The sequence below is a fragment of the Capra hircus genome, chromosome 29 (genome assembly GCF_001704415.2).
Source record: "Capra hircus breed San Clemente chromosome 29, ASM170441v1, whole genome shotgun sequence".
Taxonomy (NCBI): domain Eukaryota; kingdom Metazoa; phylum Chordata; class Mammalia; order Artiodactyla; family Bovidae; genus Capra; species Capra hircus.
In genome coordinates, this window is record NC_030836.1 from 36432867 (window position 1) to 36549724 (window position 116858).

The 116858-nt window shown below is 48.7% G+C and overlaps 4 protein-coding genes, 1 long non-coding RNA gene and 1 other non-coding gene across 10 annotated transcripts; 3 read left to right on the forward strand and 3 right to left on the reverse strand.

The window, feature by feature from the left end:
• On the forward strand, positions 13673-13745 carry TRNAF-GAA. Its single transcript has one exon. It is a non-coding gene; the product is annotated as a tRNA-Phe (tRNA).
• PRPF19 (pre-mRNA processing factor 19) lies at positions 32146-41903 on the reverse strand. Its single transcript, XM_018043487.1, has 16 exons — positions 41643-41903; positions 39834-39983; positions 39561-39637; positions 38670-38811; positions 38501-38574; positions 38302-38364; positions 37401-37442; positions 37200-37274; positions 36781-36856; positions 36499-36608; positions 35363-35518; positions 35072-35141; positions 34764-34849; positions 34290-34460; positions 34057-34162; positions 32146-32635 (listed from the first exon to the last, which is right to left on the reverse strand). The coding sequence occupies exons 1-16, from the start codon at positions 41659-41661 to the stop codon at positions 32538-32540; spliced, it is 1515 nt and encodes a 504-aa protein (XP_017898976.1). The 5' UTR covers positions 41662-41903; the 3' UTR covers positions 32146-32537.
• Positions 46903-59520, reverse strand: LOC102176765. 3 transcript variants are annotated; one of them, XR_001917491.1, is made up of 5 exons: positions 59397-59477; positions 55594-55639; positions 55369-55446; positions 55096-55144; positions 46903-47655 (listed from the first exon to the last, which is right to left on the reverse strand). It is a non-coding gene; the product is annotated as an uncharacterized LOC102176765 (long non-coding RNA). The 3 variants fall into 3 exon arrangements; XR_001917490.1 differs by having other exon boundaries at positions 55369-55639; XR_311207.3 differs by lacking the exon at positions 55369-55446 and having other exon boundaries at positions 47403-47655; positions 59397-59520.
• TMEM109 (transmembrane protein 109) lies at positions 59548-68377 on the forward strand. 2 transcript variants are annotated; one of them, XM_005699656.3, is made up of 4 exons: positions 59548-59700; positions 65102-65346; positions 66253-66355; positions 66770-68377. In XM_005699656.3, the coding sequence occupies exons 2-4, from the start codon at positions 65110-65112 to the stop codon at positions 67159-67161; spliced, it is 732 nt and encodes a 243-aa protein (XP_005699713.2). In that variant the 5' UTR covers positions 59548-59700; positions 65102-65109; the 3' UTR covers positions 67162-68377. The 2 variants fall into 2 exon arrangements, with proteins under 2 accessions (XP_005699713.2, XP_005699712.2); XM_005699655.3 differs by having other exon boundaries at positions 59615-59766.
• Positions 69317-82350, forward strand: TMEM132A (transmembrane protein 132A). 2 transcript variants are annotated; one of them, XM_018043201.1, is made up of 11 exons: positions 69317-69578; positions 72145-72359; positions 72567-72785; positions 73678-74009; positions 75756-75905; positions 76286-76484; positions 76568-76711; positions 78230-78432; positions 79760-80036; positions 80424-80615; positions 81043-82350. In XM_018043201.1, the coding sequence occupies exons 1-11, from the start codon at positions 69479-69481 to the stop codon at positions 82114-82116; spliced, it is 3105 nt and encodes a 1034-aa protein (XP_017898690.1). In that variant the 5' UTR covers positions 69317-69478; the 3' UTR covers positions 82117-82350. The 2 variants fall into 2 exon arrangements, with proteins under 2 accessions (XP_017898690.1, XP_017898691.1); XM_018043202.1 differs by having other exon boundaries at positions 76289-76484.
• SLC15A3 (solute carrier family 15 member 3) lies at positions 82351-97396 on the reverse strand. The gene is made up of 8 exons (XM_018043203.1): positions 96799-97396; positions 93070-93359; positions 89224-89371; positions 87161-87271; positions 86251-86419; positions 83998-84156; positions 83047-83202; positions 82351-82568 (listed from the first exon to the last, which is right to left on the reverse strand). Exons 1-8 carry the CDS (start codon positions 97354-97356, stop codon positions 82414-82416), a joined length of 1746 nt encoding a protein of 581 aa, XP_017898692.1. The 5' UTR covers positions 97357-97396; the 3' UTR covers positions 82351-82413.

The following is a 116858-nucleotide window of genomic DNA, read 5'->3' on the forward strand; positions in this document are numbered from 1 at the left end:
GCATCAAGTGTATTTAACGTACAGTCAAGGGAATGGGCCAACTGCCCCCCCGCTGTGGGGCCCAGAAAGACTTTCTCCCTCTGGCCTTGCCTTAGGAAGCAGGTTTTCATGTTCCTTTCTGATCTCTTTAAAGAAGTAATCAAACAGGAAGTGAGATGAATGACAGGAAGCAAGTGAGGCCTACCCTAGAACCCTCCAGCCCCCTATACTCAGAAGGGCATGGAGCTGACCACACACAGCAGAGTAGGACCCCACCTGACGCCTTGTGGGAGGCCTGGGTGGAGCTCCCTAATGCCATCAGCATACACAGTGGAGGCTTAGCTCCTCACATGGTCAGTAAGCCTCTGGGTGACCTGGCCCTGCCTGTACCTACACCTTCATTTCTGCTTCTCCCTAATCACTTCCTAACATCAGTCAGCATTTAGCACCACCTCGCCACACCCTGTGCATATCAGACTATTACTGTGCCCTCGCTTATGCTATTTGCTACCTGTTGTATAATACCATATCCTCCCTTGGCCTCTTTGTGAACTCCTATTCATCCTTCAAAACCCTGGTCAGAGGTTACCTCCTCTGGGAAGCCTTGGCTGAGCCTCTCAGACCCTACCTCCTACATCCTTGCCTCACTTCATATACTGTAGCTTTGCCCTCCATATGTAACTTTCACAAGCCTGCTCCCTATGCTCATCACCTTCATGAGCAACTGAAGAACCAGAGATGGTTTGTATTTTATCTCATCACGAAAGCCAAGCAGGGGACCTGACAGGTGGGAGGGGTCTCAATGAATGTGTGCAAAAAAATGAATCTCTAGTATTGGAGATTAGACCTGAAAAATACCCCCAGCTCCTCATAGCGACCCCTCTGGACCCAGTTACTCATAGGTACAACCCTGGGGACTAGTCACTTCCTGTTATTATTGTTGCGGAGAAGAAGCCAATTCTGACTCCGTGTTGGAACTGTTTCTTTGACTTGCTTTTAGTTGCTTTTGTTATTATGATCATACAGAATGGCCTGCCTCAGAGCATCCTGCCCCTCTGCCTGACTGTCTCAGTGCATTTGTTCAGAACCCTGTCCATCTGCAGACTGCAGAAAGAAAGAAATGAACACATCCTCTGCCTGAGGCTTGCCATTTTAGAAGATATCTGCAAGATTTGTGGCCTTTTTACTTTGCTTCCTCATCTACGCCCCCAATCTCTGATCTATAAAAGAACCTGGCATCCAGACCCCAATAAGATGATTACCTTGAGATGCTAGCCTGCCATCTTCTCAGTCTGGCAGCTCTCAATTTAAGTCTCTTCCTTGCCTCACCCTTCATTTCTGATTCATTGGTTCATCATGCAGTGAACAGAGAGAGCAGCATTATTAACTAATAACTTTCTCAGACCCATGTGTAAGCCAGTTACTCCTCACCAAAAAATGTATATGTATATATTTTATGTGTGTATATATATGTTTGTGTGTGTGTGTATATATATATATATATGAATTTAGGCCCCACCCAGATAATCCAGAATGGTGTGGTTTTGAGATCCTTAACTCAGCTACCACCCTTATGGCAGAAAGTGAAGAGGAACTAAAAAGCTTCTTGATGAAAGTGAAAGAGCAGAGTGAAAAAGTTGGCTTAAAGCTCAACATTCAGAAAACTAAGATCATGGCATCCGGTCCCATCACTTCATGGGAAATAGATGGGGAAACAATGGAAATAGTGTCAGACTTTATTTTTGGGGGGCTCCAAAATCACTGCAAATGGTGATTGCAGCCATGAAATTAAAAGATGCTTACTCATCAGAAGGAAAGTTACAACCAACCTAGATAGCATATTCAAAAGCAGAAACATTACTTTGCCAATAAAGGTCCGTCTAGTCAAGGCTATGGTTTTTCCTGTGGTCATGTATGGATGTGAGAGTTGGACTGTGAAGAAAGCTGAGCACCAAAGAATTGATGCTTTTGAACTGTGGTGTTGGAGAAGACTCTTGAGAGTCCCTTGGACTGCAAGGAGATCCAACCAGTCCATTCTAAAGGAGATAAGTCCTGGGTGTTCTTTGGAGGGAATGATGCTAAAGCTGAAACTCCAGTACTTTGGCCACCTCATGCGAGGAGTTGACTCATTTGAAAAGACCCTGATGCTGGGAGGGATTGGAGGTAGGAAGAGAAGGGGACGACAGAGGATGAGATGGCTGGATGGCATCACCGACTTGATGGACGTGAGTTTGAGTGAACTCCGGGAGTTGTTGATGGACAGGGAGGCCTGGCGTGCTGCAACTCATGGGGTTGCAAAGAGTCGGACATGACTGAGCGACTGAACTGAACTGAACTGAACTCAGCTACATCTGCAAAGCCCCGTTTTCCAAACAAGCTTTATATTCACAATTTCAGAGGTTAGAATGTGGATATATTTGTTGAGGAGCAACTACTCAACCTATTTCAGCTAGTATCAACTACATCTACCAGGTGCTTCCTATGTGCCATTCAGCAGGCCAGGCACTTTACATGTGTTAGCTGGTTTAATTCTCACAAACAGCCTCTGAACCTGAGGTAGGGACCATTATCTTCCTCACTCCCAGAGGAGAAAACAGAGAGGTTGAGTGGCCCAGCCAAGGCTGCTCAATGAGTGAGCAGAAGAGCTGGAACTCAGAAGTAGATGCTCCAGGGAATTCCCTGGTGGTCCAGTCGTTAGGACTCTGTGCCTCCACTGCAGGAGTCACAGGTTCGATCTCTGGTGGGGGAGCTAAGATCCCGCATACCATGCAGTACAGCCTAAATAAATGAATAAAACAAGAAGAAAAAAAAGAAGCAGATGATTGAGCACTGTGTTGGAAATGCTCTCAAATGGTGTTGGAGGAATAAAACAGACAATCAAAAATGACTCAGCAAGGTAAAAAAGCTCTTCACTTCTGCAGAAGGGTGTGCTACAAAGGTCTGGGAGCAAGGACACCCAGTGGGAAGTCCACTCGGCTTTTATCCCTAAGACGCAGTTTCCCTCCCCTGCCTTCTCACAGGCTGAGGACCGCAGAGTTACAATGTTTTCCAGATATGGCCTAACTTTTTATTGGACGACTGGTAACTATTTTCTCCACCTTTTTAGTTCTTTGCGCATGTCCAGGATAAAGTCCGTGAACTTAGCCCACCAAAATGTTCTCATGAGGAGAGAGAATCAGGAAGTGAAAACAACAAAGAATTAACTAGCCACCATTTCAGGAATCTTGTTCACAAGCAGGCTGTATACCTTTCTGTTCAACTATTCTGAGAACGAGTCACTCCTTTATTTCTTGTAACTTCTCCTTTGATAGAAAAGACCATGATTTCTTAGAACTAGGACCCAGCTCTTCACAGATGACTGGACTCTTCAAGGTTCATTGTTGCCTGCAGGAGAAGTCGGACTGCCTTCCAGCTGTTAAACATGCTCCACAAGCTTTGGGAAGCGTCTCTGCAGCCCACAGTATCCATAGGTGTTACCGAGTCGAACACAGGCGTACTATTCGCCCCACGCAGGCCAATAAATCCAGAGAGGAGTTGTTGGGGTAAGACTTTATTCAGAAAACCAGGAGACCAAGAAGATGATAGACCTTGTGTCTCAAAGAATCAACTTGCCCAAGTTAGAATTCTGTCTTCGTTTATACTAAAAGTGTGTGTGTGTGTGTGTGTGTGTGTGTGTGTGTGTGTGTGTGTGTGTGTGTGTGTGTAGGGGGGAGGGGGTAAAAGTCAAACATTTCCTGGTTCCAGTCAGACTCCAGAGGGCAAGTGTGAATTTCTTTTGTCCTACAGCCATTTACACTCGGGCCTGGTCATGATGGTTCCTGTAAGCTAAACAAAGGTATTTTAGCTGGGCCGTTATGTATAATTTAAGCTCAGGCAATATCCCTTTAGTGATTAACTTGTAGCCAAAGAAACAGAGTATAAAGGTTTAAGTAAAAAAAGCAGATCCTATATAGAGTCACATTTGTTCTTCCCTGTAAAACAGGGACCATGGTCTATGGGCTTCTAGGTGAAGTGACCTTCTTCCTGCTGGTTCTCACACATGCTCTGGTCCCTGTGAGGATGTGCGGGTTCCCCACCACCCCCCAATGCCAGCTGAGGTGCTAGTCACTCCATCGTGTCCGACTCCTTGCAACCCCATGACTGTAACCCACCAGGTTCCTCTGTCCATGGGATTCTCTAGGCAAGGATACAGGAATGGATAGCCTTTCCTTTCTCCGAGGATCTTCCTGACCCAGGGGTTGAACCCAGGTCTCCTGCATTGCAAGCAGATTCTTTACTGTCTGAGCCACCAGGGAAGCCCCAACACCAGCTAGGTGTCCTACAATTCAGGTCTGACACTATCTCCGTGGAGATATAACATCAGATCCCATAAGTCAAGGGCTCAGTCCTACAAGACCATCCCCTCCACCTACTTCAGACATCAATCCCAAGTCCAGGTGTCAGCTGGTTATTTATCTGAGGTTCCAACAACCCCCTTGTTGGATTCAATTAATTTGTCAGAATGGCTCAGAGAAACAGCCAGATAGAAGAGATGGACAGGGTAAGGTGTGTGGGAGGGACTATCTGGGTGTCTCTCGCCAAATCTCTATGTGCCCACCAACCTGAAAGCTCTGAACACCATCCTTTGAGGGTTTTAGGGTGGTTTCACTACACAGACAGGACTGATTAACTCATTGGCTCTTGGTGATGGACCTCAGTCTCCCGCCCCTCTCTCCTCGCAGGGAGTGGGGAGAAGGCATGTGTGACTGGAATTTCTAGCTCTCTAACCATGTGGATGTCTCCCTTGCCACCAGCCTCCATCCCTAAGTTCCTTCCAAAAGGAACCTTATCAACATAATGAAAGACACCTTTGTTTTGCTCTCCTCAAAGGAAAGCCCAAGGGTTTTAGGAGCTCTGCTAGGATGGGAACAAAGACCAGATATATATTTCTCTCTCTCTTTTTTTGCCCATGCTTCATGGCTTGTGGGATCTTAGTTCCCCAGCCAGGTATGGAACCCACCCACTTGTCAGTGAAGCACAGAGTCCTAACTACTGGACCACCAGCAAATTCCCCAAATGTATATCTCTTACCATAAATCACAATATCCCAGTGCCCCTCAACCTTTGTCTTTCCAGCCTAGAAAGGCCCCTTCCTTCACTGGTGCCCTTCTTCCATCCCTGGCTTTAATTACCAGAACAGATGGGGTAGAGAACTACCATGCTATTCTTAGCACCCCAATGAGGTTGACCTTATTTTTAATCCCATTTTACAGAAACTGAAGTCCAATTTTTAAAAATAAAAAGATTAAGTTTAAAGGTACCTGGAGAAGACTCTTGAGAGTCTCTTGGACACCAAGGAGATCAAATCAGTCAATCCTAAAGGAAATACTGAATATCCATTGGAAGGACTGATGCTGAAACTCCAATACTTTGGTCACCTAATGCAAAAGCCAACTCATTGGAAAATATTCTGATGATGGGAAAGATTGAGGGCAAGAGGAGAAGGGAGTGACAGAGGATGAGCTGGTTGGATGGCATCACTGACTCCATGGACATGAGTTAGAGCAAATTCTGGGAGATAGTGAAGAACAGGGAAGCCTGGTATGCTGCAGTCCATGGGGTCACAAAGAGTCGGACCCGACTTAGTGACTGAACAATACGGAAGTTTAAAAAGGTAAGAAAGATGGGACTTCCCTGGTGGTGCAGTGGCTAAGACTCCACACTCCCAGTGCAGGGGGGCTGTGTTCAATCCCTGGTCAGGGAACTAGATCCCACATGCCAAAACTAAAGATCAGAGATCCCCTGTGTCACAGCTAAGACCAGACACAGCCAAATTATAATTATATCTTTTTGGCACAGCCAAAAAACAAGTAATTTTTTAAAAAAAGATACGAAAGAGATAAACTGAGGTTTGGGAAGAGACCGAGGGGGAAGCCAGCATTTCCAAGTCAGGTCACTCTGATCTGATCCTGTCCTCATCCATAAAGAATGATGATGGTTTTCATCCTTATTGAGTTTGATTGATTACCACATACAGATTGCTCTCAGTGCTTTACATGGATTATTTATTTAATCCTCAGAGCAACCCGACACATTAGGTATGCTTCTATTAGCTCCATTGTATACATGAAGAAATGGAATCACCAAGCAGGTAGGTGACATTTCTGAGGTCTCCAGAGGGTGAACATTGGAGTTCCAGGCTTGAGGCAGGAGACAGGTGGGCCCCCGGGTGAGCAGCCAGAGTTTGTCCCCTGTGGACAGATACTATAAGATGAGGAAGGAGAGGAGAGCTGGGCCCTGCCATGATAAGAGAGAAAAGACCGCATATTCCTCATTCTTGATGTCAAGGAGACCTTCCCAACTGCACAGGGTAGAAAGGCTCCTCGAAAGTCAGAAAAGGATGAGGGGGTCCCCTCATAGTAATGTCAACTACCCATAGAAACCATCTTGGCTAAGAAAGTGCACACACACACACATGTGAGGACCCTGAGATAAACCAAATCCGGACTCAAAACCAGGCAAAGCAAGATGATTGGGCAAAGGAACCCCAGAGGGGAGGCCCCATATAAGTGATTCAAATCACCACGAGGGCAGGACTCTCTCTGAGCCCATCCGTATGTCTATCCACACACACTCTTTTTCCTCCTAATAAATACTTGTTTCACTACTTTTCCTCTCTATGTGGAAATTTATTTCTACACAGCTGATGGGCCAGGGCCTTGTCACTGGCTACTGGTCCCTTGTGGTCTAGTGGCTAAGAATCAGCGTTCTCACAACTCCGACCTGACTTTGATCTCTGGCTGGGAAACAAAGCCCTGCTGGAGCTGCTGCAGGCCAAGGTCATCCAAGATCAGACTGATGAGCTCTGGTGCTGAGTCTTTGCGAGAGCATAGAGTCATGGTCGAGGGCTCAGGGCTCTTTCGCTCCAAGACAGCTCAGCACCACATTTTCAAAGGTATCCCTCTGCCCTTGGCAATGAGGAAGCTCCCTGCTCTTCACTGCCTTTCTAGGGACCTGGAAGAGATGCCTTCCTCACAACAAATGTTGGTGATTGGTTAGAAAATATCTCTCTGGGTGTTGTCTAATTCCACGCCTATTTTACAGATGGGAAAGGGCCTTCGGCTTCTGAGAGGTGAATGCAGGATCAAATCCCAGTCTCTCACCTCCTCTGTTTGGTGCTCTTTCTGGCACCTAAACCTCCCATCAGGGAAAGCTCTTTGTTATGAACTAATCAATCCTAAAGGAAATCAACACTGAATATTCACTGGAAGGATTGATGCTGAAGTGGAAGCTCTAATACTTTGGCCACCTGATTCGAAGAGCTGACTTATTGGAAAAGCAGGGAAAAATTGAGGGGAGGAGGAGAAGGGGTCGGCAGAGGATGAGATGGTTGGATGGCATCACCGACTCTATGGACATGAGTTTGAGCAAGCTCAGGGAGACAGTGAAGGACAGGGAAGCCTGGCTTGCTGCAGTCCATGGGGTCACAGAGTGGGATACGACTTAGTGACTGAACAACAACAATAGAAAGCAGAGCAATGTGTTAAAAGGATGATGGATTGGAGAATCAGCACACCAGTGAGTGAATGTTTCCTGAGGGACTGGATAATTACATAGTCTCACAGTATCTCCCCATAAGATGATTCATATTTACAAATAGAAACACAGTAGCTATAGAATGGAGGAAAGTGGCCAACCCCATCTTACTCAATAATCAGATGAATGGATAAAGATGTGGTATATATACACAATGGAGTATTACTCAGCCATAAAAAAGAACGAAGTTGAGTCATTTGCAGAAATGTGGATACACCGAGAGTCTGTCACACAGAGTGAAGTAAGTCAGAAAGAGAAAAGCAAATACCATATATTAGTGCACACTTGTCGAAAATGATGCACGCTAGAAAAATGCACACACATTTTCTAATGCACACTAGAAAATCGATAACAAAGAGATGAACCTATTTGCAGGGCAGGAATAGAGAGGCAGACACAGAGAACAGACTTGTGCTCACAGCGGGAGGAGGGGAAGGAAGCTGAATTGGAAGATTAGGGTTGGCATATATACACTACCACATGCAAAGTAGATACCTAGTGGGAAGCTACTGTAGAATAGGAGGAGCTCAATTCGGTGCTCTGCGGTGACCTAGAAGATGGGATGGGGGGAGGAGAGAGGTCCAAGTGCGGGGGATACCCATGGCTGATTCACTACATTGTACAGCAGAATTCAACACAACATTGTGAAGTAATTATACCCAATTTTAAAAAAAAGTTCTATAAGCAGTAATCAGGTAAGTCAGTTCCAGGAGCCTCTGGTTATAAGGCACTGAGGACACAGCATTACCTCTGGAATCTTCCTGCCTGTTATGGGCTGACTTGTGCCTCGATTCACAGATTGAAGCCCAAACAGTACCCAGAATATGACTGTATTTGGAGATGAGATCTTTAAGAAGTGATGAAGTTAAAGTGGGACCATTAGGGTGGGTCTTAATCCAATCAGACTGATATCCTTAGAAAAAAATATTTTTACTCCTTTTGAAATTTGTATTTTGTATTGGGGTATGGCCAATTAACAGTGTTGTGACAGTTTCAGGTGAACGGTGAAGGGACTCAGGCATGCATATACATGTATCCATTCTCCCCCAAAACCCCTTCCACCCAGGCTGCCACATAGTATTAAACAGAGTTCCACATGCTCTATAGGAGGTCCTCGACTGTTGGTTATCCATTTTAAATATATCAGTGTGTACACGTCCATCCCAAATTCCCTAACTATCCCTTCCCGCCCCCGCCATCCTTTCCCCTGGCAACCATAAATTCATTCTCTGAGTCTCTTTCTGTTTTGTAATTAAGTTCATTTGTATCATTTCTCTTTAGATTCCACATATAAGGGATGTCATACGATATTTCTCAGAAGAAGAATTCTGAACCCGCAAAGAGACACCAGGGGTATATGTGCAATGTGAGGACTTAGCAAGAAGGCAGCCACTTGCAAGTCAAGAGGAGATGCCTCAGAAGAGACCAGACTTTCTGACACCATAAACTTTTACTGAGTCTGTGCTATTCTGTTACAGCAGCCCTAGCAAAGCCATTCAGTTCAGTTCAGTTCAGTCACTCAATTGTGTCCAGCTCTTTGCGACCCCGTAGACTGCAGCAAGCCAGGCTTCCCTGTCCTTCACCAACTCACCAAGCTTGCTCAAACTCATGTCCATCGAGTTGGTGATGCCATCCAACCATCTCATCCTCTGTTGTACCCTTCTCCTCCTGCCTTCAATCCTCCTCAGCATCAGAGTCTTTTCCAATGAGTCAGTTCTTCACATCAGGTGGCCAAAGTATTGGAGTTTCAGCTTCAGCATCAGTCCTTCCAATGAATATTCAGGATTGATTTCCTTTAGGATTGACTGGTCCAAGGGACTCTCAAGAGTCTTCTCCAACACCACAGCAAACCTGTACACTGCCAAAAATGCATAATGGAGGAGAACCCAGACAAACCCAAATGAAGGCGATGCTGCCAAAGAATTGGCCTGAATGCCTCAAAAACATCCATGGTATGAAAGACACAGATAGAGGGACTGTCCCAGATTGGAAGAGGCCCAAGGAATATGATCCTCACCTTGGATTGGATCCTAGTTTGGGGAAAAAAAAACAAAAACAAAAACTTTCTCCTTTTCTGTAAAAGTGTGAGGACAATTGGTGAATTGAATAAGGTTTGTAGACTAGACAGTTGTGTTGTACCTCTGTTGATTTCCTGATTTTGATCTTTTGACTGTGCTTATTTATTTTTTTTAAGACATACGCAGTGCAGTATTTGTGGGTAAGGTGTGTGGGGTCAGTCATGTCTGCAACCAGCTCTCTCATGATATATGGAAGAAAGTGCTTGTGTGTGTGTGCACATGTGTGTGTGTGTACATACAATCTGAGAGAAAGTGAGTGCTAAAACAAACATAGAAGTTAGCAATGTTTGAGGAATCTGGATGAAGGATGTATTGAACTTTTCAATAAGTCTGGAAGTATTTCTTTTTTTTTTCTGAATATACTATTTTATTAACATTTAAATTTCACCAAGGTGTCAAGTATATGCTAGCTGGATGTTCAGATTTTGAGATGAAGATTAAATGGACAAACAGCTTTAAAGCTGCAATGTATTTTAACACTGCACAATATATTCACCAACTTCAGTCTAGGGATGGTGTAATGTACACTTTGGAGTACAAGTATAAGGACAAGCCCTGGAATGGATGGAAAGACCTTCCATTCAGGACTGAATAGAGGTCCTTGGTTGCTGGTAGAACCTCCCCTTGACTTCAGACTTGAGACAAACCCAGGAAATTTGTCAGTATACAAAACCCACTGAATTCTGAAGAAACAGTATCAGGATAGATTTATTGTTGTTTTTAGTCACTAAATTATGTCCAACTCTGCGACCCCACGGACTGTAGCCCTCCAGGCTCCTCTGTCCGTGGGATTTCCCAGGCAAGAACACGGGAGTGGGTTGCCATGCCTTCCTCCAGGGGATCTTCCCAATGCAAGGATCTAACTCGTTTCTCCTATGTCTCCTGTACTAGCAAGCAGATTCTTTACCACTGAGCCACCAGGGAAACGTCCACTGGATAGACTGGCTAGAGCCTGTTTGGACTGTGGGGGCCTGTCTGAATGGCCAGAACCTGTTCAGACTGTGGTGGCCTATATGAAGCAAGCAGGGCTGGAAGGAGACTGCAAATGTTACAGCTGCTGTCCAGGATTGGTAGATGTGAGCGGCCATCTTCTAAAAATGGCCGATTTCCAAACAAGTTCCTAAGATGTTTTCCCCAAACAGGGTGAACATACTTCAAAATAGTAAGTTGAAAAACTCCATGGTGCCAGGAAAAATTCAGCTCAGTAGCCCCTTCCCACCACCACTCCAGCCACCTCTCCCCCCATTCCCAGCCAGCTTGACCCCACTGTTCTCCCAGTTCTCTATGCCCTGCCCCCGAAATTCCCTCTGCCTCAACACATAGCCCCCCTGCACCTCTGGCATGCACCGGCTCCCCAGGCACTGCTCAGGCAACCTGTCCTCCAGAAACACGCCTTCAGGCCCACCCCAAGCAACACCCCACCTCTGAGTTCACAGCCTCCACCTGCTCTGTTGCCAGGGCCCTTAAGCCACCAAGCTTCCCCTGAGCACAGCATGCAGGAAAAGTTAATCATTGTCAAGCATTCAGTCATTACTACAAATGACTTATCACCCCCAGTATTTGTCTCTTGTCCACCCTGCGAGGTAAGCGTTTTGTGTGTGTGTGTGTGTGTGTGTGTGTGTGTGTGTGTGTGTGTGTGTATGTGTGTGTGTGTTTGCTCAGTCATGTCTGAATCTTTGCGACCCCCTGGACTGTAGCCCGCCAGGCTCCTCTGTCCCTGGAGCTTTCCAGGCAAGAATACTGGAGTGAGTTGGCATTTCCTTCTCCAGGGGATCTTCCTGACCCAGGGATCAAACCCAAGTCTCTTGTGTCTTCTGCACTGGCAAGTGGATTCTTTACTGCTTGAGCCACCTGGGAAGCCCATCAGCCCTAATTCACAAACTGGAAGTAGAAGCGCAGAAAGATGATGTGTCCCCAGTCACAGCATGAAAGTGGTGGGGCTGGATTGCAACCAGACTCTAACTGCCCAGCCACACACCCTTCCTCCCACTGTGAATTATTAATATGATGGACCGATGTGGACTAATTGCCGCTGAGCTGGACTCCGCTAGGCCCTCCACTAAGGCTTCCGGGTGATGAGGAGGGTGACAGCCCTTCCCTTGGAGGATGGGGCGGATGGCCGGTAATGAGCTAATTCAAGGGGCCCTGGGACTGTGTCCAGTGAATGGAAAGCAGCCTAGTCTGTGAACCAGGCTTGTTGTTGTTACCAGACTTTCTTAGAACTGTCCTAGATTTTCAGAAAACCCAAAAGGACAGCACAGACAGTTCCTGTATATCCCATTCTTGGCTTCCTCTATAATTAACATCTCACATTAGGATGGCACATTTATTACAATTAATGAACCAATGTTGACACATCGTTATAACTAAAGTCCATTTCCTTAGCTTTTACCAAAGGCCTTTTTCTGTGTCAGGCTCCCAGGCAGGAGGCCACATTATTCAGTTGTCAGTTCGTGTTTGTCATCGGTGGTATTAATGACCTTAATCCCTAGGAGACAGCTATGAGGCACTTCTCCTAAGAGTGGAGTCTTCTTAGCAGAGCCCAATGGCCTCTGGCTTCACCCTGTGACTCATCCCTCCATCCCTCTTTCCCCTCCCCCCGTTCCAGATGAAGTTGGGAACCGATTTGAGGTGAACAACTGCTCTGCCTGCTCTGGGTGACTGCCAAGCTCCAGGGGCCCCACGGTCGTCTCTATTGACTACAAAGGCTGCCATGCGCTGGGGGAGACCCCACAGCTGGGAACCAGTGTCAGGTTGGAGAGGACCCTCAGGAACCAGGGACACAGTGGAGCTCAAGACCACTCAGAGAGCTGGGAGGTGAGGGGGACTAAGTCCTGGGCACTGACTCCTCCTCTGCCTGGATACTGCTCCCCTGCTGTCCCCTCGCTCCTGCAAGATGGGCGCCCCCACCTGAGGGTGTTCATAGAAGCTGTGGAGTTTTTTCTTTTTATTTGGCTGCACCAGGTCTTAGTTGCAGTACACAGGGTCTTCAATCTTCATTGCAACACTCTGAATCTTTATTTTTTTGGAAGGAAATGAACCCATTTATTGGAGGACAGAACTTCAGTGTGAAATTGAAAGCAATCTGACATTTCCACAAATGAATAAAATGTGTATGGTTGGTATAATTCAATGTATAAAACAGCATGTTAACTCTTAGTTGTGGCATGTGGGATCTAGTTCCCTGAGCAGGGATCGAACCTAGGCCCCCTGCGCTGCAAACGTGGAGTCTTAGCCTCTGGACCACCAGGGAAGTCCTAGAAGCTGTGTTGCCTGATGGTTACTCTGATCCATCCCAAACCTGATCACAGCTGGACTGCAGACTCTCACGTGGCAGACATGGGGACACTAGCTGGATCTACTGGATGAGCTGGGTGCCACCCACCTGTAGGAAGAGACAGCTGGGCAACACCCTCCCATGGGGCAGTCCTGGGCACCAGTGCTGGGCCATTCCCAGCACCAACGCCTTCCAGCAGCCTCAGTGGGCATTTTGGCAGGGGAGTGGTAGTGATACTGGAGAGCCTCAGGCTGCCTCCCCACCCTTCCACCTCCTTGACTTCTCTTTCCCAAGTGCTCAGGACTCAAATGGTGGTGATGGGAGGGCAGTGCTGCCCTTTGTCTCGTTACCAGCGCTTCACTGTTACCACCTTTGCTCTCCTGGACCCTGGCTCCCAGAGAGTCCTCCTGTACCCACTGGTACCCACCAGTCAGAAGCAGGTCTCCCTCTTGTCTGCTCCTCGTCTGCTAAGTGGGGATAACTTGTCGCCGAATCCCTCCAGTCCACAGGGGGACTGGCGGTCCTCAGATGGGGCTTGATCTTCCTGAGTGCTGTGGGGGGCAGTGAGCCCTGACCTGCAAACCACTCCAGAGGGAGGGAGGGAAATGCTGAATCAACCTAATATGAGCCAGGCATGGTGCCCTAGAGTGGCCTCATTTCTGAGTCTAGGAATGATGAGTCGAGCATAATTCTGCTTTGAATTTTTATCACATAGCTTCTTTGGAAGGTAAATATAGATACATTAAGGGTATATTTAGAAGTAGCCGAAATAGCTCAGTTGGGAGAGCGTTAGACTGAAGATCTAAAGGTCCCTGGTTCAATCCCGGGTTTCGGCAATGGTTTTAGGTGTCACCACCAATGGCAGTTTTATTGCATGCCAAAGAATTGATGCTTTTGAAATGTGTTAGAGAAGACTCTTGAGAGTCCCTTGGATAGCAAGGAGATCAAACCAGTCAATTCTAAAGGAAATCAACCCTGAATATTCATTGGAAGGACTGTTGCTAAAGCTGAAGCTCCAATACTTTGGCCACCTGATGCGAAGAACCAACTCATTGGAAAAGACCCTGATGCTGGGAAAGATTGAGGGCAAGAGGAGAAGGGGGCGACAGAGGATTAGATGGTTGGATGGCATCACTGACTCAATGGACATGAGTTTGAGCAAACTGCAGGAGATGGTGAAGGACAGGGAAGCCTGGCATGCTGCATCCCATGAGATCGCAGAGTCAGGCATGACTTGGCAACTGAACAAAAACAAGGGTATGTTTAGGTTTTTCTACATAATCTACAAATGGCACCATAGGACACATGCTACTGTTTAACATTCGTTCTACCAAACAAGATACATCTTTCACATTAATAAAGGCTGATTTTTGTATATTTTATTTTATTTATGTATTTATTTTTGGCTGTGATGGGTCTTCATTGCTTCATGTAGGTTTTCTCTCGTTGCCGCGAGTGGGGGCTCCTCTCTAGTTGTGGTGGGCAGGCTTCTTATCGCAATGACTTCTCTTGTGGAGCATGGGCTTTAGGCGTGTGGGCTTCAGTGGTTGTGGTGGATGACTGGTGTGCTGGGATTTTCACGGACCAGGCATCGAACTTGTGTCTTCTGCATTTGCAGATGGATTCTTAATCACTGGACCATCAGGGAAGCCCATTCCATCAGGGAAGCCATTTCATCACTGGTTAGCACCTGGGACGGTGGCTTAATAATCAGCTCTGCTGTGTACTTCTTCCTGAGCCAAGAAATCCTAACCTGCTGGATGAAGGGGTACCTGTTGGATGGGCTGCTGAGGGCTGTGCTGTTAATTGCTGAGTTATTTCTTACTCTGCGACCCCATGGACTGTAGCCCTGCAGGCTCCTCTGTCAGTGGAATTCTCCAGGCAAGAATACTGGAGCGGATAGCCATGCCCTCCTCCAGGGGATCTTCCTGACCCAAGGATGGAAGCCAGGTATCCCTCTTTGCAGGCAGATTCTTTACCACCTGAGCCACGAGGGAAGCCTAGGAAGCTGAAGGTTGGTTCAGGTCAGTTTCTCCTGCTTCTACTCCTTTTGGGAGCTGCCCATGGCCTTGTGTTTCTGGAAGCAGTGGTAACCTGACTCTCACCTCACCTTCAGTCATTGGTCATCGAGAGCCAGGAAAAGAGGGCGCCAAACACTGGCTCTCCTGCTGTTGGTCAACACCAAGCAAAGAGAGAAAATAGACCCTCCCAGGGGGACCCTGCAGGTTGAGCCAGGGTGCTACCAGGAGTAGTGGTTCCTGCCTGCCTGGTCCTCTGCTATAGACGTGAGCCATCCAGAAGGAGGAAGGCCTGGACTCCAAATGCTTAAGCAGCACACATGGCTCTGTACCTCATGGGACTGGGGTTGGTCAGTATGCCCAGATCTTTCCCCGCCTGCCCAGCCAGCAGCACTGTGGACCTGGGCTGGGTCCCAGATCCCATGTTCCTACCTCACTGCTTCCTGCCCGAGGCTCCGAGCCAGCCCCGTGCCTGGACCTTATTCTCGTCCCACCAGGTTTACTTCCTCTGCAGCATCTCTGCCTGCCGCCCCTGGAGACCTCGAGTACGTGTAGATCAGGGATTGCGGGTGAGTCTGGGGTGGGGGGACAGGATGGAGGGTTCTTTGTTTTCCCATCTGCAGGCCTGTTCCTGGCTTCTGGGTCACATGGTGAGCAGGACGGCCGTGATTCTCAGGTCACCCCAGTGACACTGCCAAGCCCAGAGCATGGGGAGCTCTGCAGGTCCCTGGGCTTTGAGGATTCCTCCAGGCAGGACTCCGTGTATGGGCCCTCGGGTACCAGGCCTTTGGGTCAGCCCTTCAGGCCTCGGGCCCCTGGGGTATGCCAACAAAACGGGGAAGTTCTGGCTGTAGTGAGGGCAGGAGACGGTGTAACTGCATTCACTGGGGAACTAAGCAAAGGTAGTCATGGTCCACCTCATCTGCAACTCAGCTTCAGCTCTGCCCACTGTGATTACAAAGGTCTGGGGTGGGGGAGAGCGTCCCTCGCCCAGCCCTCTATCCTTCAGACCTTCTGCCTGGCAGGTTCCACCAGGAACTATAACCCAAGCCCTCTCCTCTGGGCAGTTCTCTTGCTCTTGCCCTGGTCTGAGGGGTTGATGTCTTCATGGGCCTGAGCCAGGCCAAGTCCAGAAGCTCCAAGAAGGCAAAGGAGGGTGAACAGGCTGAGTAGACCCTTGTTTCAGCCTAGTGAAGGCAGGTATGGAAAAGCTACTGGTGATGACTGACAGAATCTTTCTTGTCTTAGACACTTGCTCCTTGGCGTCAGCTCTGTCTTCTCAGAATTGCGGCCTGTATTATGGGGTGGTGGCTCAGTGGTCAAAGAACCCACCTGCCAATGCAGGAGATATAAGAGACCAATTCAGTCCTTGGGTGGGGAAGATCCCCTGGAGGAGGAAATGGCAACCCACTCCAGTATTCTTGCCTGGGAAATCCCGTGAATAGAGGAGCCTGGCTACAATACATGGGATCTCAAAGAGTTGGACATGACTGAAATGACTAAACAATTACAACACGTTTCATGGATAGAGGAACCTGGCGGGCTACAGTCCACAGGGTCCCAAAGAGTTGGTCATGACTAAGTGACTAACACGCACATTATGCGGTAGACTCCATTGTCTCCCAGGACTGAACTGGGGAGACTTTGCCTCCCTGCAAGGAAGGGCAGCATTCCTAGGTAAAAGAAGCAGAATGAAAGAAGGTGGGGGAAGTCAATTCATTGCAGAGTCAAAGAGCAGCCCTAGCTGGGTAAGGGGAATGGCAGGGCTAATGGCCCCCTTCCCGCAGATCGGGGAGTTCTGACCTGCTGTCTGCAAAATGTGCTGCCTGGCTGCCATTGTGGATGAGGGAACCCAGAATTTCCAGGGCCTAAAGAACTAGACTTAAACAAGCTCCTCCCAGCCCCTCTCTGGGCCTCCCAGCCTCCCATGGAGGATGCTGGCTACATCTCCCATCGCCGGCTCCCCTTCCCTCTCCCTTGGTCCCCAAGAGTGGTTCACACAAGGATGGTCAGCACAGGCTAAATGGCAGTCCATTGACCCTGATGATTCCTGGTTCCCCAGTGGCCAAGGCCATCAGACAGGTCAGGACAGGTGCTGGTGCGGTGCTGACCTTCATCTGCTCATATATGCTGTGGGACTTCATCACTAATTTGTCAGTGTAGAAAAGCCTTTGCTGCCATGTAGAGGTTCTAAAATGGGAAAAGTAGGCTGGGTACCTAACCCAACCTAGGCAGAGTGGGTAGGGTTCAGGCTCTGGCAGCTGGCCAATCTGGGAGGAGGAATACCAGCCAGGATGTTTGAGTTGTGTGACTCTACCTCTTATTAGCTGGGTAATGTTGAGTTATTGAACTCTTCAGGGCCTCAGTTTCCTTATCTGTAAAATGGGAATAATACCTATCCCCATGAGGGTGTTGGATAAAATGAATTAGTAAATAAGAATCCTTAGAATATTGTGTGTATGCTAGGTCGCTTCAATTGTGTCCGACTCTGTGGGACCCTATGAACTGTAGCCTACCAGGCTTTTCTCCAGATGAAAATACTGCAGTGGGTTGTCATGCTCTCTTCCAAGGGATCTTCCCAACTCAGGGATCAAACCTGCGTCTCTTTATGTCTGGCACATTGGCAGGTGGGTTCTTAACCACTAGCATCACCTGGGAAGCCAAAACAGCAACATTTACTGAGTGCTATTAACTGCTACAATTTCTCCTCCTGCTGCCCCAAACCTAGTGCTTACCTAATATTTTTTTCCTCCCTTATATCACGACAAGCTGATAGTCCAAGATAAGGAGGGGCTGAGGGAAGTGGTTGCCTCAGGCTTTCCCAGCAGAATAGAGCCCTCAGGCAGGAAGACACAGACACTTGCTGTGGAAGTTAGTTAAGGAGCTCCCCTTAGCTCCCTGGAGAAGGAAATGGTAATCCACTCCAGCACTCTTGCCTGGAAAATCCCATGGATGGAGGAGCCTGATAGGCTGCAGTCCACGGGCTTGCAAAGAGTCGGACACGACTGAGCAACTTCACTTTCACTTTTGACTTCACTTTCCTTAGCTAGACTGTTTACCCTCTGTGACTAGGAATGACCTGTCCTGTCCAACCTCCTGGCTTGTACAGGGCCTGCGGGCTGTGCTCTTCAGGGTTAGTTTTTCAGTTTTGTTGCTGCTTCGAGAAGCCAGGCTGACATGCTCTGAGGGGTCAGGGATTCAAGTTCCATCCAGGGCCAACTCTTTCTACCACCACCCTCATCACACAAGCTCATTGTGAGCGTTTAAACAGCCTGGGAGTATAGTTCTGGGAATGGCACTGATGCTGTGTTTAAACCAAGTGTGAATCTGCAGATTCCAATTGGAATCACAATGTATAACTGACTTTTCTCTTTTACCTTTTTTCATGCAAAGGTAAACATCTTGTGTCATTGTTTATAATTGTTAACAGCTGCATTCTCCTCCATATCATGGTTGAACTCTATATTTAATCTCATTTTTAAAAACTTAAAAAAAAAAAAGTTTTGGCCAGGCAGCTTGTTTGATCTTAGTTCCCCGACCAGGGATTGAACTTGAGCTATGGCAGTGAAAGCACCAAATCCTAAGCACTAGACCCATGAGGAACTCCCTGATCTCCTTTTGATGAAAAGCAAGTCTATTGTTAAGGATAACAGGTGTTGAATACAACTGCATGCGTGCATGCTTCCTCGCTTCAGTCAACCCCATGGACTATAGCCCGCCAGGCTCCTCTGTCTATGGGATTCTCCAGGTAAGAATACTGGAGTGGGTTGCCATTTCCTTCTCCAGGGCATCTTCCCGACCCAGGGAGCGAACCTGGGTCTCCTGTCAAGTCTCCTGCATTGGCAGGTGGGTTCTGTACCCACTGGCGCCACCTGGGAAGCCCAAATACAACTGCCAATGTGTGTAATTTTTTGTACACCATTTTCTTGGAAGAAATTCTTATAACCGCTGGGTGGAAAGCTACACCCCTCCTGACTGTGGGGCTCTGGTGATGTATGGGTGCCTGTTCCCTCATAGCCTTGCCACCACAGATGGTCTCGTTCTAAAGCTTTGCCTATCTGAGCATCACTAGGTAAATAGCATCACTGATTTAAAATAGGTTTCTTTGATTAGAGACTAAGCATTTTTTTCTTTTTTTAAAATTTTATTTGCTATTGTTTGAAATTGGCTGCATTGGGTCTTAGCTGCAGTTGTTTCATGCAGGGTCTTTCATTGGTGTGTGAGTTCTCTAGCTGTGGTGTGCAGCCTCTGGAGCTCATCATCTCAGTAGTTGCCCTGCTCGGGCTTTAGTTCCTCCAAGGCATATGGGATCTCAGTTTCCAGGCCAGGGATTGAACCCACATCTCCTGCATTGCAAGACGGACTCTTAATTTATTTACTTTTAATTGGAGGATAACTGCTTTACAATATTGTGTTGGCTTCTGCCATCCATCAACATGAATAAGCCATAGGAACAAGGCGGATTCTTAAACCACTGGACCACCAAGGAAGTCCCATGCCAAGAATCTTTTATAGACTCTGATATCTAATAAATTGCTTCTTTGTCTCTCTTATCTACTCTCCCAAGTTTGTTTTCTTGTCTGTTAAGAGCTTTTGCAAGTCAAGGGGTGGATATCCTCATCTTTTAAGTTTCCCACTGAGTTGGTCATGAATTTTTCTTCATAAGGTCCTTCCATCTTGCTGTTTGAAAGAATTATGTAACAATGGGTATTGTTTCCCTTTTATTTTTCCTCTTTGAACTTGGCAAAGACTTTCACTACCCTATACAGTCAGAAAAGTAGCCATTTATTGTTTCGTGATGCTCCTAGATCAAAATGCAGGAGTTTTCCTCCCACGATTGCATATATACAGGCTCAGGATTTTGATGGTAGCTTTGGCAAGTGCAATTTCCATGGTATACAGACTTCTGTCAACACTCCCATGTCAAAGGGTGCTGTTTGAAGAAGCAAATGTACAAAGAATGTGAACAATGAAGGCCTCTGCAGTGCTAAGTTTCCTGTGCTTTCTCTGGAAGGAAGCAGTCTAAGCTTTGACTTTCCTGAATGTCTAAATCCAGTTCAGATTTGCCTAATTTAAAACTTCTTCCTTCCCTGAAACCACCTCCTGGTATGAGAAATCACCTGAGCCTCAGGAACAGTTGAGTCAGACCTGATGGGGTTGATAACAACCTATTTTTGCTGACCTGTGGCAGGAAGCAGACCTGCTTGGCAGCCTGCCAGATTTTCTGTCTTCCTGCCCCCTGGGGAGAGGGCCAGGGGCTGTGCTGGCTAGGTGAGACCAAAGAGGATCCCCTATCTCTCCATCTACACCAGCCTCCCTCATCCTGACACTGAGATTGTGCTGTGTATGTGTTCTTAGTCACTCAGTCGTGTCTGACTCTTTGTGACCCCATGGACTGAGCCCACCACGCTCCTCTGTCCATGGGATTCTCTAGGCAAGAGTACTCAGGGGTAGCCATTCCCTTCTCCAGGGGATCTTCCCAATCCAGGGATCGAACCCAAGTCTCCTGCATCTCCTGCATTGGCAGATGGATTCTTTTACCACTGAGCACCTGGGGGCCCACATTTTGCCTTAGATAGAAAGGAGAACGTGTCACAGCCTGTTTCTTCAACTTAAGTACAATTCAATTCTGTAAAGTGTGACTCCATGCCCAGACATTTCTGTAAGAGCATTTTACCTAAAAGTCCTACTCTGTTGCAGCAGTAGGAAGACCAGATAGCCAGATCAGTCTTCTGAAGTAAACAACTATATTTATACATGTGTATTTAAAAACGTTGAAATCATTGCCGAACTAATTTTTGTTTAAAGGTTATGCACAGAGGCCAAAAATAAAGTAAAAGCAAAACCTCTGGGAAGTGAAACCAGCTTCTATTCTGGGGATTTCTGCAGAAGCCTGGAGGTCCTGGCCTTCTGCTTTGATGAGCACACGGACCACAGATCAGCCCCGGGGCTGCCAGAGGCAGGGAGCTTCGAGGCAGAATTCCTACCCAAGCTGGGACTCAGGGGACCACATTCTCAGGCTACAGAGAAGGAGAACCAAACCCACTGCATGGAAGAGGACCACATGGGATCTTGCATATCTTGATCATGGTGATGAATGGATGGATGGATGGATTAAAAAAAAAAAAATCTCCGCTGAGAATTAAGAGTACAATTTTCTTCTCTCTGGTCCAGATTCTTAGTCTAGGGCGGGGGTGAAGGCTCTCAAAAATTCAATCTGGAGAAAATTCAAGGGCTGAATTTAACTTAAAGTGATCCCAGGGTAATAATTAAAGTAGTCCCTGGGCTCAAGGAGAAGCAGATGGAAATTTTGACTGGAAAAAAAAAAAAAAAAGATTTCAGCTAAAATCTGAAACAATTCTGAGAGTCACAAATGAAACGAGAATTTCACAAGCCAAAAATCACAAAACACCATAAAAAAGAGTGAGAAGGCAAGGCTAACTGGGAATATATTTGCAACACATTGATAAGGGATTACGATCCAAAATGTTTATATATATTATAATTATAACAATTATATAACATAATTATATTATATATAAATATATAATATAAAATATATAATAATTACATTACTATATATTACTAATAATAAATTAACATATATAATAGACATATATATTCAGTTCAGTTCAGTCACTCAGTCGTGTCCGACTCTTTGCGACCCCATGAATCGCAGCACTCCAGGCCTCCCTGTCCATCACCAACTCCCGGAGTTCACTCAGGCTCACATCCATCGAGTCCGTGATGCCATCCAGCCATCTCATCCTCTGTCGGCCCCTTATCCTCCTGCCCCCAATCCCTCCCAGCATCAGGGTCTTTTCCAATGAGTCAACTCTTTGCATGAGGTGGCCAAAGTACTGGAGTTTCAGCTTCAGCATCATTCCCTCCAAAGAAAAACAGGGCTGATCTCCTTCAGAATGGACTGGTTGGATCTCCTTGCAGTCCAAGGAACTCTCAAGATTCTTCTCCAACACCACAGTTCAAAGGCATCAATTCTTCGGCACTCAGCTTTCTTCACAGTCTAACTCTCACATCCATACATGACCACTGGAAAAACCATAGCCTTGACTAGATGGACCTTAGTCGGCAAAGTAATGTCTCTGCTTTTGAATATGCTATCTAGGTTGGTCATAACTTTTCTTCCAAGGAGTAAGTGTCTTTTAATTTCATGGCTGCAGTCACCATCTGCAAATCAACAGGAAAAAGAATCCAAACAGGCAAAGGCCTTTCACAAAAGATAAACTCGAATGGCCTACAAGTGGATAAAAAGATGCTCAACCTCATCGCCAATCATGGATGTGAAAGTAAAGATGCTAGTCCAGGACTTCCCTGGTGCCACAGTAGATAGGAATCTGCCTGCCAATTCAGGGGACACAGGTTCAATCCTGGTCCAGGAATATTCCACATGCTGCAGAGCAACTAAGCCCGTGAGCCACAACTACTGAAGCCCATGTACCTAGAACCTATGCTCTCCAACAAGAGAAGCCTCTGAAATGAGAAGCCTGGCAGTGAAACTACAGAGTTGCCCCCACTCTCTGCAATTAGAGAAAGCCCACATGCAGCAATGAAGACCCAGCACTGCCAAAAATATATAAATATAGCAGTGTATACATGTCAAAAAAGAGATGCTATTATATATACACCTCTCACATCCATCTGAGCCACCAGGAAAGCCCATGATAAACCACAATGGAAAAAAATGGAAAAAAGAGTATATAAATATATGTATAACTGAATCACTTTGCTGTATAGCAGAAATCAATGCATTGTAAATGAACTACACTTGAATAAAATAAATTTTAAAAATTGTCATTACATATCATGTATAATATGATATACATATGATCTATATGATATATATGATATAGATATATATGATCTATATAATAAATCCTCCCCTAGATTAATATCCTAGGGAAAACCCTTGCACCAGAATGCTCACAGAAACACTATTTATAATCGTAAAATAACTGGAAACCTCTGTGTCCATTATTGGGCTTCCCTGGTGGCACAGACTGTGAAGAATCTGCCTGTAGTACATGAGACCTGGGTTTGATCCTTGGGTCAGGAAGATCCCCTGGAGGAAGGCATGGCCATCCACTCCAGTATTCTTGCCTGGAGAATCCCCATGGACAGAGGAGCCTGGCAGGCTACAGTCCAAGGGGTCGCAAAGAATTGGACATGACTGAGTGGCTAAGCACACACATGTCCATTATCAACATTAGGACATAAAAGGGCAGTGTAGGGTATTCCTATATTGGGGCTCTACAGTGAATGACATATAAGGATTAACCTGTCCAAGTTTATCCCCTACAGGCTGGCCTCCCAAGGAAAGGAGCTGGCCTCTTATCTCTGTGGAATCCAGCTGCTGCCAAGAGCCTAAGGTGCTGATCATTACAAAGCTTGGACCCCGGCCCCTTAATTATGTCCGAGGACGGGGCTGGTGCTTCTCCAACTATGAATGCAATGAGTGAATCCTGCTGCCTGCTAGCCACATCAAACAGCTGTACCAGCATGCTTTTGGCCCTAGATTCATGGTCATTTCAGGGGAAAGAGCTGGGACAACCACACCCACCACTGCCTGAACCCAGCACAAACAAGGAGCTGGCAGATCGGGCCAGAAGCAAGATTCTGCCCCATCAAAGTGTTAGTGTATCCCTTCCCCTGGGGATGACAAAGGAGAAGCTATGCTTCCCAATCACCCAACTCAAGAGCATCTCAGCCTGATGATAGGAGTCCCTCCCCTGGAGCACTCTGCCCAGGATGAATGCGCCCTGGGGACCTGGCTATCCCCATCCACAGTGAATGCTGTTCCAGCAACCTGGGGGGTAGTTCTGTTTGGCCACTTGCACTTGTTGGCAAAATAGTTAAGAACTGCAGCTGTGTGAGAAGTCTCTCAGGAGTCCCTTGGACAGCAAGGAGAGCAAAAAAGTCAGTTCTAAAGGAAATCAACCCTGAATATTCACTGGAAGGATTGATGCTGAAGTTGAAGCTCCAATACTTTGGCCACCTGATGCGAAGAGCTGACTCATTGGAAAAGACCCTGATGCTGGGAAAAATTGAGGGCAGGAGGTAAAGGGGGTGACAGAGGATGAAATGGTTGGATGGTATCACTGACTCAATGGACATGAATTTGAGCATACTCTAGGAGATAGTGAAGAACAGCAAAGCCTGGTGTGCTGCAGTCCATGGAGCTGCAAAGAGCTGGACATGACTTAGTGACTGAACAATAGCTATGAGAGTCAGTACTGATGAGTCTCAAGAACAATGTTGAGTGGATAAAGTCAAAGATTGCAAGCTGAATGAGTGCAGTTATACAAAGTACAAAAGTCAGCAAAAAAAAGGGAAGAAAAATGGATTATGGCAAAATTATAAAAGCAAAGATATAGATAGTGGCATAAATATAAAACCCCATATTAGGGTAGGGTAGCAGTTTCCTCTGCTGGGTAGAAAGAGGGACATGTTTGCAGAAGGGTGCACAGCAGGCCCCAATGCTGTCTTTCCTAAGCTGGGTGGTAGGTACAAGGGTGTTTATTATCCTTTAAATAGAAGATATGTTTTAGACCCTTTTGAATGAATGTTTCACAATTAAAATTTAAAAAAAAAAACTTTTAAAACTTGGGTTAAAGACCTGTTCCAAATTTTGAAATTCTTCAGATGAGATCTTAAGACTTCAAGCTGCTGATTGAGACTGGCTGTCTCCCAACCTGCCTTCACAATCTGTGGGTCATGTCCCCACATCCTGCCTCCCAAGGCCCTCCACACTGTCTCTCTCCCACCCCATCCCCCCTCCCTCCTCCCTCCTAACTTGGGCCTCTCCGTACACCAGCCACCCCTACCGTGGGGCAACCTAGGGGATTTTTACTTCTCCAAAATGTGCCTATGTCAACCTCTCCCCAGATTTACCTGCCTTTCAAAAAAAGCTGCACCCTGTCTTCTGCATTGACGCCTCTATCCAACGTCTACAGCCCAGGGTCGTGTCATCTGTGTGCTCCCACCTCCCGGCGTCGTCACGTTGCACCTCGTGTCATCAGAGCTTAATAAATGGAAGACTTACAAATGAAGAAGGCCCTGTGGGCCCCACTTTTATAACACAGGTGCGGACCCCAAGGCCACCAGGGCCAACAGTGTCACGCCAGTGCAGACAACAGCAGCGAAGAGAAGCAGCGGCTATGGAGGGTTTTCCCAGGAGGCATGTATCAGCTCAACAGCCCTGTTTGATTTGAGGCACTGAGTTTTACAGACAGATGATATTAATAATCCATCACATGCTCTGTCGTGTCCGACTGTTTGGGACTTCATGGACTGTAGCCCGTCAGGCTCCTCTGTCCATGGGATTCTCCAGGCAAGAATACTGGAGTGGGTTGCCATACCTTCCTCCAGGTGATATTCCCGACCCAGAGATTGAACCTGCACCTCCTGTATCTCCTACGTCGCAGGCAGATTCTTTGCTGCTTGAATCACTGGGGAAGCCCACACCTGCAGAAGCGGAGACATGAAGACCTAAGTTGTAGAAAGCTGTAATGCTGGGATTCAAACCTGGCTTCTGACACCAGAAAGGTGAAAGTCACTCAGTCCTGTCTGACTCTGCAACCCCATGGACTATACCGTACATGGAATTCTCCAGGCCAGAGTACTAGAGTGGGTAGCCTTTCCCGTATCCAGGGAATCTTCCCAACCCAGGGATCGAACCGGGGTCTCCTGCATCGCAGGCATTTTCTTTACCAACTGAGCCACAAGGGGAAGCCCTGACACCAGAGCTCACACCTAACCACAGCCCTACACTCCTGGAACACCACAGAGCTGCCTGCTCCTGTCTCAGCTGACACTAGGGCAGCCAGCTGTCTCTGAAGCCAGTTTAAAATCCCAGCTCTACTATAATACTGTTTTCTGTCTGTGGAATGCAGATGATAGCGCCTGACTGGTGCTGAGAGCTGGGTCCTGGTGCCACTGTTACCGGGGAGACTAGTGTAACTACAGTGCCCCCAGGTGGCTGCCTTGGTCAGTGCCCCAAGGCTGAGCAACCTTCAACAGCGGAGGCACGGGGGTGCGGGTGGGAACTGGGTCCTTACGCATGGACAGGTCCAGATGGATCGTCAAAGGACTGAAGTTCACATAGAATGCAATAAGCATTAATTACAAAAATTCATGAGCCTAACAATAAGGGCCCAGAAAAGGTGAGCCTCTTACAATCTATCGACTGAGACCCAATTCCAAAAGATTCGCCTTCAAGGCAATGAGCTGAAATTTAGACATGGCAGGAGTAACAGCCCCTATTCCATTTTGGCTGAAATAACAAAGTCTGTCATCCATCCCCGCCCTCCCCCTCCCCCCTACCACTTCTTCTTTTGTGTACTGAATAGAGACAGACCAGGGCTTCATTCGAAGCCCCAGAGTTGAAATTGTCTGCCTCTTAGCAGCAATGAATTGAATGCCAGCAGAGTTCAGGGTGCTGCCTTCAAGGAGATTAAAACCTAAGTTTTAATAGTTAAGAGACAAATGAATAAACACCTTCAAGGTAACGTGGGAGAGACATGCCAAGCGCCATGAACCTGGGCTGAGTGAGGACGCTCGGCTGGCAGGGCAGGGACCCCAGGGAGAGTAAACAGCGGAGCAGTAGGAAGTAAAAGCAGCAGCAGCAGTTAAAATATGTGCAGCACTCACCGCGTTCATCCGTCCAGACACTGCTCACACACTAACCTACCTAAGTCTTGCTGTTCAGTCATTAAGTTGTGTCTGACTCTTTGAGACCCCATCTCTAGCTTGCCAGGCTCCTTTGTCCAGGGGGTTTCCCAGGTAAGAATACTGGAGAGGGATGCCATTTTCTTCTCCAGGGGATCTTCCCAAACCCAGGGATTGAACCTGAGTCTCCTGCATTGGCCGGCGGATTCTTTACTACAGAGAGAGCAACCAGGGAAGCCCATCTCAGCTTTACAACATCCCTAGTAAGTACACTATTCCTGTCTTCAGTTCAGTTCAGTTCAGTCCAGTCCAGTCGCTCAGTCGTGTCCGACTCTTTGTGACCCCATGAATCGCAGCACGCCAGGCCACCCTTTTCATCACCAATTCCCGGAGTTCACTCAGACTCACGTCCATCGAGTCCGTGATGCCATCCAGCCATCTCATCCTCTGTCGGCCCCTTATCCTCCTGCCCCCAATCCCTCCCAGCATCCGAGTCTTTTCCAATGAGTCAACTCTTCACATGAGGGAGCCAAAGTACTGGAGTTTCAGCTTCAGCATCATTCCTTCCAAAGAAAAACAGGGCTGATCTCCTACAGAATGGACTGGTTGGATCTCCTTACAGTCCAAGGACTGTCAAGATTCTTCTCCAACACCACAGTCCAAAAGCATCAATTCTTCGGCACTCAGCCTTCTTCACAGTCCAACTCTCACATCCATACACAACCACAGGAAAAACCATAGCCTTGACTAGACGGACCTTAGTTGGCAAAATACTGTCTCTGCTTTTGAATATGCTATCTAGGTTGGTCATAACATTTTTTCCAAGGAGTGTCTTTTAACTTCACGGCTGCAGTCACCATCTGTAGTGATTTTGGAGCCCCTCAAAATAAAGTCTGACACTGTTTCCACTGTTTCCCCATCTATTTCCCATGAAGTGATGGGACCGGATGCCATGACCTTCATTTTCTGAATGTTGAGCTTTAAGCCAACTTTTTCACTGTCCTCTTTCATTTTCATCAAGAGGCTTTTGAGTTCCTCTTCACTTTCTGCTATAAGGGTGGTGTCATCTGCATATCTGAGGTTATTGATATTTCTCCCAGCAATCTTGATTCCAGCTTGTGTTTCTTCCAGTCCAGCGTTTCTCATGATGCACTCTGCATAGAAGTTAAATAAGCAGGGTGACAATAGACAGCCTTGATGTACTCCTTTTCCTATTTGGAACCAGTCTGTTGTTCCATGTCCAGTTCTAACTGTTGCTTCCTGACCTGCATACAGATTTCTCAAGAGGCAGGTCAGGTGGTCTGGTATTCCCATCTCTTTCAGAATTTTCCACAGTTTATTGTGATCCACACAGTCAAAGGCTTTGGCATAGTCAATAAAGCAGAAATAGATGTTTTTCTGGAATTCTCTTGCTTTTTCCATGATCTAGCTGGTAATTTGGGCATTCTTTGGCAATGCCTTTCTTCGGGATTGGAATAAAAACTGACCTTTTCCAGTCCTGTGGCCACTGCTGAGTTTTCCAAATTTGCTGGCATATTGAGTGCAGCACTTTCACAGCATCATCTTTCAGGATTTGAAATAGCTCAACTGGAATTTCATCACCTCCACTAGCTTTGTTCGTAGTGATGCTTTCTAAGGCCCACTTGACTTCACATTCCACGATGTCTGGCTCTAGATGAGTGACTACACCATCGTGATTATCTGGGTCATAAAGATCTTTTTTGTACAGTTCTTCTGTGTATTCTTGCCACTTCTTCTTAATATCTTCTGCTTCTGTTAGGTCCATACCATTTCTGTCCTTTATCGAGCTCATCTTTGCATGAAATGTTCCCTTAGTATCTCTAATTTTCTTGAAGAGATCTCTAGTCTTTCCCATTCTGTTGTTTTCCTCTATTTCTTTGCATTGATTGCTGAAGAAGGCTTTCTTATCTGTTCTTGCTATTCTCTGGAACTCTGCATTCAGATGCTTATATCTTTCCTTTTCTTCTTTGCTTTTCGCCTCTCTTCTTTTCACAGCTATTTGTAAGGCCTCCCCAGACAGCCATTTTGCTTTTTTTGCATTTCTTTTCCATGGGGATGGTTTTGATCCCTGTCTCCTGTACAATGTCACGAACCTCATTCCATAGTTCATCAGGCACTCTATCTATGAGATCTAGGCCCTTAAATCTATTTCTCACTTCCACTGTATAATCATAAGGGATTTGATTTAGGTCATACCTGAATGATCTAGTGGTTTTCCCTACTTTCTTCAATTTAAGTCTGAATTTGGTAATAAGGAGTTCATGATCAGAGCCACAGTCAGCTCCTGGTCTTGTTTTTGTTGACTGTATAGAGCTTCTCCATTTTTGGCTGCAAAGAATATAATCAATCTGATTTCGGTGTTGACCATCTGGTGATGTCCATGTGTAGAGTCTTCTCTTGCATTGTTGGAAGAGGGTGTTTGCTATGACCAGTGCATTTTCTTGGCAAAACTCTATTAGTCTTTGCCCTGCTTCGTTCTGCATTCCAAGGCCAAATTTGCCTGTTACTCCAGGTGTTTCTGGACTTCCTACTTTTGCGTTCCAGTCCCCTATAATGAAAAGGACATCCTTTTTGGGTGTTAGTTCTAAAAGGTCTTCATAGAACCGTTTAACTTCAGCTTCTTCAGCATTACTGGTTGGGGCATAGACTTGGATTACTGTGATATTGAATGGTTTGCCTTGGAAACGAACAGAGATCATTCTGTCGTTTTTGAGATTGCATCCAAGTACTGCATTTCAGACTCTTTTGTTAACTATGATGGCTACTCCACTTCTTCTGAGTGATTCCTGCCCACAGTAGTAGATATAATGGTCATCTGAGTTAAATTCACCCATTCCAATCCATTTTAGTTCACTGATTCCTAGAATGTCGACGTTCACTCTTGCCATATCTTGTTTGACCACTTCCAATTTGCCTTGATTCATGGACGTGACATTCCAGGTTCCTATGAAATAGATGGGGAAACAGTGGAAACAGTGTCAGACTTTATTTTTTGGGGCTCCAAAATCACTGCAGATGGTGACTGCAGCCATGAAATTAAAAGACGCTTACTCCTTGGAAGAAAAGTTATGACCAACCTAGATAACATATTTAAAAGCAGAGATATTACTTTGCCGACTAAGGTCCGTCTAGTCAAGGCTATGGTTTTTCCAGTAGTCATGTATGGATGTGAGGGTTGGACTGTGAAGAAAGCTGAGCGCCAAAGAATTGATGCTTTTGAACTGTGGTGATGGAGAAGAATCTTGAGAGTCCCTTGGACTGCAAGGAGATCCAACCAGTCCATTCTGAAGGAGATCAACCCTGGGATTTCTTTGGAAGGAATGATGCTAAAGCTGAAACTCCAGTACTTTGGCCACCTCATGCAAAGAGTTGACTCATTGGAAAAGACTCTGATGCTGGGAGGGATTGGGGGCAGGAGGAGAAGGGGAGGACAGAGGATGAGATGGCTGGATGGCATCACTGACTCGATGGACGTGAATCTGAGTGAACTCCGGGAGTTGGTGATGGACAGGGAGGCCTGGCGTGCTGCGATTCATGGGGTCGCAAAGAGTTGGACACGACTGAGCGACTGAACTGAACTGAATTGATGCATTATTGCTCTTTACAGCATCGGACCTTGCTTCTATCACCAGTCACATCCACAGCTGGGTATTGTTTTTGCTTTGGCTCCATCTCTTCATTCTTTCTGGAGTTATTTCTCCACTGCTCTCCAGTAGCATGTTGGGCACCTACTGACTTGGGGAGTTCCTCTTTCAGTATCCTATCATTTTGCCTTTTCATACTGTTCATGGGGTTTTCATGGCAAGAATACTGAAGTGGTTTGCCATTCCCTTCTCCAGTGGACCACATTCTGTCAGACCTCTCCACCATGACCCGCCCGTCTTGGGTTGCCCCGTGGCCATGGCTTACTTTCATTGAGTTAGACAGGGCTGTGGTCCTACTGTGATTAGACTGACTAGTTTTCTGAGAGTATGGTCTCAGTGTGTCTGCCCTCTGATGCCCTCTTGCAACACCTACCATCTTACTTGGGTTTCTCTTAACTTGGGCGTGGGGTATCTCTTCATGGCTGCTCCAGCAAAGTGCAGCCACTTCTCCTCACTGCCGCCTTTCCTTACCTTCAACGTGGGATAGCTCCTCTAGGCCCTCCTGCGCCCGCGCAGCTATCGTTCCTTGGACATGGAGTTTCTCTTCCCAGCCTCCGCCCCTGACCTCGGATGAGGGGTAGCTCCTCTTGGCCGTTCCTGCGCCGTCGCAGCCTGGCACTCTCGGCCGCTGCCCCTGACCTTGGACGTGGGGTAGCTCCTCTCGCCTGCGCTTATTCAGGCAAATATCTGATGATGTCATCACTGTGGCCCCGGTAGAACTTCTGCCGGTGCTCGCGTGGGCTGTACACCACGCCGACGCCCGCTACGAAGTACACGATCTCCGTGGCCACCGTGTAGTAGAGGTTGTTGCGGCACTGATGGCCCCGGTAGCTCTACACCCACTCGAACCGCAGGTGGCAGCTCCGGGCTCTCCTGGCCGCCATGTCGGGGCACCCAGCCAGCCACGCCACTCTGCTCGGGTCTTAACGGACACTAAACAGAGATAAATTAGTCAATCTGTCTGTGGTCTTACTCTACTAAGTGCCAAAGCCCAGATTCTGTCCCCAAGCTCGCAGAGCCCACCTGCTAGGCTGGACTGCCAAGGTGCCTGAAGCCCCATGGGGGTGCAGGAAGCTGCCCAGTTGCTGGACAACCAAAGATAAGGTTGTTTCAGGCATAAAATGAACAAAATGTCATCTCACATTGTTTTCCTTCATGTTCCACTGGGACCGCTCTTTGAAAGGGTACTGATGATCTTCCAAGGCCATACCCAGTGGCACCACTCCAGCCATGCTGGTTTCCCGCACCTGCAGCTCGCATCTTGACCTTGATCTTCCAGCTTCAGGACCTTCCCTTAACTGCAACACTCCTCCCCTTAGCTCCCATCAGTCACCCATCAGCTTATCATCTAGAAGAGGCCTTTGACCACCCAAAGCAGCCACAAGGACTACCCTACCTTAATTCCCCAACCACAGGGGTCATGAGTTCCCTGACATTCTGCTAATTTACTGTTTGCTGGCTGGGTCCTCCCAGACCAGTTTGAATTCTAATCTTCAAATACCAGTCACAGAGATTTCTGATTCAGGCCAGTTGAGACAGATTTTCTGTCACCTTGGACTGAAGGACTGAGGATGCCCTGAGAGATGGCCGGTTCTGTGGCAGCGAGACTCTCAGCACTCTCCCCTTCCCCCACTTCCAGGCTCACATGGGAGCCACCCAAGGCAGGTGACATGAAACCCCATAAATCACAAAGTCAAGGCCTGCAGGAATGCGGAAGAATCATTCTGGCAAATGGCTTGTAGATTATTTTTACATTTGTTGTCCAATTAAAGGAAATAACAGAACGATGGGCGTCCTGGCGGTCGAAGTCCTAACTGGTGCTCCGTCCCCTTGATTCTCCCCACTACAAACAGACACAGGAAGGCGGCTACGTTTGTTTTCTTTTTTTAATGAAACTAGAGCGCTGCTTACAAAACCCTTCCTGAGCCCTCGGCCCAGCCCCTTCACAGTTCCCTTGGCTCAGCCTCTCTCCAACTCACAGGAACTGGAACACGGTGGGTGTGGAACAGCCATCAGCTCCATCAACTCCTTGAAGAGAGGCCCTGGGGCCGATGCTGAGCCCTCAGAGGGTGATGGATGAGGGTGGTCCATGCCACTGCGGCTCGCAGGCCACCACCGGGACCAGAGTGAAATGATGCGAATGTCCCACCCCATACACCCCCCACCCCCCAGTAGTCTCTTCTCCCCTGCCCCCCACCCCCACCCCTAATGCTATCCCTCTACTGAGACAAGGCCCCACTCTGGTCTGGTGAGCTGCCGCCTACAGGCTGTAGAATTTGAGGCTCCGGTCCATTCCTGTGGAAGCAATGAACTTGGCGTGGTGTCCGAAGGCCACCCCCGTGGTCAGGCCACTGTGCTCTGTGGAAAGACAAGACAACGGTGAGGAGGCTTTTCTTCCTTGGGGTAGCGTCGACCCCTACGACATGCTCCCCACCTGTCCCTGTGACCTGGAAACCTCCCATGGCCTGGAAACCCCCAAGGCCAGAACTCTACACGGCACTGAGCTCCAGAGCCTCCCTAGGGCTGGCCCGCAGCAGGCACTGTGTGTGGCTGGGCTGAGTGAACACAGGAACACCAGTCCTCCGCCACCTAAGCTTTCGAGGGCAGCTACAAATTGGCTCTGCTCGGCTCAGTCCAAGTCTGAGAACTGACAGGAAGCTGGACTTGTTGGTATTTAGTTCCGAGTCCCTGTGTGTAACTGGAACAGTCTTATCAGCCTGTCCTAGCTCACACAGAAAGCTGGGCTCCTGGCCCAGGGCAGGGCTGGGTCAGGGGCAGAAGACGCCAGGCAACCCTCCCCGCTGGGCTCAGGTAGTTCATGGACATCAGGGCAAATTCCCACAATCACAGCCGGCCCACCAGCTCCCCACTCTAAAGCTGCCCTGTGCTTCCAGCCCGCCACTCCACTGACTCTGCTCCAAATCAAGGCACCAGGGCCCAGGGAAGGTGAAAACCCATGGGCCACACCATCAGGTCTGGCCACCTCTGGGACACACAGTGAGTACAATCTGGGGTGGGAGAAGGTGCTTGTGCCCCGCCCACCACCCGCTAATGAGAACAAGAACTTCATTAACAAAGATGGCAGCAGCTGCCATTCCTTCAGTTCCTGAAGGTGCAAGAGGCATCCTGTCCCCATGCAGGCCACCTCCAGGGCACTAGCCGGCACAGTATGCAAAGCAGTGTCAATACGCCCATTTAAAGATGAAGTAACTACAGCTCCAAAAGGGAAAGTCATGTACCAGAGGCCACACTACTATTAGGAGGTGCCAACTTTGTTGAGGTGGTATTTGCATATAATGTATACACATTCTCCTATACACTCTAAGTCATCTCTAAATAACTTGTAATTCCTAACACAGCACAAATTCTATGCAAATACTTTTAAATCTAGTGTAAATGCTACATGAATAGCTGCCAGTGTGCGGGCAATTCGAGTTTTGCTTTTTGGAACTTTCTGGATTTTTTCCGCCCACAAATATTTTTGATCCACAGTTGGTAGAGTCTGTGGAGAATCAACTGTACTATTATTTTCCAGAGAAGTTAAGTAGCTTGCCCAGTGTCACAAAGCTTCGAGTGGCAGAGCTAGCTTTTAAAGTCAGGCAGTCTGACTCCTGAGTTCCTTGTCTTAGCCACTAAACTCTATTGCCTCAGAGAGTGACTAAAAGCGGCCTTGGCAAATGCACGCCTGCCACTAGAAACCCCTAACCCAGTGAAATTTTCCCCACTTTCTTCTGGGCCAGAGCACCCAGAGACCTCAGGGTCTTAGGGCAAGCCTCTACCTGTAAAGTGAAGAATCTCCGTCCACTGTTTACAGATGTAGATCTGGACGTCGGTGCCGCCAAGGGCCAGGTAAGTACCGCTCTGGTCAAAGATCAGTGACTTCACCTGCCAAAATCAGGAAAGAAGTCATATGAAAGGAAGCAGAAACTGTGGGCAATTCGGGGAAAACAGAGGCAGTTTAGAGTAATTCATCGACAAATGAGAAGGAGGGGTGACAGAGAAAGAGGTGTACCTCAAAGTTGTTATCCAGTTGCAATGTCTTAAAGTTCTTAAGTTTGCGCAGATCCCAGAGTTTAACAGAGGAGTCATCGGCCGCTGTAGCCAGGTAGTAGCCGTTCTCCGAGAAGGCAATGCTGGTGATGGGGCCCGAGTGGCCAGGGAAGTTGGCCACATTGGTGCGCTCCTGTGGTTGGGGAGCAGGGAGTAAAATGTCACCCACTGGTCATGAGGGAGAAAATGGAGCTCAGACAACTCCACTCCTGAGATGTCCTCCACCCTCAGGGAGGACAACCAGCAGGAAGAGCAAGGGTGGACACCCAGCCTGGGACCCCAGTACTGTGTCACACACACAGTACTGTGTCACACGCACAGCCCGTCTCCTCACTCTTGGGACACCCCCGGGGCCAGGTGCCATAAGCACTTCATCACACCACACAGGGACAAGAGCTCCAACCCTGGGCTGCAGACGGGGACAGCCATGTCCTACCTTCAAGTCCCAGATCTTGATCTGAGAGTCCATGGTTCCTGTTCCAAAAATGAGTCCATCAGGGTGGAACTGCGCACAGGTGAGAGCTGTGGGGGGGAGACAGACAGACGGTCAGAGCCCACCCTCAAGATACTAAGCACAGCAAAGGTAGGTTCCTCGCTGTTCCTCATGCTCCCTGGGCCAGCACTATGCCCAGCACCCAGCAAGCACTGGCAGCATGTATTTTTTAGAACAAATGAGCAACAACTAAATAAAACATTAAACAATATACAGCGACTAAAGAGCCCAACACTTAGGAGACAACTTACAGCAACCAGAGGTCTCATCGGTCACCTTGGTGAGCACACGTCCTGTCTGGATGTCAGAGAAGGCCCAGTACTGAAAAAAAAGAGACAACAGAGCCGGTAAGACAGTGGGTCCCCAGGTTCTGATGGCCCCTCAGGAAGGCAGGGACCCTGGTCGGGCAGACCTTGGCAAGGCCATCCCCTCTCTGTAGAGAGGAAATACTCTCTCCTGGTTCTGGGGACCCAGCTGGGTAAGATGTTTCCTCCTCCCAGGATGCCTGAGTATGGGGACCAAGAGCCTGGCTGGGACGATACCTGGTCATCAGAGGAGCTCAGGAGATAGTCACCAGTGGCGTGGAGGCTGAGGCCTGTCACAGCGCTCTCGTGGGCACGAACAACCTGTACGCAAGAGGCATTCGGAACCGACCAAATCCTGATAGTAGCATCGGGGGAGGCAGAAAACACCAGCTCCTAAAAGGAGAGCAAAGAAGCAGATTATCAGAGACAGAAGAGATGGACCACAGTCATCTTGTAAAAGCGGGCTGGGGACGGCCACAGCCCTGCTGGGCCTGGAACCTTCTATCCCCACAACAACGCTTGAGTGGGCCAAAGGGTAAACACTATTAGGATGGGAAATTAAACAGCATTTGGCCAAGTGGAGGAGGTCCTGCCATCTAGTGGTAAAAAGTATTAGTGAACCAGAGGGAAACTCCATCCCTTTCCCAGGACCAGAGAGATACACCTAGCGCAGTTCAGGAACTGAGTGTTTAATTCCATTTTATTTAAACAGCCCCATGTAGTTAATGGCTCCTGTCCTAGGGCAGCACAAGTCCAATCTGAGGCAGGCCTGGAAGGGGCTGTGAAGGCATTTCCTAAGCGTCCCACACAAGTTAATTCTCAGAGAAACTGGTGACAGAGAGAACTCACATAGTGTCACCAACCTATTATTTTGGTTAGTTAGGACATTAAAACCTGTAAGGTAAAACCAACTACCATCTTCCATCAACACAACTGCATAAGAGAAATAACATACTAACATGCTCAGCATCAAGTTTCCATCCCCCCGCCTGGAAGACTGTGGGAATCTGGACCTATCCATCCCCCTCAGACACATGGGGCAGAATTTTATTGAACTCTGTGCACTGCAGTTTGTATTTTAAAATAGTGTAGAGATTCTGCCTTCCCTAACATAAAACTTTTCAATATGCTTTTCAAACTATATGTTTCCTTTCTTCCCTGGTTTGAAGGCCACTGTTTCAAGAGTTCTGACAGTCGTGGGCAATCCCATGACCCCAAACCTGGCCCTGAACCTCCAGTGCTGAAGAGCTGGCACTCTCAGGCCCATGTCACTTCACCAAGGAGGCAACAGGGGCGGGGGCCTGGTTCTGGGACCTCACACTATGGCAACAGGGCTCAGAAATGAGGGCTGAGGGCGCTAGGGGAGCGCTTACCTGGGAAGGGTGAAAAACCACACTGGTAACCTTCTTGGTATGGCCTTTGAGGGTGGCCAAAATCTGCTCAGAACTCTTGTCGAAGACGACAACATTCTTATCCGCCCCACCTGGAGGGGACCAAAATGAGATCCAAAAATGAGTCAGGCCCCCAGGCCCCTCTGCCAAAGGTTCTTTTGTCCCCAGACCCACAGAGAGGACAGGAGTGGGCATCCTCCTTGCTGTCCTCCTCCCACACTCTCCCACCCCCATCTTGGCTTGCTGGGCTGGGCCCACTCTTACCAGTGAGGATCTTGTTGGTGTCAGAGGGGCAGAGGTCCAGGGCAAGGATCCCGGGAATGCTAGCACTGTGCAGCCCCTGTGCAGAAAAAGCCACATCAAACCCAGTCACGGCTGAATCAAAGCAGGCCACAAAGCCACTCAATGGCTCCGGCCCTGGCCCCAGCCCCAGCCCTGGGGAACAAGAGTGACTTCTGTTCCTCGTCCACTGTGCTTGGCTTTCTGCCCGGATGCAGCAACTCCCATCAGTGACGATGGGGAAGGCCACAGCCGGTTAGGAGGAGAAACCCTGACAACTCAGCAGCCAAGGTGGAAAACAGAGGGGGCCAGAGGCCTTGGACAATGCTTCATGCTGGCCTGTCCCACCCTGGAAATAGCCTGGAGGACCCTGTCTCCCGAGCCTGTGGGACCGAGCCACTCACCACATGTGATGCCACCTGCCGGTATTTGCTGAGCTCTTCTGGCTTCACCAGCTCCTCAGGCACAGTCTTCCCTCTCTGAGAAAAAGAAAAATCCCCCAAGAAATTAGTGGGTGCAGGAATTAATTGGCCATCTCCTCTCCTCCTAAGGGAACCACCAGCTCCTCCAGGTCAGCTCTGGGCCCTGGCCCTGGGAGGACTCACCTTCTTCCGCTCCGTGGTGAGCACGGTGGCCTTGTCCTGAAGCTGGGGGAGAGAGGAGAATAAGATCAATGTGAGAAAAATTAATTTGCCAGAAAAAAGCACAGTGAATGCTCGCCACATCTACGTTTTCACAAGCCATCACCAAGAACTCATCATCTGCCAGGCTCTGTGCTAAAGGCTTCCATGCAATATCTCTTTTCACTTTCACTCCAACCTTATGAGGTGGGTGTTGATGACTTTGTTTCTCAGAGGAGGAAACTGAGCCCCAGAGCAGGTGCAGTCACTTGCTCAGGGCCACAGAGGCAATAGCTAGCAGGGCTCCCAGACCACGCCTGTGCCATTACAGTGGAAGCTGAGATGCTGACAAGCTGCATGGCCTGGAAAAGACACAAACTATCAACTGGTACTAAGGAGGATCCCCAAGTCACAGAGCACAGGACACAGAATCAGGGGCCAGCTCTGCCTCTTGTGAGCTGTGCCTTTGACTCTGAATCTACAGATTCTTCATCTATAAAATCAAAGTGATAATTCCTGTCCTATCTCCTTCAGAAAAGAAAAAATGAAAACATGTAACGAAATGCTTTAATATCTACAAAGAACCCTAATAAGAGCAACAAATTGTACTTAATTAAAATCTTTAAAATTCCCACAAGTTCATACAGTAGGTACTATCATCCTCACTTTAGCAGCAAGGGAAATTAGACATAGGATTAGTTAAGTCAGCCCAAGGTCACAAGGCTGATAACTGGGGACATCAAAACACAAAGCCAGGCAGCCCGGTTGAGTGTGTGCTCTGTACGACTCCACTCCATCTCTAAATGGATGCGGTTTTTACTCATATTGGACTCCAGGCAAAAGGGAGAGTCTAACAGCTTTCCCACCAAGCGAGAGCATGACGTACCTTCTGAATAATCTCAGGAGTCATTCCCACCAGTTCGCCCAAATCCATTGGCTCGCCTGCACCCTGAAGAGAACAAGGAGGAAGGTGAGAGAAGCATGGACTGCCAGAGGAGCACAGAATGCCCTCCTCCTCCCTTGCAGAGGAGGCCGATGGGCCACCACGCACACTCCACTGCTGGCGGGGCTGAGGGGACACTCACCACAACACTTGGCTGGGAGCTTGGCACAGCCTGGGGCACAATGAGACCGGCCTGAGGTTTCAGGGTCGCCAGAGCTGAGAGAGAAGACAATGTTAGGAATGGGCTATTGCACAACAGGCCTGCCCCAGAGTGGAGCCCAGAGTGGGGGATGGCAGGCCGGAGGCTATACCTTCTCGGGCAGCAGTGACTTCCTTGGTGAGACGCGCAATGACACGGCAGGCGGCATCGTGCTGGTACAGAGCGTGGGACAGCTCCTGGCGGGTGGTCTGCAGCTGCTGGCGCAGGGTGAAGCTGTGGAGCATGACCGCATCCTGGGAGAGGGAGATGCCACAGTGAGGGGGCGGGGAGGTGTAGGGAGCGCCCAGCAGAGGAGTCAGCCCTTGATAAGAGAACGCTCTTATCCTAGGCCAACCCTGCAGCCTAGACCAGTATCAGTGACCCAAGCAAGGTCTGAGTGACCCTGAACTCGCAAGCAGATGCTCCTAAGCTCCTCACCGTGCCAAACCCTGGGCACACAGACAGGAACGGCTCTTCCCACCCATCTTCTCTAATTTACCGGCACATCTCCAGCCTCATGCCGTCACCTCACCAGAAAGGAATAAAAACACTACAGCTGCTGTTTATTGACTGCTCTCATTGTGTCAGGCACTGAGCCAGGCAGTCCTCAAGATGCAGTCCTTGACTCATTCATATTTAGAGCACCTACTGTGAACCTGGTTCTCACTGCTGGGGCTCTAATGAGTAAAACAAGTCCCTGACACCATGAAGCTTATACTCTAATTTTACTGAGTCTCTGTAAACCCTGAGACAGGTACTAATCCATGCAATATGGTCAGGAAAAGCAGCACTTGGATACCTGCCAAGGGACGTGGCAAGCGGGCAACGGAGCAAAGGGTGGAGCCCAGATCTGTGTGACATTAAGAACCGGGCTCCTCCTCTGCTCTCACCCTCCCCTCAAAACAGAAAATACGGCTCCATCCCTCCCATCCCCACCCATGTCCTAGTCCAGTGATCCCTTCTTTTCAAGTTGTGAAAATATAAATTCTCTTCAGGGACTCACCCACTCATCCTGCAAGGCTTTCAGAATGGCTGGGATGCTGGTGGCTGAGGGAGGCTTGGGCCGGATTGGGTGAGCAACTGCCAAGAGAGACAAAGTGGGTGTGAAAACCCATGACCTAGGGCATGCTGGCCCTCCCACATTCTTTCTTTCCCCTTCAGCACTAACAGACTACCGTTTCCTCCCCCAACTCCCACATGCTATGCACCCGCCACCCTTCCCACCTTCCCAGGCTTTAGGCTAGGACAGCCTGGACTGAGGCTGGCCAGCAGGCACCTTTGATATCAATGAGCTGCTCCTCGGACAGAGGCTGGTTGTTGATGGGATCTGTGCCGTTCTCTGCAATATACTTCTCAATGAGCCGCCGCTCATACACATGATTAGAGACAGGGGACACACAGGGGTGTTCTGGCACTTCATTGGAGACTGCAGAGAAAAGGCAGGTGGTGAGCCTGGGGTGGTGACAGGGACCCTGGGCCAAGGGGACGCTTCACCTTCGGCTGGCCTCCACAAGACCTTGCCTCCCTACACTCAGCTAACAGGAATCAAGACATGACACCAAGCCAGTTTTGGACTGTACCCACAATGCTTTCCAGCCACTTAACTAGCTTCTCCATCAGTCTCTGACAGTTAGGTAGTCAACAAATAATTGCTGCACAGCTACTAAATGCTAGGCACCTAGGGAGCAGTCAATAATTCCTGCCCATCTCATTTCTGAAAAACGCTTAGGCACCCATTATATAGCAGGACAAGAAGATACACACAAAGCCATTCAAGTCTCAGACTAGGACCTAGATGGATTCTCAGACACATTACAAACCGATGTGACAAGTGCTATGATAACAAAGTATTTACATGGTGTTTACTAGGCGCCAAGCTCCACTGTAAACACTTTCCATTGATGAAATCATCCTCACCACTCCCCAACAGAAGTATCCATTTACACCCCTGAGGATTGGGACTGTAGCTGCTCTCTGACTTCCAGTACAATGCAGGTGCTTGGCAAATGCTCAGGAAACATCTAACAGACAAGCTGATGGATACTGAAAAGACCTTCCTCAGGACTGAAACAATGAATGTGAAAATACTCTGCACACTGTCATTTCTCTAACGCTTAAGGACTCTTTTTCTAGTCACATTTCCCTTCACTCTTTCTCTCCTTTATTTTGGGTTTATGGGGAGGTTCTGAGAAGAGTCAAGAGCTTGAGAAGTTAGGAAGCCAAGAGAGAAAAGAATGAGAAACTAATAACCTGATGAGCAACCACTCTCCTCAATAACATATCCAAAAGACAGGACAAAGCATTTGAAAAAAGCATGGATTCAGGATCAGAGAAACTGGCTTCGTCACACAGCTCTGCCACTAACTAGCTGTACTGTTTTACAAAAGCCACATTTCTCCTTGAACCTTACATCCTTATCTGTAAAACCGGATCTTTATTTCTGCTTTGGAGAATTGCTGTGGGGACAGAACGACTCTGCAGTTTTGCAAGCACGCTGTAAACCAACAGAGGCTTTTCCAAATGTGCAGCTGTTTTCATCAGCCCTACAGGGTGAGGCTGGTCTGGCTCCCAGGCCTGTCACCGCCTCCAACTCACTGTGCGATCTTCGCAAACTGCAGAAGCGCTGCCTACCCAAGCGGGGCCTCAGACAACACATCCAGTGCCAAGGCCATTATTTTTGCAGTTGGGGAAACTGAGGACCGCATCCCGGAGCCAGATCACAAAGCCAGCTGGAGGCGGATCCTGCAGAAGCCCTCTGGCTTCCTGCTTCCTACAGAGAGCTCTTTCCCCTGCACCACCAGCTCCCCGCTATCCAAGCCTCATATCCACTGCGCAAACGAGGTGGGCTGCCTCTGTGCAGCCTGGGAGAATGCACTGGAGACGTTATGTAAACTATGAAGCGCTGCGCAAACTGACCTCACGCTGGAGGAGGAAGACCCCCCCGGGCTGACAGGCCGCCGCCCTGCCTCCCCGGAGCCCCGTTTTTCAGGTCCAGCCCCGACCCCGGCGCCGCAGAGGCGCGCAGATCCTCACGCTCGGCTCTCCGGCCTCCAGCGCCCCGCGAGCGGCCGCAGCCGATACTCACTAGAGCAGATCAGAGACATGGCGCCCTCGCTGCACTCCGAGGCTCCTCACACTGGGCTCCGGGATCAGCTACTGGGCCCCCGCGGGACACTTCCAGTTCCCTCGCTGCTTCCAGACGCTCCGCTGCGAGCGGGGAGCTGCCCCGCGGAGCGATGCTTGCGAATGGCTTCACGTGGGACTGTGGCCAGTCGCGCGCCTCAGCCTCCAGAATTTAACGGAAACTGTCCTTTCCCATAATGCAATCAGGCAGGAAAGGGCGCGCCAGGAAATACTCGGCTATTTCCGGGCCCTCTCGGCTAGTTTCGTAAAGCTCCAATGGCTGGGAGAGGAGATTCGAAACTACATTTCCCTTAATGCACTGGGACCTTAAAACCAATCAGTTTAGCTGCACTCTTGAGCCAGGGGCGGTGGAACGACTGTCTTGCAAATATTGGAGTATATGAGAATTTTTTTTATTTTTAATGCTATTAGTCTTTTATTTCGTGAGCATGGTATACTTTGATTTACTTGAAGTGAAGTGAAGTCGCTCAGTCGTGTCCGACTCTTTGCAACCCCATGGACTGTAGTCTATCAGGCTCCTCAGTGCACGGAATTTTCCAGGCAGGAGTACTGGAGTGGGTTGCCATTTCCTTCTCCAGGGGATCTTCCCAACCGAGGGATCGAACCCGGGTCTCCCTGTCTGCAGGCAGACATTTTACCGTCTGAGCCACCAGGGAAGCGGTCTTCTGTAATATTTTTTCAGTATAGTTTTATGTTATTGTCCATAATGGTTTTGCATATTTTATGTCTATTTTTCAGTACTCCATAATTTTTTATTCTATTCTCAAATTTTTAATTTATTTTTAATTGGAGGATAGTTGCTTTACAATGTTATGTTGGTTTCTGTAAGAATTTCTTAAGGAACTTTTAAAAATGTAATTTTCTGGGGTCTAATTTAGAGAGTCTGCATTTTCAGTTCGTGCCCCATGTGTTTCTCTGGCAAGTGTTTCTCAGAGGGTTAGCTTTGGAAGACCCAGTGAAGACGAAGATACACATGGGTAGAGAAGCTAACACTGGCTAAGAAACTCTTCTGGTCTTGCCCCTACTACCAATTTGCTCTGTGATTTTGGGCAAGTCATCTGCTTCTTGGACACACTGGCCTTTCAAGCCCTCAAACTTATCCACTCTGGTTCCAGATCCTTCACCTGAAACACTTTCCTCAATCCCTGCCCTTCTCCCCACCCCTCCCATCCTTTCCAAAGTAAATCCAATCTCACCCTAAATAGCACTTCCTCTGGAGTCTCTTTTCTTGACCCCTGACTGAATTTTAGTCCCCACAGCACCCTGCAATTTTCCTCTGAGTCCCTCTGGGATAGCTATAATAATTTATTTCGAAGAACTTATTATTTATTTTTGGTTGCGCTGGGTCTTCACTGATGTGAGAGGGCTTTCTCTAGTTGCAGTAAGCAGGGGTTACTCTTTGTTATGGTGTGTGGACTCTCATTACAGTGGCTTCCCTAGTTGCAGAGCGCAGACTTAGTTGCCCCTCGGCAGGTGGGATCTTCAGGAACCCAGGATTAAACCTGTGTCCCTGGCATTGGCAGGTGGATTCTTAACCAATGGACCACCAGGGAAGTCCCGCTATAATCATTTAATTATGTACAAGTATCTGTTTGCTGTCTGGGTTCTCTGGCAGATTGTAAAGTCTATAATGGCAGGAACCATGATTGTTCTGGTCACTGCTGTTTCTCAGGGTCTAGCACAGTGCCTGATACATAGCAGGAATATTGTAACTATTGTTGATTGAATGACAGGCTGCCTGACAAGCCAGGCATCTTAAGTATCTGTATGTGGTAGGAAATAAAATCGATGTGTTTAGAGAGGAACTTGAACCAGAGGTGGTTAGACTTGATTGGATCAACAGCAGATAAGCTATAGCATCATAACCACATTTCCAGCAGATTCCTCTGGAAGACATTTATTGGATGGGTTGCAGAGGGAGGCAGCAAGACCCAATCATTCACTTTTTGGATAAATCTTTATGCTAAGTGACTTTAGTTGTGACTGACTCTGTATGACCCTATGGACTGACTATAGCCTGCCGGGCTCCTCTGTCCATGGGATTCTCCAGGCAAGAATACTGGAGTGGGTTGCCATGCCCTCCTCCAGGGGTTCTTCCCAACCCAGGCATTGAACCTGCATCTTTTACCTCTCCTGTATTGGTAGGCAGGTTCCTTACCACTAGCACCACCTGGGAAGTCCAGTCTTTATTGAGTACCCACTCTGTGCCAGTCAGACATTATACTTGACATTGGGGATAGCACTCTGAGCAAAATCAGAGGTGTCCCCATGAAAGTGAAAGTCACTCACTCATGTCTGACTCTATGTGACCCAATGGACTTGTACCATACATGGAATTCTCCAGGCCAGAATACTGGAGTGGGTAGCCATTAACTTCTCCAGGGGATCTTCCCAACCCAGGGATCGAACCCAGGTCTCCCTCATTGCAGGCAGATTCTTTATCAGCTGAGCCACCAGGGAAGCCCATGTCCCTATGGTAGGGAGCTTACAGCTGTGACAGAACTATGGAGGAAAACAGGGAGTTGTTTCCAGGCTTTTGAGTTTCAAAAGCCAGGCCCTCATGAAATAGAAAGGATTCAGGGCAACTAATTTTGGAGTAACTATTAGAGGTGAGAATTTGATCTCAGTTTCCTCCTTGCTCCCCCAGTCTCAATCTCTGCACAAAGGAGATAAAGATTACTTAAGGTTGGGAAGCAAAGAGGTGGAAGGAATGCCTACAAGGTAACTGTCAGTGGGTTCTTGAGATTGGAACTCTATGCCCTGCTCCCCTAGGCCAAGACTGCTGCTGCTACTTGAGAAGGAAGGGTACACACAGGTCAATAACCCAGAAGCTCCATTTCCCAGGTTGATTAAGTTACAACCTTGTGGACAACTGACAGAGGATTAAGCAGGACAGTGCACCTCAAACAACTAAGGAATAGGTGGATTCTCCCCCTTCACCCTGTTAATTTTCCAAAAGGTTTATCCAGACCGTGAAACAAGGGTGGGAAGAGCCTTGAACTGTCTAAGAGTGTCCCTCCACTCAGATAGAAAAGAGAGTTGAAAAGAAGTCTTGGGACTTCCCTGGTGGTCCAGTGGCTAGGACACTGTGGATGCAGGGGGTCCAGATTTGACCCCTGGTTGGGAAACTAGATTGCCCATGTTGCAATTAAAGATCCTGCATGCCACAATGAAGACAGAAGATCCCAAGTGCTACAATTAAGACCCAGTGGAACCAAATAAATTAAATTTTTTTTTTAAAGAAAGAAGAACGGTGGACTTCTCTGGTGGCTCAGTGGTAAAGAATCTGCCTGCCAATGCAGCAGATATGGACTTGATCCCTGGTCTGGGAAGATCCCACAGGCCACGGAGCAACTAAGCCGATGTGCCACAACTACTGAACCTGTGCTTTAGAACCTGGGAACCAAAACTACTGAGCTCACATGCCCAGCTGAGCCTCAGTGCCCCAGAGTCTGTGCCCCACAACAAGAGAAGCCACTGCAGTGAGGAGCAGTGCTCCCCCTCTCCACTCACCGCAACTAGAGAAAAGCCTGGGTAGCAGCGAAGACCCAGCACAGCCAAAAACAGATATAAATAAATGAACTTTAAAAACCTGATTTTTCATAAGGGGAAACATAGTTACATTTCCTGCACAGGAAATTCCATGACATGAGATTGATAATCCTACGAATCAGAAATGATCTCACAAGCAAATGTGAAGTTGCAACTGTTAGAAAGGCTGGGAGGTGTGACCAAGGATGCTACCAGAGTTTGTTCTGGAAGAAAGAGATCCTTAGCCAAAGCAGAGGGTCCAGGGGAAAATGAATGTGTCTGATGGAAAGAAGCAATTTGACATGGGGACAGACGGGTTGCTACTCATGTGTAGTCTGTGTACAACAAGGAATGTCACTTACCATCCAGTCCTACAAGGAAGGATTAAGCCATTAGCCACTACAGTCACTGCCCTAAGTACTCCTTGAAAGGAGTTCAGGACAAAGAACAGGATGAGGCACACTGTGCTTTGGAAACATGCACAAAACAGGCCCTTAGATAGTTAACTATAAAAAGAAAATTTTCTATGAACCTCAATTCTTCTGTCCTCCTATACATAGAAAAGCACTAAAATCACAAACAGCTACCTGTTCCTCATGACTAGTAGTAACCTACTGAGATGTATGTGAGATTGTACATACTCTTTGGCCAAAATCACAGGCACACTGGCCTCTCTCCCTCCCTCTCAGCAGCAGTTCCTCAGAGCTATCAGAGAGGCTGTCTCTCAGGCTATAGTCCTCAGTAAGATAAGGCACAGAACTCAATTCACAGGTCCTATGTCGTGCACTTGTTTTCAGTTGACAGTTGGTGACCATACGGACAGGGACCCAGAGCAGACTTCCCTCCTTTGCCTGAACTCTAGGATGATCCAGAGCCCTGGTACCACCAAGAGCTCCTTGTGTCCATCCACCTCCTTGGTGTGTCCCAGTGAAATTAGATGAGTCTCTCTTAAACTCCAGATCTCCCATCTCGGTTGACAATCCTGAGTTTTATTCACAGGTTGTTAAATTCCTTGGTATGAGAAGTGAGTTATCCTTGAACTTAGGTTCAAGAAGAGATGCCTGTATTTCCCGTACTGAGAGACACTGGGGGAATCTTTCTCAGTTGAAGCACACTGAGGAGGGCTTCCCTGGTGCTACAGTGGGTAAGAATCTGTCTGCCAGTGCAGGGGACACGGGTTCAGTCCCTGGTCCAGGAAGATCCCACATGCTTCAGAGCAACAAAGCCCATGGGCCACAACAAAGTTCATGGGCTGTAGCTACTGAAGCTCCTGTGCCCAGAGCCCATGCTCTGTAAGAGAAGCTACCACAATGGGAAGCCTGCGCACCACAATGAAGAGTGGGCCCCGCTTGCTGCAACTAGAGGAAGCCTGTGAGCAGCAGCAAAGACCCAGTGCAGCCAAAAATAATAAATAAATAAATACAATTATATTTTAAAAAGAAAGACATTGTGGAGGTTTGGACTGGGTGATTAGGTTGAAAGCTGACAGCTTCATAAACTCTAACAGAAAGTGAAAGTGTTAGTTGCTCAGACATGCCCGACTCTTTACAACCCCATGAACTGTAGTCTGCCAGGCTCTTCTGTCCGTGGAATTCTCCAGGCAAGAATACTGAAGTGGGTTGCCATTCCCTTCTCCAGGGGATCTTCCCAACCCAGGAATTGAACCGGGGTCTCCTGCATTGTAGGCAGATTCTTTACCATTTGAGCCACTAGGGAAGACCAAACTTGAACAGGGTTAATTGGAATTAAAGTGAAGCTACCACATGAGAGCTTTCAGCTCCAAAGATAAGGGACACAGTTCCTTTTGGTTTCAGCTTTCTTAGGCGAGACATTTATGGCAGTGGGGAAGGTGAGTCCTTATACCGTGCAGCAGTCCCATAGGGAAACTCACTCATTAATGTAGAAAAGTTGCTCATCGAAAGATGAACACATAAGGATTGGCCATCCAGTGCTGTGAGAAACTGGGAGGTGGCGGGGGTTAGATTGCTGGAGGGAGAAAGCAAGGCAGGTAAAAGAGCTGAAATGACTCCAGGGTGACACCTAGAGGACTTAAGCTCACAAACAGCACATGTGTCCACCAGACGGTTTTCAGTAGTAATTTTATCTGGGCAAATGAACTTTAAAATGGGGAATAGAGTTTCCCAAAAAGAAGGAGAGAGGAGCCAACAAATACTTCCATAAGTATTTACTTAATTGGGAACTCAAGGAAACCCCACCCTGAAATGGCCAAGATGGGGTTGTTTCACATTCCAAAACTGGTTTTTGCATAAAGAAATTGGTTTGATAAAACATCTTTTCAAAAATCTGAACCTAGGGTAACAAAAGTCCTTCTAGGAGGAGCTTGCATTTCTCTCCTTGTGCCTTGAGATATAAGATGCTCTACCATGACTCTCAGGAACTCTTATTTACACCACCTCCAATTTCTGAGACAGAAGGGAAAAACAGAAAACTTTTAAAACTCAAGCAAGTAAATTTAACTTATTCTGTTAACTTACTTACAAACAAATGAGTTTTATATCATCATAACTGATTAATGACTAAGGTTTTAGTTTTTATTTTTTAATGACTAAGCTTTTCAGTGAAGCTATGGGATATCTGGCTGTGTATGTCTATATGTCTGTGTATATGTTATAGAGATATTTCTACCTCTGGGTAGTAGTGCCAAAATTAATTTGTAAAGGAGCTCTACATAATTGGCTTAAATGAAACTGAGCACTTATATAAGTTCTCAGAAATATAAAAGAAACTAACCCAAATGGATTTCAGGTTCACATGAATCTGGGAAATATTCAGTATTACATTAATATCTGGTGTTAAACAAGTTTAAGCCTTTTGATTTAAATAATATTGAGATGACATAATCAGCATTATGTATAATCCTTTTATTGTATGTAGGGTTGCTAAAAGAGATCTGATTATCTGTAATCAGATAAGTCAGATAATCAAATAAGATCTGATTATCTCTATTACAAAATTTGTCAGCAAGAAAAATAACTTGCTATAGTGAGATTTTTACAAGTAAATTAAGTGTAAATAAGAGTTTTTAGGTAAATTCTTTAGGAATGAACAAACAAGACCAAGCACTAAATTTGAAGAATGATCACGTTTGAATATGGAAAGAGGAACTGCCACTGAAGGAGAGGAACAAGGCAAGCAGTCAGAGAAGAGATTCTCTCTCTTTAGTTGCTAACTCGTGTCTGACTCTTACTGTCAGGCTCCTCTGTCCATGGGATTCTCTGGGCAATAACACTGGAGTGTGTTGCCATTTCCTTCTCCAGGGGATCTTCTTGACCCAGGAATCGAACCCGGGTCTCCTGCATTGCAGGCAGATTTTTACTGAGCTAGGAATAATTATGTTTTACAGTATGTTTACTTAAAAATAGTTTCTGCAGATTTTTGGTAATTTGAAACTTTGGAGTTTCGCTAAATTAAGTTAAATGATAGAAGTTTATTGAATATCTAGGTCATTTACTGGAGAAGGCAATGGCACCCTATTCCAGTGTTCTTGCCTGGAGAATCCCAGTGATGGCGGAGCCTGGTGGGCTGCCATCTATGGGGTCACACAGAGTCGGACACGACTGAAGCAACCTAGCAGCAGCAGGTCATTTGTAAGTAAAATAATATACTGCAAATTAATAAAAAGATTGTTTTACAGAGAAACTAATGATATTTAGGAGTATTAGTTAATATGAGACATTTTCTATAAGAAAGTACATGATTTTGGAAATTATAGCTAATAAGTTTGTCATTCTACATAATGCTAGTTTAGTTCATAATTGCTTACTTCTTAACTTTTAATAGAAATTAAGGTTTTAATGGTTTAAGATTATAATTAAAATATATAACTCAAACTTTCAAAAATTAATAAGGAAAATATATATTTGTATGCAAAGGAAAAATAAAGTATAAAGAATGGAAGTGAACTTTGTTAGGGGAAAAGGAAATAATTTTGTCCTAAAAAAGATTAAAGACAGAGAGAGAAAAGGGACAGCACAGGACAAAATCTGAAGGTAAAACAAGAAAGTTACAGAAGGTTATGGAAAAGAAATTTCAGGAAAAGAGTTTTGTATGTGAGCAGGACTGGCTAAGAATTAACTTAATTGGTTGAGTTTTACTATTAAAAATAAGCTGGTACAAAATTAGAATTTGTTTTTCTCTCTCTGCTAAGAGGGACAAAGTTTTCTTGGAATATTGATCTGCTTTTGATGGCAGATTGTCGAGTTTCTTTACCTTTTAAACAACCTGTTGTAAACTTTGGTATTTGCCTCTGAAATATTCTATTGTCACTTGATTGAGGGCAGGAGGAGAAGGGAGTGACAGAGGATGAACATGGTTAGATGGCATCACTGACTCAATGAACATGAGTTGGAGCAAGCTCTGGGAGATCGTGAAGGACTGAGAAGGCTGGCGTGCTGCAGTCCATGGGGTCGCAGAGTTGAACATGACTTAGCGACTGAACGACAACAACAATTGTCACTTGGTTAAATAAATATTGTTTCATAGTGACCTATGATCCTATTTGACCAAGAGTTTTAAGTTTTTTTCCTTTTTTAAAAAGTATTGATTTATTTACTTATTTATTTGTGGTTGCACTGAGTCCTCACTACTCCCTGTGGACTTCCTCTAGCTGCGGTGAGGAGCAGCCACCCTCTGGTTGCGGTGCCCGGGCCTCTCGCTGTGGCAGCTTCTCTTATTGTGGAGTGTGGGCTCTAGGCGCATGGGTTTCAGTAGTTGTGTCACATGGCCTTGGCTGCCCCTCGGCGTGTGGAATCTTCCCAGACAAGGGAATGAACCCATGTCCCCCGAATTGAGAGGTGGATTCCTAACCCCTGAACCGCCAGGGAAGTCCCCCCAATTTTTTGATATCTTTGACAAACTTCCTTAAACCAATTTTAAAATGAAGTTCTTTTGACCTCTAGCTAACTTGGGGATACTTCAGAGGATACTAAAACATCTCAAAGAAAAATAATAAGTTAATTATGCTTACTTGGTATATTAAATTAGAGGGGAAGCACTGTCAACTTTCTTAGGTTATAGTGTATGTTGTGTTTAGTTGCTCAGTCATGTCTGACTCTTTGGGACCCCATGGACTGTACCCCGCCAGGCTCCTCTGTCCATCGAATTTTTCAGGAGAGAATACTGGAGTGCACTGCCATTTCCTTCTCCACTATGGGTAATTGTTATTAACATAAATGTTCTGGAAATTGTATGAAATGTCTAAACTTTGACTGTGTCCTGATAAAATGTTATCAGTCATAATTCTAATTATTATTTTAATATTCTACGACACAAAAATAACTAAATTTCTTTGACAACTATATTGTAATCAGGTCTTTAGCCATGCCTTTTAAAATCTTTTGTCATTTATAGACAATTATTATTTTGCTCTGATGCTTTGCAAAAATGCTTCATCTTCAAGAAGACTCATAGAAAGGGCTTTCTGGTAAGTACAGGTTTCTGAAAATGTTTAGATTATATTGCTTAACTGGGTAAAAAGTTAAAAGAATTCTAATGGAAAACTTTATTTTGGGGGGTTCCAAAATCACTGCAGATGGTGACTGCAGCCATGAAATTAAAAGACGCTTACTCCTTGGAAGAAAAGTTATGACCAATCTAGATAGTATATTGAAAAGCAGAGACGTTACTTTGCCGACTAAGGTCCGTCTAGCCAAGGCTATGGTTTTTCCTGTGGTCATCTATGGATGTGAGAGTCGGACTGTGAAGAAGACTGAGCGCCGAAGAATTGATGCTTTTGAACTGTGGTGTTGGAGAAGACTCTTGAGGGTCCCTTGGACTGCAAGGAGATCCAACCAATCCATTCTGAAGGAGATCAACCCTGGGATTTCTTTGGAAGGAATGATGCCAAAGCTGAAGCTCCAGTACTTTGGCCACCTCATGCGAAGAGTTGACTCATTGGAAAAGACTCTGATGCTGGGAGGGATTGGGGGCAGGAGGAGAAGGGGACGACTGAGGATGAGATAGCTGGATGGCATCACTGACTCGATGGACGTGAGTCTGAGTGAACTCCGGGAGTTGGTGATGGACAGGGAGGCCTGGAGTGCTGCGATTCATGGGGTCGCAAAGAGTCGGACACGACTGAGCGACTGAACTGAACTGAACTGAATGGAAAACCTGATGGCATCATAAACCTATGAAGTATCAAGATTAACAAGTGTGGCTTTTTGTCTGAAATATTATTGAAATTTAATCTTTGCTTTCCAGATATAAAGAAACCTTTCCCCTTAAGCTAACTGTGATTTACAGCAAGCTGATATCTTTGTAAGCAGAACTGAAACATTTATCTGTTCTCTCTACTTTATCTGTCCGGAATTTGGAAACTCTTAGTGAGTATTCTTATTTTCATGGCAATACTGTTATTTGCATAAGTTCAATAAGAACCTATTCTCCTTACAACAGCACACAATTGGAAACATTAGTTATCCTATCAAGGCTTTGGAATGTCATAATTGAGAGACATGTGCATAGACTCAGATATGACAAGATAGCATTAAGGAACTAAGACTGACTTTATGAAGCCAGTAACTCCTTGAAAAAAATACTCTGGTACCTTGCAACCTTATCAGGTGAATAATTCAAGCCATTTCCTGGCAGGTTCAAGAACCTCAAGACATTTTGGATCCTCAAGAAGAGAGTGATTCACCCAAATTTATAGGTATCTCAAACAGAATCTGATGGCAAGTCCTTAACATGACTTTCCTGGCCTTGAGAAACCTTTTAAAGTTCAAATCTGAGAATGCTTATGAAAAGTTCCAGCAAAACCAATTTAAAAGAGCTTTCGTTGTTGTTCAGTAGCTAAGCCATGTTTGACTCTTTGTGACCCCAAGGACTGAGGCACACCAGGCTCTCCTGTTCTTCACTATCTCCTAGAGTTTGCTCAAACTCATGTCCACTGAGTCTGTGATGCTATTTAACCATCTCATCGTCTCCCACCCGCTTCTCCTTTTGCCTTCAATTTTTCCCGGCATCTGGGTCTTTTCCAATGAGTCAGCTCTTTGCATCAGGTATCTAAAGTATTGGAGTTTCAGCTTCAACATCAGTCCTTCCAATGACTATTCAGGACTGATTTCCTTTAGGACTGACTAGTTTGACCTCCTTGCAGTCCAAGGGACTCTCAAGAGTCTTCTCCAGCACCACAGTTCAAACGCATCAATTCTTTGGCACTCAGCCTTCTTTGTGATCCAACTCTCAAATCTGTACATGACTACTGGAAAAACCATAGCTTTGACTATATGGACCTTTGTTGGCAAAGTGATGTCTCTGCTTTTTAATATGCTGTCTATGTTGGTCATAGCTTTTCTTCCAAAGAGAAAGCATCTTTTAATTTCATGGCTGCAGTCACTGTCTGCAGTGATTTTAGAGCCCCCTCAAATAAATCCTGTCACTGTTTCCACTTTTCCCTTTCTATTTGCCATGATCTTTATGGGACCCCAAAATTTTGAGTTTTAACCATATATGGTCAATTATACTTATATATATAATCAGGTTAAGTTTATTGAAACTGGACTCATTTTGCAAGCAAATTAGTCTTAATCTGGCTATATTTTGTAGAGACAAGGATAGTTTTCAAAAGAAAAATTATGTTTCAGTAATATAACTTTTTTGATATTAAGTTCTATAGTTGTCTTTGAGTTTTGATATTTACTGCCTAAGACTCACTTCCCAGATGATTCCTTTTTACCAATTTGCATTATTGTAAGGTTTAATGAACTATTAAAAGGACAGTCTAAAATTGTTTCTGATGTTTACCTAGTAATCTATCTTTGGATGAAGATCAGATGTGTCATGTCCTGAAACAAGGAGACTTCAAACTGGAAAAGACATCATTTAAAGAACTGTCTCCAAACCTAGATGAAAGGATTTTTATCATATTCTTAACTAGCTTGTGTACAGTGAAACCAAAGAGAATTAACTCCTGCATTTATTCCTCCCACTTTAAAAAGGGCCCCTGTACCAGACTGGTCTAAAGACAGGACTGCTGACCTCAATATCACCTTAAAAGAATACCCATACCAGGATGAGAAGATGACATGAGAAGTGAACAGCTCTTCCAAGATGCTGGGCCTGACCTGTGTGATCATTTATAGTGTTTTCTTGGTTTCTATCATGGATACACAAATCCTATGCAGAGTTTAAAAATCAATCCAATTGTTGTATTTATGGTCAATTATCCATGTTTAGTACTTTTGGTTTACCTTGGTGGATTCTTCCACTCCAAGGCTTGCTTGGATAGCCCTTAGGAAATTTATTCTAGAAGAAAAAAGTTATATAGTTCTGTTCAAGCCCTTATTGATATTACTAGATGGGACTCCCTCACTTGGCTAATCAATCATATCCGCTCTGACCCTGGCCATAAATACAATTTTTCTTTAAAGGTTAATCACTCAAGCTCAATCAGAACAATGAGCTAAATGTCAGTCAAAAATCATAACCTCCTGCTTATTGGGAGAGACCGTCCCTCAATTATGGGATGGATTTATATTGTTAATACCAGGCTATAGTCATTTAAATTTAAAGGCTTCCTTATGGTGGGAACAATTAAATTATACTAGGGATAATGAGCTTAATAACATTAGGAAATTGGGCTGAGTGCCTTATGAACAATGTCAACTTATCATTACCCTTAAAGATAGTGATTGGTATGGAACAGATGGGTCAGGTGACCAGGGCTCACATCCAGTGGAGGTTCTTGGTTTAAATGCTAACTTAAGGGACTTCCCTGGTGGTCCAGTAGCTAAGACTCCACACTTTCAATGCAGGGGGCCAGGGTTCTGTTTCTGGTTGGGGACCAAGACCCCACATGCTGCAACTAAGAATTTGCATGCCGAAACTAAAGATCCCTCACTCCACAACTAGGACTTGGTGCGGGCAAATAAATAAACTTTAAAAATCCTTACTTAAGATTTTAAAAAATGCTACTAACTGTACTCCCTGTATTCTGCTTACTCTACAAGACTGTTGTTTTTCATATTACCCAAAGGGCAACTGAGATTCTGACAAATATTTTGATGACTAAGCAGCTTGAGACAGTCGACCAAATATACAGCTGTTTAGTCCCTAAGTTGTGTTCGACTCCTTGCAACTCCATAGACTCAGTGCACCAGGCTCCTCTGTCCATGGAATTCTCCAGGCAAGAATACTCGAGTGGGTTGCCATTTCCTTCTCCAGGAGATCTTCCCAACCCAGGAATTGAACCTGGCTCTCCTGAGTCACTTGCATTGGCAGGCAGATTCTTTCCCACTGAACCACCAGGGAAGCCCTGGCCAAACATATAGTTCTATATAAAATTAAAATAATTGTAATAATGTAACTCTGGACAGAGAAGCCTGGCATGCTGCAGTCCATGGGGTCACAAAGAGTCAGACACCACTTAACGACTGAACAATAGTGTAACTCTAGTTATGGGAGGGAAAGTCGCTCAGTTGTGTCCAACTCTTTGCGACCCCATGGACTGTAGCCTACCAGGCTTCTCAGTCCATGGGATTTTCCAGGTAAGAGTACTGGAGTGGGTTGCCATTTCCTTCTCCAGGGGATCTTCCCAACCCAGGGATCGAACCCAGGTCTCCCGCCTTGTAGGCAGACCCTTTACCCATTGAGCCACAGAAGAGGCAACAAAAAGGAATCATTTCCTGAAACACAGCAGACCAGTGAGACAAGTGGTTCAGATACTTTTATGCTACTATTAACAGGGACATTAAGAATGCACTGAGTGGCATGGAATCCTCGCTTGACCTAGGAATAAGCCTTCCTGGCACCACGGGACAATTTGGTTATGAAACGCCTCCCAAACCTTGGTTAAATTTAGTACCATAAGGTGGCACTGTAAAACAAGGAATGTCACTCACCATCCAGTTTCACCTAGATTAAGTCCTCAGCACTGATCTACAATACACCCTGAAAGAAATTCAGCATGAACAGGTTGAGCCACTATGCTTTGAGAAAACAGGCAAAACAGACCCTTAGATAGCTAGATACGATAGGAACATTTTTTGTGAACCCCAATTCTTGCATTTTTCCATACTTAGAAAAGCATTAAAATCATGAACTGAGATACCTGTTCCTCTTGACTAGCAGTAACCTTCTACCAAGATGTAAGCTGGATTGCACACACCGCTTACCAAAGTTACAGATATACTGGCCTCTCCTCTATCTCTTGGGAGTAGTTCCTCAGAGCTATGGAAGGCAGAATCAAAAAGCTGATTCAGGGAGGGAGAGGGAAAAAATAGATTTCTGTTTTAGAGTGTTGAGTTTCAGAACTGTTTCAGGAACATCAAAGGGGAACTTACCTACATAAAAGCATTTAGACAGCAACTTAAATTTAAAAAACAAAAAACTCCACTTACTTCATCAGAAAAAGTTCACTCCACTTATTTCCTTGAATCTCCATACCTGCTAAGTGAAGATGTATGTTAGGATCTTCTGATGTTGTCCAAAAATCTTGGCTTTCTCTGCCCACTGAAGCCAAATAAAATATGGAGACAAGGTTTGGAGGAAATAGAATGGTGGCTCCAACCCTCAGGCACTGGGCCTCCCTTCCTCGAGAAATCAAGGGATTATATAGGTGAGGGCGCACAGTTTACGGTCAGTGACAAAGAACAAAGGTGTAAGAATCTTATATTCTTCTTCCTCTTGCACTGTTTCAAAAACAGTTATAGACTGGAGTCAAGCAGCCTGTTAGTTGGGTCCATTGTCTTTCCTGAATTGTACTGGAGCCTTCCCCTGGTGACTCAGTTGGTAAAGAATCTGGCTGCAATGCTGGAGACCCAGGTTTGATCCCTGGGTCAGGAAGTTCCCCTGGATGAGAAAATTGTAATCCACTGGGATTCTTGCATGGAAAATCCCATGGACAGAAGAGCCCATAGGGCTATAACCCACAGGGTCGCAGAGTTCCAACCGACAGGACTGAACGAATTTTGCATGCAGGCACGCACTGACTACAGATAGGAACATTCAAAGTACAAAAAGTGCTCAGAAAAGGGCAAGAGAAAAAAAGAAAATGTAAGGTCGGACCCCAGGGGCCATGATGGGCTGCCCCTTTCTCTCCCCCACCAGCAGGGAAGGTCTCTAACAGAAGGAGCCTCCCAGATCCTGGGGACCAATGACAGCACACTTCGCCAGCTAAAGCCACCCCACACCAGCCACCTAGAAGGACCTGTCAGCCTGTGACGCCTCGGCCTGGCGACCTATCCGAACTCCCGTCCATCTAGCCTGACCATCCCTCGCAACAAACGTATAAAAACCACCCCCAACACAGTCCGGCATGGACTACCTCGACCTGCCTCGTTCGGGTCAGGGAACCCCGCCCAGGAGTGCTTCGCCATTAAAACCCTGTTAGACACTCTTTTGGTGTCTTGATCTTTTACCTAACATTTGGCGCCCAACGTGGGGCCCGAGGCGAGGGCCCATCCCGCGACGAGTGGGATTTGCGGTCCCCTCGGGTCTGGCCTGCACCGGACCAGGTCACCCCGTCACCCCTCCGGGACCATTCAACCGTCTGGCAGGATACGGGGTAAGTTCCATCAGTCGGGCTCTGGGGGTTGTTGCTCCCGTTGCGATTATGCCTAGGGTGTCCTGGTTCCTGTAAATCGCAGATGCGTTTGGACCCCTCCTCCGCAAGCCAGGCTTGCTTCCTCGCCGCCTGTCAATTTGGGGACGTTCATCTTGGCTGAGTGGCCTTCTCCTCGCTGGGTTGATGGCCCGTTCGGGGGCGCCTGACTGGACCACTCCCAGCCCGGTTAATGACTGGTCCAGGCCCTTCGTTTCATAGTCGCCATGGGGGCGGCTGCCTCCAAGGCTGACCAGCCCTGGTCTACACCGCTAGAATGTCTACTCACCAACCTCAGAACTCTACACATCTCCGGAGAAATTCGTTCCAAACGCTTAACCTGCCTTTGTTCTGAGGCATGGCCCCAACATTCTTTAGATAACAGCTCACAATGGCCGCCAACTGGAACTTTCGATTTTAACATCCTCCGTGACTTAGATAATTACTGACAGAAGTCGGGAAAATGGTCTGAGGTACCCTACATACAGGCTTTCTGGCTGCTGCTCTCCCGTCCCACCCTATAAACCCACTGTTCCCCTTCTGAAATTCTTCTATCGCCCTTGCCAACTTCTCCCATGTCTTCCCCTCCTCCACTGCCCTCACTGCCCAGCCCTCCTGTGACAAAGCCGCCTCTATATCCACCCCTCCCTTCATGCCCAGCTTCACCGATCTCCCCCACACCAACCCCCCCTCTATTGCCCTTGCCAACTTCTCCCATGTCTTCCCCTCTCCCACCATCCTCACAGCCCAGCCCTCCTGTGACTACGCCTCTTGCCACTCGCTCCCTTGGCTCCACCTCAATATCCAGCTTGACCACCTCCAATCCCAGACACCAAAAACAGCTTCCCCTATGAGCCCCCTTCTACAGGACCCTTCCCTCTCTGCCCATCACCCTCAGAACTGCCAGAAATGCCTTTCTTAATCCCATCTCTGTCATGAGACTTCTTGCAAAACCTAACAGAAAACTTTTTCCTTTTTCTCACTGGAACACTTTTAGTACTTTATAGAATTAAAAAACAAAATTCAGCCAAATACATTTCAAATATCTGATTAGTTATAGAAGATTCATAAATTAGGCAGCATCCCATATCTCCAAAGAGCTATAGTAAAGAAAAGGTTTTCAAACGTAGGACATAGAATCCATAAACAGAAGAAAAGATTACTTTAGGCGTGAAAGTGAAAAGTTGCGTAGTCCTGTCCAACTCTTTTCGACCCCCATGGACTATACAGTCCATGGAATTTTCCAGGCCAGAATACTACAGTGGGTAGCCTTTCCGTTCTCCAGGATACCTTCCCAACCCAGGGATCGAACCCAGTTCTCCTGTACTGCAGGCATAGGTAACATATTTTATGGGGAATGGAAGGGATCTATATGGCAGATTATCTCAGTTTCCTTTGGGGACAGCTGAGAGCCTGTTGGTGCTGACCAAAAAATTCCTGACTAACTTGTTAAGACTACATTCTGGGTGACGTTGAAATTTAAGCTATGACAGGTATTAATTCCCGGATTAGGGACTTGTCCTAACAATAAGTGACTCCATTTCAAGCCTATAGTTTTCTTTCAAACAACAGTAAAGTTGAAATAAGGACATCCAGAGAGATGAAGTGACCTGGCAGAATAACAAAGCAGGCAAAAGACCTCCTCATTCCAAATCCCGCGGCGTTCTCGCTCACAATGCTGCCTTTTTGATTGAAATGGGTCTGGAAGTTAGTGCCATGCCCTCTCTAAAACTGAGAGAACATTTAGGAACCATCTGCAGAGTTCAGGAGTGGAAATGATCTCAGAGGGAAAGGATGCATTTTCCCGGTTGAGCGCCTCTTAACTGCTCCTCTAACACCGTTTCCCCTTTGTGTCTTTTAAGCGCGAAAAAATTTCTCAAAAGACCAGGTGCGCTCAGGCTCCCCTTTCTTAGAACTACATTTCCCACAATGCCTCAGGGGCCCCCACGTAGCTGAAGAACTACAATGCCCCAAATGCCAAGGGTTTTTTTCTTTTTAGAGGCAGATAAGCTTCCATTCGTGGAGAAGGCAATGGCACCCCACTCCAGTACTCTTGCCTAGAAAATCCCATGGATGGAGGAGCCTGGTGGGCTGCAGTCCATGGGGTCGCTAAGAGTCGGACACGACTGAGCGACTTCACTTTCACGCATTGGAGAAGGAAATGGCAACCCACTCTAGTGTTCTTGCCTGGAGAATCTCAGGGACGGTGGAGCCAGGTGGGCTGCCGTCTATGGAGTCGCATAGAATCGGACACGACTGAAGCGACTTAGCAGCAGCAGCAAGCTTCCATTCGGAGAAGGCGATGGCACCCCACTCCAGTACTCTTGCCTGGAAAATCCCATGGACAGAGAAGCCTGGTGGGCTGCAGTCCATGGGGTCGCGAAGAGTCAGACAGGACTGAGCGACTTCACTTTCCCTTTTCACTTTCATGCATGGAGAAGGCAATGGCAACCCACTCCAGTGTTCTTGCCTGGAGAATCCCAGGGACAGGGGAGCCTGGTGGGCTGCCATCTATGGGGTCGCACAGAGTCGGACACGACTGAAGCGACTTAGCAGCAGCAGCAAGCTTCCATTCCAAATTTAAAAATGAAGTTTACCCACTCTATAGTCCAGATATAGTCACTTTCCCCTTTCCTGCCAGACTTCCGTTCCCAGCTCGAACTTCCGACTCCATTATTCTCCTGGTGGGAATGCCAAGGATAAATACGCAAGCGGAGAGTAGAGCGCATGCGCTGACCGGCACCGGGTTTAGGCCTTTTGGGCGGCTCGCAGGTCCGGGCGCGTCCCGCCTTGCGCGTGCGCAGACGATAAACCAACGCCCCAGAGTTGAGTGTGTTGTAAAACGCGGGTGTAGTGCCGCGTTTTAGTAAAGTCGCACGTGGAGAGCAGCGGTGGCCAGAGCCCGGTGAGTGCAAGCTGAGACTGGGGCTCGGGGGCTGCACGCGGGACTGGATGGCGGCGGCCGCTACAGGTGGGAGCCCGGCGGCATCGAGGCCTGCAGAGCGTCTGTGGGGAGGGGTCCAAAGTCGCGCGGCGGACAGTCTTTTAACTATAGACCCGGATCCTCGTTGCTATGCAACAGGGGGCGTCGTTACTAAGTAACAGGAGAGGCGCGCGTTTCCGGGGAGAAGACTTCGCAGTGCTGCTCCAAGGTCCTGTCGAGGACACGCGGCTGTCAGGTTTGCGGGACGAGGCCAGCGCTGAGCCCCTCGACCCCGACTCCTGGCTACGACTCGACTTCCCGCGGCTTCGCTCCGAACCCTTTGGGGGTATCCCGAACCCCTGGGCCGCGCGGCGTCCCTTGCCGGCGACGTCACCCAGCAGCCTTGGCAGGGGACACGCTGTTCGAAATAGCACAAGCGTGCCACTGACACCCTGGCTCGGGGAGGCCGGGCCCTGGGAAAGGCGCCGTGCGCATGGGAAGCTGCCCCTTTGCTCGTCGCCCTGCCCCCAAACAGTTGCTGGGCAGCAGCTGTTAGGGGTTTAGCGGGGGCTGCCCCCACCTGCCAGGATGCTGACTTCATACTCCCGAGTAGCAGCTTCGCCGGGTTTAGGAGCTTCCTTTCCACGCAGCTGTGCTTTTTGAGTGGCTGCTGCATATTTGGATCGACTTTAAAATAGTCCTCTTCGTACCTCTCCTTGGCTCTCCGTTGTGCTCACCGCTTCTTGGCGGGCTTCTGACACTCATTTAACGAACATTTATTAGTCATTATTCTGTGCTAGGCGCTGGGGATTCCAAGGAAGGTTAGCTGTCAAGTCTGAAGGGGAGGTGTTCAAAGTCTATTGGGGAAGGCAGGCATAAAAGCTGCTAAATTATGCTAAGTGCAGTGAGTGGTAAATTGGCAATTTGTGGGCTACAACTTTCCTATAGATGTTTATAGTTTACAAAGTTCTTGTAGAAACATGTTCACTACTTGCATTAACTCTTAACCTCATTTGATCCCATTTTAGATTTGAGGAGACTGAAACTCAGACAGTTAAGTAATAAGGTAGAAGGTAGTGGCTTCTAAGTATTATTTTTTTTGGCCGCGCTGCAGTGTATGTGGGATCTTAGTTCCCTGGTCAGGGATTGAGCCCACACCCCCCCCCCCACCCCCCACTGGAAGCATGGAGTGTTAACCACTAGACTGCCAGGGAAGTCCAGTAGTGGCTTCTAATGTGTGCCAGAACTGAGCCTGGGACAGAAAAGTCTAGAGTGCTTTGTACACTGCTGCATTTTGGGGGCTTTGCCCGAACAGTAGACTTTCCCCTGTGCTACTGATCATTTGTGGCAGCTGTCCTGTTATGCATCAAAAATCCCCAAGGAGCTCTGAAAACAAAAGCCTGAACCTGACTGGGGAGAGTCCCAGTAAAGAAGCCCTGGGGGCTGGAGGGTGCAGGTGGGACAGACACTCCAGATTGAGGAGGCTCAAGCCCTTCTCATGGCAACCACAATTGAGAACTGCTGCTCCATGGGGGCAGTTTCTATAATGATGGGGAAATCAGGACCGGCAGAAGGCATAAAATCAGCCGCCCTCCCTGCCACGTTGTGATTTATAGTGAGAGGAAGCGACCAGGAGGAAGGAGCCTTGGCAGGGAGTCTGGGGACCGCCCCACCCTACCCTCTTAGCAAACCACGGCTAAACATACAGTGCCTTCTCAGTGCTGCTGTGGCTGCTGCTGCTAAGTCACTTCAGTCATGTCCGACTCTGTGTGACCCCATAGACGGCAGCCCACCAGGCTCCCCCGTCCCTGGGATTCTCCAGGCAAGAACACTGGAGTGGGTTGCCATTTCCTTCTCACTACCACAGTTAAATGAAGCAGTTTCCCCAGTTCAGCCTGTCCCTGCCCAAGCCATATTGCTGCTGCCAAACAAAAGTGCCAGGTCTAGTCCTGGCTTTTTGCTGCAGAACCATGACCTGTGAGTCCAGCAGGTGGGTCATCATCTGGTGGGTGGTCTCCTTGTGGGAATCTGGGTGTCCTCCGTCTGTGAGGTGGTTGATTTGGGGGCAGAACTTTAAGCTCCTTGAGGGCAGCGACCATGTCTTAATGAGGCAGGGTAGGTGGGGTGTGGAAAGAGCAAAAGGGCACGGTTTAGACCCTGGATTCTGGAGTCAGGTCCCCATCCTGCTGTGTGAACTTGAACAACACTTGATCTCTCTAAACCATAGTTTTCTGAGTAAATGTGGAGAAATAGCAGTATCTTATAAGATTGTTGTGGACTTAAATGAGATGGTGAAAGAACAAGTACTTTGTAAATTATAAAGCAACACACACACACACACAATTTGTTGTTGTTGAGTGCCTGCTATTTGCTGAGATATTTAAGACATCCTTCCTCTCAAAGCTTGTGGCTGCTGCAGCCCCTGACTCCCATGGCTTCTTTTTATCAAAAGTATTTGGTTGTGATGAAGTGAGGAGGTATCATGGTGATGGGTTAGACCCTTGCTGAAGGAGAAATGAGGAGGAATCCTGTTAAAGAAAACAATTTGAAGAGAAAGGGAAAAGTAAAAGTGTTAGTCTGTGTCCAACTCTTTGTGACCCTATGGACTGTAGCCCGCCGGACTCCTCTGTCCATGGGATTCTCCAGGCAAGAATACTGGAATGGGTAACCAGTCCCTTTTCCAGGGGAATCTTCCCAACCGAGGGTTCGAACCCAGGTGTCCTACATTGCAGGCAGATTCTTTACCATCTGAGCCACCAGGGAACCCTTTGAAGAAAGGGAGTAGCCAGTAATCTTTCTTATCTGCAAAGGGCTCACTCCAGAATCGGGTTAGATTTGGTTTCTGGTATATTGCCGAAGGTTGAATGGCAGGCAATGCCAGCCTCACTGTGGAGAGTTTATTTCAAGGTCCCCCAAGTCTCCTCAGATTTCCAGGTGGCTCAGTGGTAAAGAATCCGCCTGCCAATGCAGGAGATGTAGGAGCCAGATGTTCGATCCCTGGGTCAGGAAGAACCCGTGGAAGAGGAAATGGCAACTCACTCCAGTATTCTTGCCTGGAGAATCCCATGGACAGAGGAGCCTGACGGGCTACAGTCCATGAGGTCACAAGGAGTCAGAAACGAATGAGCGATTGAGCACACACAACTCCCCTGGACTGAAGCAAATGGCTGCCTGAAGATTGAGGCTGGCACAGAACGCAGGAGGCTTCCAGTTGGGGGTGGGGGTGGGGAGCAACTCACGTCACCTTGACCTTCTAGATAGGAGGAGACGTCATTGGATCCCTCTGGGTGGAGGTCCTTGGATATAGAATCCAACCCAAGATAGCAACTCTGCTCGTTAAGTCCCCAGTGTGGTCATGACCCAGATAGACCAGGAACTGACCTGTGCTTTCCTCATCTCTGACCACAGGCAGGCAGGAACCATCTGGTTCTTGATTTGTGCCAGAAAAAGAGTAGAAGGCTTCCCAACCTGAGGTTGTTCCCTCTGAACTGCCTGTTTTGCAGCCTGCCTGATCCTACAGGTCTCAGGAGGGATTTAGAGCAGCTGTTTCTGTGCCAGAAAGTGCCCCAAATGTGATATTTTTATAACTGGTTCTTGGACCCTTCTTCCCACTAAACAAGAATGAGAATATCTTCTCCTTCTTGATTTCTGGCTGACTACCTGAGGGCCCTGGTAGCTACAAAAACTTCAAACACCTGACTGCTCCTGCCTCAGGGGCCTCTGCTTCTCAAGTCTAAATCTCTGACACTCCCAGGAGCTGCAGGTTCATTTCTGAGCTTGGAAGAGAACAGGGAATTTGCCGGTGCTGTTTGACTTTTCTCAAGCACGGTAGCGAATAGAAGTTGGAACCGAAAACGTTTTTCTTGGCTAAATCCACTGGTACTTCAATGAGTTGATACTTGTTGGGTCTTAACTTGCCTACAGCATCACATTACAGAAATCAAAGCATAAAACACAAAGCAGTTAAGTGAATTATCACCAGTAATTCATGGAGTGGATTGGTAGATGCCGAGTCTCTTTTAGCTCATGAATAATCTCTTGTGTGACTTTCCAAATCACTTGTGAGATTTAAGTTGGAGAGGATACAGCACAGTATATGCGAGGGTGCTGATGTCACGTGCATGCATGCTAAGTTGCTTCAGTGTCCAACTCTTTGTGACCCCATGGACTGTAGCCCACCACGCTGCTCTGTCCATGGGATTCTCCCGGAAAGAATACTGGAGTGAGTTGACATGCCCGCCTCCAGGGGATCTTCCCAACCTAGGGATCAAACCAGTGTCTCCTTGTCTCCTGCACTTCAGGCAGATTCCTTCCCGCTGAGCCACCAGGGAAGCCTGATGTCAGGTGTGCCTGAATTCAGATTCTGGCTCCCCTACTTACTACTTATCCCTCCTCAGTTTCTTTATCAGTTAAATGGGGGATAAGAACAGTACCTACCTAATGGGTTGTTGTGAGGATTAAATGAGATAGGTGGCCCATGGTTAACTTTTACTATTAATAATATTGTTCCTTAAAAGTTGTGCTTTAACTCTTTGCCTCCGTTGGGGGCTGGGGAGTTGAGGTCAATTCAGTGTGAGTGGATCTTGACTTTGTACAGTGGAATCCTCTGGGGGGTTTTGCAGGTCTAACCCCGGGCCCTACTCACTGTGACATCAGAACCTCTTGTCTTAGGGCAGAGGCATCAATAGTTTGTGAAGCTTCCGGATGTTTTCAGTGAGCAACCACAGTTGTGATCCACCTTCACTTCTGTGATTTGGAAGCAGAAGTTTGGGTCCAAATCCTGGCCTTTCTCCTTAGCCCCAGTGACCTTGGGTAGATGCTTAAGTTCTAAGTCTTAGTCTCTTCTCCTCTCTACCCATAGTGGTGAGGAGGATAAGGACCATCTCGCATGATACTCTTGCAGAACAAATGGCCTGTGTACAGTGTGTTCTTGTGTATCTTTATGCAGTGGTAATCCTATTTGAGTGCAATTTTTAAGTTTGTAAAATATATATATTAGCTTTATCTAAAGAAGATTATAACCTCCTTGGGGACAAAGCTTTATAGTCTTATAATTTTTTTTTTTTTTTAAATGCCCAAAGCACCTAATACACAAAGGCAGGCCTTTAGGTTTTTAGAACTGGAGTAAGCCTCAGAGAGATCTTCTCATCCACCTTAAGGCGCTGCCTATACTTACTGGTTTATTAATATGCAAACAGTAAAGAAAGTGAAAGAGGAACCTGTGAATCAGATGGTTGTACCCAGTTGAGGCTGAAAGTCTCAGTTCTGCGTTTCAACTAACAGGGAGGGGCGGAGGAGGGTGCTGGGGCAAGTCATGCCCAGGACAGTGGGTTTCTCTGCCAGTTCGGGCCCTCGCTCATGTCATGCTCCTCAACCCTGACAGATCCAGCCATGGCAGGCTCAGGCAGCAGCTCGCCATGGGGCAAGCATCTGTTCAAAGTTGTCCTGATGGTGCTCGTGGCCCTCCTGCTCCTGCTCTCAGTGTCTTCCCAGTCACATCGAGACTTCGTGACGCCAGGACAGCAGAAGAGGGAGGCCCCGGTTGATCTCTTGAGCCAGATCGGTGGCTCTGTGCGGGGAACCTTGGACACCTGGATTGGGGCAGAAACCATGCACCTGGTTTCCGAGGTAAGGAGAGTGTTCCCTGCTGTGACCACACACGTTGAGGACAGAGGAGCCGTTGTTCACGGCCACCCCTCTTGACTCTACATCCTCTGTATCATAATCCTTGGGACAGACAGCCCCCCAGTTCCATGGAATGAAGCCAGACAGCCCCTGCCTTCTGCACCCCCTTTGTTTCATTCCTACCCCAGAGCCTTTAGCTCCACCCCCATCTTTCCCTTATCCCCACCTTTTCATACCAGAAAGACTGGGAAATGAGCCGTCTTTGTAAACCTGTGTCACTGATGACGATGTGTCTGTCTTTGGTTTAAATCTGACCTAAAGTCTTAAATTGGCCAAATATCAAGACCTGAGTCCATATTTTCACCTGGAGAGGCAAGAGTGAGGATGACTCAGGGCTTTAAGGCAGGGCTGTCTCTTCTACCCAGTGGCATCCCAAGCATGTTGCCACATACTTTTGATAGGTCTTACTGAATACCTGAGACAAAGATCTTACCATTTATAAGATCCATAATACAGAAGAGCCGATTGACTTCGTTGTCACTGAAATATCCTAGCCCTTCAGGGATGCTGCTTCCCAGACCTTCAATCCTTGGGAGGCTAGGAGGACTCCCCACCAAATTTTACAGGGTGACTGCTTCAGGGATTTGATGATTCTCGCACATACCCACATTCACCCGCTACTACCACCGAAGTATTTGAGCACATCAGTTGAATTAGGGCCCCAGTGTCATGGGTTCCAGCTCAGGAAGGAGAAATGGCCCGTCGCCATGCACTGGAAAGTGGCTGTGGAAGGGACCCCTCGGCCAGGCTGAGAAGCAGGTGGAGGCATTCCTGGCCGGTGGTGGTGAGGCTCAGAGAAGAAGAACATCATTAGTTATGGACTCATCTCGTGCCCTCCTCTTCCCACAGACCTTGGCGCAGATAATGTGGGCCATCTCATCAGCCATTTCTGTGGCCTTCTTCGCACTGTCTGGGATCGCTGCTCAGTTGCTGAATGCCTTGGGGCTAGAAGGTGAGTGGCAGAGAACTGGTTAGGTCAGCTGGAGCTTAGGGTGTCACTTCCTGTTTATGATAGTTTATCTTGTCAAGGTCTAGACTTTTCCCTAGCTGTTTAACTCCTCCCAGCTCTCTCCAGAGGCAAACCTAAGAGCAGGCTACTAACTGGCATCACGCTAAGCCATAGCATCTTTTCTAACCAGCACCCACAGAGGCTCAGTCCCGTTTCACAGATGCAACAGACTCAACCAAGGGAGGGAGTCTGCCAACAGTCAGCTAGACCCGATGCTGGGATTGAAGCTCCATGACCTAGGGGTTTTTCCTTGGCTAAGGGGGTTTGGCTCTTCCCCTTTTTATTGGTCCTTGACAGCTCTCCCCACTCCCTTCACCATGCCAGGGTGGCTGATTCTATGACTCTCTCCCCTTCCAGGAGATCACATCACCCAGAGCCTGAAGCTCAGCCCCGGCCAAGTCCAGACCTTCCTGCTGTGGGGAGCAGGCGCCCTGGTTGCCTATTGGCTGCTGTCAGTGCTTCTCGGCTTGGTCTTGGCCTTGCTGGGGCGGATCCTGTGGGGCCTGAAGCTTGCCCTCTTCCTGGCTGCCTTTGTGGCCCTGGTGAGGTCCGTGCCGGACCCCTCCACCCGGGCGCTGCTCCTCCTGGCCTTGCTGACTCTCTATGCCCTGCTGAGCCGGCTCACTGGCACCCGCGCCTCGGGAGCCCAGCTGGAGGCCAAGGTGCGGGGGCTGGAACGCCAGGTGGAGGAGCTGCGCTGGCGGCAGAGGCGAGCAGTCAAGGGGCCCCGGAACGTGGAGGAGGAGTGAGGAGGAGTGAGAGGGTCGCCGGATGCCGCCCCCTGCATCATACCAAAGAGCCGAGCTGCTTCTGGGTCGCACAACCCTCCTTCCAGCCCCCTGCCCCTTCCTTGCCCTGTCTCTGAACCTTTCAGACCTTTCTCTCTGCAGCCCCCTTAGCCGAGAGAGGAAGACCATGCCCCGACTTGTCCTCAGGGCCCCTGTCCTCTGAGGTTCTCTTGTTTGGGCTTGGTTCTCCCCATTCTTTCTCTGCTCCCAGCTTGTCTTAGCAGGGCAGGTGGTTGGCGGGGGGAGGTTCCTGCCAGCTTCTGCACCCGCTCTCAGCGAACACCCCGATCACTGCCGATGGCCTCCATGACTCAGCCACGACTTGCCTTCCTCCAGTGCTCTTTCCCTCCTGTCCTTCTCTACCTCCCCCTTTGCCAAGTCCCCTGCTTCCATCCTTGTTTGTCTTCTCCTCCCAGCCCTGTACTCCAACCAAACCCCAGTCCCTCAAGGCATACTCCTGTCCCTTTCATTGCCCTGTGGTGGGGTTGGGGAGAGGCAAGGCCTATGGGGCCTGAGGGCAAACAGAAGTGAGGAAGTTCCCACTTGGGGCTGGAACGTACCTTGAGTCTGTTACAAGTGCCTTAATCCGAGCCAGCGGGGTCCTCTGTTTGCCTGCTGCTGCCATACTGTATGTAAGAAACTGTCCTGTGGCTGCTTTGTGTCAAGAGCAAAGTGGTTCCTCTCGGATTCTTGATTCCCCTTCAGCCAGAGCAAAAGATGACTGCTTTGTAGGCTTGTGCCTGCAAGTAGGACCCTGCGATGGTTGTGAGATCCCCGTGGGGGTTTCAGAGACCCCGAAGGAGGAAGGAGGACTCATCTTCCTGTCTGCACAGCTCCAGGCGGTTCTCCATCTCTCTGTCATTGCCACCGAGGAGTCGCTGATCAGCGGCCCAGGAGGAGAGCAGCACAGACAGCAGAGATGTACCACACAGCCCCTTCTCATGCTCTGCAGCTGAGATGTCCCCACTGTAGGGGGGCCACTCATTTCTTCCTCCAAGGCTCTGGTGGAGGTAGGTGGCCTCCTCTGCCAGGCCCTGCACAGGATGTGAAGAGTAAAGAAATGCCCAGTTCTTACTGTTGAGGTTGAAATGGAATCACAGCTGCAGTGATATATATATATATATTTTTATTGGCGCTTGGTTGGTTTTAAATAAAGTGCACGCTATTTTATTATCTCTTTCCGGATAAAATGTATTTGCTAAAAGTCTGGCTTCCCATGATTGCTCCCTCTCCAGCTAAACCCATTTCTTCGGAGCTGCTCAGTTTCTCCCTGCAGGTGCCAAATAGGGAGAAAGGGAGTGAGAAAGAAAGCTGGTACCAGGGACCCTTCCCTCTTGGGCTGAGGAATAAGGAGGGCATGCCCCATTCCCAAACTTCCTGGGACTGACCAGCTTTGACAGAATAGTGTGCCTGTAGGGGAGGAGGGAAGGCACCGCCTCTATCCCTGTGTGCAGGAGCGGTAAAGGCTGGCCCCCAGCCAGAGAGAGACTGGCTTGCCCTCCCTGCATCCCCACCGTGGTTCTCAACCGGGCCCATGGAATGGATCAGTTATTTCATGGAGGGGCCCGGGTGTGGGTTTTCCTTTTTAAACTGCCCAGGAGCCAGGTGCCCTGCTCTAGACCACTCACTTCCAACACTGCTTGGCAGAGGAAGTTGGGCCAGGAGACTGGACCTGGGAGGCAGGCCTTCCTGGGGCAGAGAGGAGCCCTCACACTTTTAGGCCCACAGGCTTCCTGCAGGGATGGGGCTGCGTGAACCCAGGCAGTGGTCCCCTGGCTCTGTGGGCCCTCTTTCATCCCCTCTCCATTCCTGAGCTCTGTTCCTTATATCCCTGAATTCTGGTTCTGGTGTCAGATGCCTTTACAGGTGAGCTGCTTGTGGAGTGAGGGTGAAGCAGAGGACGTGGCTCTTACCTTCTTGATCAGGAGCTTCCCAGAGAGGGATCGAACCGAACACTTCATCCTGTCCCTTGGCACAGCCAAATCAGTCCCCAGGGAAGTGGCCTTCTGGCCAGCCTCTAGCGAGGAGGCGCTCTAGGATCGGGATCCGCGGGGCACTAGGACCCGGCGGGGCCGAGGGGCAGCCCGCGAGCCGTGCTCGCTCCCTCCCACCCTCCTGCTCCAGCTCCGGCTCCCGCTCCATTGTCTGGGAACTGCAGCCGCGGGGCGGGCGGACCTGCGGACGGGCAGGCAGCACCGGGGATTCACCCTGCCGGGAGATGCCGGGCGGACCGTGGCCACCTGAGCCGCCCGCCTAGTCCCCGCCTTCCTTGGGAAGGATGTGCGCCTGGATGGCGGGGCGCGCGGCCGCGGCTCCCCGGGGGCCCTACGGCCCCTGGCTCTGCCTCCTGGTGGCCTTCGCCCTGGACATCGTGAGAGGTCAGCGGGAGGGACAGGGCGGGGCGAGGGGCAGCCGGGCCCAGACTGAGGCCGGGGACGAGGGATGCTCGGGAGCCGGGAGTCTATGAGTTCTGGGAAGAAGCCCCGAGCCGGGTCGCCCGGCAGCGTGTCCTGAGGGTGGAGAGGTCTCACCCCCGGGATCTGGCCCCCAGCCGCGGGCCTCTGTTGCTTCTCTCACTTGCATAACCTGGCAATTCCTTCCTGGTCCAGGACCAGCACGGTCCCCGGGCTCTCGCGCGTCATCCTCCCACCCTTGCCGAGTCCCCGCACCTTCCGCGAGCTTTCCCTCTAGCCGGGACGTCTAACCTGGTTGCCCCCTGCCCCGCGCGCACCAACTCCCTAATTGGCCGTCCAGAGAGCTGTAGCCCTGTGGCTCCTAGCCTCCTCCCCTCTGCGCAGGACCTGAGAGATCCTCATTGCCTTCCCCCTGTGCCAAGGAGCTCTCTGACCTTGGAGTCTCCAGGGGTTGCCCCATCCGTGCCTTCCTGAGTATGGGGATCCCTGGAGGAGGCGCAGAGTCTCCCCTGGACCCCAGGGGGTGGGAGTCAGACTGCCCCTGGTGTGGACTGAGGCTGCTAGGTGGATGATGCCAGAGAGAGCCGGCGGGGGGTGGGGGCAGGGAGGAGGAGGATAGTGAGACATTTTCTGCCCCCGCCCCCCTCCCTCACAAGGGAGCTGAACTCTGAGTGATGGGAGTCCGTGGGAGTCAGGCCACAAGAGCATGTTGTAATTATCCAGGCAGTGGAGTAGACAAGAGGACCAGAAGCCAGGGTCTGACCCCAGGGAGCCACAGTCACTCACCTGTTACACTTGGGGAGGGGGGAGTGAAGCTTCTCACCACAGGGTCTTGAAGGAGGTTGAAACCATCCAGTCCCCCAGCCCAGCAGTGGAACTGAGAGTGAACTGGCTCTAGGGCTCCTTTCAGCCACCTGCTCCCCTCCCTGGGGACCCAGCAGGAGCCCTAATAACCCCTCACACAGAGAGAAGAGGAAAGGCTTGTCACATCTATTATGCAGCAGCAACAACTCCCCCTCCAGACAGTGTGCCACCGGTTTACAAAGCCCTCCCCTGGCTGTCCTGTCACCAAATGCTCCTTCTACAGGTGAGGAGCATACTGACCCAAGCTTCTCAAGGCAGAGTTAGGATGTAAATGCAGGTCTCCAGGCTCCCAGAGGGCTTCCCTTGTGGCTCAGCTGGTAAAGAATCCTCCTGCTGTGTGGGAGCCCTGGATTGATCCCTGGGTTGGGAAGATCCCCTGGAGAAGGGAAAGGCTACCCACTCCAGTATTTTGACCTGAAGAATTCCATGGACTATAGTCCATGGGACCGAAAAGAGTCAGACAGGACTGAGGGACTTTCACGTCAGGTTCCCAGGCTCTCCAGGAATGGGGGATTCTGGGAAGAGTGTGACAAGCCCCCTGGTCAACAGACAGGAAAACTAAATCAGAGGAGGCAGCCAGGGTGAGAGGGCAAGCAATCAAGGAGGGCTTTCGAAAGAAGGAGGCAACATTTACTCTTGGCCCTGAAGGAGGAGGGAGGCGAGGACAAGAGACCTACAGTCTAGGGAGTGAAGCCCGCAGGGGCACAGTGGAAAGCAGCCCAGGGTGGAAAGAGGAGGGTGGAGAGACAGGGTGTGTAATGGTGGGTGGCTGGGCTCTTTGACTCCCAACTCTACCACACTCCAGCTATGGAACCTCAGGCCAGTCCCTGAACCTCTCAACTTCATTTTCTACGACCATAAAATGGCATTAATAGTAATAAACCTAGTTCTCAGAGCTATTACAGAACACGGAAGCGTTCACATATGCACAGCATTTAAAATAGTAACTTGCACACAGTTAACTTTCAAAAAATTATTATTAGGGCTAGCTAGTAGTCAGTTGATACAAACCAGATATGCTCTGAGGGGCCCTTTGCCCTTCTGAGTGTTGACTACTTTGACTCTCTCCCCAGGCTTCTGTAGGGTTCCTGCCCCCTACCCCATTCTGGGCTTGTACTCCAATACCCGGTTGGGATGGCGTAGAAAGGCGCAAGTTTGGGAAACCAGTGCGAGGTTGCCATGGTGATGACACAGTGGCAGCAAGGGTGGATGCCCAGCCAAGTCTTGCCAAGGACCCAGGGGCAGAGGAAGGGTCTCTAATTCTACAAAGCTCACCTCGTCACCATCTTTTATTATCACATGGACCCTGTCTGGGGAGGGCTTGGTGTCACACAAATGCCTTGGTGTCAGAGGGCAGGTAGGTAGAGGGCAGGAGCGATTCGGGGAAGAGGAGACATTGAGAAGTTCTGCTGGTGGGAGGAAGGCCTGGGTCTGTGGAAGACAGGAGTGACTCAGAAGCTGGCAGTCAGTCCTGGATGGAGATTCAAATCCCAGCCCCAGTTACCTGTGAAATAGGGAGACTCCCCCTTCCAACATCCTGGGAGAATGGGACTCACAACCCTTTTCTTCCTCCACTGCCCACGACTGCTGTGCCCTGGGACAAAGCTGGGTTCAGCCCCTGCCTGCTCTGAAGCTGCCACCACCTCTACCCCTTCTCCCTCCTCAGTGGACTGTGACCAGGATCCCCTGGACCCAGTCTACCTGCCGGCAGCCCTGGGACTCCTGGATGCCCCTGAGCACTTCCGTGTGCAGCAGGTGGGCCGCTACCCCCCTGCCAACTCCTCTCTGGGCTCCCGATCTGAGACCTTTCTGCTCCTGCAGCCCTGGCCCAGGGCCCAGCCACTTCTCCGGGCCTCCTACCCACCCTTCGCCACTCAGCAGGTAAGGAGGCGCCACCAGAGACTCCTGGGCTACCGGGACTCAGAGCTGAGGTCTGCTGTGTGTGACTCAGGGCCCTTCCGCAGCCCGAGCCACGCTCCCCCTTTTCCAGAGGGGGAGAAGTAGACCCATCAAGGCTCTCTCTTACTAGCCTGAGATTTCGCTTCCCCCCACCCCCTGTTTTGTTGAGCACCCCCGTTCTCCCTCCAGGTGGTCCCTCCTCGGGTCACTGAGCCACACCAGCGGCCAGTCCCATGGGACGTGAGGGCCGTGTCAGTGGAAGTGGCCGTGACTCCAGCAGAACCCCACGCCCGTGTCCTCTTCCACCTCAGAGGGCAAGATTGGCCCCCAGGGCCTGGCAGCCTGCCCTGTGCCCGGCTCCATGCCACACACCCGGCAGGCACTGCTCACCGAGCCTGCCGCTTCCAGGTGAGTGGGGGCCCCAACCTGGGTTAGCCCTGCTGCTGTCCCTGCCAGAGGGTGATCCCAGAAAAGGAAAGAGAGGGCTCACCACTTCTGGGAGGCCACCACTTTTGGGGGTCACAGACCACCTGATTCCATGTTATTTGGGGCCCCTTGAGAAGTTCAGTCCATTGTACATGACTTTTGGCAAGTCACTTAATCTCTCTGAGGCTCAGTTTCTTCATCAGTAAAATGAGATAATAGAAATTCTTACCTCATATGGAGCTGGAATAAAGAAATGAGATGAGGACTTCCCTGGTGGTCCAGTGGTTAAGACTCTGCCCTTCCAATGCGGGAGGCACAGGTCTGATTCTTGGTCAGGGAACTAGGATCCCACATGCTCTGAAGTGTGGTGCAGCCAAAACAAAACAGAAATAGTAATTAAAAAAAAAGAAAAGAATAAATGAGGTGGATGCAAGAATAGCTTTTGGCCCAATGCCTGGCGCGAGAGCAATCCCTCAGCGAGTGTTTATATTATTGCTGGTATTGCTTCTATTGTTGCACTTTCCCCTCTTTGGCAGCCTAGCACGGGATTCCACTGAGGAGAGGTGTTCTGTGGGCTGTGGGTTCTGAGAAGCCTGAGCTGTAGTCAGGGCAGTCCTGGGGCATGATCAGGGGGAGGTGTTGAGGCTGGTTCACTTTGGAATAAGAATGTTCCCAAAGGTAGAAACATGGCCAATGGGACGTGTTCTAAGACCTAGCCTGTCGTGTCGCCAGCTGGCTGTGTCCCCTGCTTGCGTCTCTGGCCCATGCTGGCCCTGTGTCCGTGGACCGCTCCAGCTCTGGGTTTCCCACCAGAGGATGGGTGCTGGGGCTCCCCTCCCCAGCCACTCTGACCATGACTGTTGTGTCTTGGCAGCCATCCCTGGGTGCCTGCGTGGTGGAGCTGGAGTTCCCTTCACACTGGTTCTCCCAGGGCTCGGCCACCCGGGCAGAGCTGGCCTACACGCTGGAGCCAGCAGCTGAGGGTCCTGGGGGCTGTGGCCCCGGCGGGGAGGAAGACCCCAGGGAGCAGGCCCTCCCAGTGGGCAGTGTGGAGCTGCGCCCAGCGGACCCCCCACAGCACCAAGAGGTGCCCCTGGATGAGGCAGTGACTCTGCGGGTGCCTGACGTGCCTGTGCGGCCCGGCCAGCTCTTCAGCGCCACCCTCCTGCTTCGGCACAACTTCACAGCTGGTGTCCTGACCCTGCGGTGAGCTGCCTGTGTCCCTGGGGATGGGTCAGAGGCAGGGAACCTCTGCAGGAAAACTGGGCAGGTGCCCCCTCTTCTTGGGTTCCTTATGGAATCCCTGACCTCTGCGAAACATGGGTCCATCAAACCCCCTCCAGGCTGGGCACTGGTAGCAGGCAGGACCCTGCCATTGGACAGGACCTTGAACTTGTAATTGGAAGTAGGAAGCTCCCCTCCCCCCAGCACTTTTCCGAGACTCCCTGTAGGAGTGCTACATTTGCATGCTACAGCTCTGGGCTAAGGTTGCCATAATTGTGTCTCCAGGGAGGAGAAACAGGAAGAGGACTTAGAAACTGGGATGTGCAGTGCCTGGGGGTGGTTAATGCTTGGATGCCCCAGGAGAGGTATTTGCCCCAGTCCCATTCATCTACATCTTTTCCCGCTGGCCACCCTCACCATGGTCCTTAGCCTTTGGACAGAGTTGGTTCCTTCCCATAGAAAGGCCCTCCTTTTCATGTCCCTTTCTTTAGGAAGTCCTCCCCACTCTGCTCCAGCCATTCCCCCACCCCACTGTTACTGCTTGTGTGTGCCCCACCCCTGTGTCTCCTGCTCTCTTCTGCTTACTGGCACCATCATTAGATCTTTCCCAGACTCTTAAAAGATGCCAACCCCTGTGTCTCCACTCTGGATCTCAGGATAGAGCAAGGCCTGGTTCCCCCCCAGCCCTGAGGGATCCCTAGTGGTAGGGAAGGGGGCTGCATGGACATGGACTAGATCATACCATACCCAGCTCTGCAGGGGCAGGGGTTAGAGGGTGGAGGCAGGGGAAATTCATCTTGTCACCAGGAAAGCTTTTTAAAGAAAATGGTATCTGTGTTGCTGGAGGCTTGAAGAATGAGCAGGTGAAAAGAGGAAGGGCAGGGACTTCCCTGGTGGTCCAGTGGCTAAGATTCCATGCTCCCAATGTAGGGGGCCTGGGTTCCATCCCTGGTCAGGGAGCTAGATCTCTCCTGCCACAAGTAAAAGAGATCGCAGGCTGAAACTAAAGATTCCACATGCTGCAATGAAGATCGAAGATCCTGCATGCTACAATCCAGAACCCGCTGTGCTGTGCTTAGTCACTCAGTCCTGTCCGACTGTTTGCAACCCCATGGACTATATAGCCAGCCAGACTCCTCTGTCCTTGGGGATTCTCCAGGCAAGAATACTGGAGTGGGTTGCCATGCCCTCCTCCAGGGGATCTTCCCAACCTAGGGACTGAATCCAGGTCTCCCACATTGCAGGCAGATTCTTTACCATCTGAGCCACCAGGGAAGCCCAGCTAAGATCCAGTGCAGCATAAATGAATAAATATTTTTTTAAAAAAAGAATTAAGGAAGGAAGGGCAGACTAGGCTGAAGGCACAGCCTGAGCAAAGGCTGAGAGGCAGGAAGGGGCATGGTGGATGTGTACTTTGGGAGCAGCTGAAGCTAAGGGCGCAATGAAGAGATGTCACAACTGAAGAAGAAACTGGACCGACCAACCCTGGAGGGCCTCAGATGCCAGGTTAAGACTTGACCTTGTGGGCCGTGGGGAGTCATAAGTGCTCTATGAATGAGGAGAGCTGTGTGACAGACAGGACCTGCATGGAGATGGGTCCCCCTGGGTTGGAGGGTGGTGACGAGAAGATTCAGACCAGAGCTCCTTATCTTCCTGCTCCAATCCAGCCCGCACTTCAACATACACCACCCCACCCCTGACAAATTGTACCTATGTCCCCTCCTCCAGGATCAAGGTAAAGAAGGGGCTGCACGTGATGGCTGCCCGCCTGGCCCAGCCCACCCACTGGACTGCCAAGCTGGACCGCTTCAAGGGCTCCAAGCACCACACCACGCTCATCACCTGCCATAGAGTCGGGCCAGTGGAGCCAAAGTCCAGGTGGGTACTTTCTTTCCATGAGGGGTAGCGTGGGGGAGGGATGGTCCTAGAGTGCAAGTGGGCAGATTTACGGGGCTGGAGGGGAGGAGGCTGCCATGCGGCCCCCTGTATTCGCATGTAGTCAGGCACAAGAGCAGCCTCCTTCAAGGAAGCAGCACAAAACAGATATCTTTTCTTCACTCAGCTACTATATATCCATCTTTTGGCACATGCCAGGTACAGTGTCTGTGAGTCTTATTCCAGGTGACATCAACCTGTCCTGGCCACCCAGTCACAGTCCTCACAGCCACTACCCCACCTCCCACTCCCACTACGTGTATCCATTTTTCCAGGCTGTTAATACTGCTAGCAAGCACTCAGATTCTCTTTGTTCTGGCCAGCAGCCCCCTTGAACTGTCCGAGTTCCTGTGGGTGGACTTTTTGGTGGAGAATGGCACTAGTGGGGGTGTGGCGGTCACTCGCCCTGTTACCTGGCAGCTGGAGTACCCAGGCCAGGCCCCCGAAGCAGAGAAGGACAAAATGGTATGGGAGATCCTGGTGTCGGAGCGGGACATAAGAGCCCTCGTCCCACTGGCCAAGGTAAGGGGTCCGCAGCTCTTCCTGGCCAGGCTGGGGGCATGAGAGGTGGAGAGCTTGGGGCTGAGCCTCTCCTGCACCCCCAGGCTGAGGAGCTCGTGAACACAGCACCATTGACTGGAGTGCCGCGGCGTGTCCCTGTGCGCCTTGTCACCGTGGACAGTGGCGGAGCTCTGGTGGAGGTGACAGAGCACATCGGCTGTGAGTCGGCCAACACACAGGTCCTGCAGGTGAGTGGCATGTGGGGGCTGTGCCTGCTTGATGCACATGCAGCGTCCCTCCTTCCCCACTCAGGTCCCCAAGAGACCAGCTTCTTTTTCTTTACTTCAATCTTTTGGCCACGCTGCACAGCATGTTGGATCTTAGTTCCCTGACCAGGAACTGAACCTGTGGCCCCTGCATTGGCAGCATGGAGTGTTAACCACTGGATCACCAAGGGAGTCCCAGAGGGCAGCTTCTTCTTGATACCAGTGACCTCATGAGGGGAACCACAGCTTTGGTCCCACCAACTCTCCCCAGAGTCAAGTGGGAGCTGTACCACCCCAAAGCCCCCAACTCAGGCATTTTCCCATTCATTACTGCATTGGCAGATGAACTGACATGGGAGGGTTAAGAGCATGTACTTTACAGTGGGAAAGTTTTCGTTTGAAACCCATCTTTGTTATCAACTAGCTGTGTGACTGTGGGCAAGTCTCAACCTCTCTGAGCCTCCGTTTCCTAAGTTTTAAAATGAAAATATATTTTAAGGATGTTGTAAGAATTAAAAGCACTTTAAGAGGGACTTCCTGGGCAGCCTAGTGGGTAAGACTTCTCTTTGCAATGCAGGGGGTGTGGGTTTGATCCCTGGTCAGGGAGCCAAGATCCCACATGCCTCCTGGCCAAAAAACCAAAATATAAAACAGAAGCAGGATTATAACAAATTCAATAAAAATTTTAAAATGGTCCACATCAAAAGAGAAAAAAAAAAGGCACTCTAGGACTGTATTCAGCAAATCAGGGGCTGAAACACCAGCAGCTCCTGCTGTTACATTTGTTGTTGTTGTTCAGTCGCTCAGTCGTGTCCAACTCTCTGCCACCCCATGGGCTGTAGCACATTGGGCTTCCCTGTCCTTCACTATCTCCCAGAGTTCGCTCACTCATGTCTATTGAATCAGTGATGCCATCCAACCATCTCATCCTCTGTTGTAGAATGATAAAATAATGACAACTATCATTATTGGAGCCTTGAAATAATCTGTGAGGTTAAAAAAAAAAAAAAAAAGGCAGGGCAACGTTCCCCAATCAAAGTTCTAAGTGGGGGAATCCCAGAGACTTTACTTCCTAAATCCTGGCTGCCTGAGTGAAGGTGTCCTTTGCTACCTGTGCTAGGTAGCATTATGTAAATGGTTCCTACCTGAGAGTCCTTGGGTGGATAGGCCTGCCTTGCCCTCAGCCTTTCTCTACCACAGCACTAATGAATGAGGAGCCAAACTTGTGCATTCAAACCCTTACCAATTGGGGTAAAGATTTTGTTGTATGCAAAATGCCAGTTTCCCCAACAGCTCCAGGTAAACTCAGGGAAGGGCGGTACCTCCCTGGGCAATGGATCTTGGCTGCATGGGAAAATCTCAGGGAAGCCATACCTTATTAGTAGAATACAGAATGAATTTCAGCCTTACTCTTTCTTACCGGCAGGAGTCAGGAATACTCTCTGGTCTGCATCTGTCCGCTGTGGCTAAGCCCACCCCCTGCCCTCTGCCCTTCCACAGGTGTCCGAGGCCTGTGACGCTGTGTTTGTGTCTGGCAAGGAGAGCCGGGGCGCTCGGGGGGTGCGGGTGGATTTCTGGTGGCGCCGGCTGCGGGCCTCCCTGCGGATGACCGTGTGGGCCCCGCTGCTGCCCCTGCGCATCGAAGTGACTGACACCACCCTCGAGCAGGTCCGAGGCTGGAGGGTACCCGGCCCAGCGGAAGGGTGAGTGGAGCCCTGGGAAAGCTGGCTGACCTTGGCAAAGTCCCTCTGGGACTGCGCGTGCTGGGGAGCGGGGTGGGATACCGCCATAAACCCGAATTGGAGTGTGAAAAACTGCCCTGTGGTCTGCGGTTCCTTCTGCCCCTGCCTGCCCTTCACACAGCCTCTGACAGCCGTTTATAACTGCTGACCTCCACTCCTCTCCTCCTTCCCTGCCTCTTTAATAGTACATATCACTTATAATATACCGCGTGGTCAGGTTAATCTTGTTTGTGATCTGACAATCCCCCTCTGCACTCCTTCCCTCGAAGGTGAGGGCTTTGTCTATTCCGTTCCCTGCTGTGTCCTCAAGATAGCACCTAGCTCAGTAAGTATTGAGGGAATCCCCCCAGAGCCCAAGGGTGAGGGGGCCTCAGGCCTCAGGAATCTGTCCTCCCAGGTCCTCTAGAGATGGAGCACTCGTAGGTCTCCAATAACAGAGCGTCCCTCGCCTCAGTTCAGTTCAGTTGCTCAGTCGTGTCCGACTCTTTGCAGTCCCATGGACTGCAGCACACTGGGCCTCCCTGTCCATCACCAGTTCCTGGAGTTTACTCAAACTCATGTCCATTGAGCTGGTGATGCCATCCAACCGTCTCACCCTCTGTCGTCCCCTTCTCCTCCTGCCCCCAATCCCTCCCAGCATCAGGGTCTTTTCAAATGAGTCAGTTCTTCGCATCAGGTGGCCAAAATATTGAGTTTCAGCTTCAACATCAGTCCTTCCAATGAATATTCAGGACTGATTTCCTTTAGGATGGACTGGTTGGATCTCCTTGCTGTCCAAGGGACTCTCAAGAGCCTTCTCCAACACCACAGTTCAAAAGCATCAGTTCTTCGGTGCTCAGCTTTCTTTATAGTCCAACTCTTACATCCATACATGACTACTGGAAAAGCCATAGCCTTGACTAGATGGACCTTTGTTGGCAAAGTAATATCTCTGCTTTTTAATATGCTGTCTAGGTTGGTCATAACTTTTCTTCCAAGGAGTAAGCGTCTTTTAATTTCATGGCTGCAGTCACCATCTGCGGTGATTTTGGAACCCCTCAAAATAAAGTCTGTCACTGTTTCCCTCGCCTCACGCATAGTCAAAGAGTTCCAATTAGGAGCCAGAGGGGACTGGAGCGCGGCGTCAGCAGGTGGAAGGACCTGACCACTGAGGCGCGACTGTGGGCGGGGCTTGGATAACCTGCCCCCCCCCAACCTGGAGGCGGGGCCTCTCGTGGGCGGGGCCCTCGGCCAGCGAGGGGGCGAGGCCCGCGCTGACGCCCCACCCCCGGGCTGCCCTTTCCCTCAGGGCGCAGGAGCCAGAGGCTGCGGGGGTAGAGGAGGCGGAACGGCGCGCCCGCGGCTGCCGCCTGCTCTACCAGCGTGCCGGCGTGCGCTTCCTCGTCCCCTTCGCGGCCCATCCGCTGGACGGCGGTCGCCGCCTCACCCATCTGCTCGGCCCGGACTGGCTGCTGGACGTGTCCCACCTCGTGGCGCCGCACGCTCGCGTGCAAGACCCGCGCGTAGCCTCGCTGGAGGGAGGCCGGGTCCTGGTGGGCAGGGAGCCCGGTGTCACCTCCATCGAGGTGAGCAGACGCCCCGAAAAGGGTGTATGGAGGTGACGCCCAGAATATTAATGGGCAGGTGCGAAGAGTGTCAGAAAGGCCCAGAGTGCACCTGGGGAAGTATGAGCCCGGGGGACGGGGGATTGGGTCAAACGGGGGTGAAGTCCTCAAAGTACGAAGGGTGGGGGTCGGGTGTGTGTGGGCCAGGTCTTGAGAGAGGAGGAAACTGTCCCTTAGGAGTGGGATTGTGGTCCAGGTATGTATAGGGTGTGTGGTTGGGGTGCAGAAATTGGGAAAGCTGCCTAGCTCATAAACCAGATCCCTCCGTAGGGGTGCTGGGCTCTTAGAGGGGAGAGGCTGTCTGTGGATGATAACTCTCCCCCACTTCCAACTCCCTCTCACCCTCAGGTGCGCTCCCCATTGTCTGACTCCATCCTCGGGGAGCAGGCACTGGCCGTGACGGATGACAAGGTCTCGGTGTTGGAGCTGCGAGTGCAGCCGGTGATGGGCATCTCACTGGCCCTAAGCCGGGGCACTGCCCACCCTGGGGAGGTCACAGCCACGTGCTGGGCGCAGTCCGCCCTTCCCGCCCCAAAGCAGGTGACACGCTGCGGGGTCAGGGGGTTGAGGTCGACATCTCCAGCTGAGGGTTGATAACCAGAGGGATGGGAGGTACCTCCACCCTTCACCTTAGGGTTTTCAGGATGAGGACGGACTCCCTGTAAGGTAGTGAGCACTCTGCGGCTGGCGGTGATCAAGCAGCGGTTGGCAGGAGTGTGGCAGTGGGAGGTTATTAGAGGGCTCTAACTGAGGACTCTCCCGATGACTCAAACCCCGGGCCAAGTAGCAAACAGGTGATTGACGCATGTCCCCTCTCTCCCTGTGTCTTGTCCCTCTCTGCCTGTGTCTGTTTTCTCTCTGGTCTCTTCTCCTCCTCCGTGTGGCCTGTGTCCGTGGGAGTGGTCTCTGTGTGCATGCGTGCGTGCGTGCCCTCGCATGTCTCTGCCCGTGTCTGTGTGCCCTGCAGGAGGTGGCCCTCTCCCTGTGGCTGTCCTTCTCTGACCACACCCTGGCCCCCGCCGAGCTCTACGACCACCATGACCTGGGACTGTCCGTCTCGGCCGAGGAGCCTGGTGCTGTGCTGCCAGCTGAGGAGCAGGGTGCCCAACTCCGGGTGGTGGTGAGTGGGGCAGGCACTGAGGGGCTGCCCCTGCACGTGGCTCTGCACCCCCCGGAGCCCTGCCGCCGCGGCCGCCACCGTGTGCCCCTGGCCTCCGGCACTGCCTGGCTGGGGCTGCCCCCTGCTCCCACCTCAGCCCCTGCCCTCCCATCCAGCCCAGCTCGGAGCTCATCGCCAGCCCCAGGGGCCAGCGTGGGTGGAGGACGGTGGGCAGCAGGCAGTGTGGGGGGCAGTGGGGATGTGAGGGGCAAGTTCGAGCAGACAGAGGAGGAAGCTGGGAAGGAGGAGGCAGAAGCTAGGGAGGAGGAGGAGGAGGAAGGAGAGGAGGAGATGGTCCCCGCCCCTCAGCGGGTCACCGACCTAGAGCTGGGCATGTATGCCCTTCTGGGCATCTTCTGTCTGGCCATCCTCATCTTCCTGGTCAATGGCGTGGTCTTCGTGCTGCGCTACCAGCGCAAGGAGCCTCCCGACGGTGCCATTGACCCTGCCTCCCCCCAGCCCCACAACTGGGTCTGGCTGGGCACTGACCAGGAGGAACTGAGTCGCCAGCTGGACCGGCAGTCCCCTGGCCCACCCAAGGGGGAGGGGGGCTGCCCCTGTGAGAGTGGGGGAGGAGGGGAGGCCCTGACCCTGGCCCAGGCTCAGGCCCCTGCTGGGGGCACCACCAGCTCCTCGGGCACCCCCAGCTCCTCGGGCACCCTGGCCAGGAAGGAAGCCGGGGGGCGGAGGAAGCGCGTGGAGTTTGTGACGTTTGCGCCAGCCCCCCCGGCCCAGCTGCCCGAGGAGCCAGTAGGGGCTCCGGCCGTGCAGTCCATCCTGGTGGCGGGAGAGGAGGACATCCGCTGGGTGTGTGAGGACATGGGGCTGAAGGACCCTGAGGAGCTGCGCAGCTACATGGAGCGGATCCGGGGCAGCTCCTGACCCTCCCAGCCTTCCTGGCCCGGCGCCGTGGGCCTCCAGCCCAGGCAGCCTCCCGTTCATCTTCTGGTGCTTGTTGATCTGAGTCCCTGCCTAGTCCCTCGCCGGGACTCCCACCCAGGCCCCCTCTACCCTGCCCCTTGTCATGGACCGTGGTCATGAGGAAGGGCTCGTGGCCCTTATTTATGAGAACCATTTCATAACCTAACGTCGGAATAAACTGAGAAGGAAACTCCAGCCGGGGACTGCCACTGTCTGTGTTGGGGGAAGAGAGGCGAGGGTGGGGGATGGGGGCCCTGTTCAGCCACTGTCCCTCCTGGGACAGCTTTGTGGGGCTGGGCCCTTGGCTGCCCTCTCATAGCGATCAGCGATTATGATGAACAGCAGGGCTGCGGCAGCCTGAATGCCGGCCAGCAGGAAGAAGTAGAGATCCATTCGGCATTTGTTGATGTTCCCTGGAGAAAGGAGGGATTGGCTTTTGGGTCAAGGTGGGGCTTTCAAGGCGCTGGCAGCTGAAGTCACAGTGGGCAATGGGTGGGATCTGAACACACTGGGCAGGTGGTCCTCTAGCACTGGGCTGCCCTGGGTGTTTCCTGTGGTGTCTACAATGTCCTGTTAGCTGGCTGTTCTTTTAGGGCCTTAAAACAGACCAAGAAAGGTGACCCTTAACTAGACTGGCAGGGTTCCAGAAGCAGGAAGGCGCCTTGGAGGTCTGCTGAGTTCATAGACTCCTTTTTGATAGTTAGGGTCATGGAGGCCCATGGAGGGGAGGCCATGCTGTGGGCAGTGGGCTAGGTTTGGGCTCCAACCCCGTTTTCCTGAGTCTAATGTGCCATTTCCTTCTGCCTGGGGTCAAAGCGCTTAGCAGTTGACACCCCCTTTCTAAGCCTCCTTCCAACAGTGTCCCATTCCCGGGGAGCCCCCCAGACTCACCAGTATCCTCCGGGCAGTACAGCCAGCCCCTTGGCAGTGACAGTAGTGCCACCAGGCTGGAGCCCAGTAGCGAGCCCACCCCGGAAAGGCAGAAGAAAATGCCCATCAAGGCACCCTGCATGGAGCGTGGGGCTTCTGAGTATGCAAACTCCAGGCCTGCAGAGAGGGAGGAAGGATTACCCAAGGGGCTGGGGAAGGAGCAGAGAACTGGGCCACAGCCCCCAACCCACCCCCACCAAACCCCACTCCTGGCCTCCCCCAGATGGCCCCTTGACTCTGCCTGGCTCATCTTCCCTGTCTGAACCTGTCCTCCTAGCTGCTCCCACACTGCTGTCTCCCCTCTGCCCCTTCCTCCTGGGTCTCCCACCTCAGTGATGGCACCGCTGAGCCAGCCCAGTCTTCACCCTCTCTCTCCTCCACCCTCTCTGCCCAGCTTTCACATCATCAACACATCATTTTGATTCAACCTCAGAAGTCTTCCCAAAGCCTGTCCCTGCCCCTGTTCCCTCTGCCCTGGGCCACATGAACAAAGGAACGGCAGAGAGGACCCCCGTCTGCCCAGGAGCCTTGGAGAGGGACTCGGAGGAGATGGCAGTTAGACTGGAAGGGGAAGTCTAAGTCCCCTTAGACTGAAGGGGAAATGGGAGTTCATATCCAATCTGTGAAATAGGGAGGTAGAGGGGACAGCAAGTGCAAAGACACAGAGGGTGGGGAACACGGCACCAGGGGGACTGGGGGGAAGTTGGTATGGGAAGTGTCTTATTCACCTCTAATCCCCACTGGAATTAGTGCTGACAAGTCCCCACTGGGTGACTGCAGCCCTGCTCAGAAGATCCTGCCTGCCTCCACGAAGACAAACTCCAGAGGCTGAGCCCGTGAAACCTCTTAGTTCAAGGCACCACCAGGCAGAGCCCATCACTTGTGCAAGAGCGGGGGAGGGGTCCAGAGTACCTGCGATGCTGGCAAAAATCTCACTGATCCCGATGAGCAGGTACTGAGGGGTCTGCCACCAGATGGACAGTGGTGCTGCGTAGTACGTGTCCTGCCCAATCTGCTGGGACACTGTCTGGTTGTGACTGATGTATTCTAAACGCTTCATCTCCAGGATTCCTGGTGGCAGAGAGAAGGAATACAGTCAGATCCACTGTAGGCAGCTGGTGCTTAGTCTCTTCAGTCACGTCCAACTCTTTGCGACCCCTGGACTGCAGCCCTCCAGGCTCCTCTGTCCATGGGATTCTCCAGGCAAGAATACTGGAGTGGGTTGCCATGCCCTTCCTCAGGGAATCTTGCCAACCCAGGGATCGAACCCATGTCTCATGTCTTCTGCACTGGCAGGCAGGTTCTTCACCATTAGCACCACCTGGGAAGCCTTTAGGCAGCTCTGTCCATGACAGAGCTTGGCAGGTAGTGGGTATTCACTAAGTAGCTAGTGATTGACCAGGCATCAGGAAAGGAAATTAATACTGGCCCTCCAGCTATTCCCTTTTTGCCTTGGCTGCTAGAAAGCTCAGAACTAGGTTTTGCACTCAATAACAGTAACAGCTCTTATTAATTGAGAGCCTGTTATGGGTGAGACACCTAGGATGCATTCTTGTAAATGAGAAAGAACTTCAAGCAATCAGACCCAAGTCACAAGGCTGACAAGTAACTGGGGCTGCGCTTGTGCCTCATTGTGTCTGGTTTCAAAGCTGGCCCATTGCCATGATATCACATGACTCCTCTGCGGCAGCATCAAGTATTACAGTAGCATTTCTAACCTGGCTTTCAAGTTTATTTTCTCTCCCTTCATTGCTTAGGAGACAGCTGTGCTCTGATGGAATGAAAACCATTTATGTAATTAAGTGACTTGGGTTCCAGTCAAGGCCCTGCCACTGGTTAGCTGTGTGACCTTGGGCCAATCACTTAACCTTTCTGAGACCCAGTACTTTTATGCAAGAAGCTCAGTGGCAATAAATCCACCTGCAATGCAGGAAACTGGTTCGATCCCTGGGTTGGGAAGATCCCCCGGAGAAGGTATTGGCTACCCACTCCAGTATTCTTGTCTAGAGAATACCACAGACAGAGGAGCCTGGCACGCTACAGTCCATGGGGTCACAGAGTCGGATATGACTGAGCGACTGAGCACGCACGCAAGAATGAAAAAATCCCAGGATTCTTGTGAGGGTGATACAGGACAAAATTTACCAAAGTACCTAGTTGAAAAACAATCTAGTTTGGTTTTCATCCTTTCATCCTCAGTAAACAAACACAATTCTGTTTACTGAGCTTTCATTCCTCTGGCTCCTACTTATGATCCAGGCATGGTGCTAAGTGATTTACTAACTTCATCTTGTTTAATCCTCACAACACTCCTGTTAGACCACATTCCATGAGGGCAGAGTCCAGGCCCTGCATAGTGTCTGAATGAATTACTCTCTCCTTTTTAAAGATGAAGTTCAGAGACACTAAGAAACTTCAGGATCATTATGTCACAAAGTGAAAGGGCTGAAGTCAGTACGGTAGCATGCAAAGCTTCTTTTATCAGAGCCCTTTCTTGTAAGCAACTTCGCAGCTTCAAATCCTTTTGAAATGGAAGAAGGAAGAGAATAAATGGTAAATACTTTTTGAAAAAAGTCCCCCAACCACTGAACAGCTGTGTGTCTTTGGAAAACACGTTCTACACACTTACTGAGTACCTATGTTCATTATATATGTTGTTCAGTCGCTCAACAAAGTATGGGGTCTTTGCGACCCCATGGACTGTAACCTGCCAGGCTCCTCTGTCCATGGGATTCTCTGGGCAAGAATACTGGAGTGGATTGCCATGCCCTTCTCCAGAGGATCTTCCTGACCCAGGGATCAAACCTGGGTCTCCCACATTGCAGGCAGATTCTTTGCCATCTGAGCCATCAGAGAAGCCCTCATTATTCATAGCAGTGAATAAAAAAAAAAAATTTCCCTGCCTTCAGGGGGCTTACATACCATTGGGGAGAATCTTTTTTCCTCTCTTGACCTGAGCTTCCTCATCTGTCAAAAATGAGAGGAGGCTGGATTCAAGGAGGAGGGTCTCTTTCAGCTCACATCTTCCAGAAACCAAGACTGGCACCCACAGGTGGAGGGTGTACTTGGCCCAGACCCACAGCTCCAGCATCAGCCCCTGGGGGAACCAGCCTCCCTCCAGCCCCAGACAAAGGCCATCCCACTCCCCCAGGCCCTACACTGCACCTGCCACAATGACTGAGGTGAAACCAAAGAACATCCCCAGCGCCATCTTCTGCAGAGCCGAGGGAAGCAGCTTGCAGCGCAGCAGTAAAGGGTCAAGCAGGTGGTCCTTTACAGGCACCAGGATCAGCAACACTATGACATTGGCCAGGAGCAGCCAGGCTTCTGGAATCTGCAAGAAGAAACCAAGAGGGGCAGGTGAGCAGAGCAGAAGGAGCTCTGGACTGGAGTCGGCAGACCTGGACTCCATCCAGACTGTCCCTGCGTGACCCGGAGTCAGTCTATTCCCCTCCCCTGAATGCACACTCCTTGGTTGTGCAATTAGAGGACGGATTAGATCAGGGATGGCAAACAGCTTCCTTTAACTTCTATCAGTTAGCTGTGGCTGCCTGGAACATTCATGGGTTCAGCATGAAAGAATGTCGAGATTGATTAGTGATGTCTGCCATGGGCAAGGAGTGAGGTTTAGTAGCAAATATTCAGTTAGCCAAAAAGTTCATCGGAGTTATTCTATAAGGTGTTACAGAAAAACTTGAATGAACTTTTTGCCCACCTAATATGTCATTTATCTGCCAGTTCTGAAGAGTCTTTGATTTTAAGAGTCTCTGGGATGGCAAGGAACTCATTTGCAAAGTCCTGGTGCAAGGCAGAGATCTGAGTATCTGGAGGATCTGACGCAAACTGGGCAGTGAGGCCCACTTCAGAGCAGCAGTGGAGTGAAGCTGGCCTGAAGTCTTATACAAGCTACAGCTGAGCTTTGGGGCAGGATGCCTGGACCTCCAGGTGCATTTCCTATATTCAGGGATGCTCTGCCACTGGGGGACGGGAGTGTGGAGGCCGCTTCAGTCTTCCTTTTCTCAGACTAATCCCCCAGCCCGGCCCGAGATTGGGGCTGAATGCACGTGTCTCTCACCTTGTAGATACTACCCTGGGCTCTCAGAGTCTCAGATCTGTTGGTAGGGCAGTTGGGGAAGATATTCGGGATTTGGAGGTGAAGACCTTGCAGGACGTACGTGGACTGCATCTGCCGAGAGAGATAGAAGTGAGGCTGGAACAGAGCTGGCCACCTCACCTCCACCCCAGGACACTCCCAGCTCCAAGTCAGGCACTCCTCTGCAGTAGCACAGGGCGGCCAGGGAGCTGTCCCCTTTCCTAGTCTCAGGGAGAAGAGACCACATCACCCTCCTCGCTCCTGGGGAGCTTCCGTCACTCTGCTCCCAGGCCTGAGGGCTACGTACCCAGCTTTGCTCCAGAGCTGGGGTCCCAGCTGGTCTGGCTCATATTCATGTCTCCAGGGCCAGCATAGAGTACTCGTGGATAAATGTTTGTTGACATGGGTAAGATAATGACATGGCTGGCCCCATGGGGAGCTCTTATCTGACACTGAAGCCAAGCTGAGTCACACAGATTGACACAACTGGGGATGCGTAGCCACTGATCCACCAGAGTGTCCTTGGACACAGTGGCAGAAGCAAACTCCAGGGGGCTCTGCCATCCCAGGTGTTACCCTATTAGTTGCTCTGTGAGGGAGGGGGATCTGAGAGAATCCCACAGAAGGGCCAAGAGGCAGCGGAGGGCCCTTGTGTTGACCAAGGCAGCAGCTGTTTGCTGACTGGTATGGAAGGATGTCAATGTTCTAACAAATGGTGTGACTGGGGCTCACCGTGGACACACACGTCCCATCACAGACAGTTTCTGCCTCTGTGCTATCCCCAAGTAGCAGGCGGACCCTGAATGACCCCCATCTTCTGCATCTAGAAACAAGATTCCTAGAGAGCAGATGTGGGAGGCAATGACTTTGGGGCCTGGGGCTTAGAGATTGGGGTTAGCTGCCCACCCTCCACATACTCACACACTTTGCGGGGCAGGAGGAAGCAGTGGTTCTCAAACCTCGCTGAGAGTTAGCATTATCTGAGAAGTTTATTACACTAGAGACTCCCAGGGCAATTCTCTTTCACAAATCTGGGGGTGAGACCTAGGGATCTGTATATTTTTTAAAAACTCTGCAGGGGATTCTGAGGCAGAGCCAGGGCTGGGAACTTCTGTTGCAAAGCACTCGAGGTGCTGAGCTTGGCTCAGACTTGCTGTAGGGTCTCAGGTAACTGACCCACCTTCTCTGGGCCTTCATTGCCAAGTTGGAGAATCAGAATGCTTCAGAGCTGTCTGAGCCTCTAGTCTAACATGAGAAACTGAGGCTGGGAGGGATGGGGTGATTTATTCAGTCACTGGGCCTCAGACCCGTCTCCAGAGCTCCTTGTGCACTCAGTGAATTTAATTATTGGGACAGCTTTGCATCAGGGCCCACCTGGCTGCTACAAGCCAGCAGTTCACTTTGTGAGGCTCTCTCCCTGCAGTTCAGAGTAGGCGATGGCACCCCATTCCAGTACTCTTGCCTGGAAAATCCCATGGACGGAGGAGCCTGGTAGGCTGCAGACCATGGAGTCGCTAAGAGTCGGACACGACTGAGCGACTTCACTTTCCCTTTTCACTTTCATGCATTGGAGAAGGAAATGGCGACCCACTCCAGTGTTCTTGCCTGGAGAATCCCAGGGACAGGGGAGCCTGGTGGGCTGCCGTCTATGGGGTTGCACAGAGTCGGACACGACTGAAGCGACTTAGCAGCAGCAGCAGCAGTTCACTTTGTAAGCCCTTTCCCCATTCCACAGGGGAGATGGGGGGAGGGGCTGGTAGCTCAGATGGTAAAGAATCTACCCGCAAAGCAGGAGACGGGGGTTCGATCCCTGGGTCGGGAAGATCCCCTGAAGAAGGAAATGGCAACCCACTCCAGTATTCTTGTCTGGAAAATTCCACAGACAGAGAGGCCTGTGCCCATAGAGTCATGAGAGTTGGACATGACCTAGCGACTGAACCACACCACACTCATTCCATGTGCCCAGAGCATCTATGGTGAGAGATGAGACTACTAAGGGGCCTAGGGAGCTGTTTCTTCCTGAGTGAAAGGGCAGGGGTGCTGACCTGGAAGTATACCATCCAATAGGGCACCAAAGTCACCATGACGGGCAAGATCTTCACCAGCACCTGGAAGTTGGCGATGTCCTCTTTGGGGGAAGGGCCAGGCTGGGGCAACCTCTGGTCAGGCAGCAGCTGGGCACTGGGAGGGTCTCTAAGGGGCCAAAGGGGCAGCAGATTAAATGGCAGCTACTGTCACCACCACCATGGCTACCTTCCCACCTCCACCATCATCCCCTACTTTAATCCCCTTCCCCTATCACCAGTTATCACAGCCACCATCTCAGAAATCACTGCCCTCCTCTCCTCCACTCCACCACAGCGTCACTTTCACCGACATTATCAACATTTGCACCCCTACCAGCATCATTAGTACGGTGACCACAGTCACCGAAGCCATCCTCTCCACGGAGTTCTCATTGCTATCGCCATTAATTTTTTTTTGGTGTTGGCACTGCCACTGTCAATACGATCACTATCATCCCTGAAGCAGAGGTGGTGATCAAGACTCGTTCCATCCTAGAGCTTCAGCCTCTTGGGTCCTAGGGGAAGTAAGACCAGAGGCTGTGGCGAGCAGAGTCTTGGGAGATTTTTTGGCTCATAGTGTTGATTTGCTCAGGAGTCAGGGAAGCCCCCGTTCATGACTGACTCAGGGAAAGAGGCATTACAATTTGAGACACTCCATTTCCCCAGGTGTGGTCTCCAAGCCCATCCTCCTTAACAGGCAACGTGAAAGCCCTCTCCCTACAGACCAAGGAATGGAGAGGTAGGGGTGGAGGGAACATTATTAGGAGGCAGGAAAGATCAACCTTTACCCTTTGCCCTTTGTCTTGAGAAGTTTCTAATTCCTTTTCACCCAAGAGCCTTGGCTCATCCTTTGAGATGCCCAAAGGGACCATACCAGTGCAGTGTGATGGTCATCATGAGCTTCTCCCCTCCCAGTTTATGATGCCGCTTCTTGGCTGAGAGATGGAGTTTATCTGCCCTGCCCTTGAATCTGAGCAAGCCTGTGACTGTGGTAACCAACAGAGTGAGGAAGAAGTGATGCTCTGAAACTCCAAAAGGCCTTCAAGGGACACGAAGCTTCACTTCCTGCCCTTTGGGACATTTTCTCTTGGAATGCTTCCTTTCTTTCCTAGCCCAAACACCTTACCACCCGGGGACAAGGTCACACAAAGGGGAACCAAGGTGCGCTTGCTGACAGTCAACATCAACTGCCAACCAGGAATGTGAGCTGTCTTGAACGTTCTAACCCTTACAAGCCCCCAAGTGACTGCAGCCCCCATGGCATCACAAGAAGCAGAACTACCCAGGTGAGTTCAGTGAACCACAGGATTTTGAGAGGCAAAAAAGGTGGTTGCTTAAGACATTAAGTTCTGGGGTGGTTCGTTAGGCAGCAATGGATCATTCAAACAAAACCTTACAGCAATGTACCAGGTTGGGAGAAAGCATGCTGTATACCTTTTCTGTCTAGATTCCACTCTAGATAGGAGCTGTAACTGGGTCCACGGTCTAGAGACAGGTTTGCTTAGCATAAGTAGTCAATAAACTCAGGGAAGAGAGGGGCAAAAGGCAGCCGTGGTGCCGATGCAAGGTTATTCAGAACTTTCCTCCCTTCTTGTTTAGTTACTAAGTCGTGTCTGACTCTTTGCGACCCCATGGACAGCAGCATCCCAGGTTTCCCTGTCCTTCACCATCTCCCGCAGTTTGCTCAGACTCATGCCCATTGTGTAGCTGGTGATGCCATCCAACCATTTTGTCCTCTGTCATCCCCTTCTCCTCCTGCCTTCAGCATCAGTCCTTCCAATGAATGTTCAGGGTTGATTTCCTTTAGGATTGACTGGTTTGATCTTCTTGCAGTCCAAGGGACTCTCAAGAGTCTTCCCCAGCACCACAGTTCAAAAGCATCGATTCTTCAGTGCTCATCCTTCTTTATGGTCCAACTCTCACATCTGTACATGACTAATGGATAAACCACTATATGGATCTTTGTTGGCAAAGTAATGTCTCTGCTTTTTAATATGCTGTCTGGGTTTGTCATAGCTTTTCTTCCAAGGAGCAAGCATCTTTTAATTTCATGACTGCAGTCACCATCTGTAGTGATTTTGGAGCCCAAGAAAATAAAGTCTGTTGCTGTTTCCATTATTCCCCCATCTATTTGACATGAAGTGATGGGACTGGATGCCACGATCTTAGTTTTTTGAATGTTGAATTTTAAGCCAGCTTTTTCACTCTCCTCTTTCACCTTCATCAAGAGGCTCTTTAGTTCCTCTTTGCTTTCTGCCATAAGGGTGGTGTCATCTGCATATCTGAAGCTATTGATATTTCTCCCAGCAGTCTTGATTCCAGCTTGTGCTTCATCCAGTCTGGTATTTCTCATGATGTACTCTACATATAAGTTAAATAAGGAGGGTGACAATATACAGCCTCGATGTACTCCTTTCCCAATTTTGAACCAGTCTGTTGTTCCATGTCTGGTTCTAACTGTTGCTTCTTGGCCTGCATACAGGTTTCACAGAAGGCAGGTAGGGTGGTCTGGTGTTTCCATCTCTAAGAATTTTCCAGTTTGTTGTGATCCACACAGTCAAAGGCTTTAGTGTAGTCAATGAAGCAGAAGTATATGTTTTTCTGGAATTCTCTTGCTTTTTCTATGATCCAACAGATATTGGCAATTTGATCTCTGGTTCTTCTGCCTCTTCTAAATCCAGCTTGAACATCTGAAAGTTCACAGTTCATGTACTGTTGAAGCCTTGGCTGGGAGAATTTTGAACATTACTTTGCCAGCATGTGAAATGAGTGCAATTGTGCAATAGTTTGCACATTCTTTGGCATTGCCCTTTTTTGGGATTGGAATGAAAACTGACCTTTTCCAGTCCTGTGGCCACTGCTGAGTTTTCCAAATTTGCTGGCATACTGAGTGCAGCACTTTCACAGCATCATCTTTTAGGGTTGGAAATAGCTCAACTGAAATTCCATCACCTCCACTAGGTTTGTCCGTAGTGATGCTTCCTAAGGCCCACTTGACTTCGTACTCCAAGATGTCTGGCCTTGCGTGAGTGATCACACCATCACAGTTATCTGAGTCATTAAGATCTTTTTTGTACAGTTCTTCAGTGTATTCTTGCTACTTCTTCTTAACATCTTCTGCTTCTATTAGGTCCATACCATTTCTGCCCTTTATTGTGACCATCTTTGCATGAAATGTTCCCTTGGTATCTCTAATTTTCTTGAAGAGATCTCTAGTTTTTCCCATTCTATTGTTTTCCTCTATTTCTTTGCTTTGTTCACTTAGGAAGGTTTTCTTAACTCTCCTTGCTATTCTTTGGAGCTCTGCATTCAGATGGATATATCTTTCCTTTTCTCCTTTGCCTTCTGCTTCTCTTCTTTTCTCAGCTGTTTGTAAGACCTCCTTAGACAACCATTTTGCCTTGTTGCATTTCCTTTTCTTGGGGATGGTTTTCCTCCCTTGGGAAAAGAAACTGGTTTGGCTGACTTCTTAGTCTTTCTTATACTTAATATCAAGGTGGTATAGAATTCTGTCCCAGGTGCCTTCACTGGTACTATCATCTCCACAACCGCCAGCTCTGCTGCCATGATCAGCATTTATTGCCAGAAGTTATTGTCACTGATAACACCGTCATCCCTATATTCACCACTTCCATCACTGTCAAGACTGTTAACATCCGCATACTTTCTACAGTTAGTCCACTGTCAATATTACCACCCCCCTCATCTCCATCACCATCCTCAGGCATAGAGGTGCCCATCATCATGAAGGGCTACCACTGGAGCTGATCCAGAGTATCTTTAAACTGGACCACCTGGCCCCTCCCCCCAGAACCCCCTCCTCACCTGGCAGAGTGTCGGTGCCACAGTCGGGGACAGCAGTTTTGGAGAGCAAGTTTGAGCATAGAGGACACTTGGCTGCCTGTAGGCGGTTTGATGATGAAGCTGGGGGTGGCAAAGAGGAAGATGAAGAAGGCCAGGCCCACACAGCCCACAACGATGCTGTAGCCCAGCAGGAAGTTGATGTTCTGTTGGATAAAGGCCACCACCAGCAACGACAGCATGGCACCCACATTCAAGCTCCAGTAAAACCAGTTGAAGAAGCGGCGGCTGGCATGGCGGCCAAGATCCATCACCTGTCAGGCAGGGGTAAGAGTGAAGGCCAAGGAGGTGTGGTGGCACCCTGCCATGACATACTCTCTGTGACTGCATGACCCTCCTACAGAGACACTTCTTGCATCAGTGGGTGGGCATTCTGGCACTTTCCTAATCCCTGATCACTAAGTAGATGCCCAATAATATTTGTCAGATGAATGAATAAACCCTTCCCTTGGGAGTCACTTGTTAATGATAAGGACATTTTGGCGCAGCTGTTTCTTCATGCCCTTGACACACATTGCTTTTTTATTGTCACTGAGTGGTGCACACAACAGATGTCTCAGATGCCACTTTGTTCATTTCTAGCCGATTTATCCCTTTGTGTTTGAGCAGACCATAGTGTGCATGAAAAAAGGCAGTCAAGATCTCAAGTCTTCATAGTCAGAAAAAAGCCAGTCAAGATCTCAAGTCTTCATAGTCAGAAAAAAGCCAGTCAAGATCTCAAGTCTGCTCCACATTATTAAATATGATTCATGTGTATTACTGGAAGAACAAAAGTCCAATGGAGAATTTCCTCTGCAGTTTGGAGAGCAAATAGTGTTTTCAATTGTGCCCCCACCCCCACTTGCCTCCCAGTCAAACAAAGTTGGCATAATCAGGGAAAGCAGAAGTGATCCCAGACACAGCCCCAAGAGCAGACTTTGGCCTGATTTAAAAAAAAAATTCAGGCCCCTCAGCAAGGGCAGAAGGGCTGAAAAATCTTTACCCAGGATTTGGATCAATCTGCGACAGCCAAGCCCCAGGCCCACTTCCGGTCTGCTGGCTTGGGTCAACTGTACTGGCAGCTGTCCTGCTCCTAGATCCTGGTCCAGAATCTGACTCAGCAGGTCTGGGGCAGGGCCCGGACATCTGAAATCTGAAAAAGCAGTGAGCTCTGGAAGTCACCTCTCTAAATAAGCAATTCTGTAACCCATCACCCCTTCAACAACTCCCCAAATCTCAGAACCTATCATTCTTCTTCTACCCAGATATACATATATCCATTAGCTAAGCAGATTTTGTCAAGCTTTAACTTCTGTGATTGCACTAGGAAAAAGATAACTAGATATTTTGTTCCTTTTCCAAATGTAAGATTAGCGTTCACACAGATGCATTTAAAACTGCATCCCTTTGGCGATTTTGAGGGATCCTCTTGGCAATAAAGGGGGAAAGGCCTGTCCGCTCACTGAAAATCCTTGCTTTCAAGCAGAAAATCGAATAAGTCCCATAACGAGCAGTCACTCCACTTATTAATTGGATGTAAATGAATATGACAATTGCAACTCTAAGGGGAAGAGCAGACAGCCCCTTCAGGATATAAATGAGTTCTCCCAAAATGCACAGCCACTTTGTTGCGAATGATGGATGGCCCATTCTGAAACCTGCAAGTGTGTTAAAACACTTGGCTCCTGTGTATGGCTGTTCTGACAGATGATACCAACCCTTCCCACCCTCACTGCCCATCTGACTGTCCCCCTGAATTCTGCAACAGCCCCCTCACTGCTCTGGTGTGCCCACTCTTGTGACCCCCATCAACTGTCTACCGTGTGGCCAGAGCCATTTTAAAGTACTCAAATCTAATCATGTCCATCCCTGCCTCAAATCATTTTAGTGTTTCTGAACTGCCCTTGGGGTCAGGCCAGACCCCCAGGCAGTCTTCCAGCCTGGCCTGGCCCCACCCAAAGTCCATGTTGCCCAGTGGCCGAGCTTCTGAGAAGTCAATTCTGCCACCAAGAGGTGGGAGAGACAAGAGGCAGTAGATGGCTGAGGGCCTCTGGAGGTCAATGAGGTCAAGGCACAGGTTAAGGGCACTTGGGGATGGGGTGGGATGTCAGTGAAGAGGAGAGTTAAGGGAAGATGAGAGATTCCCAGTGGCAGATTGTGGGAGTCTCCTGGTCTGAAGGAAGGTCAGTTGGGGCTGGGAAATCGAGAGGGCTGTCCTGGGGGCACTGAATCCCCCATCAGCAAAGGAATCCAAACAGGCTGGGTGAGTCACTCCTTGGCAAGGACACTGGAGACTATGTTGGATGCTGGACTGTGGATGACAGCTGGATGCAATGATTCTTTCTAAAATGTCCCCTTTCTGATTGTAACACATGTAATTAAAGAGCATTTTAAAACAGACAGGTTAGAAAAAGTACAACTAACCAGTCCAGTGGCCTGTTCCCACTACTGTTCCGATTTTCCCCAGTTTCTTCCTTTTGTGGACACCTGGTCTTTTCATATGGCTGTGATCATATTCTGTGTGCAGTTCTGCATTGCTTTTGCTCATTGTAAGTGAGTTTTTTCAAATCATGTTACATATTTTTAAAAATTACCGTCTAATATCCCACTGAGTAGAGCTATCAAAATACAGCTGTGCTACTAGGTGTTTTTCTAGCAGTCATGTACAGATGTGAGAGTTGGACCATAAAGGAGGCAGAGGCCCCAAGAATTGGTGCTTTTAAACTGTAGTGCTGGAGAAGACTCTTGAGAGTCCCTTGGACTGCAAGGAGATCAAACCAGTCAATCCTAAAGGAAATCAATCCTGAATATTCATTGGAAGGACTGATGATGAAGCTGAAGCTCTGGCCACTTGATGCAAAGAACTGACTCACTGGAAAAGACACTAATGCTGGGAAAGATTGAGGTCAGGAGGAGAAGGGGACAACAGAGAATGAGATGGTTGGATGGCTTCACTGACTCAATGGACGTGAATATCGGCAAACTCCAGAAGATAGTGAGGGACAGGGAAGCCTGGCGTGCTGCAGTCCATGGGGTTGCAAAGAGTCAGACACGACTTGGCAACTGAACAACAATAAATCAGGTGATTACTCATTCAGTTAGCAAATATCTATTGAATTTCTCCTATGTGCCATCTTCTGTCCAAAAGGGTACAGAAAAAGGCTCAGAAGTTAGGATATTGGCCCAAGTGCAGAGGGTTTGAGAGCGGCAGAGCTAAGATCTGGACAAATAGGCCTGACTCCACCTCTGGCACAGCTGGCAGGAAAAGGCTTGCTCCTCTTGCAGGCCCCAGATCGCTATAACACACAAAGCTCCGGCTCCTGATGGGGACTGAAGTCCAGGTAGTCGTATCCTCCTTTTGAGCTGCTCTCTATGAGACCTTGGAAAGGTTGATTAATGTCCTGAAAATTCAGTGTCCTCATCTGTAAAATGGGCATAATACCTACCCTGTAAGTAGTTCAGAGGATGAAATGAATTAAAATACGGAAAGTGACACATCGTCAAAGAAGGCCACCTTGGGTTGTCACTATTGCCGTTTTAGTTATTGGAATAAGCAAACCTCGACCCCCCACCCCCCATCCCCGCTTCTTTCAAATAAGGAAACTGGACCGGGGGAGGGGAAGTGGTTTGTCCGAGGTCACGCTGGCAGTCGTAGCCTCCTGACTCCCAGATCACTCCCTCTCCCCCCACACTCCCCGGCCCTCTGCCACTCACCTGGTCGGCCCCGAAAGAGGTGAGGTTGCTCCTGACGGAGCTGGCGGCCAGGGCGAGCAGCAGCAGCGCCGCGTAGAGGGTGGGGGCGCAGTAGGTGGCGCGCGAGGTATACTGGCATCCGGGCGAGGGGCAAGCGGGCTCCAGGCGCGCGGAGGGTATCTCTCCGCAGAAGGAGCTGCGGCCGTCGGGGAAGGCGGTGGAGGCCAGCAGGCCAGAGGCGGCTAGGTAGAGCAGCAGGCTGAGCACGATGGCGCGGTAGCGGCCCAAGTACACGTCGGCCAGCCAGCCGCCCACCGGCGCCAGCAGGTAGGAGGCTCCCAGGAAGACAAGCGCCGCGCGGGACGCCTGCTCGCCCGCCCATTTGAGTTCGGCGCTGTTCAGGTAAAGCACGAGGTTGCCCGCGACGCCGAAGAAGGCGGCGCGCTCCAGCATCTCCACCACCAGCACCGCGGCCGCCGCGACCCGCCACCACCGACGGGGCCCCCGCGGCCTGCGCGCCAGGAGCCGCTGGCGTTCCTCCGACTCCCAGGCCGCCGCGGGGACGCTCGGCCCGGGCATGCTGGGCCCCCTGCGGCGCGGCACGGACCCACCTCCTCCCCCGCCGAGCCCCCGCCCCTCCCCCGCGGCCTCACTCCTCTCCTCCCTTCCCTCCTTTCTCAGCCCCTTGGGGTCCCCCTTCCTCTCCCTTTCCCCTTCTTTGCTCCCCCGTCCCCTCTCCCGGTCTTTCTCGCCCCCACGGGGCCTGGGGGGCTACCCGGATTCTACCTCTGTGCTCCCTAACTCTCCCCTCTCCCCTCCTGCCGCCCCTAACTCTTCCTCCTTCCTCCAGTCATCCCCGCTGCCGACCCTTTATCTCGCCTCTGCTCTGCCCCTCCCCCTCCTTTCCTGTCGGTCTCCCCGGTTGGCTGCCTTTCTTAACCGTTGTCGCTTTCCCTGGCGACACCTGGCCTGCGCTCCGGGGAGAGGGGTCCTCACAGGGCCTGCCTCTGCCTCCACCGCCCGCTGCCTCCCGTCCCAAGACTGTAAGCCTGTCCCCCACTCCCGGCCCTCCGGGCCCCTCTCCCTCCGAGCTCAGCCTCGGTCCTGCTCTCCGCTTCTTGAGAAACTCGGGGAGCCCCTAGCTTCCCCTTTCGCTGCTTCTGTGGCCCGGGCTGCGTCACATGGTGCCCCGGGGCTGTTTAGGAGAAGCGAAAGCCTGGGTCACACGGACCCTGCTTGCCCAGCTTTCTAAAATCCTCCTTTCCCCGCCCATCAGCCACTCTCCCAGCTCTGCCCAATTTTCTGGAAGCTGGAGGAATGTTTTCCCATCTTTCACTTTCATTTCTCCCTCGGATCCCGCTTTCGCTGCATCCTCTTCCAGTCACTTCCAAAACTAGAGATACAGAACCGGAAAGGCAGTCTGTATCCGTCCGTCCTGCTCTCCCACTTGGTGGATGCAGAGACTGAGGACCCCGTGGAAGGGAGAGGAAGGAAGGTATGGGAATGACTGACTTACGGTAGCTGAACTAGGGGTAAACCACTGACCGGTCTGTTGAGAGACACAGGAAGCTCTCAAATGCAGTTCAGATTGTGCAAAAGCTATTGTGGAAAAGGAAGTGGGGGCACCTTCAAGAAGCTTGTTGCGCCATGGAAGTCCCACAAGTGAGTCGAGATTGAGAGAGCCTGGCCTCAGACTAAATCAAAATCAGGCCTCAGCTCTCCCCTCCTTGGAGCCCTGAGAACCCTTGGATTAAAGGCCAGCCCTCACCCTGACCTAAAAGTCCCACGGCGTCTGGCCCCCGCCCTCCTCCAACATCACGCAGCCCCACGTCCACTCACGTCCAGCCACACTGACCTTTCTGTTGCTCTCAGGCGCTGAGCCCCTTCCTGCCTCAGAACCTTGGTCTCTGGTCTTACCTCTGCCAGCCTGCTTTTCCTCCAGCTCTTTGCATGATTGGTCTCTTCTCTTTATTTAGGTTTCATCTCCTCTTCAGCAAGACCTTCCCTGGTTACCTGTCTAAGAAGTTGTCCACCGGATTCTCACCATCCTTTCTCTGTCTCATTGTCCCATTTTAATGTCTTCAGGGCACAGAATACTCGTTCAATGACTGGTTGTCTCCTCCAGTGAAGTAGAAGGAACCTGTTCCACTGGGTCAAGGAACTTGTTGAACCTCTTTAAAACGACTTTGTCTCTTTAGAGTAGTTTTAGGTTTATAAGAATATCGAGAGGATGGTACAGAAATTTCTTACACACCACTACTCTCACACATGCATAGCCTCCCCCATTATCAAGATCACTCACCAGAATAATACTTTTTTTTTTTTAAACCAAAGATGAACCTACATTGAAGTATTTTAGTCACCCGGAGTCTATAGTTTACTGTAGGGCTCATTCTTGGCGCTGTATGTTCTGTGGGTCTGAACAAATATATAATGACATACATCCATCATTATAGCATCACACAGAGTATTTTCACTGCCCTACAATTCCTCTGTGGTCTGCCGATTCATCCCCACCCCACTCCCCAAGCCCTGGCAACCTCTGGTCTTGTTTATTGTCTCCATAGGTTTGCCTTTTCTAGTATGTCATATAGTTGGAATTGTACAATATGTAATTTTTACAGATTGTCTTCTTTCACTCAGTAATGTGCATTCAAGGTGCCTCCATATGTTTTCAAGGCTTGATTAATAGCTCATTTCTTTTTAGTGCTAAATAATATTCCCTTGTCTAATGGACCATAGTGTACTTATTCATTCGTGTACTGAAGGACATGTTGGTTGTTTCCAAGTTTTGGCAACAGTGAATAAAACTACTGTTAACATCCATGTGCAGGTTTTTGTGTGGATGTACATTTTCAGCTTCTTTGGGTTAAAATTCAAGGAGCTTGATTGCTGGATCATATATCCAGCTGTTCCAGCACTATTTGTAGAAGACACTTGTCTAACTTTTCACTGTTTTAACCTAATGACTGCACAGTACTTGGTACTGGGTTATATAGTCTTGCATGCTTTTGAGCCTGCTCAGTCATATCTGACTCTTTACGATCCCATGGACTGTAGCTCATCAGGCTCTTGTGTCCATGGGATTCTCCAGGCAAGAATACTGAAGTGGGTAGCCATGCTCTTCTTCAGGGGATCTTCCCAATCCATGGATCGAACCCAGGTCTCCTGCACTGCAAGCAGATTCTTTACCATCTGAGGCATCAGGGAAGCCTAATATAGTCTCAGGAAGGCTCGAAACTAAAATAAATGGAGTCTTGCAAAAGCTGTAGATGACACAAAAAAACTGGTTATTCATATATTCTATCAGGCAAGAAGCCAAGCTTGTGATGGATAGGAAAACCCCATGCAGAGATAAGAGTAATGGAGGGTGATGGAGAGAAAGCAGAGCTCTCCACCCAGGATTCAGCCACTTTAGTCAGGGGCAAGCGCTGTGGATGGGTTGGGCAGAGACTGGAGTCTCCTAATCCCTCCCAGATAGTTGGACTCTTCTGCTTCTACCTGGAAGACACTCAGAATCACCAGGATGTGGTGACAACATGCATGTCACATTCAGACTCTGTCCTCTCTTGACAAGGTCACTAGGGTGGCAGGTGTGACAAAGCTCAGGAGAGCTGAGCCTTGCAGATGAGAGTGTCGACCTGCCACCTGTGACCTTCAGGAGGAGGTGGGTGAAAGGAAATTTCCTAAAAACAGTGTGGCAGGACCTCCTTGGTGTTCCAGTGGTTAAGAATCCACCATCCAATGCAGGGCACGTGGGTTCGATCCCTGGTCAGGGAACTAAGATTCCACTTCCCATGGGGGCAACTAAGCGCCCACACTGCAACTACTGAGCCTGAGCATCTCAACGAGCAACCCATGTGCTGCAACTGGAGAAAGCCTGCAAGCCACAATGAAGAGCCTGCAAGCCACAAGTGATACCCAGAGCAGCCGAAATAAAAACAAATTGAAACCAACAATGTGGCTAGCAGAGAAAAACCAAGAGAACAAAGCAGCAAAAAAAACCAGCAAAAAAAACCAACAAAAAAAGTGCCGGTTTTTCCTTGCTATCCAGTGTCTGTCCCTGAAGTGTACAGGGGGCAGGAACTAGGATGGGGTGATGAGGGACCTAATTTGCTGAGTCGGGGTGATCTGTGTCCTGCAGACACTAGAAATAGTGTTCTGAAGACAACCGTGACTACTTTCCTGGCATGAGTCAACATCAATTACCTGTATAAAGGTCTGGAGAGCAGAATTTTAGTCTGAGGAGTCTCAGAGCCCATGTCCATGTCTCATAAGCATATGTGGTTTGACCCAAATAGCATTTGGCCCCATGGTGCAAAGTTTTTGTTCTTGTTTCTTTTAATTAAAAAAAAAAAAGTTTAAATTGAGTTTCATCCTTAAAAAATTCAGAAATGGCCACATGAAAATCAGGATTTCTGGGGACTTCCATGGTGGTTCAGTGGTTAAGAATTCACCTTCCAGTGCAGGGGATGCAGGTTTGATTCCAGCACTGGAATTAAGATCCCACATGCTGCAGGGCAGCTAAGCCCTTGCTTTGTAGCAAAGAGCCTGTGAGCCCCAGCTGAGACCCCACACAGATTAGTAAATAAATTAACAGACTGATTTTTAAAAAAGAAAAGAAAATCAGGATTTGGGCCTGTTCTTGAAGTTGGGGAGAGTCTGGCAACGCTGGGCCCACAGGCTCAAATGGAGCCAAGTGGCAGTCCCCCACCCCATCTAGAGAGAGACCACCACTGAATCACTGAAGTGGCTCAGCAGATGCCTCCGTCGGGGACTGCTGATGGAGCCTTTCACCTATGCGTGGAGCCACAGCTACTGGTGAAGGTGAGAAAGGGGAGGATGGCCCTGTCTGCAAGCTGGGGATATTTAGAGGCAGTGGCTTCACCTAGGCAACCCACTCCAGTATTCTTGCCTGGGAAATCCCGTGGACAGAGGAGCCTGGTGGGCTATAGACCATGGAGTTGCAAAGAGCTGAATATGACTGAGCATGCATGCTCAGGGAAACTTAGAACACACACAGGAATCAAAATAGACCTGGATGAAAGTGGAGAAGGGGCGGAGCAGAGGAAAGGACAGCAACAGCCCAGGGCGATTCCTGGATGCTGTGCAGGTGTCCACCCACAGCAGCTTCCTATGCAGGGGTGGCCAAGCCCAGCACACCCTGGGGTGTAGCCGGCACCTCAGGAATGGCCTGTAACCTGCAGCTGACTTGTTCTTGCAGGACTTGCATTCTCCACTAACTGGGTAGCAGCACATGGAAGGCCCTGGTTCTGTTGGGTTTTTTCAGGACAAGGTTGATAACTGCTGGTTTGTTCTATTCCCATGACCACCAAGAGAGCCAGGGGCCTTTAAAGGAGTGGAACAGAGTGGGTGCCTTCCCATGGCCATGAATGAAAGCAGGACATTCGCAGGGCTGAAGGTCTGGCATGGATGCAGATTGGTCTGTGAATGGCCATGGCCCCCAGGGGGCAGATGGTGTAGAGGATCCGTCCTCCAGTTGTCTTCTTGTCCCCTGAGCACTCATGAGTGTGAACATCCATGGGTTGGGAGGCAAAGCATCACAGATGACGTGCTGTGCTGTGCTTAGCCACTCACTAGTCTCCGACTCTTGAGACACCATGGACTGCAGCCCACCAGACTCTTCTGTCCATGGCAGTTCTACAGGGAAGAGTACTGGAGTGGGTTGCCATGCTCTCCTCCAGGGGATCTTTCAACCCTACACTGCAGGCGAATTCTTTACTGACTGGACCTCCAATCAAGTCTCCCCTGATTTCCCGAGGTTGGTTCAGCCCTGAGTCCCCTGCAGTGACTGGTGTCATAACTGCCTATTTACTTGTCTTTTTCTCCCACTGGACTAGAGACTTGGGGACAAGGATCACATATCACATCTTCTTCACTTCTGTGTTCCCTGGTACCCTGCCTGGCACGTGGTAAGCCCAACCTCTCCAAGGGAATATACCCTGGGATTGGACACCTGAGGAAACGCTCTCCTTTACCTCTTTTTTTGTTTTAATATTTATTTATTTGGCTGCACAGGGTCTTAGTTGTGGCACGTGGGATCTTCCGTCTTCATGGTGGCATGAAAACTCTTAGTTTCAGCATATGGGATCTAGCCCCCTGACCAGGGATTGAACCCAGGCCCCCTGCATTGGGAGTGTGAAGTCTTAGCCACTGGATCACCAGGGAAGCCTCCTGTCTTGCCCTCTTAAGAGCTGTGTAATCTTCAGTAAGCTGTTTAACTTCTTCAGTTTCTTTATCTGGAAAATGGAGGAGAATAACAATACTTCCTACCTTCTAGAATTTTTTTTTTATGAACATCAAAATGAGATAACCTAGCACTATGTTCATGTACAGTAAGAGCTCAGGAAATGTCTTCATTTTAATTAACTAATAAATTAATTAGATACACATTTGGAAATTGCTTACTACATTCTGGGTGCTGTTCAAAAGGCTGAGGATATAGCAGTGAACAAAGCGGACACAAATCTCTGCCCTCGTTGAGCTGATGTTTTGAGGGAGACAGACAACAAACAAATGAATAGAAGAAAATAGAATAAAACAGAATAGGAAGTATTTAGTGTTGCATATAATAAAGGCTATAATGAAAAATAAAGTTGGATAAAGAGATACAGTTGACCGTGGAGGCTTCTTAGAGCATATGCAATAATAATAATTTATTATAAATCATGGAGAAGGAAATGGCAACCCACTCCAGTATTTTTGCCTGGAAAATCCCGTGGATGGAGGAGCCTGGCAGGCTACAAACCAGGGGGTTGCAAAGAGTCGGATACGACTGAGCGACTTCACTTTCCCTTTCATTATAAACCAGGGTTTCTCAACCTCAACACAATTGACACTTTAGGCTGGTTAATTCTTTGCTTTAGAGTTGTCCTATGCATTGTGTCTCCTGCACTGCAGGTGAGTTCTGTACCTGCTGAGCCATGGGTTTTCTCAGGTGGTGCTGGCATTAAAGAATCCGCCTGCCCATGCAGGAGATGCAACAGACAGGGGTTCGATCCCTGGGTTGGGAAGATCTCTTGGAGGAGAGCATGGTAACCCACTCCAGTATTCTTGCCTGGAGAATCTCACGGACAGAAGAGCCTGGCGGACTACAGTCCATGTGTTTGGACACAACTGAGCACTTTCACTCACACTGTGCCTTGTAGGGTATTTAGCAATATCACTGGCCTCTATTAACAAGATGCTAGCTGAATCTTTCCCCCTAAATTGTGACAACAAACATTTTTATATGTCCCTGGGGGCCCCAATCATCCCTGATTGGGAACTATGGCCATAGATAGATGTCTGCTGTGAGAGGGTGTAGTGGGCTGAATGGTGTCCCCCCTCAAAGAGATGTCCATGTCCTAACCCCTGCAACCTGTGAATATTATCCCATAGGGCAAAAGATAGCATTTATGACCCACTTGGGTTATCTCAGTTCAGTTCAGTCACTCAGTTGTGTATGACTCTTTGCGACCCCATGAATCGCAGCACGCCAGGCCTCCCTGTCCATCACCAACTCCTGGAGTTCACTCAGATTCACGTCCATCGAGTCCGTGATGCCATCCAGCCATCTCATCCTCTGTCGTCCCCTTCTCCTCCTGCCCCCAGTCCCTCCCAGCATCAAAGTCTTTTCCAATGAGTCAACTCTTCACATGAGGTGGCCAAAGTACTGGAGTTTCAGCTTTAGCATCATTCCTTCCAAAGAAATCCCAGGGCTGATTATCTCAGTGGCTCCTAAATGCCATTTCAAGTATCTTTATAAGAGAAAGGCAAAGACAAGAGATAACAGTCATTGGTGAGGATGTGGAGAAAGGGAACCCTCTTGCACTGTTGGTAGGAATGTAAATTGGTGCAGCTGCTCTGGAGAACAGCATGGAGTATTCTTACAAAGTGAAAAATAGAACTATTGGATTATCTAGCAATTCCACTTCTGGGTATCTATCTGAAGGAAATGCAATCACTGTCTTAAAGAGATATTTATACCCCCCATGTTCATTGCAGCATTACTCAAGACATGAAAGCAACTTAGGGACTTCCCTGGTGGTCCAGTGAATAAGACTCCATGTTCCCAGTTCCGGGAGCCTGAGTTCAATCCCTGGTCAGGGAACTAAGATCCCATATCTCAACTGAGCCCTAACGCCACAACTAGAGAAACCGTTGAGTCACAGGTAGACCCAGAGCAGCCAAAATAAAGAATAAACAAATAAATTTTAAAAAGCAACCTAAATGTTCACTGATGGATGAGTGGATAAAGAAAACTTGGTGTATATATATATACACACAGCAGAGTATTATTCAACCATGAAAATAAGGAAATGCTGCTATTTGCAACAACATGGCTAGACCCTGAGGGCCTTATGCTAAGTGAAATAAGTTAGAGAAAGACAAGTACTATATGATTCCTCTTATATGTGGATTCTGAAAAAAAGAAAAAGAATTTATAGAAACTGAGAATAGGCTGGTGGTTGTCAGAGGAGAGGGGTGGGAAGTGGGGGACATGGGTGAAGGTGGCCAATTAAAAAAAGAGAGAAAGACAGAGGGAGATTAGACAGACCCACACAGAGGGGACAGCACTGGGAAGAGAGAGGCAAAGACTGGAGTGATGCTGGAAGCAACAAAGAGTGCCGAGGAACTCCTGTTGTCATGGGAGGGTGGATGGTACTTCCCTGGTGGTCCACTGGCGAAGACTCCATGCCCCAAAGCAGGGGCCTGGGGTTTGATACCCGTTCTGGGAACTAGATCCTGGATGTGCAAATGAGAGTTCACATGCGGCAACTAGAGATTCTGAGTGCAGCAACTAAGATCCAGGGCAGCCAAATAAATAAATATTAAAGCAAACCAGCAAATCGAAACAAAAGGTGGAAAGAGCAATAGACAGATTCTCCCCTAGAGCCACTAGCGGGAGTGTGGCCCTGCTGACTCCTTGATGTCAGATCTCTGGCCTCCAGAACTGTGCGAGTAAATTCCTTTTGTCTAAGTTAACAAATCTTTGGGAATTTGTCGCATTAACCACAGGAAACAAATATAGAAAGGACACGACATCAGTGAGTGTGGTTTCACTGTTAAACGTTACAATCCAAAGTTCACATTTCCATTTGAGAATTTATGAAAGAGGCTGTTGATATGGATGAAGGTGACCCCCATTTGCAAATCACACAGAACTGTGAAAACTTTAGCCAGTTTGGACTCCAGACCCCACATGTGTCCGCAGAGCAGTTCTATATGGACAAAGTAAACACGTTTGAATGTCAGGTCCTCCTCTTGGGGTCCCAGAGCCAGCTAGAAAGGGCCAGGATGACGTGGCTTAGCACTAGTAGGACAAAAAAAGCTTGGGGATTTTCATCACTGGTAAATTCAGAATGAAATGACATTGTTTGTGGTCACCCTTGGCCACAACCTAACAGTGATTGTCAAGATGATGAGATTATAGTTCCCCCCCCTTTTCTTAATTTTCCAGAGAGCTTCTCTACAGTGCTTCTAAGATTTTGATTGTTCACAAAGGTTAAATTTGGTACTGCGGGTATCATTCTGCTTGATTCTGGGCTGATCAGGCCGGATATGGAGTGTTGGGTTCAGCAGGTACCACACTGCAAGGTTCACTGGGGAGTGATCAGTGAAATATTGCCTGTGGGAGAGGAAAGACAATGGGGCAGCATGTCAAATCTCCACAAGGCTGTTCCTCCGTGAGGGCTTATGTGTCACCAGCAATGCTTACGAGGAGAACCAGGATACTCAGGATGCTGGATTTCAACCATTGGTACCATATACCTTCTGGTCAAAGCAGCAGTTCTCAAAGTGAAAGTCCATGAAACCCTAATGGGTACCTGAGACCCTTTCAGGAATCTGTGAGGTCATAACTCTTTTCATAGAGAAAGTAGCTTGGAGATAACCTGCAAGGGTCTACTATATAGCACAGGGGACTCTACTCATTAGTCTGCATTAACCTATGTGGAAAAAGAATCTGAAAAAGAGGAGATATATGTATATACATAACTGAATCACTTTGCTATACACCTGGAACTAACACAACTATTGTAAATCAACTATACTCCAATATAAAATAAAATTTTAATTAAATTTCAAAAGTATGAAGACATAATCTGCCTTTCTCCTGACCTAACTTGGCTGGTACAAAAGCAATGGTGGGTAAAACTGCTGGTCTTAGCATGAATCATAGTGAGGGCATTATATTCTACTGAAAGTGAAAGTTGCTCAGTTGTGTCCAACTCTCTGTGACCCCATGGACTACACAGTCCATGGAATTCTCCAGGCCAGGATACTGGAGTGGGCCGCTGTTCCCTTCTCCAGGGGATCTTCCCAACCCAGGGATCGAACCCAGGTCTCCAACATGGCAGGCAGATTCTTTACCAGCTGAACCACCAGGGAAGCCCTATACTCTACTAGTCGCCATTGAATGCTTCAGTCCCATCCACCCAGAGTAAAAAATACCAAAAAATTGCTAGCTTTACTTAAGAATGTCCTTAAGGAAGCTCTGGGAGTTGGTGATGGACAGGGAAGCCTGGCGTGCTGCAGTCCATGGGGTTGCAAAGAGTTGGACACGACTGAGCAACTAAACTGAACTGAAGGAAGTAAGAAGCATCACTAATATTATTTATTTGGCTGCATCAGGTCTTAGTTGCAGCACACAGGATCTTTCATTGCCGTGCATGGGCTTTCTTGTTGCACTGCAAGGGCTCAAGTTTCTCCTGGGCATGTGGAATCTTAGTTATCTGACTAGGGATTGAACCCATACTCTCTAAAATTATGAATATTATTAAATCACAATTCTTAGGTACACAAATTTTTAATATTCTATGTGACAAGATGAGAAGTATGTACAGACCACTTCTACTGAATATTGCACCATAGAGGTTGCCTCCAGGAAGAGCAACTGTGCTATTGTTTGCTTTGCCAGATAACTGGTTGAGTTTTTTTATTATGAAACTATGGTTACTCAGACTTAAGGATTTGGCAGACAATTTTTTGAAAATCAATGACGTGAGTTTGTCACTTCAAAGAAAACAACTGACAGTATTTGTTGCCAGTGATAAGATTGGAGCTTTTAAGTGAAAAACTGGAATTTTAGAAAACTTGTATTTACCACCATCATCTTGACAGATTCCCTATACTTAGTTTCCTGATGGGATCAGAGATGACATTAATGAGTGTGATTTTTTTTTAACATCGTATGATGAAATATGTAAAATTTGGAAGATCTACCATAACTCTGTGAACCAACATGGTCCGGAATGACCGATGTATATTATTTCAGAATCACATGCAGATAAAAGATCCATTAGAAGTGCGAGATAAACCAATGAATTTTAACAGTGCATTAAAGTTCATTGATCTGATTCCAGATTCCAAATTACAACTAACCTTCAAAATTATCACTTGTTAAGTTTTGTAGTAGTATCAGAGAAGACTATCTAAAATTACCTAAAAAGGCAATTAAAATATTCCTTCTTTTTTCAACTGCATATCAGAAGGCCAGAGTTTTCCCATATTCTTCAACCAAAATGATATCTCAGCAGGGTGAATGAAGAAGCAGATATGAGAATCCAAGTGTCTTCTACAAAGTCAGACATTAGAGAAACTGATAAACATTCAATACAGTGCTACTCTCCCCAATAACTTTTTTGGTTTGGAATATGTATTAATTTTTCATAAAAAGTGTTACTTATGTTAATGTGTAACAAGCTTATTGTTGCTATGTATTTATTTCTTGAGGTATAGTTAATTTACAATATTGTGTTAACTGCAAGTGTACAGCAAAGTGATTTAATTACACATATGTATTCTTTTTCAGTATTGTCATTTTTTAATAAATTACATATTTTAAATTTATCAGTTTAATTTCTCATATGGCATATTAATCCACATAAACAAAGCTCTTTGGAGTCCTTGATAGTGTTTAAGACTATCAGGAGGTTTTGAGAGCAGAAAAGTTGAGAGTTGCTATTTGTGCTGAAAGATGGGAGATAACCACACGAAGATTTAGGTGGCTGCCAAACTAAGGAAGATTCAGGGGATCCAGAGGTCTGGGGCATTACCTCTAAGGTGAAGAGCAATCTTTTGCACCTTATATCTACTCCCTGTAAGAATGGGGCAGTGTATGGTAAACTTCTTTGGGTTTTGGTACATATATCACATTTGAGGATTCTGTTCTGACTACTTATCATGTGACTTGGGGGGCTGCTTATTCTGAGTGGGGCTCAGAGAAGAGAAGTTTTGTCTTTTGTTGCTCATTATGGGTTTTTTTTGTATTAACTTTATTTTTTTTTTACTTTGCCTACAGATTCTCTTTCTTTGTATCAACTTTTATTTTTTATTTATTTTTTTTGCCACATCTTGAGGCATGCAGGATCTTAGTTCCCCTACCAGGGGTTGACACCATGCTTCCTACAGTGAAAGCACAGAGTCTCAACCACAGGACCACCAGGGAAGTCCCACAAGAGAAGATTCTTGCATCAGGTCCAGGCAGTGGTACCAGCCACTGTGCCACCCTGGCCATAAGACCCAGATGGATAAGGATGCTGTGCGAAGTCTCTGGAGACTTCTAATGGAGGAAAATTTGCAGCCCGAAACTTTAGGATCCTGGAATAAAACCATAATTCCTGCCACAGAGAATCACTTGTCATTTGAAAATCGTCTCCTAATATGTTTCTGGGCCCTTGTAGAGACTGTACTTTGATGATGAGTTGCCAGTGACTCATTGGAAAAGACCCTGATGCTGGGGAAGACTGAGAGAAGGAAGAGAAGCAGGGATGGAGGATGAGATGGTTGGATGGCATCACCAACTCAATGGATGTGAATTTGAGTAAACTCCAGAAGATGGTGAAGAACAAGGAAGCCTGGCGTACTGCAGTCCATGGGGTTGCAAAGAATTGGACCTGGCTTAGTGACTAAATAACACCATGCCCATGCCTAAGCAACCTGAGCACCCAGCATGGTCTGGGTATTATCATACACACTGGGTTGTGAGATCTGGAGGAAGGGTAGCAGTGATTCACTGGACAACAGCTTTGGGCCCAACCAGGCCCAGAAGATGCAAGTAAGTTACACGAACAGAAGGTTCCCACCTCTATGGTCTCCACGTTTCTCTTTTAACTCAAACTTCTGGCCTCAAGGGGGCTGCCCTTCTTAAACTTGACAAACCTTAGGACTGTTTCACAAAAGGGAGAGCACAGTGGTTGTTATGAACAAGAAATGGACAGAAACAGCCTCACTTAGAGGTAATTCTAAAGGGTAATGATTAAAGGAAATACTCCTGTGGAAAAAATGTGAGAGTACAATTGGTCGTCCGCTGCCCGTGGAAAGAAAAGTGGCTGGGGCTGTGGATACACAAGGACTCCTAGGCAGCAAGCTGGAAGGAGCCAGACTGGAAAATCAAAGAAAAGGATACTTGGGGTAGACGCATAGGGATGAGTCTGTGGGAGTGGGCACAAAGCATGCAGTTTTTTTTTCTAAAAGTATTTATTTGGCTGTGCTGTGTCTTAGTTGCAGCACATGATATCTTTAGCTGTGGCATATGGGATCTAGTTCCCTCACCAGGCATTGAACTCTGACCCCTGCATTGGGAGCTTAGTGTCTTAACCACTGGACCACCAGGAAAGTCCCAAGCAAGCAAATCTTTTTTTCTTGTGTTAATGGCCAGCAGAGAAGAGCTACACAGAGAGAGATCTAACAAGCAAGGGGGCATGCTGGCTTTTCCTGCGGGGCTTTCCTGCCCCTCCTTTGGCCACACTGGTGTGGCAGGAATGGAGCCTGCACATGGGTCAGATATTTCTGAGAACCATTTCATAAGTCCAAGATGGAGCACTAGTCGCACACAGTGTGACCAACTCAACGGTGCGTCCTTTTACTGATGTTCCTTCTTTTCCTGTCTCACTGCTTCTTGTTCCTCTCTGCTCCCTGAGATCCCACTCCCAAGTAACCTACCTGCACGCAAAGCTCTATTTGAGGGAGGGGCAGGCTAAGATACTACCTGATTAAGATTGCAACCCTCTCTGGAGACTTCTTCCTCCCCCACTCCAACCCCCAGTGAGGCTGAGTTGCCTGTGGTTAGAGCTCAGGTTTTGGGGTCAGACAGACCTGAGTTCAGAGCCTAATCCTACTCATTCTTCACTGTGGGAACTTGAGCAAACCACCTCTTTAACTTCAGTTTCCTTGTCTTCAAGGATGTGTTAAGGATGGTACCTATTTAGTTCAGTTGTTGCGAGAATTGAAGAGGGAATCCCATGTCAAGTGTTTAGTACAATAGGAAATGCTCACTAATTATGAGCAGGCATTGAACTTTCCCCTGTGCCACTTAGCAGGGGGTGCAGCCCCAAGGCCTCCCTTCCTTCCAGTCCGAGTCAGGTTTTCCTCAATAACGTGGCTTGTTCCTCTCTGCTGGGCCGAGGTCAAGAGAGAGATGCAGTCTGGATGAAAAATGCCTGGACTGTCCACAGGATGCCAAAACTTGAGGCGTTCTTGCAAACTGGTGTTCTGGCTTGAAGAAAGATGTGGAAGCAACCCAAATGTCCCCCAGAGGAAAGGGTAGAGAAGGTATGGTACATATATACAGTGAGAAATTACTCAGCCATAAAAAGGAATGAAATTGGGTCATTTGTGGAGATGTGGATGGACCTAAAGACTGTCATACTGAGTAAAGTAAGTTAGAAAAGCAAATATCATATAATAATGCATATATGTGGAATCTACAAAAATGGTATAGATGATCTTATTTGCAAAGCAGAAATAGATACACAGACATAGATATCAAACATATGGATATCAAGAGGGAAAGAGGGGAAGGGGGTGAATGGGAGATTGGGATTGACATATATAATACACTATTGATATTATGTATAAAATACATAATGCTAGTCGCTCAGTTGTGTCTGACTCTTTGTGACACCAAAGAGTGTGACTGTAGCCCGTCAAGCTCTTCTGTCCGTGAAATTCTCCAGGCAAGAATACTGGAGTGGGTAGCCATTCCTTTCTCCAGGGGATCTTCCTAACCCAGGGACTGAACCCGGGTCTCCTGCATTGTAGGTGAATTATTTACCATCTGAGCCACCAAGGAAGCCCACTGAGAACCTATTGTATAGCACAGGGGACTCTACTCAGTGCTCGGTGGTGACCTAAATAAGAAGGAAATCCAAAGAAAGGGGGGATACACGTAAACACAGAGCTGTATTTATTCTGCCATACAGGAGAAACTAACACAACATTGTAACACAACTGCACTTCAATCAAACCAATATTATAAAGCAATTATCCTACAATTAAAAATACTTTTTTTAAAAAGGAAAAGATTAATTTAAAGAAGTCCTGGCTCCCAGAGTTGTAAAAATGAGCACTTGGCTTTGGGCCCTGAGCTTGTGTACCTTCCAGCTTCCTGGAATTTTGTGTCCACAGAACACAAGCTGCTTCTGGTGTACCACATCAGTTCCCGGTGATGCTCCCGCCATCTGGTCCTGCCTCTTACACCGTGCCTTCTGCCAGGAGCTCCCTACACCTGTTTCTGTCTGCTGAAACCTACCCATCCTGTGTGTCCTGCCTTTCTTATTTGACTTCTTTTTCTTTCCTTTCTTGGTTTTATATAAGTCTTTCCCCACTAATCGTTCCACTAATTTAACATGCACATTTACTTCAACAAAGTTAAAAGCCAGTCAAAATTTCGTGCTCTTGCAAATGACAGGCCTTTTTAAACTCTGATTGCTCCTTACTGATTCCTTTGTTATTATTTCCTGCTTCTTTTTCATCTTGTTTTTTTTTCCCTAATTCAACAAATTAGACGTTCTTACAATTATTTTATATCATTGATGCTTATTTAACTTATGTCCGTTTTCACGTATTCCTTCGATCACAATTCCTACTTGAATCTTATGCTTTCCTTCCAAGATTATTTTCCTTGTCCGTAATTCTAAAAGAACATCATTTAGAATCTCCTTTTGTGAGCATCAGTTACAAATGCTCTCAATTTTTAATCTGAAAATGTATCTGAAACATATTCAATCTGGATGGTTATTTCCTCTCAGCATTTTGAGATGTTGTTCCACTGTCCTCTGGCTTCGATTATTGATATTAAGAGGTTTGCTGTCTGTCTGCTTTATAGATTGTCTTCTCTCCTATGATTAGCTGTTTTGCTAACATAGGTGTTTGGTGTAGATTTCTTTTTATTTATCATTCATGGGTTAGGGAGCTTCCAGGATCTGAGGACTGCGTCTTTCATGAATTCTGAAAATTTTCCACTTAGACCTATTCAAGCCCTTGTTCCATCGTCTATATCTCTTAACCTCTGTTTCATATTTTCCACTGTTTTGTCTCTCTGTGCTGTATTTTTAATAAGTTCTTCAGATATATATCCAGCTCACAAGTACCCTCTGGAGCTATCTTATTCTGATGTTTAATCTGTCCTTTGGATTGCTAGTTTTGAAGATCATATTTATCCAGTATAGAGGTATTATCTTATTTGTTTTTTAAATCTTCCTAGTCATTTGAAATAGTCTCATTATGCTTTTCAGGATAAAGCGTGAGGTTGAAATGTTCCTTCTCACAGGTTCCATGTGGCACGGTCTGGGGAGGAACTGGGCACTGAGGGGGGCTGAAGAGGTGGCCCAGACTTCCACACCAGCCTAGCCCTGGGTCCAGCCTCAGCCTGAGCTCCATCTTGGTCCTAAGCATTCTGCAGGTTTCTGCCCCTTCTCCCCTAGTTCTGTTGGGGGAAGTCTGAACCTCCAGATCTGTTTCTCCCTACAAGACCATTGGTGATGTGGCCAGAGACGCTGACTGGATCAGTCCAGAGGCCTGGTGCTAAGGTGGGGTCCCTGTCTATCTGAAGAGCTTAGCAACAAAGCAGAGGAGCAAAGTTAAAAAAAAATAGCAACAACAACAAAAATAAAATAGTCTCATTCCTCATCTATACCATTGATTACTAACTTTTATTTCTTTAAGCATATGAAATATCTTTATTTTATATTATGCATACCATAATTCCAATATCCAAAGCTTTTGAACGTTTAAGTCTATTATTTATTGCTATGTGCAGTTCTCACTTAAAATGCCTTGTGATGGTTAATTTTATGTGTCTACTGGACTGGGCCATATGTCCAGATATTTGTTTAAAAATTATTCTGGGTGTGTCTGTGAGGGTGTTTCTGGATGAGATTCACATTTGCGTCAGTAGAGTGAGTGAAGCATGTTTCTGTCCCCCATGAGTAGGGGCCTCATCCAATCCATTGAAAGTCTGAATGGAAGAGATGGACTTAGTAAAAGAGTGTGTCTTTCTTTGAGCTGGGACACTGATCTCATCCTGTCTTTGGACTTGGACTCAGAGTGGACCTTACACCATCCGCTCTGTTGGTTCTTAGGTCTGTACACTTACACTAGACGTTCATCACCAGCTCTCCTGAATCTCCAGTTGCCAACTGAGATCTTGGGATTTCTTAGCCTCCAAAATCATATGAAGCAATCCTTATAATAAATCACATTCTACTTGTTCTGTTTCTCTAAAGCATCCTGATCAATACCCTTGTGTTTTGAATTTTATGTTTATTTTTTTCCTGTGTACTCCTGTTCTTGTGAACCTTTCTATGGGGATTCTTTGAGGCCTGAGTTTAAGCTGAGTTACTCCAGGGAGTATTTTCCCATTTGTTTCTCCCAAGTACCTAGGGAGCAACTATCTACTTTCTTTAAATTCTCCTGTTGTTTTAAAATTCAGGGTTGATGTTCCCTTTTCTCTCACTCAGAGTCAAGGCTGAGCCGAGCGAATTCTGTACCAGCTCCCTTTCAAGGTTTTTCTCTCCAGGGTCATCCACTGTGGGTGTTGTTCACTGCTTTGCTTTGAATGGGAGGTTCCTGATTCTGTTGTACTCTTTGCTCAAGCTCTAGGTTTTGTCCCTTCAAACTGAAGTTCTTGTAACCTCAGCTTCTGCTTTCAGCGACCTCTTTGGATTTGTGCTTTTTGTCACTTCTGAACTCCAACAATTAACCTTAATTTCGTGCCACCTCTGCTAGACTTTTCTAAAGATGCTTAATACAGTGGTCCCCCAAACTCTTTTCTTCCCAGTGGCTCAGCAGTAAAGCATATACCTGCAATGCAGGGGATGTGAGTTTGATCCCTTGGTCTGGAAGATCCCCTGAAGGAGGAAATGGCAACCTGCTCTAGTATTCTTGCTTGGGAAACCCCATGAACAGAGGAGCCTGGCGGGCTACAGTCCATGGGATCCCAAAGAGTCGGATATGACTGAGCATGCCTGCATGCACGCATCCTTAAACCTTTTTGGCACCAGGAACCGTTTTCGTAGAAGACAATTTTTTCATTTACCAGGCAGAGGGATGGTTTCAGGATACTTTGAGTATATTGCATTTTTTATGCACTTTATTTCTAATCTAAGGCTGCCACTGATCTGACAGGAGGTTACCCAGAGGCTGGGGACTTCTGCTTTATAATATTTTAATCCAGGTTTTGTGTGTGTTTTGTTTCAGGAGAACTTTCCAGCACTTACCATTTCCTATGTTGCCAGAGAGGGAAGCTTAACCATCTCTCCTGCCCAACCAAACATGTCTCTCAGGATGCTGCTTATCAGCAGGAGACTGCCCACTGTGCTCATCCTACTCTGGCCTGCGGTTGGTCACCTGTGTTTGTGAACTCTTTGAGGGCAGGGCTGTGGTTTCATCTCTTCCTCCATAAGGGGTCTCACTAAGTGTTCCTTCAGTTTATTTCAGTTCAGTTCAGTCGCTCAGTCGTGTCTGACTCTTTGCGACCCCATGAATTGCAGCACGCTAGGCCTCCCTGTCCATCACCAACTCCCGGAGTTCACTCAGACTCACATCCATCGAGTCAGTGATGCCATCCAGCCATCTCATCCCTGTAGTCCCCTTCTCCTCCTGCCCCCAATCCCTCCCAGCATCAGACTCTTTTCCAATGAGTCAACTCTTTGCATGAGGTGGCCAAAGTACTGGAGTTTCAGCTTCAGCATCATTCCCTCCAAAGAAATCCCAGGGCTGACCTCCTTCAGAATGGACTGGTTGGATCTCCTTGCAGTCCAAGAGACTCTCAAGAGTCTTCTCCAACACCACAGTTCAGAGGCATAAATTCTTTGGCGCTCAGCCTTCTTCACAGTCCACTCTCACATCCATACATGACCACTGGAAAAACCATAGCCTTGACTAGACGGACCTTAGTCGGCAAAGTAATGTCTCTGCTTTTGAATATACTATCTAGGTTGGTCATAACTTTCCTTCCAAGGAGTAAGCGTCTTTTAATTTCATGGCTGCAGTCACCATCTGCAGTGATTCTGGAGCCCAAAAAAATAAAGTCTGGTACTGTTTCCACTGTTTCCCCATCTATTTCCTATGAAGTGATGGGACCAGAGGCCATGATCTTCTTTGAATGTTGAGCTTCGCGTTTCTTATTGGAGTTGAAAATAGAAGTGGGAGGCAGTTATCTGCTCTATGCGCTTTCAGAACCGTCCACAAGAGGGCAGCCTCAGCTGGTGCCAGAACTTCTTCCACTCTGGAGCTGGGTAGAGTTTACCCAAGGGGACCTGGCTCCCTGTGGCTCTACAACCAGCAACTTCAGATGTCCCCTCCCCATTCAACAGATAGGGAGATGAAAACAAGTGAGGATGAGGGCAGTGTCAGGCCAGGCTTCGTGAATTTGAGATGGAGTCATATCAGGGAAGGGTCAGGAGAGAAACAGACTCCCCTGGACTTGGACTCAACTTCTTCATGGGTTCTATTTGGACGACCAGATTAAGTGAGCGGTTCCTTCGTTGATTCAACATTTATTTGGCATTAGCTGTAGGTCGCCTGGGCTTCCCAGGTGACACTAGTGGTAAAGAACCTGCCTGAAAACGCAGGAGACATGAGATGCAGGTTCAGTCTCTGGGTTGAGAAGATCCCCTAGAGGAGGGCATGGAAACCCACTCCAGTATTCTTGCTCGAAGAATCCCATGGACAGAGGAGCCTGGTGGGCTAAAGTCCATAGAGTCACATAGAGTCGAACCCGACTGAAGTGACTTAACGAGCATGTAGACCCCCTAGGGAGCACAATGGTGAATTAATTACGCTTGGGCTTGGTC

Coding starts and splice junctions, on each gene's coding strand:
- SLC15A3 (XM_018043203.1), bottom strand. CDS start 97,356: ATGCCCGGGCCGAGCGTCCCCGCGGCGGCCTGGGAGTCGGAGGAACGC. Junction 87,272..89,223: donor ATTGGATGGTATACTTCCAG/GTCAGCACCCCT, acceptor CTCTCTCGGCAG/ATGCAGTCCACGTACGTCCT. Junction 82,569..83,046: donor GTACTGCCCGGAGGATACTG/GTGAGTCTGGGG, acceptor TCCTTTCTCCAG/GGAACATCAACAAATGCCGA.
- TMEM109 (XM_005699655.3), top strand. Junction 65,347..66,252: donor CCATGCACCTGGTTTCCGAG/GTAAGGAGAGTG, acceptor CTCTTCCCACAG/ACCTTGGCGCAGATAATGTG. Junction 66,356..66,769: donor GAATGCCTTGGGGCTAGAAG/GTGAGTGGCAGA, acceptor CTCCCCTTCCAG/GAGATCACATCACCCAGAGC.
- PRPF19 (XM_018043487.1), bottom strand. Junction 36,857..37,199: donor GGCAGGTGGCATCACATGTG/GTGAGTGGCTCG, acceptor TTTTCTGCACAG/GGGCTGCACAGTGCTAGCAT. Junction 32,636..34,056: donor GGAGATTCTTCACTTTACAG/GTAGAGGCTTGC, acceptor GTCTTTCCACAG/AGCACAGTGGCCTGACCACG.
- TMEM132A (XM_018043201.1), top strand. CDS start 69,479: ATGTGCGCCTGGATGGCGGGGCGCGCGGCCGCGGCTCCCCGGGGGCCC. Junction 74,010..75,755: donor GCTGGTGTCCTGACCCTGCG/GTGAGCTGCCTG, acceptor CCCCTCCTCCAG/GATCAAGGTAAAGAAGGGGC. Junction 76,485..76,567: donor CCCTCGTCCCACTGGCCAAG/GTAAGGGGTCCG, acceptor CTGCACCCCCAG/GCTGAGGAGCTCGTGAACAC.